The 144,179-nt window shown below is 41.1% G+C and overlaps 3 protein-coding genes across 5 annotated transcripts; 1 reads left to right on the top strand and 2 right to left on the bottom strand.

The window, feature by feature from the left end:
- The first annotated feature begins 11,725 nt into the window (after window positions 1–11,725).
- LOC121688460 (zinc finger BED domain-containing protein 4-like) lies at window positions 11,726–13,808 on the top strand. The gene is made up of 2 exons (XM_042068097.1): window positions 11,726–11,960; window positions 13,641–13,808. The coding sequence occupies exons 1-2, from the start codon at window positions 11,736–11,738 to the stop codon at window positions 13,674–13,676; spliced, it is 261 nt and encodes an 86-aa protein (XP_041924031.1). The 5' UTR covers window positions 11,726–11,735; the 3' UTR covers window positions 13,677–13,808.
- A 12,238-nt stretch (window positions 13,809–26,046) lies between these two features.
- On the bottom strand, window positions 26,047–111,234 carry fars2 (phenylalanyl-tRNA synthetase 2, mitochondrial). The gene is made up of 7 exons (XM_042068047.1): window positions 110,859–111,234; window positions 75,294–75,938; window positions 75,035–75,197; window positions 74,785–74,916; window positions 45,174–45,334; window positions 43,811–43,962; window positions 26,047–26,493 (listed from the first exon to the last, which is right to left on the bottom strand). Exons 2-7 carry the CDS (start codon window positions 75,918–75,920, stop codon window positions 26,355–26,357), a joined length of 1,374 nt encoding a protein of 457 aa, XP_041923981.1. The 5' UTR covers window positions 75,921–75,938; window positions 110,859–111,234; the 3' UTR covers window positions 26,047–26,354.
- Window positions 111,235–124,236: 13,002 nt separating this feature from the next.
- Window positions 124,237–140,101, bottom strand: LOC121688457 (cytochrome b5). 3 transcript variants are annotated; one of them, XM_042068091.1, is made up of 5 exons: window positions 139,809–140,100; window positions 136,737–136,865; window positions 128,344–128,373; window positions 128,149–128,183; window positions 124,237–124,962 (listed from the first exon to the last, which is right to left on the bottom strand). In XM_042068091.1, exons 1-5 carry the CDS (start codon window positions 139,941–139,943, stop codon window positions 124,881–124,883), a joined length of 411 nt encoding a protein of 136 aa, XP_041924025.1. In that variant the 5' UTR covers window positions 139,944–140,100; the 3' UTR covers window positions 124,237–124,880. The 3 variants fall into 3 exon arrangements, with proteins under 3 accessions (XP_041924025.1, XP_041924026.1, XP_041924027.1); XM_042068092.1 differs by having other exon boundaries at window positions 139,789–139,928; XM_042068093.1 differs by lacking the exons at window positions 128,149–128,183; window positions 128,344–128,373 and having other exon boundaries at window positions 139,809–140,101.
- Between the last annotated feature and the right edge of the window lie 4,078 nt (window positions 140,102–144,179).

Below are 144,179 nucleotides of genomic sequence, written 5' to 3'. Positions count from 1 at the left end.
CACCTGTGTCGCGGTGTGAGAAGGCAGAATCGCGTCACATCCTTTTTAGTGTTTCACACAGCGCTTTGCAGCTTACGCTCCTTGCCCCGCTCTCTCTCGCTCTCCCTTTCTCGCTCAATGGACACGCGCAACTCGGCCTGCACAATCCAAAAAACATTCACAATCGTGAAAGCATAGACGCATAGAAGACGACTAGCTAAATGACTATTAAATCTGGTTAGCATCATTAGCATGCTGAACATATTTGTTTAAAACTCTTGCATTCAAGTTGACTGATCATCTCAATACCAATGTTTCCCAAAAGGGCCTGTCCCAAGGAGAACAGTAATTACCTTAAAACTTTAACACACATGGGGAAACTGAACAGTCCAACCAGTAGACTATGGTAAGCTAGCCAATTATATTTTGTTTACAATATTCCCAGGCTTCAACAACCAGACAACTGAATTAAAGAGGTAGAGTTGTAATATAAATAGTAGGCATAGGCTATAGGCTAATCTGCATAAAGTGTGCTGTCATAAATATCAGAAATGCAGTATTCTCTCTTTTTATATCAGGATATAAAATAGAACAGATATATTATATTTTAAATTATATTCTAATCCTCTGGTGTTCCAATGTTATTTAATAAAATGTCTAGCCCCCCGCCCCCCTCTCCAAAAAAAATATAAAAAATCGAGGTTTGTATTGAACTGTGGGTCAAAAATCGTGATACAAACCGAATCGTGACGTTGGTGTATTGTTACAGCCCTAGTTACCATACAATTTAGATTTAGAATGTTGGGGGGAGGTGGGGGGGGGGCACTGCAATTGTCCCGCCTGCGGGACACCCACAGTGTGTTAATTAACTGCTCGCGAGTCCCCGTGTTCATATTCTTTTTAAAAAATCATTGTTTTTTCACAACAATCACGCTGTTAAATAAAGTTAAAATGGTTGGATAGTATAAATCAGATGTTTTAGGTACTAGCCTATGACTGTAGACTGAAGTAACTGAGAAGTCAAGGGGAGTGAGTGAAGAGTCATCTGTAACATGATGGATACCTCTTAACCGTCCTGCAGGCAAGCAGTGCACTGTAGTCCACTTCATGTTTGCTGTAGCATTTTGGTAGCAAAATCTTCATTTTTACGAAACAAGACTACAGTTTGTGACAATATACCGAATAATAAATACATTTTAACTCATCAAAGGCAAACTTTACCCACCGACCAACAGCTTGCAGATATGCTCTGCGTCTCCAATACTACAAAAACTCCCAGTCAGAGAGTGATCGTCGATGCACATAATTTGGAGAGAGGCAAAAAGTGTATACAGTAGCCTGTTAAAAAAAAACTATTTTATCCCAAATGCCATCAGCATTCTTAACAAAACTTAGACATACCTGCCTGAGCTGCTTTTTATGTAGCCTATATTTAAACTTATTTTCATTTTCTATATGTTTTCCCTTTTTTGTACTGTATGTTGTCTGTCCATCTGTCTATGTCTGGTGAGCCAAAGACAAATGTCCACTATGGTGTAGGCAGGCCTACATTAAAGATTTATTGTGGGCTATTCTATTCTATTCCACAATGCGTAACGTTAGAAATGTAGAGATGGAGGAATGCTTTTTTCAAGTAGCCTATATTAAGAATTCCACAGAAAAAATATAGCGCTCTCGCAAAACTCATTTGGAAAAGAAAGGATATAATGTGATGTCATGGTCTTATCGCCCTCTCATGGTGAATAGCACAGATGATTAGCACAGATGATTGTTCTTCTTTGTCAATCGGACCATCGTCAAAATGAAACACCATTGTGAGAAGTGTGAAAATAGCTGTCTGGATATGCATATAAATATGCATATGCACTGAAATAACTGAACATAATTGAACATAACCTGAACAAAACCTACCCTCTACCTGGTTAAGTTCAGAGCCTGTTACCATAGTTACTTACATAGCCTGATAATTTTTGAATGTTTTGGAACTGAAATCCCAGGTTTACCACTTACTCTGGGTTAACATACCCAGTTAACCAGTTACCCAATGGAACAGTGTGCCTTCCACGCCCCCCCCCCCCGCCCCCCCCCCCAACATTCTAAATCAATTTTATGCATCATATTATATTGTTATGTAGCATAGTATATTATATACCATTTGAAAGCTTGGACTTTTGGGGATACATATATGACAACCTTTTTCATGCACAATCTGTATGGTGCTTTACATTATCAGATTAATCAAACTATGTCTCACTTAAATTTGATAAAAAAATGCCCCCCTCCCCCTCCTCCGCTTTTGGTGCTTCCCTACTTTCAGCTGCAGTGCAATAAGTAGATGCCACATATTGGGTCTTGACATATTCACAGGAATCCCTAGAAATGGAATATTTGTCGCCGGCCTCAACAAGGGGCCAGCCCAGTACCCAATGACGATCCCAGATACACACACACAACACAGAGACGAAGTTTACCAAAGTACAAATACAAGTTTATTTATCAGTTCTTCTAAAAACACACAAGGCAGCCTGCTGGGCGAATATGGGCAGTGTATAGGAGGACTACACTCAGGGTCAGCTATCACTATAAGTCACCCTGGTGAATATGACAAACCCCGTTACTGGAACACGTCAAGCCGTAACACAACACACACAAGATATGGATAATGTCAATAACACAGCACTCAATAAAAGTCATAAATATCAATCACGTGGAGCACACATTAATAATGGACCCGTATTGCACAATCCCCCCTAAAACACCGTTTCCCCTTCAACCCAATGGTTCTGCCACTGAATGCCTCAATACGGAGACTTAAGTACACACAACAAATAGGACAATACGAAAAAAGAAAGCAAATAATATTGTCCGTTGGCCGGGGCCCTACCCGGCCAAAAAAAAACAAAAAGATGGTCCCACTAGAAATGCTTATGCAGGGCACTGGCGCTTTAAGGGTCAGTCTCACCAGGGCAGGGAAATAGAGTTGAACCGCGACGGCCCGGTGCCTACAGTCGCGTCACAGCAATGCAAACGGTGCGTGATGACGTCACCTCAGTCCCAGATGCGGAAGTGCACGGGCGAGCTCCAGCTGGAAGTGGAGAACAACAACAACGGATCAGAACACAATGTGCATGTTTGTGGGCAGCTGTGGCCTATTGGTTAGCGCTTCGGACTTGTAACCGGAGGGTTGCCGGTTCGAACCCCGACCAGTAGGCACTGCTGAAGTGCCCTTGAGCAAGGCACCCAAACCCTCACTGCTCCCCGAGCACCGCTGTTGTTGCAGGCAGCTCACTGCGCCGGGATTAGTGTGTGCTTCACCTCACTGTGTTCACTGTGTGCTGAGTGTGTTTCACTAATTCACAAATTGGGATAAATGCAGAGACCAAATTTCCCTCACAGGATCAAAAGAGTATATATACTTATACTTATATTATATATATATACTATAAGTATATATTATATATATATACTTATATTATATACTATACTTCACATACAGAATAATACATGTTAAGCTCCTATTGGCGTCCACCGTGTCCATAACATCATGAGTCTACATACTATCATAATGTCAATCCCTCCCCCACAGGTAATAGCAATCTCTCCATATTAAGCACCCCCAACTCCAGTTACACAAGCAGTCCACAGTCATACCCAAAAACAGCACAAACCATAAACCCCAGGCGACATATTCATGTTGTTTTATCCAATATTAGTTGTGCAGATGTATAGTCCATCTTATACACACCCATTGAAGCAACAAAGAAATTGCAAAAAAATAGAGACTTTTGTGTAATTATTACATATTTTGTGTAGTCATTCTATATCAGAACCCCTGACATACAGTCCAAATAGTCTACAAAAAAACCTCAGAGTGTTACCTTTCATTTGAGACCAGGATTATTCTTCTACACCAAGAGGTTGCCACACAGTAAGCCTTGTATTGTCAGTATGCAAAACGCATGAGCATACCTTGGCAAATAATGGTCCAAAGCATCATTTTTTTATTCTATATTGATCTACTTTTGCACACAGCTTCACAAGACCTGGTGCTAGGGCTCAGTTGTGTTTCTAAGTCATCTCAAGTGACCTAGAGGGCTGAAATGTGGTCAGTTCAGAGGTACTTGTTATCCGGCAGAAATATAGAACAGTATTCTAGCCTCTGTACCTCTGTGTCAGTACTTCCCACAGTTATTCTGATTGTTCCCTAAGAAACTACAAGGTCTCGCAGCTTTCTAAAGAGACCAAGCATTTGATGGTAGGCCAAACTAGGTGGGAACAGTGGCCTCTGAAGTAGGGACAGTGAAATTTCGAGGGGGAATAGTCTAAAAATACCCATCCCATATGAAGTTCAGTTCAGAGCCTATGTTACCATAGTGACTTACATAGCCATAGTTTTGGAACTGAAATCCCAGGTTTATCGCTTACTCTGGGTTAACATACCCAGTTAAGCCAGTAAACCTGCTTTCTGGAATACCCCCTAGGGGACTACCACACTAATGGTTTATGATATAGGCCTTTTGCTGCCACCAGAATGATGTTGATGTTCTTACATGGACATACTCAAATACACACAATAGTGTTTACCAGACATATGGTAAGGGACTGTTCGTTATTTATTGAAGGGGCCACCGGAGGGATTTTGAGTGCTTCAGTCAAAAGTTGCCTGGCCCTCCCTTGCCTGCTAGAAATTGTTCAATGACACTCCGACAGAATTGTCAAAAAAGACATGACCCTTCCCTGCCAATTGTCGCCGTCTTCCGCCCGCGCTGCTTTGTGCCACGAAGACACACTGTGATAACATTCTTAAATCAATCTTTCCCGGGAGCTTTAATGCTACCAGTCCTTCCTTTTCAAATGTGTTGCACCTGTTTGCACAATTTCACAAATAATCATATGTGATTAATAATGTGACAAATAATCCCTGTGCATGGGGACCGAAACAATGCATGCCAACTTTTTCTGTGTTTATCACATATTTTAACTTTCCCCCGCTGTCTTGCCGTTTTAATATTTTCCCGTAGAATATCCCATATTTTAATACTCTCATAACATTAGCCCTGCCATCGGGCCTGTCTCTGTTTTGCCCTGTTGCTACCCCCTTACCCTTCCAACGAAACAGATGTCTTCAAATCATCATTTTCCTTGCTTGAAGGCGAAGGTTTAACGGCGTGATTGTCGTGAGAGCACGATTCATTGGCGCTTGCATGTTCGGCCGTATGTCTACGTGCACACCTGCCTACCATCAGGCTACTCAGCTACTAGAGAAAGAATTTCCCCTGTTTGTTCCCTCCAAGTTGACCTACCATAACTTACCAACTCTGCACTGTAGACCCTAAAGTGGCTATTTATATTTTTCTGTGAAATAAGCAAATGTATTTGTTCAACTTTATGAAGCAGAATTACGCACTAGGCTACTTTACACATTTTTGTTTGTGCAGGAGAGAGAATGACCGCGATTAACAAATTGCACTTGTTGCTGTTTACCAATAAATACTATATATTTTTGCAAACAACAAAAACAGAAAGGATGGAGACAGCAAAGCTAGAGATTGGGCAGGAACAAGGTCAATTGGTAGATATGCTTGTCAAAACGTTAGGAGCTGGATGTGGATGCATGAAGCACAAGTATGCTTTACTAATATTAAGCATGCACGCTGTTTAACGTTACACGGTATACTAAAAGTAAGCCAAAGGTAAATGTAGCCTTTTTAGGGCTGTGTAAAGTTGACCAAATTACTGTAATATAGGCTGTTAGGCGTGAATAAAGTAGGCTACTTTGTTGCTACAACCCTTCTGACGTTAATGGGGACGATGTTGACATTTTCCCGTATTTTGGGTGAGAAACCCGGGGCATCTCCCTTATTTTCAATGTTCAATGTTGACAGCTATGGAACGAAAGAGAACGTAATATGGTGCCAGAAATCACATTCCCTCTAGAACCTTTGCTATTGCCTATGTCCCTCAGTCTCCATTGAGTCTCTACGAAAGCTGCAGCGCGAGGCCTTTATCTTGCTACTCTGCAAGAAAGAAGGAAATGAGGGGTAAACGTGGTGTGCAGAGAGGGGTGCCCGAAGTGTGAAGACTGAGACTGAGAGCTACATGGAAAAATATGCACCTAGGTCACTTTGAAATGGTCATGGTATTTTACACACCAACACAAGTTAACTTCACAGCAAGTCTATAACCATATAATCTTGAGACTACGCAACCTCATCGTACCTGAACTGCCTAATATACAGTATATCTCTTTATATCCAGAGCCGGACAGTAACGGAGTACATTTACTTGAGTACAGTACTTGAGTACAATTTTGAGGGATCTCTACTTTACTCGAGTATCATTTTTGGGGTGACTTTACTCAAGTACATTTGAGAGGCAAATATTGTACTCTTTACTCCACTACATTTCTATCCATAACCGTGAGTACCCGTTACTTAGAAAAATTTGTTGTTTCCCTCTGAAACGTGATTGGATTGTGCAGGCGCCACTGATTGAGACAGCCTATCAGCAATCATCTTCAGCTTTCCGCCAAAGTCAACTCCATGGTCAGATTTAGATAAGAGACGAAGCCATAGACGAAACAATGGATGAAGACACAGCAGGTCCATCCCGGGAACCTGAGGCCCCACCTCGCCAGACTATTTACATTTTCTGAACAAGTTAATGATAGTTTTCACTTCAAGTGTTTCAATTACAAAATAGTATTTTGTATTTGAAATACGTATTTTAAATACATGTATTAGAAATACTGCCCATCCCTGGCAACATGGTGAAAAGATGAAAATGACTTGATTCAATTCCTTTTACATTCTCCAAGGTATTAACATTAACATTTTTCATAACTCCATGTCGGACGTTTCTGTACATAAATGTGAGCACTAGTAACTAGTAACTAAATGTGGCAGTAGTAATGCAATATTTAGAAAATATAGGCTACTCGTGTACTCTTGATACTCAAGTACTTTTAAAAACAAGTACTTCAGTACTTTTACTAAAGTAGACATTTGACTGTTGTACTTTTACTTGTACTTGAGTAAAATTTAGCAAAGGGTATCTGTACTTTTACTCAAGTAATGATGCTGTGTACTCTGTCCGCCTCTGTTTATATCAGAGCCATGTCTTCAGGCTACCAGTGAAATATATTGGAATTTCAGTAACGTTAACATAACATGATAACGTTAGTTTTAAGGCTAAGTTTGCGTTTACCAAAAGAGCTTGCTTTATTGAGTGTTAACAGATGATTTTCCAGCACAGATCAGCAAGAAAATGGCCACTTCAGTTTCCATCAACCCTGTGCTCTGCTGTAGGTTGTTAGCTTAGTTAATTATTGCCCACCTGCGACTGATATACTAGGCTATACAACATCACAGTCACCGTTTGTTTACCCGTATTTTAAGAAAAGAACAATGAATATTGCCTGATGGAATCAATGACCTCATTTCATGTAGATAAAGACATAATGTGGTACTTCTGTTCTGTGTCTTGATTACCTTAAACACAGTACAGCTACTCTTCATGGTGCTTCAAACTGCAGTGGAAAGCTGAATTACACATATTGGTCCAGGATCTTTGAATTCATCATCATTAAAAGCAGAGAAACAGAGAGAAGTGAAAACCGAAAAAAAGAGAAGCCAATTAGGAAATGTGAGGAAACAGAAAAAGAACAAAATAGCTAGGGGCAACTAGACATGGTTCTGTCCAGAGTTGTATGTTCTGTTTTATGGAGTCCATACATGCTTTCAAGGTCCAATGTGGACTTTCATTTTTAGTTTAAAACCTTAAATTTACATTAAATGACCTTCAGACTATCATGGGCAATGGTCTATTTATTGGACGTATTTATTATAGCTTTTACTGATAAAATGTCTGTCATCACAGTTTGCTCAGTGTCAGCATTAAGTACTGTATACCTGTCATTCAGTCTCCATTTCACCATTTTCACAGTGCCGAAGATCAGAAATGTTTCCTGATATCCGATTAAGCATTCTGTATTTACGACGGAGTATTAGGGCCACGCATGAAGAAAAAAATATTTTTGCCATGGCGAGATTAAACTCGACATGTTGACTTTAAAGTCGACATGCCGACATTAAACTCGACATTTCGAGAATAAAGTTGAAATATTATATCTACTTTAATCTCGACGTGTCGACTTTAAAGTCGACATGCCGACATTAAACTCGAAATACAGTTTAAACATAGCCTACAGTTTAAGCTATGTAGCCTACACTAACACACAATATGTGACATGAATAATAGGCCTACTTCAAATATGTGTTATTTCAGATAGATTGCTAGATTGCTGATAGATTCAGATAGATTGCGTCTTGTCTGTTAACAACTCATTGCCATCATCGTGAAGCGTGTCTCGCGGTTATGTAAATACCATGCACTATGCCATATATAGCTAGAATAATACATGTTTCCAATGATATAATGTTTCTATAAAACAAAATGTTATTTCACTCTGTTTTTACTTGGGTATAGGCCACCGCACATCCAAAAAACTGCCCTTCATGACCCAAAGGCCGTCACTCTCATTTTTCTAAAACTGCTATTCCATGTCTCCTGCATAAAATAAAGTAGGCTATAAACATAGATATGTGTGCATTTACTTAGAATACATGGGGTTGCCTGGCCGGGAGGACAGCTTCATTCATCCCTTCATAGACATTCAGCATAGCTGGCTGTTTTGCATCCATTACAAACAAACATGCAATTTGAAAGTCTGGGATTGGGGAGAGCACTTATGCCTAGTCTGTGCATAGATTGGGGAGAGCACGTAACCTATACCTAGTCTAGTGCATGTCAAACCTTTAGATGAAAAACACTCTTTAATAATAGGCCTACAATAAATAAATAAACTGCTGTTTGCTTTTGACCATCGCATCGCCTGTAACTCCGTGATAAAAGGACGTAACAGGGAAGTATTTGGCTGAGCAACGAAAGGTTAATATGTTTTATGTTTTGTCCACATGATGTAGCTATGTCTATCGTTGTTGCACTCGAAGAAAACTGGAATGTTTCATTCGTCCTCCTTTTCGATCGTCCCGGTGCCTAGGCCTACCCTACTTTGGAGCGGTTGTTCTCTCTCCACTTTACTTTCATGTTGAGTTTAATGTCGACACGTCGAGATTAAAGTCGACATGACATTTCAACTTTATTCTCGAAATGTCGAGTTTAATGTCGACATGGCGACTTTAATCTAGTCATGGCAAAAATATTTTTTTCTTCATGTGTGGCCCTAATACTCCGTTGTATGTATTTGTGCGAGGGTTGAAACATCTTAATTTTTTTTTTGTCTAGATATAAATGTCACAACTGTGCAGCCAGATCTACACAAATATTTTAAAGCCTGTGTTGCAGGTTAACCACCACTGTTGATTAATGGGTAGGGGAGAACCGGCACAATTGTAACACTTTTTTATTTTTCCAGATCAAACTCGATTTTACACAAAGACGATAGACTTGAGAGCTGTGAAATTTGACCAGAACAGAGTCGTACATGTCTACTCCATGAAAGTTGAAACAGAATTAAAAAAATATGTTATAGTTTGTCAATAATTTAACTTAACAGCGACATGTACCTTTGTTACAACCTTGACGCAGCCATAAAAAAGTGCGGTACAGTTGTAACAGTATAGCGTCATGAATGTAACAGTGCTAATATCGTGAATCCTATAACATATTTGAACAGAAAACACTGCTGGCTTAAACAAAGAGCATCTGTTTTCATATAAAATCAACAAAAAAAGTCAAAATGTATGACTGTTAAAGCTAATTTATTGCATTATTGATTAGCCATTGCAGACCATATGTTACGGTGTTATGCTAGCTCACAATAACCTTTAAATATGCTTGTTTTGGCCATATCCACTTGATAAAACCAGTAAATATAGTTGATAAACTGCTTATTTCTTACATGTCTGAAGCATTTGATCCAACAGTGATATTTCAAGTTGCTGTGTTAACTTTAATTGGGTGATCGCGGCACAAAAATCATAATCCATAACTCGCAATCAGAATGTTCACGCATGCGCGATCAAATCAGTTCATTTTGCCATAGAGACGGGTGTTACAACTGACCCGCACAGGTCATGTTTTTCATTTAATTGCATTTGCTGTGACTATATAAATAAAATGGCACTAATGTTAAAGGATAATTCCGGTGTGATTTTGACCTAAAGTGTGTTGAAACATGATACCGAGTGTGAATGTATGTCTCATAGCTCACCTCGGCTTGTCCCCTGCACTCAGAAATCTGGCGCTAGTTAGCCAATGCTACCAACACAGTGTTTCGTTGTGGTGCCTCGGGCATCGGCCTAGCCATGCAAATAAATCACTGTTTTACACCATTTACGAGGCTGAAAGTAGCTTCATACTTCATTGGTAGACTTCCGAGGGCCTTGACATTTAAAACGGAGACATAGAGAACTTTGAAAAAGCACTGGTAGTTTATTTACAAGCTGATTTATACAGACAATACCTTAAGGAATTTTACCTTTCAACGGCATCTTGAATTTAGTCACGATAAGTCGAGCGACGAGTACGAACGAACAAGTATGATAAGGGATCCGATTCCAAAAATAATTCCGTGAAAATGCATGGATTCCAGTTGCTGCTACTGGAAGCAGCTGAATCAATGCATTTCCACTGAATTATTTTTGGAATCAAAAGTTGAATGAACGAGTACTTATGTCCTTTTGATTTCTTACAGGTTAGGTTGTTGTTGCACATAACATGCTAGCATTGTGCTAATGAATGACGTCATTGACACATTTGAAAGGCTTTTTAGAACAATTAAGTGACTTTAAAAAATATAATACTCAACCAAGTGTATTGTGGCTCTCTAAAAGAGAAAGAGCGGGAAACACATGGGACTCATAGCGCTGCCGCTGTCCTATTGCATGCAGAGGGAATTTGAAAGACAACTGATTATCCCGCCCCTCAGACTGAGCACTGCGAACGGTGAGTTTCCAGACCCTACATTTTAATGTGGGTCTGGCTCGTTAGGCTAAGCTACTGTACCATTGAACTCCATTCTGAGCTTGACGGGCATAGTAACAATAACTAGGGGGCGTGGCTTTTGCGAACGGTCAATTGGGTGATAACGTCACGTTGGGGGCTACATGATCTGAAATGTAATAGATGAGAAGTTAGCTAAAATGATCGCGACTGATTTCCAACCATTCTCTATAGTAGAAGATCGTGGTTTCATTGAGTTTACGCATGCCCTCAATCCGATGTATGTACTCCCAAGTAGGAAGACGCTTTTCAACTCAACAGTACAACGGCTCTATGACAGAGAGCACAGCGCAGTGAAGGACAGAGTGAGAAATGCAACAGCAGTGTGCCTGACCACTGACTGTTGGACTTCAAGGAATACCACCTCATTTATGTCTGTAACCTGTCATTACATTGAAAATTACAAAACAGTGTCGTCTCTTCTAGAGTGTTTTGAGTTCAGTGAAAGGCACACAGCCGAAAACCTTGCAGACGAACTTAATAGAGTGGCGAAAGAGTGGGAGGTTGACAAAAAAGTGGTTTGCTGTTCAAGCGATAATGCTGAAAACATCACAAAAGCAATCCGACTTCTGAAGTGGAGCCATCTTCCGTGTGTTGCACACACAATAAATTTAATAGTAAGAGATAGCCTAAAGGTGATGAAGTCCACCACTGATAAGTTAAAGGCAATAGTGGAGTTCTTTCACAAAAGCGCTGTGGCCGCGGAGAGACTGAAGTCAACCCAGAAGCAGATGGGGGTGCCTGTCCTTTGGCCCAAGCAGGACTGCGTCACCCGATGGAACTCCACTTTCCATATGTTGAAAAGGGCAGTGGAGTCAAAAGACGCCATCGTATCGACACTGGCTATCATGAATTCAAACATTGAGCTACTGACCCAAGAAGAATGGCTGGAGATAAAAGAGGCCTGTGCTGTTCTTGAGCCCTTCGACCAGGTGACTGTGGAGATCTGGAGACAGGTACAGTAGACGATTTATTTATGGAATTATGTATTTGTTTCTGTTTGTTCGAGAGACATTAGTGGGATATCCCAGAACATCCTCACTCTGTAATTTTTAAACAATAATCTGGTGTTTTTAAAATCAAATTCAATCAATCAATCAATCAGATTTATTTATATAGGCCTAGCACGTTTAAACATGACACATTCAAGTGCATGAATGTGTAGCTTCTGCGCGTCACGAAACACAATTGAGACAATAGATTGACCATATTGGACAACTGCAAAGCCTTATCATATGCATGTTATTCATGACATGAAAAGTGGAACTTATACGAAAATGACAAATAGTCGGCTAAACATTTTAAACTTGCGCAAGACTGATGAACCCAGCATCGGTGCGTCGCATAGGCTAAACTAAAACACAAATTGAAGCAACAGCTTGACCATTGGGCAATCCTACCACAAAACCTTTCCATAGGCATGCAACGTTTATCACATAAAAAGTGGAATATGAACGCATTTCATCACACCTGACAATTAAACGGAGCTGCAGCTGTTCGCTGATTCCTGAGCTCCCAGCGCAGTGTTGATTTGCGCGTCTTTTTTAGATGGTGAGCGTAAACGACGGAAAGCCCTCTAATTGGACGGGCAAGACTGACAAGTAGACGGGCATAGGCCCGTCCAGGCCCGCCCGTGGCTACGCACATCATTACTAGATCCACGAACAGTAAACGTGCACTCCTACACTCAAAAACGTAACGCAAATAATCCATTAATCTGGACCAACAAATTTATTTACAGCAACAGCAAAACGATGGCCAAATCAAAAAGTAAACATAGCAGATGAATAGGCTAGGCTAGTAGCCTATTCTCCTGGCACAGTGGCCATTGAACCACAACCTGATAAACAATTAGTTGAAATAATAAAATAAACACATAGGCTACTCACCAGTTCAGAAGTTAACTTTCAGCTCAGCAAACCCGTTAACAATAGAGTTGAAAAAGAAAATGTCCTATGTCATTCTCGTTGGAGAGAAGGCTATGGTAATCCACCCAAACATTCCGAGCCTCCAGGTGTAGGCCTAGGCTAACTTCTCCGGGTCACCGTTTATTTCTATGACCGGTATCGTTGAAATTGCTAACGCTAGGCAGTAACTCTTGACGAGCCATTTTTAAAAATAGATTCAATTTAAGCAAATTGGACTTGCGCACAACCAGTTCCCTATTTTCTATTATTTTTTGAGCACCACGCTGCTGAAGGCTTAAATAGGTTAGCTGGGACAGTCCTTCAGGAAGGAACACTATGCCTAGCACTTAGTAGTCAACAATCAGAATTGATGAGCTAAAAAATGACTGAACAAACATATTTCCCAGCAGGCAATGTTCTTTTGTAAATGTTGAGAAAAAAACAAACAAAAGTAATTGCGATTATGATTCACGGTCAAAGTATCATTATTGAAGTCCAACAATAGCTAAATTAAGAAAAGGAGAAGGGAAAATAATATATATATATATATATATTATATATAATATATATATATATATATATACCAAACTACTTTAAATAAGCACTTATTGTGAATTTGCCTCAATACATAATACATATGTTCATAAATATGTTGTTGAATAAATGTCCATAAATATAATAAATATGTTCATAAATATGTTCTTGAATTATTGTTATCTCCTTTTATAGTTATGTGACAGCCTCCAAGATGATCATACTCTGTAAGGGTCTGCAACGAGTTACTGCTAAACTCCAGAGGGATGGAACAGTAACTTTGGAGAAGGTCATAGAGTTGGTCAATGCGCTCTGTGCTTCAATGGAGAGAAGATTCCACAGAATGGAGTTTAACCCTATACTGGCCGAAACAACAATCTTGGACCCAAGATTCAAAAAGCTGGCCTTCCATGACAGCAGAGCTGTTGAGGAGGCAATTCAGAGAGTGACAACAGCAGCAGCTCGAAGCAGTCTCAGCAGCCAGCAGTCACAAACAAGAGAAGAGGGAGCACAGGCTACCGAGGAGCCATGCACTGCTGTGTGGAGTTTTTTTGACCAAAGTGCAACAGGAGACATAGAAAGAAGGAACCCCACAGCAGATGCCATGCTAGAAATCCGGTCATACCTTGAGGAGCCCCTCATCCCAAGGTCAACAGACCCACTGAGCTGGTGGGAAACCAAGGCTTCAGTGTACCCTCGCCTCACAAAAGTAATGACAGGCAGACTTTGCATCGTAGCAACATCGGTCCCCTCAGAGAGAATCTTCTCAAAAGCGGGACAGATCATTACGGAGAGAAGAAACAGGATTAGTGGATCGAAGCTGAAAACTTTAGCTTTTCTCAATGCTAATCTTTCTTAACCTGTTGAGGAATAGGCTACGGTCACAATATTAGAATGTTCGCAAACCAAGAGTTCTGCATGCGACAATTCATTTCAGGGATGTTCCCCGCTGAAACTATAATTTGCGTAGGAACCAGGAAAATAATTCACTCCTCAACAAATTAAAGGATTGATTTGATTGATTTTTAGGGGTGCACCAATTGCAATTCTTTAAAAAAAATCTGTTTTATGTTATCTGTTACTGTTACTTAATGACTTTTTTACTGTATCTGTTTTATATTATCTGTTACTGTTAATTAATGTTTTTATAGCCTAAGCATTACATACATAAATTAATTAATAAATACATGTTTTCACAGCATCCAATGAAGTGTTTAATTATTGTAATGATTTCAATTAAAGTGTAGTAGCCCAAATCAATTTAATTATCCTTTATTCAACAGGTTATTATTATTTTTTAGAGAGAGCCGTTTGAGAGCCGAAAGAGCCGGCTCTCATTGCTGAGCCGAGCCAAATGAACTGGCTCTTTAAGATGAGCCGTAATTCCCATCACTAGTTGCCATAGTGATGATAAGCAACCTTGTTTTGAGATCGTGGGAAAAGACTACAACTAGAAATATCATGTGACATAATTACGCCTGAAACACTTTGAAAGTATAATGAATAGCCTAATAATAATAATAGGCTAATAATCTTTATTAAATACAGCTTTGGTCTCGGTCCGGACGACATTGCATTTGGGTCCGCCCCCGGACCGAGATCCGCCAGTAGACACACACTAACGAACTCTTATTTGGCTACTTTTACAACCTTTTGTGCTGGCATGTAAATATCCAGTGCAAAACTAACATGGGCAGAATGATTGATGCTGGACTTGAACCAAAGGATCCTTAGATCAAAGCTCGCTCCTCTAACCACTGTGCTATAGCACATCTTGTAGGCCTACTGAAACTGCAATAATTTTTAACACTTAAAGCCTCGGTTGCTAGGTTACGATAAACAAACTCAAAGATCGTAATTCTTGATTCTTCTTGCTTAGCAAAAAACTGACGGTTTTATGCGTTTACTAAACAAAGACTATGGAAATTAAACACCACAGTTCCATTAAAAACCTTGTTGTAAAAGGCATAACTTGTTAGATTTACGACCTAAGTTGGCTAGCTCTGTGCCTGCCGACCAGCTCTGTTCTAGAATCTTTGCTGCCGACCCTGGTCGAGAGCTGTGACGCAGGACGTCCCCTGATTGGCTAGTCAGTAGGCGATGCAATGTGTTGATTGGCTCTGCAGAAACTGTCAAGACAGTGCCAAAATTTGCCGATTGGCTCTTCAGAAACAACGACAAAACACTGCCAAAATTCGTGTCTGTAAAAAAGTTTTGTAGCTTCGTAGATCCAGTTTGCACACGAAAGATAGATGTCGCACTTCTCCCATGCCTGTAGCTATAAAGCTGTTCCACACACATTCAAACTAAATCCCTGTGGACAAATGTTTTTCACAAGTGCACAAAATATTTCTGCAGGTACCCATTTTTTTTGCACACAGACAAATTAATTCCACAGTTACAAAACGGTTCTACACTTGTGCAAATCATATTTTCGAAGACAAAACTCTATTACACATGTGAATATCTTTTCACGGACACACAATCTTTAAGGCGTTGTTATGATTCCATATATACACAGTTTTAATCCAGCTTTGCAGTTACTGCTGATAACATCTAACAAATCAGCAGGAGCAACAGGACTTGAATCGAGGATGGGCGAGTTCCTCTCCTTTCTTCATACCTGTCTTCTTACTCCATCCAAACGCGGTGATATCCACAGCCGGTGGATCAGGGCAGTCTGCTGCTTTCCAAAGCAGCACCTGTAGATGGGCACGTTTTCCATGGAGGAGTAAGTTGCGTGCTGTAGGAGACAGTGTCTTCAGTGCTGGAGGAGCCGGGAGTGGGAGGCCTCACCGCCAGGGATGGATTACTGCACGGGCCTACCGGGCCCAGGGTCAGGGGGCCCTGAAGCCCAAGCCTTTGCATTAAATCATTGCCTCAATATCAACACATCAGGATGTATGGTGTATGAATCTGATTGAATTTAGTCCATCCCCAAAATGCACCAGTATACAGGAAATCACATCAAACAAATTAAAACATTTCTGAGGAAGGACCCCCAAACCCCCCTTCCACATGCGACAATTAGTGGGGGGCCCTTAATATATCTGGGCAAGTTCATAATCCGTCCATGCTCACCGCTAGGTGGATGCCCAAGCAAAAGGATCCGAAAAGAGCCCTTGTAAGGGGTACTAAGAAGCTTACAGAGGCCTTCAGTAGAAGCCACGGGAGGAGACCAGCCGTCGCCTGGGCCTGAATACGGAAGGAGTGCTAGCCTGAAGAGGATCTCAATGCAGTGGACACGGCGGAGAAGGGCTTCACGCGACCGGGAGAGCGGCCTTGGAAGATGAGATGGTGACGCCGACCTGGGCGCTGACTTCACCGTGAGAAGACCTTGAGCCCCTGGCCCCGCCAGGCAGCTTTAGGTTGGAGTTGGCGGTGGCCCTGTCTGCGGAGCAGAGCAGAGGTGTAGCGGCAAGGAGGTGGTGCCTTGAGGATGGACGGTTGGCGGAGCCGTTTGAGGCACGACGGTTGGGCAGCTCCGGCGGAAGGGCCCTCTGAAAAACGGAACTCTAAGCCTTTGGGTGCGTGTGGGAGGCACCATGCTGTGCGGGTGCCTGTTCTTGTTGGCCTGTTCGCCGGCGCTCTTTAGAAAAAAAAGGGGAAAAAACTTTTGTTGTGTGAAATCCGATGGCACGAGCCAGAGAGAAGGTCTAGGCCTTGGCGCAACCGTGGCGGAGTGGAGCGGCCGGGAGCAGCGGAGGACCGCTATGCGACGAGGCAGCAGAGGAGGGACGCCAATGTCGGTAGCTGTAGCCCGATTGCGCAGCGTGGTCCGGCTACGATGGAGCTGGAGTCTGCTGCCTCGACTGGCGGTGCCAGTTATGGTGTTTAGTGGTGGGGAGTCTGTGCCAGTGGAGGCTAGGCCCCGCTACTGTAGGTGTTGGAGGAACGTTGTGGTGGTGCACACTGCGAAAGTGGGACCTGAGGGTGTTCTCTGAAGGGAGCTGGGGACGAGCGGCGACAGGCCAGGTGACTGCCAGCACTACCCGCATTGGGCTGCTGGTGGTTGTGGTTCCCCTGGGTGAGTAGGGCTCTTGCGGTGTGTGCACCCCACCTGATGTGTGGCAGTGCCAGAGACTTTGCTGGACTGAATGTGCCGAGGACGGCAATGGGTTGTTGGGGGAGCTGTGTAACGTCAGCGTGCTGGACTGTGCTTGAGATTCCCACAATGTTTCGAGCTGGGGATTCTGGGAGAACTTTGGGGTTGTTATTATGTGTGCTTGTGCCTGTATGGTGCGGCTGCGTCCAACCCTATGTGTGTAAGGTGCGAGTGTTCTTGACTTCCCTGGCGTGTGCTATGTTCTGTGCCGATGTCCCTGCTCCCGACCTTTAATAAAGCTTTTGATCTCATCAATCATTACACTATTAAATCTGCTTAGCATCATTAGCATGCTGCACATATTTGTTAAAGCTCTTGCATTCAAGTTGAGTGATCATCTCAATACCAATGTTTCCCAAAAGGGCATGTCCCTACGAGAAGAGTATTACCTTAAACACACATGAGGAAACTTAACAGTCCAATCAGTAGACTATGATAAGCTAGCCAACTATGCTTCTTTGTGTACAATATTTCCAGGCTTCAACCAGACAGCTGAATGTGGTAGAGTTGTAATAGAAGTAGTAGGCCTAAGCTATAGGCTAATCTGCATAAAGTGTGCTGTCATAAATATCAGACATTCAGTATTCTCTCTTTTAATATCAGGATATAAAATAATACATATATATTATATTGTAATCAAAATTGCAAATTGCCCAACATATGCAAATTAGCATCCGGCAGTTTCTGCATGCTGAGAACCCAAACTATATATTTCCATCATAAAACTTTGGTGTACTCAACATTTCCGGGTCCACAATGGGGCTCTATAGGCTGTCCACCGGACTATTAGGCTGGTCGTGTCTTCAGCACAGGGCCGTAGTCACCATAGACATTATTCAGATATGACCAAAATGTCCCCCCCCCCCAATATACTGACATAGAAAAATAAATAAAGAAAACGCTATACTACAGGAAACCAACAAGCACCATCGTCTGAAATGTCATCAAACGTAAGTAGCCTAACGCATGAGTTAACCTAGTGATGGTTCAAGAGAGAGTAGCCTACACTCTGAATGGTTTGTCCTGACGGTTTTGCGTTTTTCGTTAGTGGCGTGCGCTATCAAAGGCTTCCATTTACTGCACATACTGCAGTGCGGTAGGCCTGTCAACAATGTCGCAAAAGCTACCGGTAGGCCTACAATTCTCACAAAACTTGTTGGAAAGGTGTAGCACAGGCTAAGGAAATCCCATTCATTTTTGGACCCGATCAGACTCGAAGGGAACTTTGAAGCCTTTTCCATACTGTAGCCTATTTTCTCGCAATGATAGCGAAAGTGAAACTTAGTGCCCTTTTAGTTTAAATGATGAATTTGTGTGTGCCCGTGTCAGTCATTTCTTTCACGTCTTACAACATAAATAATGCATTCATATGCTAGTAGTAATGTCAGAAATTAACCTGTTTATAGGCCTCTTAGTAATGGCTGTTGCATCTTGCATGTTACTGTACATTTAGGTGCGCACTCAATCGCGCATCGATGCAGGCAAAACGTAGAACTTAGTTTTTAAAATACTCAGGTGTAAGTAATTAGTCAAAGAGACATTGTATACTGTGTAATATAGAGGTTAACAAAGATACTCTAGTTTATAGAGTACATTATAATGTTATAATGTACAATACATTTTGGAGACAAATGGAGTCATAACACAGGTCTATGTCCAGGGATGGATTACTGAATGGGCCTACTGGGCCCAAGAGCTCAGGGCGCACTGAAGCCCAAGCCTTTGTGTGAAGTTGCTTCTTCTCCACCCTTCTCTTCTCTTTCCACAAAAATCACCAGAAGTCATCATTTAAAGGGTAATTTAAAAAAAAAAAATCTTCCGGGGGACCATGCCCCCGGACCCCCCTATCTTGGCTGGGAGGACTTTTTGCATAATGTACCCAGGGGTTCATAATCCATTCATGCCCATGTCCGTCAAAAGTTTGGAATACCCTAATTGATTGAATTAACTAATGAGTTGTTTGTGATTTTTAATCAAATAATATTTGTCCATGGCAGGAAATGTATTGAAATTCTGTTTGGGGGTCCCCAAAGATTTGGTCCCCCCCAATGTTGACATCATGACAACGGCCTTGCTTCAGCATGAATATTTTCGATAACTACTCCTCGTGATTGATTGTCATTGACATCGTCAGGGTACGGCTTACCAAAGAGAGAGATAATAAGTCGCAGTTTGGCAGGTGCTTGTGTGGGCTGTGCCGTCCCGATGGAAACTGCGGTGGAGAGCTGCTGTAACTAGGGAAGCGAGTGCGTTTTGGCCGCTGGTCGAGCTCACCCCGCGACCAGCAGATGACATGATCTATCTAGCTATCTATCTACCTGTCTATATATCTATAATCTGCGCTATCTACTGTTGAACACTCCCTTTGCTCGTCTCTCTTTACTCCTCTCTCGTTAATCTCAAGGGTCTCAAGGTGGGCTTTGGTCTGTAGCCTCCCCAAGGTGGCGTAATGCAATGCATTGTGGGGGAAAGGAGAATCACTTCAAACCGCTGTGAAATAGTACCTGCTTTTTCGTATTATATTCCGTTTTGTGATACCCAACAACATCAAATAAAATGGATAACAGTTTAAATGTTTATTACCAACAAGCAAATTGTGCAAATTCGTTGGAAAATGAACCCTGCAACACGGCCTTTAAGGTATGCAAATCTTGAAAGGAGTGTGATGCACCAGTTTCTAAAAATACATGCCCTAAATTTGCAAAACTAACACAGAAGGGCTGCTATCACTAAATACAGTTTCCCACCAGGCAGCTTAAAATATCTCTTCCAGACGCGATATTAGGCAATAAGACACACTATTATTATAATAATAATAATAATGATAAATATAGCTGCAGAGCAGCGACGATTGGGGTCCAAGCAGTGGATCCCTCAATACTTTTTAAAGAACTTGGGATTTACAGTATTTGTGACTTTAACCCGCTGTGGCAGCTACATTGAGAGAGAACCCATTGTCACAGGTGGGACTTAAACCACCAACCTCAGCATGGCCAAACAAGTCACTTACCAGGAGAGCTACTTTGCCACAACTCTGCAATTGTGGATGCAAGTTGGCAGCTTGACTAAAGTGACCTCTGGAGGGAAATGGCTGAAGTATTTGACAGGCTCAACAGGAAACTGCAGGTGCCTGCAGTGCAGGATATTTGAGGTCCCTGCCTAAGCATGAAGCCAAAGCAATATTAAGACAAGTAGAACTGGGGACTTCAAAATGTCTTTCCATAGGCAGGACCTGAACTCAGGACATCTAACTTAAGAACCACATTCTGTAATGTGATACATGTGATACTGTTTGTGTGTATGTGTGTGTGAGGGATGACAGATGTCCATAGAAGATCACAGAGGTCACAAAATGGGGCATGTTTGGGCAGTTGTGGCCTACTAGTTAGGGCTTCGGGCTTGTAACCGGAGGGTTGCTGATTCGATCCCCGACCTAGGAACGGCTGAAGTGCCCTTGAGCAAGGCACCTAACCCCTCACTGCCTCTGTAGCAGGCAGCTCACTGCGTCGGGATAAGTGTGTGCTTCACCTTGCTGTGTGTTGAGTGTGTTTCACTAATTTACGGATTGGGATAAATGCAGAGACCAAATTTCCCTCATCAAAAAGAGTATATATACTTATATACTTATACATGTGACTTACACTACATTTCCCAGAGTACAGTGTGCATGGAGTGGAGATATAAAAATAGCATTGGTATAGATGATCAAAATAGCCATTTCTACACAATTCAATGTATCTTACACATGGTCCATCATAGAAACTTTGAGAATTTGAACTTTCAGCAAAGTTTAAAAATGAAAAAAGGTGTGTGTCAGGTGAGGTTTGAACCTAAGACCTAATTGCAATCCACTTGACTTACCAAATGAGCTACAGTGCAGTTTGAGATTAGATATGAGGATGTGCCTCAAGAAAATTCCATGAAGCTTAGGGCAACCACAACATACAGGTGTTTATCATTTAGCTGATTGACCAGACAGGTGAGAAGAGGAAGACAGTTGCCACAGAGTGCAGATGTGTTTGAAAGGACGAGTAGAGAAACTCTTGGAAGACAAATGTCCAGGGAAGTTTGATTTGTGGATTGTTTGTTACTTTGTAACTGTGATGTTAAACATAATACTTGAATGTTGTGTGTTGTGTATGTATTAGTGAAGCATTTTCTGAGTTTTGCAGTTGCTGTAGAACAGCGTGTGACAAAATAAAATCCATTCAACAGCTTTCTGTGTGTGTGTCTGTAAAGGAGTGTTTATTAGTCTTTTCTGTATTTGTGTGAATGTATTTGTGTACGATTAGTTAATGACACACAAGATGCATTTTGAACTGAATTAATTGTAGTTTGGAGTTGAGACATTACACTGAGTTTATGTGTGTAGTATTTGTATATGTTCATGTGTGTCAAAAGTTTCACTTTTGAAAATTACAAACCCTGAAAACTGGACTGCCCCCAGCCAAATTTGAGCTACAGTATGTCTTTCACAGTTTTGTAGTGATAGAGACTGATGTTTAAAAAAAAAAAAAACTTTAAATACAACTTTAAGTTATCGTTCATAACAATAAATTAAAAACATGAAATTAAATTCTATAAATAAATGGTAACTTCATGCTACGTCACATTTACTGTACATAAAACATTATATAAAAAATGTGCAGTGCAGTTTTAAAGTTACGACTCAAAGGCTGTGATATCATTTCACCAAGGTGATGCTGACATTGATCTAGGGTAATTCTCTTCATTAAATTATTTGTTTTTAAACTTTTTTACTTGTTTTTTTTTTCCAGAAAGACAATCTAAAGGGTCAGGCCCCATCACACTTACAGTAACGTCATTAGCAATGTGTAGGTATTAATTGTGTTGAAGGACTGTGCAGAAGAGCTGAAGGATGTTTTTACAGACATTTTCAACACTTCTCTGGAGCAAGCAGTCATCCCATCACTTTTCAAAGCTGCCACCATCATACCCGTGCCAAAGAAATCATCACCATCATGCTTCAATGACTACCGTCCTGTAGCACTCACGCCCATAATCATGAAGTGCTTCGAACGGCTAGTCATGTCACACATCAAAGCCACCCTACCCCCTACCCTGGACCCCTTCCAGTTTGCATACCGAGCCAAACGATCCACGGAGGATCCCACTTGGACAATAAAGACTCATATGTGAGAATGCTGTTCATAGACTTCAGTTCAGCATTCAATACCATAATACCACAACAACTCATCAGCAAACTGGACAAGCTAGGATTCAGCACCTCCCTCTGCAACTGGCTGCTTGACTTCCTGTTGCAGAGACCACAAGCAGTACGTGTCGGGAACAACACGTCAAGCACTCTGACCCTGAGCACGGGGGCCCCGCAAGGGTGTGTGCTGAGCCCCCTGCTTTTCACACTGCTAACACATGACTGTACAACCACTCACAGCTCCAACCATCTGGTGAAGTTTGCGGACGACACAACACTGGTGGGCCTCATCACTAAGGGCGATGAGGCTCACTACAGAGAAGAAGTAGACCTGCTGGCCAAATGGTGCAAAGACAGCAACCTCCTGCTGAATATCAGCAAGACCAAGGAGATTGTTGTTAACTTTCAGAGAGGCCACAAACAACTGCCACCACTGTCCATCGACGGAGATGCTGTGGAGAGAGTGAGCAGCACAAAATTCCTGGGGGTGCACATCAGCGACGACCTCTCCTGGACCACCAACACAGCATCACTGGCGAAGAAAGCCCAGCAGCGCCTCTACTTCTTGCGCAAATTGAAGAAGGCAAGTGCCACGCCTCCAGAGACATTCTACAGAGGGACCATAGAGAGCATCGTGTCCAGCTGCATCACAGTGTGGGGCGGAAGCTGCACAGATCAGAACAGGAAGACCCTCCAGCGCATTGTTAACACAGCTAAGAGGATCATTGGAGCACCACTCCCCTCCCTGCAGGACATTTACACCATCCGCCTCACCCGCAAAGCACTAATGATTATCAAGGACACAACCCACCCTGCACACGAACTGTTCAGCCTCCTGCCCTCTGGAAAGAGGTACAGGAGCCTCCGCTCCCGCACCACCAGACTTGCAAGTAGCTTCATCCACCAAGCAATCAGGATGCTGAACACTCTACCCACTCTCCCATCACTGACAGCCCCCCACCCACCAGCCAGCCAGGAACCTAGGATCCTGTATACCCTAACCCCCCCCCCCAACACCTCCCCAGGACCGCCCTGTGGAACTGCACTGTGACTGCACAGCCTAACGTGTTGCAAGCCTGATATACTTGAAATGACTGCATATCAATGTAAATATACAGTACACACAAGCACAAGTTTAAACTTCATGTAAATGTTATCAATGTTATTTATCACTCTGCCACAATGCTGCTGCTACTACTTCTCTGTCAGAAGGTTACGCTAGGACTATGTAAATATACACACAACTACCTCTATTTTTTGATATATATTCTATATTTCTATATTTTGATATATGTTCTATATTTCAGTCTCGCACTTTAATGTCTGTATGTGGTATGTCTGTATATTTTTATTTTTTATTGTCTATGGCTATGTCTATGTCTAAAGTATGTCTATGTCTGCATGGGAAAGTAAGAAACGAAATTTCAATTCTTTGTATGACCAGTGCATGTAAAGAAATTGACAATAAAGCCGACTTGATTTGACTTGACTCTAAATTTAGTTAACGTTTTTTGGGGGGTTGAATTTTGAAGATATTTGAAAAAAATGATGTGTGTTCTCCTCAAATTTGTTAATTATTTTTTATATCATTTTCAAGGACCAGTATTCAGGAAATAATAGAAAATAAATTGTAACCATTCCAAAAATTATCACCAAATGTCGTCAGAGAGTAAGGAAATACAATGAATTGAAGTAATGGCTTATTTGACAACATTACTATAACCCGTAAAACCCATAAAAAAAAAGAGTTACGGGGCGAAACTCTTGGAATTGTCGTTTATGTTTTGAACGATTTAATTCTAGAATAGCATATTAATAATGGGCTGGCGCGTTCTCCTATTTGGGTTGCCAGATTAGCAAAGGCCAACTGTCAACAGCTGTCAGTTGTAGCAAAGTCCTTTTAGGCAAGTCCCTCCACTCAGCGGCCACGCTGCAACGCTTTTTGGGCACTCATCGGGCATCCTATTCGGCAAAAATGCGTGTGCGCAAGGCCTCACGACACCAACCTTGCTCCAGCGGCGAGTTCACAACACATGATTGGCACAATGTCTTCACAACACACCATATGATTGGCTCAATGTATTCACATGTCGACGTTTTTCCGAGGAGGGGTGGGATATGTGTAGACAATGGCCATATTGGCGTTACAAACTAACCCCATGCATTTCTATGGAGGATTTTTTGAGTGCTGTGTCTCCTCATTAGAAAGTCTCTGGTTGTAGTCATGAACGAGTAGCCTAAAAGAGGCAGGCAAATTTCAAAAATTAAAACAAGAAACCAATTAAGTGGACATTGGAGGAGCCTTCCTGAGATGGCGACGTCTTCGTCAAACGAAGAATATCAAGTTTGACGCAGAGCTGGCCATATTTCTCCACGACAGGTAGCCTAGGCTAAACTTCATCTGCATTGCTAACTTCAGCTAAATATGTTACGTTGGTTAAGTATAAGTAATCCGTGAATTAGTGAAACACATTCAGCACACAGTGAACACACAGTGAGGTGGAGCCCACACAAATCCCGACGCAGTGAGCTGCCTGCTTCAGCGGCGCTCGGGGAGCAGTGAAGGGTTAGGTGCCTTGCTCAAGGCTATTGAAGAATAAAATTCATATTATGGAGCTTCATAGTCAAAGGTTTTATTTCATTAAAAGAAAGAACAAATATGTATCTTTATCTGGTATAAATCCCATTAGGATCATCAAGTGCCCACATGGTCATTTGGGGGTCCAAATATGGGTTTCCAAAAAAGTCACCTCTGCCGGAGAGGGATTTTGGACCCCCATAAAACCCCCACCAGTGATACCATACCCTTCAAATTCATTTTGGCAAGGGCAAGGTTCCCACATATAACAAATAATCCTGTTTAGAATAAATATGATCATTAATTGTGGTGCTAGGACCACCCAAAAAGTGAAAAATCACACATGCAGTCAACATTTTTTAGGACTTTGGTGACCCACCTTTCACCCAAACAGTAAGGAATTGTGTAGTGCAGGCTACAGTGAACTACCACACCAGTTTACAGCCTTCTACCACTATTAGAACAGACGTTATGGGCTTCCAAAAATGGCAAAAGATGAAATGTGAAATTCCAATGTGTCAATGGACGCCACGGGCAAACCGTTTGAGATATTGACCTGAAACTTCAGATTCCCTCGTTTGGTAACATACTGTAAGGCATATTTTCACAGCTTTTCAGCAAAATCTGAGAGGTACCATGTACATGATACCCCGATATTGGCTGTTTTCACATGAAATGACCCAAATGCTAAATACAAAGACCATCAAATTGAACATTCATTTATATAAACACAGACACAATAGTAAATTATGTACTTTATTTCAGCCTGTCGAATGTGAGTTCAATTTGCTACATAGCAAAACTAGTTTTCCTAGCTCAGAGGCACCCTCAGCACCATTATCTTTCTCTAGTAGCAAAAGGCTCTCCTTGATGAAGATCTGCATATATCACATATCAATTAAGAGAACTGCAACAGTTTCAGGGCTTGACAGACAGCAGGGAGTTAAGTGCATCTATAATTCCAATAATTTTAAAAATAAAATAAAAATCTTTCAAAAACAATGCAATAAGTTGTTGAATTATCAAAATGTCCTCATGGGGTGGAGAGTGTCAGTACCTCCCTTCACCCCCCAGTTGTTGTTCGACAGCCTGTTCAATAGCCTGGTGGACAATCCGCACCTCCTTCTGTGATAAAGTCCTCTCCATATGACGGTAAGTGATGCGGTAGCAATGACTTGTCCTTTTGGTTCTGAAAATGAGATATCAGTGGACACCAGGTTAAAACCTTAAATGCAAACTGAATCTTTTACAGGAGCTCAATATAACTTTTGACAATCTGTATCCTGGGGCCGTATTCACAAAGAATTTTAAGGCTAAAAGTAGCTCCTAACTAACGAATGTAGGAGCAACTCCTAAAAATAATGGGCGTGTCACTCCTAACTTTAGGACTCCTAATTTTTTTCACTAAAAGTAATTCACGAAGCATTTTAGACCTAAAAGTAGCACCTAAGTCTGGGACAGCTTAAAAGAAGTTGAGAGGACTCTTAACTCACTAAGACCTATTCACAAACCGCTTTTTGTGGCATTTCGCGTCGCAATGTTTTGAAATCCTATGCGGCTACAGGAGCTTCCAATCGCGAGGGAACAATTTTGCATTGTAGGCATAACTTAGGGATGCAATAACATCACCAACAACCAAAACTACTTATTAAATGTAATGTCTCATTGTGGATCAAATTAAAATGTTTTCCTCTTTGCAAACGTAGGCATAGCATATGGTGACAGATTAATTTAATAATGTTGCAAAGATACTGCATCAATCCATATGTTTCATTAGGCTAGGCTACTAGGCTATTGGTTTTGCCTTAGCCTGCTCTTTATTCATTTAGGCTAGGCCTTTTTATTCAGTTATTCATCATCTTCCGTCCTTCGCACTGTAGCGCACGCATTCTCAGACCTGCCACCTGTTACTCATCATCGTAAGGGAGGTGTTTGGAATCATTCCCGCGTTACAATCATCAGCCAATCAAGGTGGCCACTTCAGTCAAGCTTGTGCATGAGTAATGACGTCATCCATAGCAACGAAGACTCACTCTTAGTTTAGGAGTTGTCATTTTTCCTTACTAAGAGTAGGTCTGAAAGGCTTTGTGAATAACTTTTAAGAGAAAACTCCTAGCTAAAATCTTTTAGTGCGATTTAAGAGTACTCCTAGTGGTAAGATAAAAGACTTTGTGAATACGGCCCCTGATCTATGAAAAACACTTGTATTGATAGGGACTGATGTGGATATGTTGTCCATTTTCTATTCTATCAAGTCTGGTCTATTATTACCTATTTTCAATCCATTACTATTCAATATTTCTTTTGTGAAGAAATACATCTTTCCCCCATGCCATGCCAACATACAGTTGTGAGAATACGTTTACACACCCATGCTAAAGTTGACAGAAATCATCTTTTGGAAATTGATCTTAATGCCTTAACTAAAAGAATGAAGAAAAATCCAACCTTTATATATTGTAAATAAACAAATGTTCTTCCTTAAAATACAGGGTGCATAATTATACACACCCCTATGTTAAATTCGGTCCGTGTACGTTCATTCATTGTTCTGTTTTGAAAGTGAAATGGAAAAACAAGTGGTATGACTTTTTGAAGTTCTATAGTCACTTGCTAAATTAAAATTATCCCGTATTTTCACCTAAGGGATTAGGCTACAAAGACAATGTTGACTTAGTGGATAATGTGAAATGCAAAATGCAATAAAGAAAAATAAATGTCATTCAAGCATTCCGTTCTTGACGCATAGCCTATGCTGTGTGTATGTAAAAAAAAAAATACACCAATCTTCTAAAATTGTTTTTACGCCTCGAGAATGGAACGTTTCAGTTATGTGCCCGGTGTACCCCCCCGTAACAGCATTATTTGAACAGTATAGGCTACCTAAAAGGTCTGAACTAGATTTTCTGAAACAATGGTTCCTTTGGTCGCCTCATCGCCTTATTGGGCCGATCATACATTTTTATCGGGTTGGACCTACAGACGTTTGAATGCGGTCTGGGTTGGCCATTAGCCTACTTCTGTTTGCTGACGAAACGTCTCAAGTTCCGTTTGCGCATCATGAGAAAGCCTTGTCTATTCCTCGCTTGAGTTTGTGATTGTGAACATTGCAAAATCTACACTTAGCATCCACGGCCTGCACCAATGTCTGTGAGGTGCTGTGAAATGGCTGCAATGCTTTGGCAACAGATCACAGATTATGTCAGTAAAAGCTTTTATGCCTTTACGCCATATCATTCAGATGGCCACGATATGACAACCCCCCCCAGATCTATCTAGTTCAGACCTAGGTAGCCTAGCCTACTGTCCAGAAGGCATGGTTAGAATGACATTTATTTTTCTTTATTGCATTTTGCATTTCACATTATCCATTCATTAATAATATGACATCATTTTCACTTAGCAAGTGACTATAGAACTTCAAAAAGTCATATACCACTTGTTTTTCCATTTTCCATTTCCCTACCCAAATAGAATAATGAATAAACGCAAAAGTACACGGACCAAATTCCCATAGAGGCAGGCAGATTTTTATTTTTAAAGGCCAGTTACTTCATGGATCCAGGATACTATGCATCCTGATAAAGCTCCCTTGTCAAGTCAAGTCAAGTCAACTTTATTTATATAGCGCATTTCATACACAGAGGTCATTCAATGTGCTTTACATAAACAAAAGCAAACAGGAATACAGGTAGCTAATAAAAGCATAGAAGGGCAATAGTCAGAGAATAGTTTAAAAAGTAAAGAATAATAATAATAATAATAATAATAATAATAAATATAACCGCAAGCGGTGATTTCCGGGGTCCGAGCAAAACAAACATGAGGTAGCATAGCTTTTTAGTTTTACATATGCTTTGATTGTTTGGGCCCAATTGTTCAAAAGAAACGTGATCGGATTTCGGTTATCGGATTTTAGTTACCGGATTTTGGCTAACGGATTGGATCAAATCTTGAAAAAAGCTTGTTCAAAGGGAAACAAGGATCCTGAAATTGGATTAGATCATATAATCTATTCTTGGTTTTGATCTGGATAAAACCTTCACTTTGTGGTTCAAAACTTTTGAGTTGGATTGGAATAAATTTGATGCATAAAATTAGGATTACCCTGTGCTGTAACGTTATAGTGTGCTAACCTCCACAACCTAATAGTATTCTAACAATACCCTATTCTAGTGTGCTAACCTCCACAACCCAAATGAAGGAACTGTAGGGGGCGATGTGGGTCGAGGTAGAGTGAGTGTGTGGCGAGCAGGCAGAGCCTCGGTCAGAAGGCTCAATGGTATGGAGTGATGACACGGAGATGGCTGGTTTCGGTGCAACACAAGTGAACTTTATTTGAGTTTCAATTCATCTTTTCTTTTGTTCTTTACTTGTATGTGTGCTGCATCAAAGAGGAAACAAACAGAAAATGGAGTAATCAGTGAAATGGGGTAAATCAGTACAGATCCCAACTCACAAACAAACCAATTGACATTTGAACAATAAACTGAAATCATATAAGGTACAACTAAACAATACTTGACATTCCAAGTCAACCAACATCACCTAATCATCTCTCACATGGGACTCCAACACACCAAACCAACAAACAAAGACCTTAACTTTACACATGATCCTTTAAATTATCACCCATCGTGCAATAGATAAACAGGAACTGAAAATTATAGCCTACTAAACTCAAAGTCGTATTTTCGTGTTTCTGCAGCATTGTTTCATGCGTGACATCCTTAACCGATACAGAGTTGTTCTGTCAAGTGGAAGAGCCAACTAAATATGTATAAGAAATGACAAATATTATAAGAATAACAAATAATTATAGGCTACAGCTGTGTCGGAGTCAATAAGATAAACAGCCTATAATTATACAGTTATACTTGCCTTGCACTACAAGTCCATATTGACAAGTAGCTGTAATGTTATAGTGCGTTAACCTCCACAACCCAACAGCATTCTATTGTAGTAATGCTTCAAGTGTGATTTGAACTCTCAACCTAAGAATCACCAGTACAAGGCATTATCACACTGAGCCACTGTCAATCCTACATGTTGACCAGTCACATTCACATGGTGAAAATGTATATTGGTAAACACACAACAAGAAAAACTCCAAGCATACATTTGACAATAAAATGAAGGGCTTCCCTAAAAGAGTACACCTGAAAACTTTTTGAAATTCTGGGGCAATTAGACATTTGTAGAGAAGAACACTAATGGATGAAATATAAATATGATAGACTTAATGATGAAGGAAAAATAGTGAACAAAGAAGTTCCCCTAAATGTCAGAGTGTCTCTGCGTTCTGATTCTTGGCAACTAATGACTGTATGTTGATTGCCTGATGTCAATCAGGTGCTGTTCAATGGTGTGAATCTTCAATAACCAATAGCATGTGCAGCTTGATCCTAAAGTTCTAATGGGGATTCGAACACTCAACCTAAGAAACACCAGTACAAGGCATTATCCCACTGAGCCACTAACAATCATACACATTGGGCAGTCACATTCACATGGTGAAAATGTGTGTTGGTAAACACACAAGAAAAACTCCAAGCATACATTTGACAATAAAATTAAGGGCTTTCCTAAAAGAGTACACCTGAAATCTTTTTGAAATTCTGGGGCAATTAGACATTTGTAGAGAAGAACACTAATGGATGAAATATAAATATGATAGACTTAATGATGAAGGAAAAATAGTAAACAAAGAAGTTCCCCTAAATGCATTCTGATTCTTGGCAACTAATGACTGTGTATGTTGATTGCCTGATGTCATTCAGGTGCTGTTCAATGGTGTGAATCTTCAATAACCAATAGTATTCGAGCTAGAGCCTAAAGCACTACCAGGGATTCGAACTCTCAACCTAACAAACATCAGCACTAGGCATTATCCCATTGAGCCACTGACAATCCTACATATTTGGCAGTCACATTCACATGGTGAAAATGTGTGTTGGCAAACACACAACATCAAGAAAATTCCTAGCATACATTTGACAATAGAATTAAGGGCTTTATAAAAAAGAGTACAGATCTGAAAATGTGCACTGTTAATGGTATCCACATAATGATGGTTGTATGGTTGTTCTCCAAGGAAAAAAAATTACTCATATAGGAATATAGGTGATATAGGAGAAATGGGCTGAGTGGTCGAACTTTATTGGTCTATATCTCTGAAATGGAAAAACATATCCAAATTCTTTTGATAACTTTTGTGAGGCTTTGTCTAAACATTGTCTGTGAGAATTTTGGTGAAGATTTGATAATTTTTGAAGCCTGTGAAACTTTTTATGATGTTTGGCTTTTCTCTGAAATTGTGGCAAAAGTAAACATTTTTAGAGCATAAGACCAGGGTGAAAAAGATGCATCTGAATGTAGAGATTAATATGATGAAAGAATTTTGAGTCTAGGTCAATCTGGTAAGGAGAAATAAGCATTTTTGACAAGAGCGCCACCTTTGGGTGCAGTACCCCAAATTTTGGGTTATGGGTAGTGGGGGGTACTGGTAACAATACTTGAAAATGTGAAGTTTCTAGGACTTACGGTTTATAGGAATATAGGTGATCTAGGAAAAATGGCCTAAGTGGTCTAACTTTATTGGCCTATATCTCTGAAATGGAACAAAATATCAAAATTCTGATCGATAACTTTTGTGAGGCTTGGTCTAAACATTGTCTGTGACAATTTTGGTGAAGATTTAATTATTTTTGAAGAGTGTGAAACATTTTATAATGTTTGGCTTTTCCATGAAATTGTGTCAAAAGTAAACATTTTTAGACCATAAGACCAGGGCCAAAAAGATGCATCTGAGTTTAGAGATTAATATTATGAAAGAATTTTGAGTCTAGGTCAATCTGGTAAGGAGAAATTAGCATAATTAACTTTTTTTTCCAACAGCGCCACCTTTGGGTGCAGTACCCCAAATTTTGGGTTATGGGCAGAGGGGGGTACTGGTAACCATACCTGAAAATTTGAAGAGTTTTGGAGTTACGGTTTAGGCTGCAGTATGACTTTTACAGAATTTTGGCCAAAAATGAACGGTACAGAAACAATAGGGGTCCTGCAGCTACGCTGCTCGGACCCCTAATAATAATAATAATAATAATAATAATAATAATAATAATAAGAAGAAGAAGAAGAAGAAGAAGAAGAAGAAGAAGAAGAAGAAGAAGAAGAAGAAGAAGAAAACATAAAACACACAAGGTGATAGTACATAAAAGCATAAAAGGGCAATCATTTAAAAGTGTTTAATAAGTAATAATTAAAACACGAAAAACAACATAGAAACTATTACAATTTTAGCTAAAAGACTTTCCCAGATTTAGAAATGTGAAAAATAAGTGATCAGTTAGCAGAAAGCATCTGAGAAAAGTTTGGTCTTAAAGGTCTCATTCACTGAGAAACCGTTTAATACTTGTTACTTTCGAAATACTATAGCTCACTCCAAGTTGCATATGCATGCTGCACGTGAAAATGATCTACCCCCATTGCCCGCATTAGCCAATGAAAGAAAATACACGGAAAAACAAGCGAATCAGAAAGAGTCCTTCCCAATGACGTCGAAGGGAAACTGATTATTCATGGCCTCGCCCACCTTGGCTTGTGACCGCCTACAGGAAGACTTGAAGATTTTGCGGCTAGGGGATTGTCTCTCTGCAGCTAGTAGTTGCTAACAGCAAGTTGCTAACATGGCGGAAAAAAAATTGTGCCTGTGTTATTTGTGGCAATAACACATCAATGTTGCATGTCTTGCCTTAGAAACAAGAGTTGAGGAAGAAATGGTTCGGATTTATCGTTGGAACACCATTACCGAAGTAGTGCAACATTAGTTCTGCGTTCCAATCATTTCGACCACACTCACTGCCTACAGTTAGAAAGTGGTTTTGCATCGATGTTCTGAAAACCTGGTTCTGTACCGTCATGACGATCGACCACCAGCTCACAGGCTGTAAGTACAAACTTTTCCACCTAACGTCTGTTACAAAATAGCATGTTCATATTCTCACGTTAGCATGCATGAAAAGAGTACAAGCTAGGCTTAGGCTAGCCTATATTACAGGAAGCTACACCAGGCACGTAACTGAAGTGTTCTGTTCGCAACGTGTAAAATCAGAGAATGTCTAATAGGAAGGGCTCTGGTAAAATCCATTAGAGGAATGGTCTATTTTCCCGAACGTAGCCTACAGGCCACTAACACGCCAGGTGTAGCTACTTCCATTGATTAGGCCTATTGGAAGCTAATTGTTGCAGTACATAACGTGAACGGAATGCTTCAGTTACGTGCCTGGTGTAGCTACACTCATAAGAAACTGACCACCCAGAGATTTAGCTTGTTGAACCTATAATCTTCTAACCTAAACGTTAAACCACAAATAATAATATTAGCAACAATATCTTATGCTCAACTAAGTACGGGTATTGTTCTAGTCTAAACAGGGAAAATCAAAAACACAATACCCGTGCACTATTAGGCTAAGTTGCTATCACTAGAGCTCAGGTATTTACACTTCAGTCTAATTTATGTCTTCTTGCCATTATTACATTGACCTTTGTAGGCCTACAATGATGTTTTGTTTGATTACTTGCTGTTTACTTAGTGTTTTGTATGTCTTCCAGAGCACATCCTGATGTCAGGCTACACAGCTTTCTAGCCTACATTAGGTCATCACGTTAGAAGCAAAGGTTTGTGATCTAACTTTTATTGTTGTGCTAGTTAGTTTCTAGTCTTTTTCTAGTAGGCTAATACAGGTTCTTATGGGCTCGTCAATGTTTGAGAAAGTCAATTCATGGGTTTCTTCAGGTCACTTTCCACAGGTGTATAAAATCAAGCACCTCGATTATGAATGCAGACTGCATGGTGCTTGATTAATACACCTGTGTAAATGGACCTGATGAAACCCATGAATTGCATAACAGATAGAATTGATATTACCGAATGTCTTCTTGTGGGTGTGCTACTTAGTACATCATACACTTTACCACAGTCACTAAAATATTTTTGTTTCCATTGTGCCAGTACAGTTTTGTGTGAGATAGTGAATGTCCTGTGTACTATTAGTATCTTGTAACTTGACAGTAATACACATTTATTTACTTTAGGTACCCAAACAGAATACTTCATGAAAAGTATGAGTATTGATACAAGCACTTCGGATACACCATTGGCATGGGGGCCTGCTACCTCTACTGCCATCAAGCCTGTTCATCCAAGTCCAGCTAGAAGACCTCGGGTTGATCAAGAGGAGGAGGAGGATGAAAGCGACATCTCCACAATAACACCTGATGGCTCCACCTATGGCCCAGCGCAATCAAAGAGTAATCTAATAGAATCATCACAGCCAACGAATGTGTTTTGTGTGTTGTCCCTTCGGATCCCCAGGACAATACAAGCCGAAACAACAACCTTTTTCCCTAAATAATCCCAGCACCATCTTACAAAGGATCTGTAGGCCAGATGTCTGCATCGTCTGGCAAAAAGAGGAAATAGTTAATTCTGTGCATAGTTTGGATGTTCTTGTTTTGTGTTTGCATTATTTTAATAGACTGCAATATTACTATTTGTCAGTGTTTCACGGACCACCTAGCAAAAAAAAAAAACAGTAGACCTACTTCAACAGTATATTACACAATAGGCCTTCTCACTGAACCACCTTGCTTATTGTCTTTGCACCTTGCTTATGGTGTCAGAGGATTCATATGATTTAAACTGGCATAGGTTACATCAGTGTTGCAGAACTGTTTTGATTTACATACAAGTTGGTTCAATATTGCAAACAACTTATCTATTATATTTTACCACATCTACTTGTGGAACACTTGAGATAGCTTGCGGACCACACTTTGAGTACCACTGCTGTATGTAAATATAATAAAGTTATTTATTGAAAATTGACCTGTTTTGTATATTTGTTTTAGGAGTTTCATCAGTTTTTGTCCCTTTTAAGCTAAAGGTTTATCTTACCTTTCATATCTTCTGTCTCACAGAGGCCCATAGTCGTCATAGTAGAATGTTTAGTGCATTTTGAAGGGAGTACATTATGCTAAGGCAGACTGGTTCTAATCCTGGGTACAGGGTCATACAGACAACAGGGGTACTGGTGTTGCCCATTTTTCTAACCACATTAGCAATCCACTTACGAAAAAGTAGTATAGGAATCTTTGGGACATACTGTAGAAGTACTACTAATAACTCTATAATATCCTGTAACCGCTATAGTTTTTCTATATTAGTCTTGTAGTACCTATAGTATGTCCAAGTACTATAGTATTCCTATAAGATTACTGTAATATTTAGTCCCAAAATACTATAAGATTCCTATAGTAGGCTACTTTTTCTGTCATACGTGACAGAAAACAACTTGAGTAGGCTAACCTCTGCCAGATGTCAGGCTATAAAAGCCATAGTTCTCATTACCGGAGAAGTCTTGCAGCACACATTCTCTGCTTCTGTAGGCATTCTGATACAATTCCAGCAAAATATAGCTAGGTAGGTGTGTTTGCATTTAGATCTATATATATATATTGGGCTATGACCAAGTGGTCTTTCAATGATAGTATCATGGAATTAAAACCATAACAATCTATTCCGATAGCATTAGCAGGCTAGGTCAGTGGCTGAACTGCATTTAGAGTGCTTACCTGTGTTGTGAAATAAAATATCTACTAGGAAGATTGCAAAGACTTTTGACTGTGTAAAGAAATAGGTCTTTATTTTAAAACGTTTCCAACTGTTTATTACTTGAAAGCAAGATGACGTTCATTGTCACAAACATTTACCTCTTTTAGGAGAAAGTTTAAGCTGACAGGCAATTGTTACCATTCTATTAAACCAACGTTCACCGACAAACGATCAGGAAGCGGTTCTTCTTCCTACTCGGATACTAGGATCAAACACATGAAGTTGTATCTCCGAAGACATTTTGTGCAACAGTTTTGACTCAAGTTTTAGCCAGGTTTTAGCACTGTAAAGTTGAATATGGAGCATAGCACAGGCAGAATCGGATGAGGACGTACTGGAGGAAGCGTCACAGTACTGTTCAAAGGTGAATTAATTAGCATGTCATTAATATTCATGACTAGATGCGAAATCCAGTCGTTCCTCCCTGCCCACCTTCCCCACCAAACTAGAACAGCATGAAACAGACGCAGGACAGCATTTTTTCACCAAAACCGGCTCACAGGGCATCAATACTACAGACCACTGCAAAATTAATGAAAAAACGATGAGATGAGACCTTTAAGTCTAGATTTGAAACTGGCTACAGTTGGGGCAACTTTGATCTCATAGGTTTCAAAACTACCTCTCTAATAGAACACAGTGGGTAGATGTGACAGGATCAACCTCAGAACCATTGAGACTAAATAATGGTGTTCCACAGGGCTCAATTTTGGGACCACTGTTGTTTACATTGTATATCAATGACATCTGTGCTTCAATAGAAACTTGTAAAGTGCATTTCTATGTAGATGACACAATCCTTTATGCCTATGCACCATCTGTAGAGCAAGCAGTGTCATATCTTCAATGTGCATTTGATTGTGTGCAGAAATCCTTGAAAGATCTTAAACTGGTTCTAAATGAAGCAAAAACAAAATATATGATCTTTACTAGATCGAGAAAGTGTGACCTTGATGCCTATAACATTTGTTCCTGAAATGGGGCACAAATTGAGCAAGTTTCTCAATACAAATATCTGGGCATTTGGCTAGATAACAAACTATCATTTAGAACACGTGCTTGATCTCACAAAAAAGGTAAAAATGAAATTAGGTGCACTTTACAGGATTAGGTCTTGCTTCTCTTTAGAAACAGAATGACCATTATTCAAGCAACTATAATGTCAGTCCTTGACTATGGTGACATTGTTTATTTGCATGCAGCCCCTTCCACTCTGAAATCACTTGATGCAGTTTACCACAGTTCACTATGTTTTATAACTGGAGATGTGTTTAAAACTCATCACTGTAAATTATACCAAAATGTAGGATGGTCTTCCCTCTATGATAGGAGGAAAAGGCACTGCCTCCTTTTTGTTTATAAGGCATTACTGGTACATTACATTAACTTCTCTTCTGAACATAAAATCAATCTGCCACAATACACGCTCACAGGGTTTTATATCTCTTCAAACTCCTCAAATTAAATCTGAATTTGGTAAATTAGCTTTTACATTTTTTGCATCTAATAAATGGAACAAATTGCAAGAGTTATTGAAATTAGATAGGTTTGTGTCACTAGACCAATTCAAGGGTATGATTGATGATATGGCTGTTGCACAATGTTCTTGCTTTGACTGGTATTTAGACCTTTTACATCATTATTATTATTTATACATTCCCCTTCTTTTCTTTCTATTCATTATTATTATTTTTATTTTATTTTTGTTGTTATTATTATGATTATTATTATGATTATTTTTATTATTTGCCTTTTGTATCTTTTATTGTTTTTGTTTTGTTGTTTTAATTATTGTTGTTGTTTTGTAACTCAGGGCATTGCTGTAAAAGAGCTTGATGCTCAGTCAATTTTTCCCTGAATAAAAAACGGTTGATGATGATTGATGATTGATCTGAAAGTTGGTTCCAGAGCTGAACTACATAGCAACTAAACACTGATTCACCATGTTTAGTTCTAACAGTACGTTTTACTAACAAGTATTTCTCCTGAGACCTGAGAGGTCTGGAAGGTGTGTACTGCTGAAGCATGTCTGATATGTAATTTGGTCCCGTTCTATTTAGTGATTTATAAACAAGCAGAAACGCTTTAAAGTCAATTATGTAACTTACTGGAAGCCAATGCAGGGACTTGCAGGAAGCTGCAGTTGGCAAGATTTGTTTGATCATATTCACTGAAACAGACACTATGCTCCGACAGAACAACATAAATAAGCCAGTTTTAGCTCCCGGTTCTTCTGGTCCAATCAGCAGGGCTGTGTGAGATCTGACTGTCAATCACAGTCTGGTACAGTCTGGTGCGCACAAACTCGATGAGAGGGTGCTCTGTGGTAGTGGGGGAGGGGCATGAGACTTGCAAACATTCAGAATTTTGGCTAAGTCCCCTCAATCTGTCAGACTTGCCAATTGCAGCTTTAAGTATTGGAGTAATGTGGTCAATTCTCTTAGTTTTTGTGAGAACCCTAGCCGCTGCATTTTGTATCATCTGAAGCTGTTTGATAGTCTTTTTAGGAAGGCCTGTGAAAAGCCCATTGTAGCCTACTGGAGATGAATGCATGAATAAGTTTTTCTAGATCATGTTTAGACATTAGTCCTCTAAGTTCGGCAATGTTTTGAGGTGTTAAAAAGCTGATTTAGTTATTGCTTTCATGTGGCTGTTTAAATTTAGATCACTGTCAATTATGACAGCAAGATTATCCTTTGCTTTGAGCCCTTTAATTATTTTACGATAATTTATAATAGATTATGTAGATTTATTCTTTTGTTCAACTGAAGAAAATTTTGAGATCCAGTTGTTAATCTTGTCAATACACTGACAAAGAGATTTAAGGGGACCCTGCCCTACTAAGGCAAAAAACCTTAACTCACCAGAGTGTGAAACTGAGAAAAATGACTTTAAAGTTATATTAATGTCCTGACAATTGAGTAACTGACAATTGTAATTTTCACATTTTGTAGTTTATACCTGTATTAATCTATCTACAAAAAAATTGAACTCAAATTTGACCTTTGACCCTTTTTTGGATGTTACTGTATTCTGCCTTAGTATTGCCCACAAAATGACAATCGGTCATACTAAGGCAAAATACCTTTATTTATTTTTTTATATCACAATGTTATGATAACAATGATAACTTTCACTTAAAATGTAAGCAATATTAACCCTATTGGACTCACTATGATAAAATGGCTTCACATTTATCAACATAATATTTTTTTTCTGTATTTCATACTCATACTAGTACCACACAGACAGTCACTTCTGACAGATGTCAGAATTAAGAATGAGAGTGTTTTCATGTTTTAATATATATAAAGCATATTTTTCTGTTTGGATATGAGGCACTAATTTAGACTCATTGGCTTATTTATTTCGACAACCAGCCTAGAACAGAAATAATATTTCATAATCATCCTATTGTAGAATCTTAATGTCTGCTGAAAAGTTTCAGTGAAAACATAGGAATTAATATTTCTTGGGATTTTACTTGCAGTATTTGCATTATTATCATGAAATCAGGAATACATTTTGATGATATGTGTAGGTCTTTTAAAAAAATATGATTAAACACTGTAGGCCTAGACATTTTCCTGATAGAATGGAAACTTAACCAAATGCAGATGATAAAACAAAGTTCTCCCACACAAATTAGGTAGATTAGGTAGATTAGGTGATTAGTTGCCTTTATTTGGTCATTTTTTATTACTGCAATTTAAAGCTGCCTGCTTTGCGACTAGCTTTAATTTCCCCACTAACCCGCAGCTACACTAAACTTTAGGATTGCATTGATATAATTGACAGCCTGTAACAACTTGGGAGTTTTGACTAGCCGGCAGCAAGTTTTAAAAACTTGTGGCAGATTTAATGGATTTGCTTTCTCGTCGGTTGTTTGGTATGGATTTTAACCAGGGTTCAACAAAAGGTAGGCTCTAAATTACTACATTCCTGCTGCTGGTGTGTGTGTGGAAGGTGTGTCGTTGCGCGTAGTTTTCAGTCAATGACTCATTTGCAGGCGAGAGCTAGCATATGAGAAACATTTTTTTTCCCAGTTGACATGTAGCCTTGTATTACGGGCTGTGATGTGAATTAAGATATCCTAGGCTACAAGCCATGCTCTAATGCACCGCTTGTTACTGAATATGTTGTTGAGTTTAGGCTTTTAAGTTAGGGTAGGCTATCAAGATTAGCCTATCTTTAATGCACCAGCATACATCATTCCTTGATCTTGGCATTTAGGCTAGGCTACGTTTCAAAGCCATCAAGCTAACAAAAAGCAAGCACTGCAAAACATGTAGGCTGCTGTAAACACTTTATTGAAGTCTGAGGTGATTTAATTGAATAATGCATAGCCTAGACATAACTCCAGCCGGCAATACAACTTCACGTTGATGGTCAGTCAGAAGGCAGCTTGCCGTATCTTCGCACCGTAACTTCAATCGAGTGTTCAGTAGCAGCGTGAAAGGAAGGCATAAAGCCGTATCGGATGTTACGGGCTTCTGCCACAGTTTACCCTCGGCTTTTTGAAGTTACGGCAAAAACAATCTTATTTCTCCCAAAAAACAACCGAATTGAAACTTCATGTTTGTCTACATGATAGAACTTATGTTTATTGTCCTAATAATGACAAAAACTAATTTTCGCCAAAATCGAAGTTACGACCTTTTGCCTTAGTGCGGCAGCATAGTCATTAAGCGAAAGAGTTAAGTAAAGTTGGGTGTCATCGGCATAGCTATGATAGAAAATCAAATTGTTTGTGATCGTCTGTCCAAGTGGGAGCATATAGAGGTTGAATAATAGTGGCCCCAAGATCGAACCCTGGGGGACACCACAGGTCAAGGACGTTGGCGTAGATGTACAGTTGCCGATAGCAACAAACAAACTCCTTTCTTGTAGGTATGATTTGACCCAGACTATACCTGAAAGTCCAATCCAGTGCTCTAATATGCGTAGTAATATGTTGTGATCAACAATGTCGAAGGCTGCACTAAGGTCCAATAACACTAGGACTGATGTTTTGCCTGCATCTGTATTGAGACGTATGTCTATTTAAAACCTTAATAAGAGCTGTTTCAGTGCTGTGATTTGCCCAAAAACCTGACTGAAAATATCAAAATATCCATTTGATGTTAGGAAGGTGGTTACTTGATTAGAGACTACTTTTTTAATAACTTTGCCAATAAAAGGTAGATTGGATATGGGCCTTTAGTTGTTTAGCATGGTGGCATCTAAGTTATTCTTCTTGTACGTTTACGTAGAGGAGAAGAGGAGAAACAATTTAATTTGATTTGTATCAAAGTTAAGTTGATTTGTATTGAATTGATTTGGTTATTGTTGGTGTTGGTTACCCTGGAAATCCAGAGTTCTCGTGAGAGCACAAAGGAATTGTCTCCGCGAGACACCGCAAAGAGCAGTGATGCACGTTACTTTTTCCCCTTGCATTCCGGGGAACCGGCTAAACTGATGAAGACAGCGCTGCAGTGTTGGAGGACAGTACACATTGGTCGTAGTGTTATCCGATTGCATCGAAGTCCGAAATCATTCAGTAAACATGGTCTAGTGTTATCCAATTGTGTGCAGTGAGATTTTTAAATGCATGATTGTTGCCGCCCCTCGAGTTGGGCCATTACATTGCTCTTTGCCAGACCCTTAATCTTTCTAGATTATCAGGGTCTGGATTTTCCAGGCTAGGTGTTGGTGCATCCCTTAGTTACAATGCACAATTATTCCCTCGTGATTGATAGCTCCTGTGCATTTCAAAACATCATGACGTGAAATTCCACAAAAAGAATTGCTAGGATTGTTTAGGTCTTAGTGAGTTAAAAGTCCTATCGACTTCTTCTTTACATTACATTACATTTGGCTGACACATTTTTAACCAAAGCGACTAACAACAGTTTAAGCTTTTTAAAGCAATTCTCTCAACAATTCTAGGACAATTTAAAAAAGGTAGAGTACAATAAGAATAAGTGCATCAAGTGAGTGCTGTTTTTAAACAGTCGATTTCTAATCGGGTGGTAAGTGCTAGGATCAGCAAGACTAGTTGTAAGTGGTGCTACAAGAGGAGATGTTCTCTGAAGAGCTGGGTCTTCAGGAGTTTTCTGAAGATGGAGAGGGATGTCCCTGCTCTAGTAGGAACTGGTAGTGCGTTCCACCAACAAGGAACAACAGATGAGAAAAGTTTGGATTGGCCTGAGCGTACCGGCGGTAGAGCTAGACGTCGTTTGTTTGAGGAACGCAACGGTCTAGAGGTAATATATGCCTGTATGAGGGCATTTAAGTAGGTGGGAGCAGAACCGAAGACTACTTTGTAGGCAAGCGTTAGACTTGAATTTGATGCAGGCAGCCATAGGTAGCCAGTGTAGCTGGATGAGCAGCGAGGTAACATGTGCCCTTTTGGGTTGGTGGTAGACCAGGCGTGCCACTGTCCCAAACTTAGGTGCTACTTTTAGGGCTAAAATACTTCGTCAATTACTCTTAGTCAAAAAAAATAGGAGTCCTAAAGTTACAAGTAACATGGCCATTATTTTTAGGATTTTTTCCTAAATTCGCCAGTTAGGAGCTACTTTTAGCCTTAAGATTCTTTGGGCCAGATGTACGTACATTGCGAACGTAGCGTTATCAGCGCCATGGCCAAACAGCAGAAAGCGAACGCAGTGGATCTTCAGGTTCCGGGCTATTTATCAAACCTGTATCTCATCGGGTAATCAGCCTTTCTCCGCCCCCCTACCGCAATTTGCGAGCATTCACAACTGAACAGCATACTTCAATTACAAGTGCAGTTGAATTAAGTTAACTGATAACATTAAAAATCAAATGTTTAGTGATCATGAAATAATACAATACATGATGTTGACGTGAGATGTCAACAAGCCGGGAGATAATGAAGAGCAGTAGTTCTACTCAAACTAGTGCACATAGGCTATGGAAGATTGGTCAAATCTAGCAAGTAGGAAAGTTTAAGTGGATGACATGAAAGTGAAAGTAAGACATTCGAAAGGCCAACGAAAGTTAAAGGTTGCATCAGCGATTTCAGGCCCAAAAAAGGCCCAAACATAAATGATCACATTCATCTAATCTTTCCTTACGATCCGGCCCAGCCCCTACTCTATATGGGTGCTTCTGAGTGTGTTGGCATGTGAGTGTATATTTGGGGGGTAATGGTGTGTGTGTGTGTCTGTGGGTGTGCCTGCTTGCCTGCATGTGTGTATGTTTTTATGTGTTCGCGCTTGTGGGTGTGTTTATATGTGTATGAGTATGTGTAGTAGTGTGTGAGAGTGTGTTTATGTGTGTGTTTTTGTGTGCGTGCGTTTTTATGTATGTGTGTGTGTCTGCCCCTGTGTCTTCATATGTGTGTGTGTGTGTATGCATGTGTGTTTATGTGTGTGCTTGGGAGTGTGTGAATGCCTGTGTGTGTGTGTGTGTAGCTGATATGGCCCCCCCATGAACGGAATTCCACGAAACTTGGCATGCATTCAGAGGGTGTCATAATGATTCCACACTTCAAATTCTGTGCAGTTTTGAACCTGTCAGTAAAAGATACCTGCGATTACAACATATCATTTTTGCCTTTTCATTTTTAACTAGGTGGCCCTACACCTCAAATGAGCAGATATGGGATGGGTTGACATGGCCCCTTGAGACCAACATACGAAAAAAAGTTGGTCATCCTAGGCCCTATGGTTCTCGAGATATTCACAGAAAACTGTGTCCGGCCTACCCTCCTTTCGGGGGTAGGCGATGGATCAAAGCAAAAAACACGCTACGCTAGCGGCGGTCATAATAAATCACAGGTCAGTGAAATAGGTAAAAAAATAAGTATTGATCATCTTACTTTGAATGGGTAAACTTGTCCACCAGGGCCACCTTCTCAACCAAGTCACCCCCGACACTCCTGACAAGGTCATAGAAGTCATTGTCTTCGTAACCCTCAGCAGGAAGCCAGAATGAAATATCATTCCACAGGGGTGGGTATTTACTAATAGCCTGAGAGTCAGGGGAAAAAGAAGAATCATTAAAAAGTCTAACAACTTAGAGATTTGCTTGTTTTCGGGATAAGACGTCTTAAAAGCAGTCAAACTCTTCTTAAATTAAGTGAAAATGATTTTACGAGAAAGCGCTAGGTAAGTCTCTTCATACTAAAAATAGTACCAAATAGATTTTTTGATCTTGATATAAAATGAATAACACTTGGTTGGACTTTATTAGATAAGCAGTTTCTGTAGTGTATTACTAAGGCTGAACCTGCATTTTTGGCTGTTTTCATTGGGTAGGTATGTTCTTCCAATTTAGAATTGACAGGAAGAATTAATTAGTTTCAAGGTAAATAGATACATTACAAAAAGTGATATCTTACTAAGTGTTATAATCTTATATTAAAATACAAAATGTAGTTACTATTGTTTTTAGTATAAGGATAATTACTTTTTTGTTTTTTTGTAAGATTATTTGACTTAAAATAAGTCAGAGTCTTCTTAAATTAAGACATAAAAAACAAGTAAATTTATCTGGCAATGGAATAAGAAAATACATTGATATTTGATATGTTGTCTGTGTCCTTTTTGCATATGAATTTAAGAGATTTGCAGATTATTACATTCTGCTTTTATTCACAATTTACACAATGTCCCAACTTTTTCCTGTTTTGGGGGTGTACATTTTTTACATTTAATTTTACATTTACATCAACGGGGCCTAAGCATTTGTTAGCTTAGGCATTTGTCAGCAAAGCCTTTATATATCCATAGTAGTATAAACGTATTTCTGATATGTTGCTGATTGGATCATAAACGGCCACAGCAATGAAGAAAAGTGAAAGTGATTGATAATGACTGACTGACTATTATTGTGTTACATGCTCCAAATGTAAAGCACTTTGAGCTGCATTCTGTGTATGAAAGGTGCTATACAAATAAAGCCTATTATTATTATTATTATTATTATTATTATTATTTATTGATCTACCTATATTTTCCATTTATTTAAGCTTATTGATATCATGATTGATATCAGTTTTGCTGGGATGAGATTTTTTTTTAGAGAATACACACAGCATTCAAACACAGTTCGCAAATTTGGAATTTAAAATTTGGAATGTCATCTTTCCACCTTACTACAGATTGTCATGTTAATGTTTATTCACTGTTAATTACTGAAACTTCAGAACTCAAAAAAAAGTTTTCAGTCCTAGACATTACCTGAAACGTGACAGGATGGTCAATGCTGGGCAGGCAGAACTGTTTCAGAAAACGCTCGTCCTCGCTCCAGAAGATGCGAATATCTGGGATGCTGTAGAGGACCATTGCAAGCCTCTCTAAACCCAACCCAAATGCCCAGCCTATTTTATCCTCTGCTCCAGCTGAACAAAGAGTGGTGATGTGTGAGGAGAACAGAAGGAGAGAGGTAAATGAAAAGAGCAAAAAATTGAATACAAGCATACAGTCACTATATCATATTCTCTTCACCTCTCTCAGTATCCAGGTCTGAAAACTCATACAGGCTACTCCGCTGACTACAAAACAAGATACGCTATACATTAGATAGTTGATGTTGATTACATTATCCTAAGAAAATTCAGAAATGTAGCTTTATCTTTACAACTACAACCATGGTAAACCTACTTAGTGCACACATGTGTTTTATGTATTCACCACATCATTAATCATTGATGAATTCAGTTTTACTCTGTTTGGTTAGCTGGTTATACTGTTTATAAAATAAAATATGAGATTTTCTTTGGCAAAAAACAGGTGACATTCCATAGACATAGAAACACACTATACATCTTTGAGCGAGACAGGCAGGAAAATTAAATGATCCTCTGCATAAATACAGCTAGCATTTCAAAATCACTTGAGAACAAAAATATTCAAGTTCAGTTGCCAAAAGTTTGTTTCAATCAATAGGATATCAATGATGGGTAGGGCAGGTATCTGGAAATCTACCCCAGTGTCAAACATGGTTTTGTTAAAAAAATACAGAAATGTTTAAAAAAGTGGTATCCATGAAATATTAAGATCTACGGTATGTCTCTTCATGATAAGTATACCGCCACAGAATGATGGCCAGTCTCCGATGTGGCTTCAGTGGTTTTTGCCAATGTGTATTTTGGTGTGTTAATGCAAGTGCCACCAGACTTAAACAAACTCAAATGTACACCGTCTCATGAAAATGACACCTCCACTGCATGTCATCAGTTCTCTAGAACAGCTTTTCTCAAACTTCTTTGACCTGAGGCCCGGTTATGGCAGACTTTGGGGTCATAGGGCCCACCTACACGACAACCCCCCCCTTCAAATTATCATTATCACAATTATTATTGTTATGCAATATTGTTATATATGTACTTCAAAGCAGTCAATGTTTAAAGTGCTAACATGCACATCAGAGGACTGCTTTACTAATGTAAAATATAATTACAATAGTTCCATTGCTTTTGCATGCTTGCATGAGAAATACTGTACTTCTCAAAACAACAGCAATTATATGGGTGCCATTTTCCCCCATGCAAGCATCATACACTGGTAGGTAAATGGAGAAAATACTGACATCCTTTTAAATGAGATTTCATTTGATTGTCTGAATGTAAGGATTCAGGAAACACAATACCAGTTTTTGTGTATGGTAATCAGCGGAGCAGATCAGCAAATCACTGATCTGGAGATCTTTAACAGGAAGAATAATTAGGCTACAATAGCTTTTGGCCACGTTATATCTAAATTTGACTATACAATACTCAGTGCTAGACAGTGTATTATCAAAGTCAAAGTCAAAGTCTGCTTTATTTGTCAATTTATTCACATGCCAAGACATACAAAGAGATCGAAATTACGTTTCTCACTATCCCACGGTGGAGACAAGGCATATTTTACCAATTAAGTCCACAGACAAACATAACATTCAAGTAAACAATAAAAAGTAAATAAGAAGGCACATACATTGAATAAATAAGAGCAGCAAAATTGGGTTGAAATTGTGCAATTGTGCATAGACAGTCAATATAGTAGTGCAAAGTCAGGCCAATAAATGGCTGAGATAGTTCTGTTTTACCTAAGTAAGCAAGTGGCATAGTGGTGCAAGTTATGTAAGAGCAGCAGAAGTGTGTTGTGTTTTCAGGACAACAGGACAACAACAACAAGTTGCAAAGTGTGCAAGTGTACAAATGGAGTAGTGCAAGGCAGCCATTGTGGGTCCAAAGTCCAGGATGTTATGTAGCTGATGGTGGAGGGGGGGAGGGGGGAGAGAGTTCAGCATCCTAACAGCCTGGTGTATGAAGCTGTTGGTGAGTCTGGTGGTGCGGGAGCGCAGGCTTCTGTAACTCTTCCCAGAGGGCAGTAGATCAAACAAATTGTGAGCGGGGTGACTTGCATCACTCACAATTGTGGTCGCCTTGCGGGTGAGGTGGGTGGTGTAAATCAGCGGTCCCCAACCGGTACCGGGCCGCAGGACATTCCTAACCGGGCCGTAGCCTACGACATGAGTTTTAAAAAAAATGCATGCAAACTAAATTTAATTCGCAATAATGTCACGTTTTTACATGGCATAGGCCTATATGCAGTTGTTTGATTGCACGCATGTTTGCATTTTGCAAGGTCTATTTTCTTACGTCTGTCTGTCCCGCCTTCAACACTTTTACATATTGCCTTCAGCGCTGCGCAGCCTCAGGTCAGCTCATTTACTTGATCAGTTCTTGGCGAACGGTAGTGTCACACGAAGTTAGCTAAACTGCTAGAATGAGCAACAAAAAACAAGCATCTTTAGCAGGTCACTGGCCAGTGTGTTTGAGTTGCGAGAGCAGAAAAAAAAGTCACCGTTAGCTGCACATTTTAGTGATGAGGACTGGGTGTCAAAACTCGCTTACCTGTGTGACATATTCGGGTTGCTTAATGACCTCAACCTGTCACTCCAGGGGAGAATGACGACTGTCTTTAAACTGGCAGATAAAGTCGCTGCATTTAAAGCCAAGCTTGATTTGTAGGGACGACGAGTGGACCGGGGTGTATTTGATATGTTCCAAAAAGTAGTGGGGGTTTTGGGAGAGACTGAGGCAGGGCCCTTTCTCTCGCAGCTGGTGCGCGATCACCTTGGTGCGCTCTCAAATGAGTTTGAGCGTTACTTACCATCCTTCAAAGATTCACGGCAAACCAATGAGTGGGTCCGCAACCCATTTGTCAATATCCCGAATAGTCCTAACTTGTCAGCGCAGGAGGAAGAGCAGTTGATCGAAATTGCAAATGACGGTGGTCTTAAGAGTGTGCATCAGGAAACCTCTCTGGCGGGTTTTTGGATCAAAACCAAAGCAGAATATCCCGAGATAGCCGTAAAAGCGCTGAAAACGTTTCCCACCACGTATCTATGCGAGGCCGGGTTTTCGCAAATGACTGCAACCAGACAAATTGCGCAATCGACTGGACATTTCAAACACACTGAGGGTGTCACTGTCTTCCATCACCCCCAGATGGAAGCTTCTTGTTGCAGGGAAACAAGCAGGGCTCCCACTGATTATATTCGTAATGCACGTTTAGTTCCCATGTTTTGTTCCCATATTTTGTTAAGCATGTTCACACTTATAGATGTAGCTTCAAGTTGTTCAATATTCATAGTTCATATTGTTCAATTTTCACTTCTTCAAGTTCACGTTTTTCACAAGAGATCGTTACCTTCACTGTTCATACATAACTGGAGCTAGTTCTTTTCAAGTAATGCATGCACAACACATATGGAACATGGAACCCCCAACCCCCCCGCCGGTCCGTGAAAAAAAAATAGGAATCAAACCGGTCCATGGTACATAAAAGGTTGGGGACCCCTGGTGTACATGTCTTTCAGGGAGGGGAGTGAAGCACCAATAATCCTTCCAGCTGTGTTCACTATGCGCTGCAGGGCTTTCCTGTTGTATTCAGTGCAGCTTCCGCCCCACACAGCGATACAGCTGGAGAGGATGCTCTCAATGGTGCCTCGATAGAATGTGGTCATGATGGCTGGTGGAGCACTTGCTCGCCTGAGTTTCCGCAGGAAGTAGAGGCAGCGCTGAGCTTTCTTCGCCAGTGATGCAGTGTTGGTGGTCCAGGAGAGGTCTTCACTGATGTGCACCCCCAGGAATTTGGTGCTGCTCACTCTCTCCACCACAGCACCGTCGATAGTCAGTGGCCGGTGTTGGGTGTGACCTCTCCGGAAGTCAACAACAATCTCCTTGGTCTTGCTGACGTTCAGCAGGAGGTTTTTGTCCCTGCACCACGTAGTCAGAAGGTCGACCTCCAACCTGTATTGAGTCTCGTCGCCCTTGGTGATGAGACCCACCAGAGTTGTGTCGTCAGCAAATTTCACTATGTGATTGTTGCTGTAGGTTGCAGTGCAGTCATGCGTCAGCAGGGTGAAGAGCAGCGGACTGAGCACGCAGCCTTGGGGGGCCCCCGTGCTCAGTGTGATGCTGCTTGAGATATTGTTGCCAACACGTACTACTTGAGGCCTCTGACAGTTTGTCAAGTTTGCAGATGAGTTGTTGTGGTATTATGGTGTTGAATGCAGAGCTGAAGTCTATAAACAGCAATCTCACATGAGTCTCTTTTTTCCAGGTGGGTGAGGGCTGGGTGGAGGGCAGAGCAGATTGCATCCTCTGTGGACCGTTTGGCTCGGTATGCAAACTGGAAGGGGTCCAGGGTGGGGGGGGAGAATGGATTTGATGTGTGACATGACAAGCCGCTCAAAGCACTTCATGATGATGGGTGTCAGTGCCACGGGGCAGTAGTCATTGAAGCAGGATGGAGCAGCTTTCTTTGGCACAGGTATGATGGTGGCAGCTTTGAAACATGATGGGACGATGGGAAGGCTTGCTTCAGGGAAGTGTTAAAGATGTCTGTGAAGATCCTTAAGCTCCTCAGCGCAGTCCTTCAGCGCACGACCTGGGATGTTGTCTGGGCCTGTTGCCTTACGGGTGTTGATAGCAGCAAGTGTCCTCTTCACGCTGTCGGCAGAGAGGCACAGGGGCTGCTCGTGTGGAGGGGGAGAGGTCTTCTGTGGGCAAGTGCTGTTTCGTGCTTCAAAGCGAGCAAAGAAGCGGTTCAGATTGTTGAGCAGAGGGATATTGCGCTCACAGCTCTGTGGCGCGGGCTTGTAGTCCGTGAGGGCCTGAATGCCCTGCCATAGGCTTTGTGCGTTCCTGCTGTCTTTGAAGTGGGTGGTTATCTTGTAAGTGTATTCCTTTTTTGCTTCCTTGATGCCACGGGACAGATTGGCTCTCGCTGTTCTCATGCCAGCTTCATCCCCAGCTCTGTAGGCTTTGTCTCTGGCCCTCAGCAGCCTGAGGACATCCCGTCAGCCATGGCTTCCAGTTAGCCCGAGTGATGATGTCTTGTGTGGGTCACATCATCAATGCACTTGGTTATGTAAGAGGTTACAGTGTCTGTATACTCCTCAATGTCTGTCTGGTTGTTGTAAGTGGCTGCCTGCTTAAACATTTCCCAGTCTGTTGTGTCAAAGCAAAAGTATTATCCAGTCTCTGCTGTGTTTTTATGGGAGTTGCAAGAATCCACGTAGTTCTATTAAATGTCGTTACTTTCTAGCCTTCCAACACGTTATAGCGGAGCTTTGCTACCAACGTTATCGAGTGGTTTCAATTTCTCTACCACACTGAATGAATGCTCATACCACCACAGTTAATTGTATGCCTCTATGTTTGATGACACCAAATTAGCAAGTATTTCCTCCTGATTGCAGAAACGTTTGTTTTCTTTTTCTGTCGGTCCATGGTTCCTTGATCAATTGTGCAACAAATTATCAGACAGAGCATAATTTCACTCCGCGGACCAGCAGTTTCCATGTCCATAGTTTGAGAAACACTGCTCTAGAACATCTTTTCAGAACATTTCACCAGGTCTCTTAATATTCTATTCAATTTCATTATTCTAGATTCATTAGATATAAAGTGAAATATTTCAAGCCATTTTTGTTTCAATCTTGATGATTACGACTTACAGCTCAAGAAAACCCCAAAATCAGTTTCTCAAAATATTAGAATAAATATGTTATAATACAGAAATGTCGGTTTCCTGAGCCTTTAATCTCTTAGTCTGGTTCAGTAAACACAACCACAATCGTGGAAAAGACTGCGGACTTGATAGTTGTCCAGATCACAGTCATTGACATCCTCCACAAGGAAGGTAAGCCACAAAAGCTCATTGCTGAAAGGGCAGGGTGTAACAGAGTGCTGTATCAAAGCATATTCATGGAAAGTTGACTGGAAGGGAAAAGTGTGCAAGCAACAAGGATGACCGCTGGTAAAAATGTAGCTTTGCTTCCAATATTTTGCATGTGTTCATTTGTGAATTATTTGAAAGTTGATTATCTGAAAGTTGAACCTGTCATCCTATAGTCAACCAAACAGAAGCCTAGTTGATAATGTTTGATATAAATAAATAAATAAATAAATAAATAAATAAATAAATGTCTAACATACCTTTGTTTCAAGTTTCAACAACAGAGCTGCTAATGTCAGACTCCATCAGATCAGGAATTGTAGCCTACTGTGTGTGGGTGGGCAGTGTTTAAAACTAGGTGGACTAGGTTTTTTTGTTTAGCTTTTAACCGGTTTAGATGCAGATACAACCATAGAACCATTACTTTTGCAATTTTGTGTGTTGGTCAAAACCTTTTATACCAAAAACATGACGAACATAGATTTTTTGATGACTCTAAATAGTATTTTTTATGTATGGGATGATAAGAGAAACATAGCCACAGTCCCTTCTTTAATTTTGTATTTCTGTATTGTCTCAACATAATGAAACAATACATTTTTAATCTGGCTTGGAGAGTTGGGCACAACTTTGGCCTTTAATCTCGAAAAAAATATGTTCCACTCCATCTAAGGCGGTAGACTTTTAGTAAATGATTCAGGAGGGTATTGGGACCAATAAAAACTATGGCACATTTCTGTTGTAATTTTTGGGCTAGATTGACTGGCCTACATTGTCAGTCAATAGTGAAAGTAATGTTAGGGAGTAGGGGTGGGCGATATATATATCGTCTGCGATAATATCGTGATTGTTGTTTTAACGATGTGCAAATTTACATTATCGAGTATTTAAATTACTTATGGGGTAAAAAACACTCGAAATCACGCATTAAAACCCCATACATTCACTAAATACAGGAGGTGTATGCGAGAGAAGCCCCTCGTTGCAGCAGAGCAAGTGTCACATGATCGCTAGTGGGTCCACCTTGTCACACGCAGGCCTAATGTTTATTTTGTGTAGCGACCGAGACGTAGGCCTACTTGGGATTTTGTGCAGCTACTTCTGTTCTGTTCACGTAGCATTGATCACATTTTTTCCTACACTTAGAAAAACGGTACAGAATCTCAGCCCTTCCACATGTGTCTTAGACACTCTGCCTACCAATTTCTTCAAAACTGTTTTTCACCTCATAGCGGCGGATGTCCTTCAAATTGTAAATGTATCATTGCTGTCTGGCACTTTTCCTAAGTCACTGAAAACAGCTGTTGTAAAGCCACTTCTCAAGAAGAATAACCTGGATGCCTCCATGCTAAACAATTACAGGCCCATATCCAATCTACCTTTTATTGGCAAAATTATTGAAAAAGTAGTCTTTAATCAATTAACCACCTTCCTAACATCAAATGGGTATTTTGATTACTTTCAGTCTGGTTTTCGGGCAAATCACAGCACTGAAACAGCTCTCATTAAAGTTTCCAATGACATACGCCTCAACACAGATTCAGGTAAAACATCAGTCCTAGTGCTACTGGACCTTAGTGCAGCATTTGACACTGTTGATCACAATATTTTACTACACAGACTAGAACACTGGGTTGGATTTACAGGCATAGTTATCAGCTGGCTAAAATCATATCTACAAGAAAGGAGCTTCTTTGTTGCCATCGGAAACTGTACCTCAACACCAACGTCCTTGACCTGTGGTGTTCCCCAGGGGTCGATCTTGGGGCCACTATTATTCAACCTCTATATGCTCCCACTTGGACAAATCATTCAAAATAATTTGATTTCATATCATAGCTATGCAGATGACACACAAATTTACTTAGCTCTATCACCAAACAACTATGGTCCTCTTGAATCTATGTGTCAGTGTATAGAACAAATCAACACCTGGATGTCTCAAAATTTTCTTCAGCTGAACAAAGAAAAAACTGAAGTAATTATATTTGGTAAAAATGAGGAAAGACTTAGGGTTGCCACTCTCCTTGACACAAAAGGGTTGAAGGCAAAGGATACTGTTAAAAACCTTGGTGTATTAATTGACAGTGATCTAAATTTCAACAGCCACATGAAAGCGATAACTAAATCAGCTTTTTACCACCTCAAAAATATTGTCAAACTCAGAGGGCTGATGTCAAAACATGACTTAGAAAAACTCATTCATGCATTTATCTCCAGCAGGGTTGATTACTGCAATGGACTGTTCACAGGCCTTCCTAAAAAGACTATTAAACAGCTTCAGGTGATACAAAATGCAGCAGCTAGGACTCTAACAAAAACTAAAAGAACTGACCACATTACTCCAATTCTTTTTTTTTTTATTTATTTATTTATTTTTCTCTAAGAGTGTGAATGAGGTGGTGTTGGGATGGGGGTGGGGATGGGGGGTGAGGGGTAGTGAGTATGTGAGGATGTATGTGTGTGTGTGTGTGTGTGTGTGTGCGCATATGTATAAGGCTGGCTTGCTGTTGGGCCAGGAGGAGAGAAGCTGGAACATAGAGAGGGAGGGTTTCAGAGGAGAGGAGTTGTAATTATTCTATTAATGATAAGTATAATGATAGGAATAACTGATTGCCTGGTTGATTGCCTGACTGATTGCCAACCTGGGCACCCATTAATGGCCACAGTTCCACCCAGCCCCTGCAGTTATACTGCGACGAGCTGACAGAGGGGAGGACCTGCGTGCCACCCATCGCCCCAGGCCCCCAGCATATGCACACATCCCCCACTACCAAGACCCACCACACCTCGCCCCCAGACCTTCACCCAACACGCCACTCTTGACCTAAATATGTACAGTATGTGAATGGCTAGGTTGAGGGGTCTATCTAGAGTGTAGCATTAAAAGAAGTGGGCATGCATGGTGAATATCTGTCAGGATTTCCCCATGCACACCACACTTACCCTGTGTAAGATGTATGCCTCCTCAATGTGTGCATTAAAATAAGTGAGGCATGCAGATAGACACCTGATGAGGCATCTACCTGCACTCCACTCTTACCCTAGCCTGTTTTGTAGTTTTTGTTTATGTATGTCACCTAACATGTAGTGCGATTAAAAGAGAGTAAAGCGTGCTGTGTGCTTCCAGGACAAGGCGTGTGCATGAGCGTATGAGGAGGGTGCACACCGGGGGCCCAGGGCCAATAGATAACCCACAGGACCCAACCAATGCCAAAACCACACAGCAACCCGCCAGGACCGAGTCTCCCAAGCCATCCAATGGGGCCCCGTCAGAATAACAATGGGAGAGGCAGAGAGAGAGAGTGAAATTAGTAAAGTTTATCAGAGAATGTAAATAAAAGGGGGAGGGAAAGAAGGGGATGCTATTTATATTACTAATAATAATAATAATAATAATAACAATAGTAACAATAACAATAATAGTTCCAGCTACCCTCCCCTGCCTAGTGTTCGATGATATGTGTATCTGTTGATGAAGTGTGTTATGATCGTGTGGAGATGGAACTCAGGCAAAGAGGGTCAGGACTGTAAGTAGGTGATAAAGGGGTACCAAGGAGAGGTTGTATCCTGAGTATTTGTAGTTGATAGGTTTTCTAATGATATATAGTCTGTTAACAAGTTTTCCCAATGAGTGATGTGAGCTTTTTTCTTAGATTTCCAGTTCATGAGGATTGTTTTCTTGGCGATAGTCAGCGCTACCAGCAGTGTTTTATTGCAGGAGTTGCTTAAATTGACTGTGGATGTATCACCAAGTATGCATAAGGAAGGGGATGCTGGGATGTGACAGCCAAAGATGGAAGAGAGAGATTTTGTGACACTCACCCAGAAGTGGTTGATTGGAGTGCAATGCCAAACCGCATGAATGTATGTATCTGGGTTATTTTGTGTGCAGTGAGTGCAAAGATCCGAGCCAAACCCCATTTTAGCCAATTTATGTGCAGTGAAGTGGAATCTGTGAAGAACCTTGTATTGTATTAGTTGTAGATTACTATTCTTTGTCATGAGGTAGATGTTTTTGCACATTTTGGTCCAGAAGTCGGCACCGGGAGTAATTGATAAGTCTGATTCCCATTTGTGATATGGCAGGCCAATTGTTTTTTCTGAACGAGATATCATTTTGTAAATTTGGGAGAGTATTTTTTTGGGAGAGGGAATATTAAGCAGCTCTGAGATTGGTGGGGGAATGTCAAGGTTAGCTGTCTGGATGTTAATTTTTCCTAGGATAGATGATTTAATTTGCAGGTATTGTAAGAAGTGTTTACTCTCGATGCCGTGCTTCTGGACCAAACAGGAAAATGAGGCCAGATTATTGTCTTGAAGAATATGTTGAAGGTGAGTGATGCCCTTTCCCATCCATGTGTGAAAGTTAAGTGTTTTTTTATTGACGGTGAAATCTGGGTTATTCCAAATCGGGGTGCGAATTGATGGTGCTATAGGTGAATCAGTGATGTGGTAGAATCTCCACCAGGCTGTCAGAGTAGCTGAAATTGTTGGGGCTTTGAAGGATGGATGTTTTTTGACCGACTGACTGCAGAAAGGGAGATCTGAGATTTTAATTTCTTTACAGATTGTTTGTTCTAGGTCTAACCAGGTGTTGTCTGAGGGGGTGGGGTGTAGCCATTTGTGGATGAAGTGGAGCTGGTTGGCCAGGGCATAGTGCTGGAAGTGTGGGGCCTCTAGTCCTCCCATTGCTTTTGGTTTTTGGAGAGTGGCGAGTTTGATCCTTGGGGTCTTATCTTTCCAGTAGAATTTAGTGATTAGTGAATCGAGAGACTTAAACCAGAGGGTGGTGGGCTGGGTTGGAATCATAGAGAATAGATAGTTTATTTTGGGCAGTATTGTCATTTTGATTACTGAGATTCTGCCCATGATGGATAATGGGAGGTTCTTCCAGCGTTGAAGGTCATCATCTATTGAAGTGAGTAGAGGGGAATAATTTAGGCTAAATAAGTCTGACAGCCTGGGGGAGACTTTTATCCCTAAGTAAGTGATATAGTTAGTGCAGAGTGGGATAGGTGAAGAGTTGGCTGTCACATCCCAGCTGTTGGGATGTAAAGGGAGAACTGCAGATTTATTCCAATTGATTGAGTATTCAGAAATTTTAGAGAATGTGTCAATGAGTTTGATGGTTTCTTCTACTGATGTTGTGGGGTCTTGAAGAAAGAGAAGAATGTCGTCAGCATAAAGGCTGATTTTGTGATGCATATATGGAGTCTGGACACCTTTGATGAGGGGGTTCTGACGGATGGCAGCTGCTAGGGGTTCAATGAAGATTGTAAATAGTGAGGGGGAGAGTGGGCACCCCTGTCTAGTTCCCCGGTGAAGAGTGAAACTTTGTGATGTTAGTCCATTGGTGATTACTGTGGCTGAAGGAGAGGTATATAGAAGTTTAATCCAGTTAATGAACGACTCCCCGAAGCCAAACCTCCCTAATGTGGAAAACAGGAAATTCCAGTTCACCCTATCAAAAGCTTTTTCTGCGTCCAGAGTTGCTATGATGGTATTATCTTGAAAATTTGTAGAGCGATACATTATATTTAACAGTCTGCGGGTGTTGGTGGATGAAATTCTACCTTTAATGAAGCCTGTTTGGTCTGGGTGGATAATGGATGGGGTGACCTCTGCTAATCTGTGTGCTAGCATTTTTGCGATTATCTTATTGTCCACATTGAGGAGAGAAATTGGTCGGTAGCTGGATGGCAATGTTGGGTCCTTATTGGGCTTGAGGAGCAGTGAAATTGAGGCTGTGGTGGAACTAGTTGGAAGACGTCCTTTCTGTTTTGATTCATTAATCATTCTGATGAAAAGTGGAGCTAAGATGGTCCAAAATTGTTTGTAGAACTCAGCAGGAAAGCCATCCGGACCTGGTGCTTTATTATCGGGCATCTGTTTCAGAGCATCAAACAATTACTCCAATTCTTAAGTCCTTGCACTGGCTTCCAGTAAGTCACAGAATTGACTTTAAAGCACTATTGCTTGTTTATAAATCAGTAAATGGAGCAGGACCTAAATACTTGTCAGACATGCTTCAGCAGTACACACCTTCTCGTCCTCTCAGGTCCCAGGTGAAAAACCTGCTAGTAAAACCTACAGTTAGAACTAAACATGGTGAAGCAGCTTTTAGCTGCTATGCGGCTCAGCTGTGGAACCAACTTTCGGATGACATTAAAAAGGCCCCAACTGTAGCCAACTGTTCTCAGACGCTTTCTGCTAAACTGTGCCGAGTTACAAATTCTGAATCTGCTTTTATTACTTTTTTTACTACTTTTGCCTTTGTTTTTGCTTACTAATTATTCTTTATTTTTAAATGATTTTACCTTGTGTTTTATGTTTTCTTTTTATTATGATCTTTACCTTTTAACTATTCTTTGACTATATTGCCCTTCTATGCTTTTATTTGTTATTATCGTTTGGTTTTGTTTATGTAAAGCACATTGAATGACCTCTGTGTATGAAATGTGCTATATACAGTGGGCATCGCTTTCAAATGACCACTTCATTCGCGCATTACGCGGCGTGAAGCTGCGAGAAGCTTTAGTACCACTTTCAGCCACTGTGCGTCGCTCTGCCACTGTACATCGCTCTGCCTGCCGTCCCTTACATAATTGTTGCCGAGAGTAATCCCAGCCTACGAATTCAATAACAAAATAAATCATGCATAATTAAACATTACCTCGATTTAGGCTACTTGGGTATGGCTTAAGGCTTGACTACACGAAAACTCGAAATCGAAATTTGCCGTCTACATTATTGTCAGTGTTGGGGTTAACGCAACTACGCAAATCAAAACAGTGGTGTGATAATTGAGCCAGTAGCCTAGAGAAATAACTGTTCAGAATTAATCTGTAGCCTTGGGTAGGCTTCTGCAGAAAACAATGTTGTTGCCGATTTAATACTATCTGGCGACGTTTTTAACAGGCTACGCAATAGAGGCTTAGACAACTATGACCCACGTTTTGGTTTCGTAAATTAATTTGCCCTACTTCTTGACTGCAATGTAGTCAATTGACTGCTTGACATGTCATTTTTATTTTTCTGTAAACAATTACATCTGCTTTATGCCGCAGAATTACATTCATATTTGGCTGACTGCAGACGCGCCACTTCCCTCCCCATATTCCAATATTAAGATAGTATAAAGTGCTTTTTGTATAGGCTACTATCATAAAAAAAAAAATAGTTAAAACGAATAGCTATTTGCAATTTGACAAAACACCTGGTCCTCATTTTGCGAATGCGAGGACGATATGAGCCTGTTGCATTTAGTTAGATGTCCGAGTCACACATAATGTTTGAAAACCACTGGCTCGTAATCACAATAATTTAACACACGACAGTTGGATAACCTACTTCATCATGTCCCCATGCCTACATTTTTGTGAGTAGCATAGAGATCGTTAAAAACAATAAAGTATGGCTCTCCGTTTGGGACATCGAAAACTTTTTTTAATTTTTAATAGACTACCGTCGAAGATGCTGACTTGCAAAAGCCTCGGGATAACACGTTATCTCCACTATCATCAGTCATGCCCCTTGATCAAAGTGGGGAATGAAATAAAAGTTTGATAACCACTGGCTTAACAAGTTACCTGCAGTCCAGAACACAGAATCTATTGCAATATTCTGATGATCGGCGATGATATCGGCAAATGTTTATTTTCCAAAGTAAGAATTTCACTTCACCATGCACCTTCGACCATACCTGGCCTACCTGGTATCATTACAAATATTATCATTAACTGGCATATTTTATGGCATTGTGTCATGTAAGTAGAGAAATGTGTGAGGTGGTCAGCGGGGGACAATTGAGACACACATTGGATTGTGTTATTACTTGAACATTCCACACTATCCACAGCTGTGGTAGGCCTATCAGGGGCAGGAGGATTACTGTCAGCGCAGGCTTTATATAAAATTCGTCAACAGAAGGCCTCGAATGTTGTCTTGTTTGTGGAGCGCTTTGCTTCGCTTCTGTAATTTCGGCTTCATTGAAAAAGAGGGCTTCCCTCAATGACCCTCCGAGAATAAATAAAGGTTGAATGAATGAATGAATGCATGCTTGCCCAAAATAAAGGCATGTGGTTTGCGCAGCCTACAGTAAATAACAGACCCGCCAGAATGTGCGTTATGATGCTTTTTTACGAGCAAGATGTTTTTGGTACCCTACGCACACTGCATGTTCTTAAATAACAATGATCATCAGTAATATTCGACCATTAATTTGGGTAAATGGGCAAGCGTGACCACCTTGATTGGCTGATTGGCTGATGATTGTAACGCGGGCATGATTCCAAACACCTCCCTTACGATGATGAGTGACAGGTCTCAGAATGCGTGCGCTACACAAGGACGGAAGATGATGAATAACTGGGGCCGTAGGCTATTCACAAAGGCTTTTATCTTACTACTAGGAGTAGGCTACTCCTAAATCGCACTTAAAGATTTTAGATTGGAGTTTTCTCTTAAAAGTTATTCACAAAGCCTTTCAGACAACTCCTAAACTAGGAGTGAGTCTTCGTGGCTATGGATGACGTCATTACTCATGCACGAGCTTGACTGAAGTGACCACCTTGATTGGCTGACGATTGTAACGCGGGAATTCCAAACACCTCTCTTCCGATGATGACTGACAGGTGACAGGTCGGAGAATGCGTGCGCTACACAAGTAGTGTGAAGGACGGAAGATGATTAATAACTGAATAAAAAGGCCTAGCCTAAATGAATAAAGAGTAAGGCAAAACAAATAGCTTAGTAGCCTAATGAAACATAGGCCTATGGATTGATGCAGTAGCCTACCTTTGCAACATTTATTAAATTAATCTGTCACCATATCCCTAGGCTACGTTTGCAAAGAGGAGAACATTTTAATTTGATTCACAATGAAACGTTACATTTCATTTCCATGTTAACAATGAGTAGTTTGTGTTGTTGTTGGTGGCGTTATTGCATCCCTTTTATGAATGCAAAATTGTTCCCTCGCGATTGGAAGCTCCTGTTGCGCATAGGCTATTTCAAAACATCGCAACGTAAAATGCCACAAAAAAGCTGTTTATGAATAGGTCTTAGTGAGTTAGGAGTCCTCTCGACTTAAGCTGTCCCAGACTTAGGTGCTACTTTTAGGTCTAAAATGCTTCGTGAATTACTTTTTGTGAAAAAATTAGGAGTCCTAAAGTTAGGAGTGACACGCCCATTATTTTTAGGAGTTGCTCCTAAATTCGCCAGTTAGGAGCTACTTTTAGCCTTAAAATTCTTTGTGAATATGGCCCCTGAATAAAAAGGCCTAGCCTAAATGAATCAAGGCAAAACAAATAGCCTAGTAGCCCAATGAAACATACGGATTGATGTAGTATCTTGTAACATTATTAAATTATTCTGTTACTATGCCTACGTTTGCAAAAGAGAACATTTTAATTTGATTCACAATAATGTTACATTTAATTTACATGTTGACAATGACTAGCCTAGTTTTGGTTGTTGTTGGCGGCGTTATTGCATGTTAGTTATGCCTACAATGCAAAATTGCTTCCTCGCGATTGGAAGCTCCTGTAGCTGCATAGGATTTCAAAACCGCAGGTTTGTGAATAGGTCTGTGAGTAAGGAGTCCTCTTGACTTCTTTTAAGCTGTCAGAGGTGGGAAGGTGTGATTTTTTGGGGGAAGGGCCGGATTAACTGGGCACAATTGTCTGATGGCCCCCCTTCCCCCCAGCCAACGTGAATCGGGTGGTTAGTTAATAGGCCTATCGTGAAGATTTTTCCTGCCATCTAAGGCACGAGCGCATCTGTGAGGCCAAGCCTCACCAAGTAGCTCGCTTGTTTACAACTAACATTCCATTTAATTAAACTGCTTTATAGGCTATGCCGAAATAGTTTTCAACATTTTGAATATTAGTGTCGGGTGAATTGAAATGTTCTCAAAGTAGCCTTATGGCTGAAAGCTGCTTGGGACACCCCCCCCCCCTTCCTGCACTCATTGTTTCAAAAGGAGTAATTTTGGCTTTGTCAGAACTGAAGAGCTGTGGACGGCACGGCACGGTATGCCCAATGAAAATAAATTAATGCAACGCAACACAACACAACACAGACCCCGCTTCTCTCGCGTCAGTCACTGACATGAACGAAACACAGAACCCGCTTCTCTCACGGCAGTCACTGACAGTAACCTAGAATAAATGCATGGGGAAAAACACTTCCCCATGACAAAGACATCGTAAAACACTGAAAGTTAATATTTTGTCACTAGCAACATTCATCTGTCCTTTGTCAAATGTATTATGTTCCAAGTACCCTATGCGTAATTCTGCTTCATAAAGTTGAACAAATACATTTGCTTATTTCACAGAAAAATATAAATAGCCAGTCTACAGTGCAGAGTTGGTAAGTTATGGTAGGCCAACTTGCAGTGAACATACAAAGAGGGGAAATTATTTCTCTTGCAGCTGAGTAGCCTCAGGTGCGCACGTAGACATAAGGCCGAACATGCAAGCGCCAATGAATCGTGCTCTCACGGCAATCGCGCCGTTAAACTGAAATAGGTTAACATCACTCCAAGTTCGCCTTCAAGCAAGGAAAACGATGATTTGAAGACATCTGTTTCGTTGGAAGGGCAATGGGTAGCAACAGGGCAACACAGAGACAGGCCCGATGGCAGGGCTGTTATGAGAGTATTAAAATATAGGATATTCTACGGGAAAACATTAAAACGGCAAGACAGCGGGGAAAGTTAAAATACGTGATAAACACGGAAAAAGTTGGCATGCATTGTTTCGGTCCCCGTGCACAGGGATTATTTGTCATACTATTAATCACATATGATTATTTGTGAAATTGTGCAAACAGGCGCAACACATTTGAAAAGGAAGGACTGGTAGCATGCAAGCTCACGGGAAAGATTGATTTAAGAATGTTATCACAAAGTGTGTGGTTGTGGCGCGGGCGGAAGACAATTGGCAGGGGAGGGTCATGTCTTTTTTTAACAATTCTGTCGGAGGGTCATTGAACAATTTCTAGCAGGCAAGAGAGGGTCATGCAACTTCCAACTGAAGCACTCAAAATTCCTCCGGTGGCCCCTTCAATAAATAACGATCAGTCCCTAGATTGCTGCTGGGCTATATGTCTTGGTTCTGTTAACAACTTATTGTCAAACGCATAGCCTATCTCGCGGTTGCATCCATTACAAACAAACATGCAATGTGAACGTCTGGGATTGGGGAGAGCACTAAATGCTCTTCTGAATAAGCACGAAGTCAAACCTTTAAATGAAAAACACTCTTTAATAATCCAAAAAAATAAACCGCTAATGAAGTAAACTTGTGACCATCAAAAATCGTTTATCGCTCGTAACTCCGTGATACCAGGACGTAACAGGAAGGCATTTGGCTGAGCAACGGAGGTTAATATGCTCCATGTTTTGTCCAAATGATGACTGTCTATCATCGTTGCACTCGGAGAAAACGAATGTTTCATTCGTCCCCGTTTCAATCGTCCCGGTTGTACCTACTCAAAACGCAGATAGAACCTTATTATTCTAAGGTAGCGAAATAGCGTTCAGCATGATTCATGCCCAATTAATTCCCCCTGTTAAAGTGTTCGCCTTTGTAGTTTGGTTTCGTGATAGCCTATGATAAACGGCTTACGGCCAAATATGTGAAAACGTTAAAATACAGTAGGCGATAAACCCCGAAAAAGTTGACAGTGATTTTTTCATAATCACTTTGGAGGGTCATAGAAAAATGTATTGCTGGCGAGGGAGGGTCACGTCTTTTTGGACTAATGCTCCCCAAACTCCTCCGGTAGCCCCTTAAGTAAATAACGAACAGTCCCTAATAAGTAAACTTGTGACCATCAAAAATCGCTTATCGCCTGTAGGCCTAACTCCGTGATAACAGGACGTAACAGGAAGGCATTTGGCTGAGCAACGGAGGTTAATACTCTATATTTTGTCCAAATGATGTCTGTCTATCATCGTTGCACTCGGAGAAAACCAGAATGTTTCATTTGTCCTGCGTCTCTACGGCTGCAAACGGGATTCACTCGCAGTTAACCAAATATTTCTTTATTAGGGCAGGCATATTTCTGGCTATTACATTATTTCTAAACCAGTCTGCTAAAGTCTGTAGTGAAGTCTGTGTAGGGTTTTCCAGGCTCCATTTCTTTTTACGAGACACCCTGCTCACTTGAGCCATCTACCGGTTGTTTGGGTTGTTGCAGCGTCTCACTGGAAAAATACAAATTAAAGTCGCGTGATACCGCGTGATCCCACGCACGGACCGCGAGTGAAGCTGGCCAATTCGAAGCACTGCCCACTGTAAATAAACTTGACTTGACTTGACTTGACTACATGGTATTATATGGAGAGAAAACATTAGCCTTTGAGTATTTTAGTAGTCAGTTGTAAACAAAGAACTCTTCTCATGTAACCCTTTTGTAAATGGACTAAAGTTCGCTCTAAATATCTACGTGTATCGATTATGCTAACCGTTAGCATCTCTATGGGATTTCTCATATACATTAGCCATAAGCTAACGCATTAGTTTCTATTCTGTAACTTGTAACTTTCTGATTTCTCTTAAACAAAACATCGAAGGAAATAACTGAGATGTACTCTGTTGGTCTGCTTAGTTTTACAGTGAATCCTAAGTAGGCTAAAGTGTTTATACCGGATCTGTGTTTCAACACTGCATTTCGATCGTTGCTTTTACCTTACGCATGCCAGTTATGTATCCACCAGCTGCCTGCCTGCAGCCTACTTCCAAAACTCCAAAGCTGCTTGCTGTCAGATTTGGTTCCGAGGGCACAAGTTCAGTGTATCAACAACACTCAATAACCATTTATGTGATCAATCAATTAAATTCCCAACAATTTCACAACAGCTAGTTCTGGAGTAGGCCATTCAACTAGCCTGCTTGCTTACGACGAGACTCAGGCTGCGCAGTCGGCACCCGCTTCCTTATTTGGGTTTTGGGTTGCCAGGTTTTAGCCTATGACAAAACGGTTGAAATTGAAACTAAGTGATCGTGTATGTGTAGGGTGTATTTCATACACAATCTGGCAACCTGAATGGATCAATGATTTTAAAATGAAGTTTGATGGCCATGCAAATTATGGGAGTTTTCCAGGAGAAATAACAAAACAGGAGGGTGCTGGGAGATGACCTTTAAATACGGGAGAAACCCGGGAAAAACAGGAGTGTTGACAGGTATGAATCTGACTACATTTTCGAGGCGCGATAGGATACTTCCGCTAAGTCACATCCGGATTTACTCAGACCGGGTTCAGAAAGTTGCATATTCTTTTTTTCCGAGGAGAAGCGATAGGGGGAGACGAAGACCCACCAAACGACCCAGAAAGTGTTGTAGAACCATCAGAACGACTCTCAACCTGCATAATTAAGGTCATTTTTGCTAAAATTGTTGCATAGTGCTTCATTGAGATGGGTTTCTTGTAGAAATGCTATTTTAGTATTTAAACATTTTAAATTATGAAATACTTTGTTACGTTTGACAGGAGAATTCATCCCTCTAACATTCCAACAAGTAAGTCTTAAGGCACCACCCATATGAGGGTATGCTTATTTTGAGGGTGTGTGCAAGGAACAGATTCATTTTCGCCGATCGCCACCAATGCCCCCCACCTGCAGCCCAGCACCAAAAAAAGGGAGGAATGATCCTCTCAATGATAGACATATTGGGTAAACGAAGCAGCACGCCAGCAAGAGCAAAGAAAAGTACAAAAATACACACAATGAAACCTAATTCATGTACATCTAGCCCTTGGTCTCAACACCAGCCCATGCAGCTGGATCCTGAACTTCCTGTCAGGTTGACGCCAGATAGAAAGAATAGGCTCAAACACTTCAGCCTCCTTGATCCTTAACACTGGTACACCCCTGTGCTGTGTCCCTGTATACCCACGACTGTGTGGCTATGCATAGTTTCAACTTTGTCATTAAATTTGCTGACGACACCACAGTGATTGGATTGATGACCAACAAAGATGACACGTTCATTCCCTTCCACCTCAGACAACTATGAAAGTTTGTCATGAGATCTAGATTCTAAGGACCTTCTCCAGGGACACAAGAGAGTATTTTGACTGGAAGCTTCACTGCATGGTACAGAAGCTGCACTGCCTTAAAACACAAAGCACTAAAAAAGATTGTGCGTCCAGCTCAAGGCATCTGTTGATGTGAGCTGCCCTCCATCCAGGACAATAGGTGATGCAAAAGCCAAGAGAATAATTAATGGATCCCAGCCATCCTAACCAGTCAGCTTCAACTGCTTCCATCTAGCAAGCGGAATCATAGCCTCAAGGTTTGGACTTGCAGACTCAGCTTTTTATAAAAGACTTGCAGACTCTGCTCTGATAGACAGAGCCTGTGACTGACTGTCTATGTTCACACACACACAAAAATACACAAAGCCAGCCGAGGCGTAAGCAAACTAAGCGGTTGTTTGGGGCCCCCAATCACATGTGGAAAAAAAAAAAAAAAAAATTGTAACATATTAAAATAACTTAAACAGGTGGTCATAGTATGTATATCAGAGATGGAAATAAATAGAGTGGGTAAATAAATAGAGCTAGCATAGCCTAGCATCAATATAGTCAGATCTCGTTGAATTTTCATAGGCACTGACTGTAGGGATCATGTAATGTTACTAGTACAGTGGGTTCTACTTTCAATTGTCCGGCTTCACATGTGAATCACGCATCTTTTATTTAATTTTTAAACCATTGTTGGCTTACATTTAACAAGTCAGCATAGCACATCAATTCAAAAATCTGTTCAAGCGCTCATTCAATGTAGGCGCGTCTGCGCAAGTAAAACTGAACCACTGGAGATGACGTGTGTAGAAGCAACAAACAATGTTATTTAAAAAAACTAACAAAGCGGATGCTTGCTGTCCATGAACCCAAAATCCAAAAATGGAAATAACAGGTCTTTGAATTGACACTTGGGCCTATAGCCTAAGCTAAAAGTTGAATAGGCATAAGTCACGACTTGTTGTAACAGAGGTAAATCGGGCGGATGACATGAAGAAATATAATATTTGAATTAAATTTGGGCGGGTGGCGGTTGAACCAATCAAATGAAAAAAATATAGCCTATACATTGTTAAATTGTTACCTACATCCGAAAAAAATGAGCACACTTTGAAATAGGCTAGTCAAATTTTCCTCAGGCAGTAATTTGGCCTAGTTGCTTCTATGCATGCTGCTTTGTTTAGGCCTAGGCTACTATCAGAGATTGTCATGTGCTAGTAGCCCCATTTTATTCACATAATTGTGGATGATGTAAGATCAGTCTGGTTTTGCCATCATGCACATCTTTTTAATTGTCATGGATAAGTTAGTGTAGTGTTAGTGTAAGGTAGTGTTTTTTAATTGTGCTTTTAGAATGACCTAGTCTTTACATGTATAAAAGCAGTTTTACCATGACAATAAGTGTGCTTAGGGCACCAAGAAAACACATACATGACTGCAAACAGATACAAGTTGAGTATAGATGCCAGTGTAGTACTATTCTTCTGGGATTTGCAAAATTGGAGTAGAAATGACAGATAAAGCTTTTAGCTTTGTAATGTTACAACCATGCACCCGTTGCATTTTAAACTAATCAACTGCCTACACACACACACACACACAATAACACATCCTAAACAATGACTCTGAATATACTCTACAATAAGTATTCCAGTGAAGGTCTTCTTGAGATTTGCACAAATTCTTATGTGTGTTATATATGATGGATTTTCAAGTCAAGTGAGAATGGACTCTCAATCTATGGTTCTGTACTGAGCCACAGTGATGAATAACTTATGCAGTTGGGATAAATAATGCAGCTTCATTAGTGACAAACATTATTTTGTTGTGTTCCCATAGATCAATAAAAACAAGGGAGTGCATAACATCTGTGGGACTAATTGGTTTGTAAAGCTTTGACAGCTTCAGGAAACATGGAAAATATGGAACAGGATCATAGAGTTGTGCTTTATGGTGATAGTAAATCATTATTATTTAGGACTAATACACAAAGTCAGGAACCATGGCTCTAAGAATTTCCAACAATTGCTTAGACTTTTGGGGCTTGCATGTGAATACATGTGTATAAATAAATGGACCAACTTCAACTACATTACAATGATGACAAATACCACAGTTTGTGTGATAAAATGCCTCCAGAGTACTTGGCCTGGTGTTCGATTTTGTTATTTGAAATCAGGTTCAGTCATAACTCAACAAAGTAATCAGGCTTCATGCAAAATAAATGCAGGTCTTTATAAATTAATTTACAAAGAGGGCTGGGTATATTCAGGGATTTCAGTCGTTATATTGAGAGGAAAGTATTGGGGAAAATATAGCTGGAGGGTCAACTGCTAACAATAGGAGTCGTAGTTAAGTTTAAGCGTAACATATTAATGTGGTGAAAATCCACAAGGCAAAATATAAGACTGTCAAATGGTATCATGTTGGCTTAAGAGTAAAATAAAACCAAATATTCAGACAATTTTCTCCTCTCAATGACTCTTCTTCTGTAAAGTCAATGTTCAAGCAAACTTGCTGAAATGGAACACTGCACAAAGAAATATTTGTCCTGGCCATTCAAACCCCAGAGACAGGGAGGTAAAGGGAATAAATAAATGTGAGTAGTGCATAACAGAGAAATCTTTGTCTGTGACAGTGTGTTTATACTGAGATGCGAGTGGTTCTGAGCATAAATGAGCATGTGTGGCTGGGTGTAAGGACCAGCTGTCTATTACCCTTGTCCCTCTAGTGATTACTTCCACTGGGACCACTGTGAATTAATTCAGGAACAGGGGAGACTGAAAGTAGGAGCCTATGCATGAGGGGAGGGTACCAATCTCATTTCTAGATCTTTGGGTTTGGGGTTGTTTGATGGGTAGAGGTGTCTGATGACAAAATGTGCCAGGTCAAGACCTCAGCTGGTGGTAATTCATGTAGTCAGTGTACTCCCTCTTGCTTCCCTACTGATACTGTCAATTTCTCCCAAAACCATAACTTATTTTGCTACTTAGCTTTGGAAACTCACATTATGATACTTCACCAACACATCTGAGGAAATCCAGAAGTGGTAAATAAGAATGACTGTATCTGACTTTGCATGCATAGTGATCACAATTTGGCATGTGATTCATTCAACACATGTATAGGGTGGGGTAAATGGGGAAGTGTTGCTGATAGGGGGTTGGAGAATAAGATTAAGATTGAAAATGCCACCTGAACCACAATAGGACCTCAGCTGTTGTGTTAAACCCCCAACCTAATCCAAACTCCCTTCCACCAGCACTACCCGCCTCTTTTGGCCCCTAGAGGCCTAAGGCTAGGGGCTGGAGGACCGTTAATTGTCACCAAACATGACTTTAATCACATTGGCGGGGCCCAGTCCATGCTTTTGGGCGTGACCAAAAACGCCCCTCTCCCACCCCCTCTGGCTCTAGTGGCGTGTGTCATCATTAACACTGGGTCCCATATGTTGCCTGGGGCTCTGGGGAAGGCACACTGCAACAGCATCACTTAGACTCTCTCTCACACACACACACACACACACCAGAAGAAAATCGATATGTGTGGGGATTACACACTAGGTCCTCTAATGAATAACTGAGTGGACCAGCAGTACTAATGGAGCTGCCCTCCTACCCCTCCCCTCCCATCAGCTCCCCCATCCACAATTAAAAAAAAAAAAAAAAAAAAAAAACATGCCACACTTCTGTCACGCTTCACATATGGCAGTCACACTCTGGGGTGGGGGTTGGGGGATAAATAACCTATCAACTTCCCTTGGTCTTTCTCAAGATCCCCACTCTATTTTTCTACATAACTGAACCTCAGTTTGTTTAACAATTCCTTTCCACCATCTCTTGATCTCCCTGCTCCCTTCTGTTTCAGTCACTGGCATTACTACAGCAGTAACTGGCATCAGAGGTGCTTGTCTTCCATCTGGACGGTCCCTGTCTCACATTTAATTTGGTTGCACTGCCAGCCCTTTATTGTCTTGCTTTCTGAAAGGAGTGGTGAATGTGTGTGTGTGTGTGTGGGGGGGGGGGGTCTGAATGAGCTGTTGCCTTGGTAACAGAACCACACTGATCTGCCGCAGTGAAGAAAGGGAGCGGAGGAGCGAAATAAGGAAAGTGAAAATAAGAATGAGACGGGGCAATGTGTGTACTATGAATGTGTGTGCATGTGAGTATGTATTATATGAGTGTGTAGGATACGAAAAATAGGCCGTTGACAAACACAATACTGACTAGAACAAGCAATAGAATGCATATCCACCCTCAGATAGGTGCAAGCTTAGACAAGTGGCAAAGCAAAACTCATTCATACGCCACATCGGCACTGCTACATATAAGGTCAAGTGCCATTTTTTTATTATATAAGAATTTAATAATGAACATTCCCTCTCTTGCACAATCTCTCTATGTAAAATGGACAACATTCTGGTAAATTCTCTATTTTCACACGATGCATAGAAAACTACCAATAAGCTCAGTTGATGTCTAAATGATGCCTAATATCCAAATTAAGATACATGGAGAGTATAGCCTATAATGACCAGATTTTCAGGGAGAATAATCACATTTGTGTGTAAATGGATGCTAGAGCTATTCTAAATAAAGAAATAGGAGATGTAAACAAAGAAAAAGAGAGGGGAGGGAGAAAGCAAGAGAGATGTTCTTCAATAAGGTTAATGGCAAAATGCCAACTACAGAGCATCCTAAAATACTTCTACAAAAAAAGATCATAATCTAACAATCCAGCTACACCTTACACATGACATGTGTGTTTAGCTATATAGTTTAACCAGTTGCATTCTTAATGGATTTCACACAAGAAACGCACCTAATGTAACACAATGAATCACATCCACAGATGTGCTACAGTTTTCATAGTTCCTTTAATCTCAGATTTTCTTTCAATGATCATAGTGACCTACTGCATCAAGTTGCAAACAATAATTTCTCCTTTTGTTAAACATTTAAAAAAATGAATGTCATTTTGTTACAATATTTAGTGAAAACACAATATTTACATAACACAACACAATTTTATAGTAGATGTTACAGACTACACTACAACTCATTTCAGATGGACTATTTAGATAGACACAGCTACAATGCACATTCAGAAGACTAATTCCAAATTTTAGTTCAAGGTTTTTGTGGTGAATTATGGACAGCACTACATAACTGCATCAACACTAAGTAGGCCTTTAATAAAGGTTGATGGCAGATTGCTATGAACCTACAGGCTATCCAATATGTCTGCTCATTTGTTTTGGACTCATGCCACAGTGTGGGGTCAAATCACAGTACATCACAGTGAAATCTAAGCAAAAAATGGTCTGTCTGGCACAACAGCAACATCTACTGGTAGAAGTAAGAAAAAGCTTCCTGAAACAACAGCAACATCTGCTGGCATGCTTGTAACTGGCATTTGTGGGTAGGACTCCCAGAGCAATAAATCCCTGCAGATATACTGTACCTATTACAAACTACCACTGTCCAAGTCTGATGTGTCCATTTGGCGAAGAAGTAATATAACAAATTAAATCCATTGAAATCAAATGTTGTTTGTTTTAAAAGATTAAATCACTTGAAAGACATGAAATTTCGGAAGAGGTAGGCTAGTGTCATTTTCTGATTTAAATTACAGAGGCAATGAACAAGTGTCATCCATGACGTAAACACAAATTTTTTTCATGCTGTATCTATTCACATAATGTACTGTAATTATAGTAAAGCAGATGAAGAAATCCAATGTGTCAAAGTTCTGTTTTCTTCACGTGCATAGAATGTAGCTTGAATGTTATTCTCCGTCTGTATGTTGCTTTGGATAAAAAGTGTCTGCTAAATTAATGTAAATGTAATGCAGAAAGAGATAACACGTCTTGGTTGAAGTTTATGAGCTCCCATTGACCAATCTTATTACTTACTGCTGCTCCTGCTTCAGGTATCAGGTTTCCCCCTGTGTTCCCTATATAGGATGTCCCATTTTGCTAGTATATCTAGTAATATACAAAGTAATATCTTCAAAGTGATTTCTGCATTTCTGATCGTCAAAATAGGGCCCAATATCTCTTTGAACGTCTTCAAACTATTTGATCTCACTAGTCTACTCTCTCCTGTTGACAGAGTGAGTGCTTAATTTGGGCAATATTAGGTGCAGGAGCAGTGGATGAATATGAGCAGCACAGTGCACGCCAGAACGTATTGGGACTTCTGATGGGCTACATGAATCAAATTATTTCAAAGCATGACCTACCCACAGATTACTTATAGTACTTTGGTATTTCAATGCATTGCCAACTCAATGCACTAACAGTTCAAGCATCAATGTCTGTCAAAATGTCAAAGCACTGTCACAGCATTGTTGGCTGTGTTAAAAAGGGGAATGATCTGGAGTACAGAGGGGTCATCACCAGATTTGTTGAATGGTGTGGAAAAAAACATCTTCAGATGAACACCAGTAAGACAAAGGAGATGGTGATTGACTTCAGCCGTAAGGCACCACCAATTGCACCAGTGAACATCCAGGGAGTGGACATTGAGGTGGTATCAGTCTACAAATACCTGGGTGTTCACCTTAACAATAAACTGGACTGGTCACATAACATAGATAGGGCTGGGACGGTAACCGCATTAAGTATAAGTATAATATACTCTTTTGATCCCGTGAGGGAAATTTGGTCTCTGCATTTATCCCAAACCGTGAATTAGTGAAACACTCTCAGCGCACAGTGAACACACAGTGAGGTGAAGCATACACTAATCCCGGCGCAGTGAGCTGCCTGCAACAACAGCGGCGCTTGGGGAGCAGTGAGGGGTTAGGTGCCTTGCTCAAGGGTGAAATGGGAAATGGGCTTTAGGCTCTGACCACAAAGCTGTCAGATAGGCTACTCTCCGACATTCGTTCGTTTTCTCAAGAATAGCCTATAGTTCAGAACTGCTGCCACAAGTGAAATGTCAAATGCTAACAACTGAAAATTGTTTTCATAGTTAAGCTACCTTGCAACACTCAAATCGCAGTTGCAGTATTTAGCTCAGCATGGTATTGGTGACGTTTCATCGGTCACTGAACAGTAATGTTTTAGTCAGAACGGACAGTCTTCTCAATTTTTTAGAACACCAGTGTAACCTTGTAAACCTTGGAAAAATGTTCACAATGTCATGATATTAATTTCTATACAAACCAAAACGTCAGATTCCTAAAGAAACGCAAGCACCGATCCCATTAGGGTATCTTATACTGTATTTGTAACAAAAAACAGGGTATCTGCACATTTTCTAAGTGCAAATTTAAAGACCTTTTTAAGACATCTAAATGGAAAAATGAAGACTATACCACGGCAAAAAAAGATACATACGACAACTTAAAAACTGTTTTATGCAATAGTGTTTTTCTACTACTTTTAACACCCACCCCATTTTGGATGTCTACAGAAATTACCACATATATTTTGGCGAAAGAAAATAATTGTGTGTGAATTACCTTCACAGCTATAAACACCCAACTTTAGGGTCTGGGCTGCTTGCTTTTGAAACTGGCTGTACATGTACATATCTGGTTGTGCTACTGGCTGAGACTGACTGTTCTTCACCTGTAGCCTATCTGTAGTAGCCTAGGCTACTTGCCAAACATGTGTACTGGACTGGATTCCCTTCAATATTTCTTTTTTCAAAGGTAGACTAAGCTATTTAAATATTTTAATAGGCCTACTTTATATAATTTACTATGTGCATCTATTGTCCCATATGCAGCACATCAAATCAAAGTTAATCCACTACTTTACATTTTGCACACCAGTTGTATTTAAACCAACCAAAGCTTGACTGAAACATTGTAAAACCATTGATTTGTTTAAAAAAAAAAATGTATAGGAAAAGTGAAACCACCCCATTAATTAAGAGACAGGTCCTCCTTGCATGTTCATGCTGAAAAAACAGCTGGTTTCATCTCAAGCACACACGTATTATGAACACACTTACAGATGCGTTTTGTTTATGTAGCCAGTCGCCGACATAAAAAAAAAATGCAGTTATATTCACAACATATGCAAAGTACTGGGACAGCTGCAGACAGATATTACAGGTAGGCTATTATAACTTAGTCTTAGACAGATATTTACTTAGGCTAGGCCAGCAACACAGATGCAAACAGATCAACTTAACGTGTATTTCCTCCTGATTGGGAAAACTTTTGTTTTCTTTTTCTGTCGGTCCTTGGTTCCTTCATAAATTGCGCAGCAAATTATCAGATGAGTGACAGAAGCCGTGCATAATTTGACCAGCAGTCTTTATGTCTGTGAAACGATGCTGCGTCCGAACAAAGATTCTAGAAGCCCAGCGCAACTCCAAAAAGGAGGACAAATAAGCGTCCAGCTTGAGGCTGCGCCGGACAGGGCTTTTAAAATCCGTAGCCTATGTCCGGCCTAAATCCGAACGTATGGCCACCCTATCGCTAACTGGCTTACTAACTCTTTCTCCCTCCCACTCTACCGCTCGCGTAGGCTACCTGCATAGGCCTATCCCAGGCCTCGGCTACACCATGAAAACGTCAGGCATATTTTTACATTTTCTTACGGTTTTCACACATTTAATGACACGCGTGAAAAACATCTTCACTTTGCAACCACTACACTTCCTCCAGTAGCCTTATAGTCACTTATACAATCGCGTTAATACACGAAACCGGGTGGAGACATTTCACTCTCTCTCGCACTCGCTGGTGGTCCCATGGCCTACACAAATTTAATATCTCCTTCTCGAAAATTCAAGACATTCCAGACAATATAAGACTTTTTTAGGCCTTGTAAAGTCTTAAGACTTTTTAAGAATCCGCGGGAACCCTGCAAAAATGACACTGTACAGTGATTCGAAGAGCAGTAAACAGTGTTGTAAGGCTGCGTATACAAAACCGCTTCTTTACAGATCAGCTGGCTAATGCTGCTTTTGCCAGCTGCCCGTTACGCCTGGTCAAACCTGTTGTATTTTCGCTGTTAATATTTTTTGTATTATTTTATTCAGATGAGAAAGATACATTTAGATTTTCATGTGAACAGTTTAGGAAATGGCTTTTTTCTACTGTCCCAGAGTTGTCCCAGACATCTTTCTATTGTGTCCCGGAAACATTTTTTATGGTCCCCAGGATGTTGACACATTGTTCATTTTGAGCCCTGGTACATCTATGCCCCTATGGCATGATTGCAATCACTGTGATTTTTTTAGGTGTGCTTGTATGCTGGGCATACCATAGAGACATAGCATCATAGACACAAGACGGATCTTCCTATTTCTTTTCATCTTCCTATTAATTGTTTGTTAATAATGTGTGTGTTTGCGAGGGGGGGGGGGGTGTACCTGTGTGTGTGTGGGAAGAGGGTATGGGGGGTGTATATGGGGGGTAATGGATTAAATTGTTTAGAACAGCAGAAGAAATGTTACATTTTCTTTCTTGTAAAACTTTCTAAAGTCTAGATTCTACACTCACCACTTGATTTACCACATTCCCATTTTCCCTGTGAGATTCCGTTCTCAAATTCAGGGCCTATGTGTGTATGATGTCTATGAGACTCTCTTATATGACGGTGTACCTGAATAGACTAAATCCTGTTCCATCACTCCACACCCAAGCACCTCCAACCATCTGCCCTGGAAACGAACCTCCATTTCAAAGGAGGGATGAGTGAATGGGAAGTAGCATTCCACCCAGCGTATTTCCAACTCTAAGGAAAGGGGAGGAGAAACAGAAACAGAATGGACCAGTGAAGAAGTATAATACAGATATCAAGTGAATGATGAGCAGAGCACTATAAAAGCACAATATTTGGATCAAATTCTCACCTTCCCCAAATAGATGTCTGATCAGATGTGTTAATGTCTGTTTGAGGTTAAACTCCACCAATTTCACTGCCTCCAGGGTATGAGTCTTCTGTTTTTGAGGGGTACGTCGACCTCTTTTTTCAAACAGATTCAGTTCCTCGCCATTTGTCACCTTTGCAAATAGCTGTTGTGTGAAAAAAGGAGATAGAGATTGACAGATTTACAGACATGCATAGAGAAAACACACAATTTTAATTAAAGTTGTTTACAGCCCCCTTACTTCATGATTGGAGAAGAGTCGTACCCCCTCCATCTGATGGAACACTGGGTAGTGGCTAGCATCTATCTCATCTCTCCGGTAAACATCCCCAACGGCCAGAAAAGCATCCAGCCCTGAACGAACCAGCTCTGTCTGATGAGCAGAGGTATGTGCACGCAGCATGGTGTTGTGGTTCAGATAGTAATTGTCCCCTTTCTTGCGACTCGGATGGTCCTTTGGAATGAGCAGGCTGTCAAAATTCTGCTCCACAGTTACTACAGGATTGAGGTTGTCAAATACGGAAAAGAGTGGGTTGCCCCACCGGCCAGTGTAGGCACTGTAGAAATGTGATTTAATGCGCTCCTTAATAAGCCAGAGTGGGTGATGTGGACTATTATGGAGGTTACGCCCTACTTTGGACAAAATTTTGGGCGTAATGTTAGTGTATTCATCACAGCAATATGTCTGACCTAACACCTCCAATGACTTCTGCTTGACTATGGACTGAGCTGTGAGACCATCGCTGCTCAGACATCGGAGATTGCGGGTTACTGTTTGTTTCTTTGCTCTGAAGCAGTTATAGAGGCAGTGTTTGTACACAGAATCAGGCAGGAGAGACTGAAGGTAGGGTCTATGATACATCCTCATTGTAGATGGATCATTGAGCTTTGAGGGAAGAAAAAAAACACATAATGCATTAACCTTTCATTTGACATCATTTTTGGTATTTTCTCATTTTAAGGAATTAAAGATTCAGTCCATAAATCTGGAGTGTTTATTGACATCTGAGCTTAATAGCCAATAAAATGACATCTCTCCCTTCCATGTACCACATGCAACATGGTGATTGGCTGGAATTTGTAATGACTTGTAATGACTGTCTCCCATTTACAAAGCCAGGATAGATGGATTAGATTGTTTTTAGCATGCACACAGCAGACAATAGACAATCAAAGGACTGATTCACTGAGGAATTGACTGATTCACTGAGGAATGAAAAAAAGTTTGAATCACAGAAAGCATCTTGGGGCTCTATTGTGCAACCGGTGCAAACTGGCGTAGAGCGCAACGCAAAGCTTGTTCTTATCTTACACCCCAGTCAGTGGCGGATTTTGCGCCATGCGCTCCACTTTTATTAAACCTTGCGCCCAGGGGTGTGGCAGAAGGTCTGACGCATGATCCAAAAATCGCTATCTTACACCCTCTAAAAATCATTACACCACCAAGAGAAACCTGGTCAGAAATCCGTGGCAAGTTGTTTACAGTGAATCTAAATAGTAGGCTAAATGCCCTCCGCTGGCTGCTGAAAATTGCAGTTTAACAATAAACAGCAATTCTAATCCGAGGTACCTGTCTAGTTTTATTCCATAAATATATTGTTTTTTATAGACGTTAGTGGCATGCGCTATCAAGAGCTTCCATGTGCTACGCATGTTTGTCAACATCGCAAAAACTACAATTTTCAGACAACTTGGTGGAAAGGTGTAGCACAGGCTAAGGAAAACCCATTCATTTCTTTAGCTGATAGTATTGAAAGCTACCCATATCGTAGCCTATTAGCTCGCTCGCAACAACAGCAAAAATGAAACTGGAGAGTTCTCTGTGAAGACACCGCTGTTACATTAGATGCGCACTCAATCGCAAATCGACGCAGTAAAAATGCAACGACTGGTAGTAACGAAGGTAATTGGCAAAACTTGGTCAAAAACATTTTGTATGCACTCGGGATGATGGCCTAGTAGGCTTAATGTGAATTGCGGACTATAAAGTAAAGGAGATTTGCACCAAATAAAGGCAGTGTTGCGGATTGTGTTTCTACAACATGTTGGCACAAAACTTAATTTCTGTCATAAACGAAGTAAGCTAAGCGTTTCTTTATTGTCAACGTGAACTACCGGTATGTTCAAGCGTTCAAGTGACATTAATGCATGGGTTAACGTGACGTGAGTCAGACAGAAGATGGGCCTGTCTTTAGTTCCTGAATCCTTAGGCTAAATGCTGTGATTAGCTAGAATTAATAAAGTTCTAGCTAATCACACCACGGGGGGGCTGCCGCCACTGTTAAAAAAAAATCTAGCGGAAACACTGCACATCTGCAATCTATTATAATGTTCCTCAAATGGAGAACAAATCGATGTTCTCTCGCGTATCAAGGTCACTCTAGGCTGTCATGCTTCTATGTTTGCAAAATTCCTGATGGTTCCTGATCGCTAAACCTTTTTTTTTCTTTCTTGTTAATAGCAGTTGATGTAGAAGCACCAATGGGGCTACGTTCAACTAAAGTCAGAGTTGGTCCGTCCAGTCAATAGTCCCGCATTCAGACCGCTCCATTATTATGACCGCCGCGCAGCGAAGCGGTTTAGTCAGATTTTTTTCTTTTTCGCATGGCCAAATTTCCGTCAAGGATTCCCGGGACACTGAAAGACCGGGGTGCACGGAACTTGGTGGGCATGTAGCCCCACAAGGATAGCATGGAACCATTGTTTTTCGTTTTGATCTGTAGCCCCCCCACTGGACTAGACCACCCGAAAGGAGGGTAGGGCAGACACAGTTTTCTGTGAATATCTCGAGAACCGTAGGGTTTAGGAGGACCACCTTTTTTTGGTATGTTGGTCTTAAGGGGCCATATCAACCCATCCCATTACCACTCAATTCATGTATAGCGCCACCTAGTTAAAAATTAAAAAGCAAAAAATTAGGTGTTGTAATCACAATATCTCTGGCTGACATGGTAAAAACTGCACGAAAATGAAAGTGTAGGATCATTATGACACCCTCTGAATTAGGGATGTAACGATTACCGGTATAATGGTAAACCGTGATAAAAATGTTGACGATAATAATTACCGTTTTCATTTCAAACATTATGATTATCACTGTTGATTACCGCGGTGTGGAAACCGTGTGTTTAATCCTTCCCAGCTTCATCCGAGCCTGCTTTTGACATACAGTAGGCCTGGTACAATGGAACAAAACTGGTACCCTACTGATTCAGTTGTCTAATTGATGGTTTTAACTATGATTCGGATTAGGCTACACCTGATTTTAAAAGGCGGAACTTTTTCACCGCAAAATGTGCACTGTATCATGAAGCCACTCTGCGCCTTTTTATGTTCGCGTCCACATTAAATCCATTCCACTCTAGGGCTGAAACGATTCTTCGAGTTACTCGAATAACTCGATTACAAAAATTACTCGAGGCAAAAACCCTGCCTCGAAGCCTCGTTAAATTCCTATGACGCGCACTATACGCGCAGGGATCTGATTGTTCCACACGGACCGTTATTCAGGAAGCACACCACTAACGCGTGAATCGTGATCCGTTCTGAATTTAGCTGGCACGATGGTGGAGTCAAGATGTCCATAAATGGCAGAGAATGTCTAAAGTTTTCAAGTAAAGTTTTGGGATCATTACATACTCAAAAAGGAAAAGAACAAGCATCTGAACCGAAAACATCCACTCCATGCTGTTTCACCAAGCGTCAATATAGTAGGCCATCTATCAATCTATCTAGCCTATCTATCATCTACGTAGCCTATAGCCTACATTGATGTTGGCTGATTTTAATTACATACTGTATTTGTAGCGATGTCGTGATATAATGTTTAGCTTTGATGTTTTTAAGTAGTAAACTTATTCACGTTCAATTGCAAGACAGTATGCCTAAAAAAGAACCCCTTATACACACATGCATGCACACTCATCTTCCCTCACGCACCGCACGCGCGCACACATACACACACACAGGTTGTTAGGTTACCATAGCAAATAGGCTCACCCCAGAAATTATTTTTTAGTAGCCTAATAGTAAAATTATTTGTTAGTAGCCTAATGGTAAATGCTGCAGGTGTAGAAATCTACATAAAACAGATATTTACTTTAATGTCAGGTCTAGATTACAGCATGAAACTTGTGCATATTAATACATTAAATTGCTTTCCCTCTTCTCCCTCCGAGCACTTCACAACATAGTATGGACAGCTTTGTTCGCCCAGCTAAGTCATGCACAAGAGGCTGCAATTTTACAGAGAGCATTTTGAACATTATTTAATTGTTGGCACTGGCACTTATAAACACTAAATGGGTAAATTGCAATAAATGGGTTTAGTTTTGTAGCCTGATGTTGGAGTTAGAATAAATACTTCTGTGCCAATTGCTTGATCATTTTACAGCCATGTCATTTTCGTTATACATTATTTGTTTTGGTTGTTTAAAAATGCAAAAAAAAAAAATATCCGATTAATCGATCGATAAAGTGCTAGATTAATCGATTACAAAAAGATCGATTACAAAATCGATAGCTGCAGCCCTATTCCACTCACGTTATCAGGAGAATACAGTAGCCTAAAGTTTTATTTTGAACGCTTACTTTGGTCTCACTCATTGCATCCAAATAACAGAAATAGCAAACTCCAAGTTATGGTAGGAGAAGTTAAGCTATAAGCACATAGCCAATTAAACATGAAGAAAAAAGTGAATGGGACACTTTTTGAAACTATTTCAGCTTGTGTAGGCCTATCAGTGCTTTCTGAACATATTGAACACACTTTTAGAAATACCGTGATGGTACCGAAAACCGTGATCATTTTGATCACTATAACCGTGAGGTTCAATTTTCATACCGTTACATCCCTACTCTGAAGTTTCGTGGACTTTCGTTCATGGGGGGCCATACAATAAATTAATTTATGTGTACATTTAGTGACCGTACACACACATATAAACACGTACACGCACACATGCACACAATTCAAGCATTTCTCAGAATTATGAACCGGCAAGAAGATGGGGGTGGGGTTGTATAAAATGTATTTTACATGTGAAATCTATGAACTAATCATGTTTTGGTACTTGTTGTCTAGCAGATACCAGTGAGAATTGAGTGTGCATAATGCAATTCAGTGAGACAGTTAGAACCATATATGCCTTTCACCTTTTGTTTTTAGCCAGCAGCCAGACCAGCAGATACCCTGACTTTGCTGAATCACTGAAGCTAAGCAGTACTTGGATAAGAAACCTCCTTGGAAGAGTAGGTTCCTGCTGGAAGTGGTGTTGGTGGCTGGCCAGTAGGTGGCACTCTTCCCTGTGGCCAAAAGCCACCAAACAAATATCAATCCCAATGTCCTATTGCAGTGACAGGGACACTGTACTGTAGATGTTTTCCTTTGCATGAATGTTAAATTGAGGTCCTGACTCACCATGGTTGTTAAAGATCCCATGGCACTTATCGCAAAGTGTAGGTGGTTCCCTGATTTGCTTTATTTATGTACACATACATAAAGACACACACACATAAAAACATACACACACACAAAGACACGTAAACACACACACACACTACATATGCACACACACATACATGCACCCATACAAACACACCTACATACACAAAAACAACCACACACTCTGCACACACTCAATTACAAACACACAAAAAAGGAACAAAGTAGGAAATGAACACAATTTGACAAGCGTGACTTATTTTGATTGCATTGCAATCTCACACATTTTTTGCTAAATGTTCATGTACCACATCAGCATTTTTGTTCGGTTAATCTTTTGTAAATTGCTTTACAATTACCCTGGAGCCCTCATTGGCAGCCTCGGGCTTCCCTCAGCTTGCCGCTATTCACTCCTTCGTCTTCATTAACATTCCCGGTAGAATTCCTCTATGTGGCCTCTATGGCCTCTATGTGTTTAGTTACATAGTCTGTCTGTTCTTGGTCTTGGATTTTGTGAAATAAATTTCTAAATAAATGCGACTTATAGTCCAGTGCGACCAGAATAGAGATATTAACGCCGCCATTTTGGGAGTCAAAAAATAATAGTCTAATAGTGATACACCTGCGATTAAATCCAAGTTTGCTACATTGAGTATTTTAAATAACCTGGTGCAAGGTGATCGACATCCTAGACCTCAAGTAAGATACTGTGACACTAACTATTTAGTTAACACCACGTCTTGATACGTAAAGCTTAAAGGGACACCAGGCAACGTTTTCGTGTTAATTACTCATCTTTGTAAGTCGGTATATGTTAAATGACTCATTACAGGGCGAATGAAGATTATCTCGCCCTCCCCTACTGCCTGTAGGAAGAATATCCCGCTTGCAAGTTCAGTGTATCGTACCCGCCGACCGAAGCAGGATCAGTTTACATCCTGCATCCACAGCACAGAGGCAGGCTAACGAAACGCTAGCGATTGTTGCAAACGTGTGTATAATGGCAGAGCCGGCGAAGAAGCAGTGAAAACCCTTGACGGAAGATGCAAAGAAAAGGAAAAGAGCTTCAGAACAAGCGAGGGGGAGTTTTGTAGAGAAAAAGCATCAGGCTTGCCTGGTGTCCCTTTAAGAGTTTGAAAACAATTTTCTGGCTGGACTTACATTGTCTATGTGTAGACGTGAGGGGCTCTTAGCGAAGACGAAGTTGCATCCTAAGCTGGCAGCGCCTAGGCTACGGATCCTTCAAGCGAACTGTTCCATGTTGTCTGCAGCTGTCTGCGTCTGCAGCTAACGTAGGGCTGTCAACAGGAGCTACTCTAATTTTCAAGTGAAATCTAGATTATTATTTTTTTCATTTGGCAAAAATGACAAAAACAAGTAAAAGTTTATGACCGTGTTGTTCTCTCTTTGACGCCTGTAATAAGGATAATGCGATTTCAGTTTGTAAAATGTATGTTCCCCATCTCCTCACCCCCCAACTGTATTAATCTAACCTATGTGAAGCACTGAAGGGGGTGAATTCCCCCTCATTTTGAAAAATGAATTTTAAGCTCTGATTAAATTGACATTAAATTGGTTTATTACGCCCACAAGATGGCACTTGTTGTGGCACTTCGTTGTTGTGCAATGGCAATTTCAAATGAAAATGGCTTCACAATCACAACCTGTTATACACGACGCTCCGCCTTCTTTCACTTTGAAAGTGTGGGTGTATTTCGGTTTTCAACAAAAAGTGTATAGAAAGGACCTTGACATGCACCATGCCATGACAAAGTTTTTGCACTACCCTCCTACTAAGATTTTGCCAGAACTTGCCAGAAGGATGACCAACTACCTGCTTGAGAATGGCTATATCGACACCAACTGCCAGAAAGCAGGAGTGCCAGGATTCCCCGGATGCGTAGAGCACTCCACAATGATCTGGGACCAAATCCAGAAAGCTAAGCGGGAGAAGACCGACCTGCACGTCATCTGGCTTGACCTTGCCAATGCGTATGGATCAGTCCCGCACCAGCTGATCAACTATGCCATGGATTTCTTCCACATGCCCACCTGCGTCAAGAACTTGGTAGCACAGTATTTTAACAACCTGCAGATGTGCTTCTCCGCACAGGACTTCACTACTGGGTGGCAGAGGCTTGAAGTCGGAATTGCAATGGGATGTGCCATTTCTCCGATACTGTTCGTAGCAGCATTTGAGATAATCCTCATCGGCGCAAGGCAAATGGTAGGAGGGCTCAAACTGCCAACTGGTCAGAGGCTTCCCCCACTAAGGAGCTACATGGACGACGTCACCACCCTCCTTCAGACAGCAGCATGTACAGCAAGACTGCTGAAGAGGTTGGATGAGCTGATGTCATGGGCAAGAATGAAGATCAAGCCCTCCAAGTCCCGCAGCCTGTCACTCAGGAGAGGAGTCAGGAACGACAACACCATCTTTATAGTCGGAGGGGAGAAGATACCACTCCTCGCAGAGCAATCCATCAAAAGCCTGGGGAGGCAGTACACTGCAGAGCTGTCTGACAAGCAGATGGGGAAAACCGTCGTGAAACAGCTCTGTGATGGCCTGGCAAGGATCGACCAAAGCCAACTCCCTGGGAAGTATAAGGTCTGGTGCTACCAATTTACACTCTACCAGAGGGTAATGCGGCCCCTGAAAATGAGTGAGATCCCCTCATCGATCGTGAGTAAGATGGATGGGAAAGCCAACTCATTCATCCGAAAGTGGTTGGGGCTGCCACGGTGCCTATCTGAAACCGGCCTCTTTGGAAAAAACACGCTGCAGCTACCACTGAAGTCACTACAGCTGGGCTATATGCAAGAGAAGGCCAGGTTGGTCCTCGAGCTTAGGGAGTCCACAGACGAGTCAGTAAGGAACGCTAACGCCAAGGTTCCGACTGGCCACAAGTGGAATGCCCAGGCCGAGGTCGACCAAGCTATCAGTCAACATCAGGAGATCATGGGCAGAGTCCAGGTAGGAAGAGCAGGCCTAGGATGTGGAGATGCGCCACGCTTCTGGTCCAAGGCCAACCGCAAGGAAAGGAAGGAGATGGTGGTGGCGGAGGTGACGAGGATGGAGGAAGACCGCTACAAGATCAAAGCCGTGTCGCAGGGTCGGCAAGAAAGCTGGACAACCTGGGAGGGAATTACAAGCAGGAATGTCAGTTGGTCAGACGTGTGGAAGATCCCACAGGCAAGACTCAGCTTCCTCATCCGCTCAACCTACGACACGCTTCCCTGCCCTCGGAACCTCCACCAGTGGTTCGGAAGTAAGGAACGTTGCGCGCTCTGCAATACTCCCAACGTAAGCCTCCAGCACATCTTGTCAGGCTGTAAGATCACACTCTCACAGGGCCGCTATAGATGGCGCCATGACCAAGTCCTGAGGAAGCTAGCCGAAGTGCTGGAGGAATGTCGACAGGGGAGTAAAACACCGCCACCTGCAGAGGACCCCACCACCTTTGTTGCGGAAGGAGGGGTCAAGAGAAGCATCAGGCCAAGAGACCAGCAATCTCCTCGTCGAGGAGGCCCTAACCCTGCAGATCATAGACAGAGAAAGCATAGGCCTAATGTATGCTTTGGGTACAGAACACAGTTGCATGTCCAGTGTACACGGAGAATGACAGTGTCTTGGAGCGGCCACAACCAGCTGCAACTCCACTTCCAACGTCAAGATTCCGACAGATACGCCCGACACTTTTTATCTGGTGGTGGTGGAGTTGACCGGACATCTGAGGCTTCAGACGTTACCAATTTATCATCATCCATCGCGTCTGGCCTCTGAAAAAACTAGGCTAGTCTGCCTGGGCCTGGCCATGTTAGAACCGCCTCACTAATTTTTTCGTTGTTTAACATGGACGTTTTAAGCGTGCGCTTCCTATTTGAAATGCAGCATAGGCTATGTGTAACCCACTTCAGCTCACACTATTTAAAAGCATCCACTGAAGATTACAGATTCCTACACACTATATGTTTACCTTTTGGACCAGCGCATCAAAAGCTTAGGTTCGTTACTGGAGAAAGGGATATCAATTTTTGGCATTGAGTAGAAGAGGAAAAACGTACACAACCCACAGGTAAGTTTTATGTATTGTATTAATGTATAGACACAAAAATATCAATTAAATTAATTGTCCTTCAATGCATGAAATGTCAATATAAATTCAGAAATAAACATAAATCCACCGGGTGGATAACAAAATCACAGTTCTTATCTCCAATTAGGTTGGCTCGCCACAACTGCTGGAAGCTACCTCCACCTCTACAATGCAGAAGCGATCACAGCAGAAGAATCCATGCGCAGATCTCAGGTTTCACAGAAGGAAAAAAAACAAGAAAAGAAAAAGACCCGGCCAGAGATCAAAATCTTGTATACACATACACTGGCACTACGATCACAGTTCACGCCAGTTCAGCTTCCAACCGATTTCTTCTAGTGTCCGTCGCAAAACACAAAATCCTCGTTCAGCCAGCGGCAAAACAATTATTAATCTGTTGACTCTTACAATAACAGCAAGAGGAAAGTAAACGTTGAAGTTTCAAATGCTAGTTAGCAGAATCTGCAGCGAATTTCAGCAAGCAGCCATCTTGTTCTCGGTCCCTCAGAAAAAAAAAAATAAACAGTAACGTAAAGTCACTAGCGGCTTCTGATTGGCTCAGCTTGAGCATGTGAACTTCACATGTCCCCCCCGTCTTTATCACATTAAAGAAAAGCACATTCGTCACTTTTAAAATAAAATGAGTGCATGTGAATAAACCTGTGTGTGTTTATTTATTTGTATTTATTGCTATATTTAACATTTTTATCATAAATCCTATTTATTCATGTGTCATGAACTATACGAATTTATTTATTCTGCAACCAATCTATGGTTAACTAAACTAATGACTAGGACATAGTGACCAGGGTTACATATGCATGTTGTTTAATAGCTTTCAAACGGTAGAGCCTGTACATTTAAAAACATAGCCGGAGGACGTATTGCTTTAATATAGGCTTACATTTTAAGGCTTATTCTCAAATTCAGATTGCGTTAGGGGGACGGGATTATTAGCCAATTTCAATCGGACAATTTGACCGGAGAGATTTAATTTTGTCGGACATTTCATTTTTTTTCCGGCCAAAGTCCGGTAATTACCGGACAACGGTAACCCTGCCAGAGCCGTATATTGCCATCTCGTGGCACGAGATCTCGAATTCCATTTGTTGTTTTTTCCGTTCAATGGGCTAAAGACAGGCGATCCACAAACGTGAACGTTTAATCACTAGCATGGAAATAACTGAGGCATAATCTGCGTCGGGTTCGGGTTGGGTTCATACATAAAAATGAAAATGCCTGTCGGGTTCGGGTCGGTTTCAGAAGCAACTCTGTCGGAGGCGGGCCGGGTTCGGACAGAAATTTGCGGCCCGAACCGCACTCTAGTACCTATATCAAAGACATGATGTTTAACCCATTCGTGCTGGATGCTGCATGACGCAACATTGACCCTCCCGCTAGATGCTGCGTAGCGCAACATTGACCCTCCCGCTGGATGCTGCGTAGCATGCTTTTTATTTCATGTTTCTAGGTGCTACAGAGGCTTAGATATTAAATTTTGGTAGACGTTGACAATTTTTAGTATGTTTTCAGAAAACCCTCAGGAAATAAGGTTATTTAGTCTAGAAAGCCATAGGATTCTATAGGTGTTTTTAGCAGGCATTATAGGAGTAAATAGGTTAAATCAGTGTAGCAAAAAACTGCCGATGTAGGGATTTGTAGCAGGCCTCTAAAGGTCCGACTTTACTGTTGTTGTGTGCCTTCTGGTTTCTCCACCTACTGGTTTCCTTGCACATGCACTCGCTGTGCTCATAGCCTAGCCCTCAGCAGGAGTTGTCAGACAGTCACAAAAAGGTTTTGGGGGGGGGGTTCACATTGCACATGCAGCACTGCAAAAAACATATTTTCAATGCCTTGCACACGCATGAACTGGTCTGCATTTTGCCGCTTTGACGCTCCTGCGCATGTCACAGTCGTAGATGAACCATGTTGAACTTAGACAGTGCGCGATGTAAATCATAGGTCTTTTGCGCTGAGCCCGGTAGCAACCACAACAAAAATCATTGGGACATGGGACAACCTAGCCACGAGCGAAGCGCATGCCGCGTGCAACGTGAAGTCCCCTTTAGACAGATTTGAAGTCACTTTTTATATGCACCGCCTACATTACAGCCACTTGGACAAAAGACATGTAAAAAATACTTTTGCAAACTACAGTGGGCATTGCTTCGATTTGGCCAGCTTCCCTCGCGGTCCGCGTGCGGGATCACGCGGTATCACGCGACTTTTAATTGTATTTTTCCATTGACGCTGCAACGACGCTGCAACAACCCAAACAACCGGCAGATGTCTCTTGTGAGCAGGGTGTCTCGTAAAAAGAAATGGAGCCTGGAAAACCCTACACAGACTTCAGCAGACTGGTTTAGAAATAATTTAATAGCCAGAAATATGCCTGCCCTGCCCTAATAAAGAAATATTTGGTTAACTGCGAGTGAATCCCGTTTGCAGCCGTAGAAGAACCGCAGGACAAATGAAACATTCCGGTTTTCTCCGAGTGCAACAATGATAGACAGACATCAGTTGGACAAAATATAGAGCATACAGTGGGCATCGCTTTCAAATGACCACTTCATTCGCGCATTACGCGGCGTGAAGCTGCGTGAAGCTTTAGTACCACTTTCAGCCACTGTGCGTCGCTCTGCCACTGTACATCGCTCTGCCTGCCGTCCCTTACATAATTGTTGCCGAGAGTAATCCCAGCCTACGAATTCAATAACAAAATAAATCATGCATAATTAAACATTACCTCGATTTAGGCTACTTGGGTATGGCTTAACCCTCTAGGCGCCACTGTCGAGTTTACTCGACAAGATGCGGTACTGAATAAAACGGCCGATTTAGTCAAATAGGGTGTCATATTTCGTTCGACATCCACTCCACTAGGTGGCAGACATGTCATACGTCATCCCCGAGTCCGAAAAAGGTCATGGTTTAAACAAAAGTTTTGAACTACAGCGCATTGAATCAGTGCGTGCAATACCGGAGCTAGTGTGCGTGTGAGCCACTTAGTCAGAGCGATATTGTCAACGTTAGCGAGTATTTGCATTAGATTATCGTCTAATGGCATCAAAAAAGTTTACCTGAAATGAAGTGTTGGGTCTTCTATTCGCGGACCCTGATTCTGAAGGGGAATATCTGCCTTCAGGAAATGACGGTGATTCGTTTAGTGAGGCTTCAGATGCGTCCCTGCCTTCAATGATGCAGCTGGACAAAGTGAGAGTTTACTCCATAGTTTAGCTTACACCAAGCACAAACGTTGAATCGTTTGCCCAATGTCACTGGTGGGAATAATGTTTCACGGGTTCGGAGTGTTCATCGGGAAGTTAGCAGGGTGTTAGTGGTGTGGCGAACAAGGCTGGAGGTAGCCTAATAGCGCTAGCTTCTGTCTTTTGCCTCTCCACAATCGCGGCGACAGTAACGTGGTGGAGCCTTTGTCTAATGCGACTGGGTATGTTAGACGAGGTCGAAGTGCTCATAGGAGAGTTAGGGGGAAACGTAGTGGTAGTGTGGGTAGTCGCAATGAGAATGACAGTAGGCCTAGTCCGAGCTGCGCAAATTCTCTCCACTCGGCGCGCGCGAGGCAGATCTGGCCATGCTGCTCGCATGGTGGAGGTGGTGACACGCTCTCTCCCTCTCCCTCTCCCACACACACACACATTAGGTCATGCATAGTCTATCACAAGATGATGGGAATGCCGGCCCTGTATGGATAGGGATAGGGAGTCATTATCTCTACAGCAAAAGGCCTGCTACATAAAAAAAAAAAATGTCAGCCATTTATTAGTAATGATTTACACTGTTGATTTGCTATCTATTTCCCTGATCATTTAGGACATACACTATGTGTTCCTTTTTGTGTGTTCATGTCCTTGTGATGTGTGTGTCTTTGTCAGCTAAGAAAAAAAACATAAACAAAAACAACAAAAAGAAAAAAAATACTAACATTGTCTCTTGTCTTGTCTCGTCATCTCACTCCTGATCTGTGCCTTGCCGTGGCAAATGAGCTTTTGAACTAAACAGGTCTTGTCTACTTGTGTTTGTGTGTCATCTGAATAATCTATATGTGCCCCATACATGGAATCAGAGTGCCTACTGTATGTAGTAAATGGAAAATCTCTACAGCAAAAGGCCAGTCTACCGCTACATGCATTTGGTTTGTTTCGGCCATTTATTAGTAATGATTTACACAGTTTGTTCACTACTTACTGTTTACCTGAGCATTCATTATTGTGCAATATAGCATACAGAAGGTGAGGGACATTTTGGGGGGAAAGAAGTGGTGCATTTTATCATTCAAACATGCGACTTTTCATGAAAATTCTATAATCCAAGATGGCCGCCACCATATGACGTCATAATATGCAAATTAGATATAAACATTTAATCTCTACATAAACTTTGGGTCATCCTTAATATTTCTCTAATTTACAGAAAGTCTCTATCTCTTATCACTTTTAAGATAAAGCCTTTTGAAATGAAGATGTCAAAATTGATCGTTTCGGAAAAAAAACCTCTGGCGCCTAAAGGGTTAAGGCTTGACTACACGAAAATCGAAATCGAAATTTGCTGTCTACATTATTGTCAGTGTTGGGGTTAACGCAACTACGCAAATCAAAACAGTGGTGTGATAATTGAGCCAGTAGAGAAATAACTGTTCAGAATTAATCTGTAGCCTTGGGTAGGCTTCTGCAGAAAACAATGTTGTTGCCGATTTAATACTATCTGGCGACGTTTTTAACAGGCTACGCAATAGAGGCTTAGACAACTATGTTTCGTAAATTAATTTGCCCTACTTCTTGACTGCAATGTAGTCAATTGACTGCTTGACATGCCATTTTTATTTTTCTGTACAATAAACAATTACATCTGCTTTATGCCGCAGAATTACATTCATATTCAGTGTTTCCCCTAGAAATTTTTCCAGCAGCGGTGCTATTACTGGGGGGGGTTGTTGCGCATTTTTTTTAATTTTTTTTTTTATCATACCTTCGTGTTTCTTTTGTGGACATTTTCAGCTTTCTTTTACATTATTGGTTAAAAATGATAGAAGAAAAATGAAATGGCACAACCCAGAAAAAGATTATTTACAATTTATTTAAATTTGTCTTAATGGCAAAGGCCACACCCAATCTGCGAGCACTTAATTTTTCTGGGCTTTTCAAAGAACATCTCTAAGGCTCTTTGGTAATTGAATTGAATTGTTGGGGGGCCATTAATGCTGACACGCATGCACGTAGCCAGATGCTCTCCTTGTAGTCTATTTCTCAGTCCCAAAACAACAAACCCACGTATAAAAAAGTAAATACTCACTTTTCTTCTACATCACTCCCACAGTTACCATACAACTCACTCACAATTAACTCGAAAAGGACCTAGGCTACTTGATTGAAGTGCGACCGTTCGTCTCACCGTCAAGAGAACGCTGAAGTTATGAGAACACGTCTTTCTGATAAGAGAATGTAGGCTCCTATGTCTAATGCCGCAAACGTAGAAAAGGTCTGTTTGTGATAGCCTATTATAGCTAAGTGGACAGAATTTAGGCTATACGTATATGCCAACATATGCTCATATTTCCTTTAACTATCAGAAAGTTTAAACAGGCCTAGACTGTGTTCGCCTAGCTTTCCCATGCAAACATTACATGTAGCCCTACGCTAACGTTACAAGTCTAGGCTACAATTAACGTTAAGACCATACACCTTGTAGCACATTGGTTTACTCTATTGCATTACTTACGTTTTAATAATTTGTCGTTGAATGTTGATGGAGGCTCATCTTTGGGAAATCAGCTCTCTGGATAAAATTGTCAGCTGGAGCAAGAGTTCTCAGAGTTGACGACACCGGACGTAAATCCAATCAGCAGAAAGAACCGCATCACAACAGTAGGCTAAATCGCAGCAAACTTTTTTCCCCCCATGTTAAATTCATTTCGGTAATCATGAATTGGTTTCTTTTATTTGATGTAGGCTAGGAGAGGAGGATGCATGTTTCACATTAGTGTCAATGTGTCAAAGCAGGCTTTGGATCAGAGGAATTGCTCAAGCTTAACCCTTTAGGAGCCAGGTTTAAAAAAAAAACATCATTCGATTTTTACATCAAAATTTCAAAAGGCCATGGCTTGAAAGTGGTCAGAGATAAAGTCCTACTGTAAATGTGAAAATCATTGAGTATGAACAAAAGTTTATGAAGGGGGTAAATTTACACATCTAATTTGCATATTATGACGTCACTGAATGACAACCACCTCGAATTATGCACATTTCAGTAAATACTGGATGTTGAACATATATTTGAACAGTTTTGCTTACTTTTTTGTCATTTCACCCACATAACACCTGAACAGGAAAGCAGTCACATGTAAACCAACAATAGTAAACTATTACTATTACCACAAACCTTATTCTACTATACAATAAAGTAGCCCGGTCAAATCAGTTCCTATCGCGGGTGACTTTGTAGTTCTTCAGAGCCCTATTTTTACTACCCCTGCTGTCTTTACTACGTCCATTATGGACACTATCATCACCTTTACCACTGGCACCTTCAGCTACGTTGGGCAGAGGGTCGACATAAGCGTGGTATGCTTAGTGAACACTGTCGGAAAGACGCAAATGACGCACCTCCATTCACAGACGCAGCGTGACTAGACGATCGCTCATATTCTCCAAAAGGCAGATATTCTCCTTCAGAATCAGACTAGGTAAATAACAGACCCAAGACTTCATCACATGTTAACTTTTTCTTCAACATTTGGTGTATTTCTGCTTCAATTTGTGCAAAACTATGGCCTGCATTGCTTCCGTGTTATGGAGGAAATGCACGTCTTCTTATGTGTTTCTCGTGTGTAATCGCGTGTAATACCACGTCCATTACGGACACTATCATCACTATTACCACTGGCACCTACAGCTATCTTGGGCAGAGGGTCGAAATAAGCATTGTATGCTTAGTGAACACTGTCGGAAAGACGCAAATGACGCATCTCCATTCACAGACGCTCCGTGACTATCACTGCCAATAGACGAGCGATCATATCCTCCAAAATGCAGATTTTATCCTTTAGAATAAGAATAGATGAATAAAAGACCCGAGACTTCATCACACGTGAATTTTTTTTTCAACATTTGGTGTATTTCTGCTTCAATTTGTGCAAAACTATGGCCCGCATCGCTTCCGCGTTATGGAGGAAATGCACGTCTTCTTCATGTGTTTCTCGCGTGTTTTTCACATGCTTCCTGAAAACGTTGAAAAAAAAGGTTGAGCTTGAATCGAAGCTCTGGGTGTCTGCCAACTAGTGGTCAAGAGTACAAATGAGATTTTACACTGTACTCGCGTCTATCGTCTGTTTTAATCAGTGACGTTGTTTGTCGCAATTTTGCGACTTTGGCGGGTAAAGGGTTAACATATGGCATAGGCTACAAGCGAATTCACGGCATACAAACAGCTTCGTGATGAGGCCATCCTTAAAAATATTTTTGTTTGCAGTAACAGCCAAAAAAAAATAAAAATGGGTCGGTAGGTAGGTCAATATTTTTTTTTTTCAAGATTCAAAGTAAAAAAAAAAGTACAATTTTGGTCATGGTGATTACGTAGGAATGAATTTACACAAATGTGCATATCGTGACGTAACTGACTGGGTCTTCAACCCGTGCCTTCAGGCGCACCATTGCAAACCTCATTCTGATGCAGGTTATATAGACCAGCCTTTCTCAAACTTCTTTGACCTGAGGCCCGGTCATGGCAGACTTTTGGGTCATAAGGCTCATCTACATGTACCCAGAAAGAAGGCTACAATAGCTCTTGGCCACGTTATATTGAAATTTGACTATACAATACTCAATGCTATACAGTGTATTATACAGTCTCTGCTCTGTTTCTAAGGAAGTTCTAAAAAACAACGTCGTTCTATTAAGTTTCGTTAAATAAATAAATAGCCTTCCAACAGGTTGAAGCGGAGCTTTGATACCAACGTTATCGATTAGTTTCAGTTTCTCTCGCGCAGACGCGCATTGAATGAATGCTCATACCACCACTTAATTGTAGGGCTCCATGTTTAATGACATCGATAGCAGAAACGTTTGTTTTCTTTTTTCGTCGATCCGCGGTTTCTTGATCAACTGCGCAGCAAATTATCAGATGAAGCACCGGGCCTAATTTCACTCCACGACTCCGCGGACCAGCAGTCTCCATGTTGCGGACCCATATTTTGAGAAATGCTGAATAGACCACAACAAATTTCAATACTCCGACACGGTCACCGTTAGACTAGGGGGAGAAGGGATGAGAAAAGATCTGGCCACAGTTCTTCCAGAACTTCGTGCCAAGTAAAAGCGTTATCAGTTTGTGTGAATGAAACGAAGCGTAGGCCATAGTGTGACATGCGTAAAACCAATGGTGTAGAGATGACGCCACAGGTTTTTTTTAAGTGAGCCACGTTTGCATGTAGGCAATTTATATTCACAATACTTGGGCCTACTAAAATAAATATTATTTTATTGCGTTTGTATTGGTTGTTTAGAGTAAAAAAAACAATCGGTCGGTATTAACGCAAGTTTACAACCGGCAAGTCGGTCGGACTAAAAGGGGAAAAAAATAAATATTTGGGTCGGTTCTAAATTGACAGGGTCGGTCGGGTTACGGCAAACGAAAATATTTTTAAGGATGGCCTGAAATATAACTAATATCATTTTTTATTGTCACCAGGCCTATAAGTAGGCTATTTATTGTGTAACCTACAAGTGAACGATGACACCATAGGCTACACTGTGGCGGAGCAAGACCCCATCAGTCGGATAGCTAAACAATGTAACCGTGTTCAGAACGTAGGCTAGCCATATGGGCTGCAGACTTGTCTTTGGGCTTGTAATCACCTGACACATCATGCCGCATATATGTCCTGAATAATGAGAGGCTAAGTGCGGATTTGATGCACTTAACTTACTCAAGACTTTCAGAAAACAATTTCGAGATGACGTTGGCCGTTGTGCTTTTACAGTGTGTTAAGTGAATCTCGTGATATTATGTTGCAGCGGCGCTGAAAATCCAGCGGCGGCGCTGCGCCGCTGTTAAATACACTGTAGGGGAAACACTGATATTTGGCTGACTGCAGACGCGCCACTTCCCTCCCAATATTCCAAGATTAAGATAGCATGAAGTGCTTTTTGTAGGCTACTGTCATAAAAAAATAGTTAAAACGAATAGCTTTTTGCAATTTGACAAAACACTGGTCCTCATTTTGCGAATGCGAGGACGATATGAGCCTGTTGCATTTAGTTCAGTGTTTCCCCTACAGTGTATTTAACAGCGGCGCAGCGCCGCCGCTGGATTTTCAGCGCCGCTGCAACATAATATCACGAGATTCACTTAACACACTGTAAAAGCACAACGGCCAACGTCATCTCGAAATTGTTTTCTGAAAGTCTTGAGTAAGTTAAGTGCATCAAATCCGCACTTAGCCTCTCATTATTCAGGACATATATGCGGCATGATGTGTCAGGTGATTACAAGCCCAAAGACAAGTCTGCAGCCCATATGGCTAGCCTACGTTCTGAACACTGTTACATTGTTTAGCTATCCGACTGATGGGGTCTTGCTCCGCCACAGTGTAGCCTATGGTGTCATCGTTCACTTGTAGGTTACACAATAAATAGCCTACTTATAGGCCTGGTGACAATAAAAAATGATATTAGTTATATTTCATCACGAAGCTGTTTGTATGCCGTGAATTCGCTTGTAGCCTATGCCATATGTTAAGCTTGAGCAATTCCTCTGATCCAAAGCCTGCTTTGACACATTGACACTAATGTGAAACATGCATCCTCCTCTCCTAGCCTACATCAAATAAAAGAAACCAATTCATGATTACCGAAATGAATTTAACATGGGGGGAAAAAAGTTTGCTGCGATTTAGCCTACTGTTGTGATGCGGTTCTTTCTGCTGATTGGATTTACGTCCGGTGTCGTCAACTCTGAGAACTCTTGCTCCAGCTGACAATTTTATCCAGAGAGCTGATTTCCCAAAGATGAGCCTCCATCAACATTCAACGACAAATTATTAAAACGTAAGTAATGCAATAGAGTAAACCAATGTGCTACAAGGTGTATGGTCTTAACGTTAATTGTAGCCTAGACTTGTAACGTTAGCGTAGGGCTACATGTAATGTTTGCATGGGAAAGCTAGGCGAACACAGTCTAGGCCTGTTTAAACTTTCTGATAGTTAAAGGAAATATGAGCATATGTTGGCATATACGTATAGCCTAAATTCTGTCCACTTAGTTATAATAGGCTATCACAAACAGACCTTTTCTACGTTTGCGGCATTAGACATAGGAGCCTACATTCTCTTATCAGAAAGACGTGTTCTCATAACTTCAGCGTTCTCTTGACGGTGAGACGAACGGTCGCACTTCAATCAAGTAGCCTAGGTCCTTTTCGAGTTAATTGTGAGTGAGTTGTATGGTAACTGTGGGAGTGATGTAGAAGAAAAGTGAGTATTTACTTTTTTATACGTGGGTTTGTTGTTTTGGGACTGAGAAATAGACTACAAGGAGAGCATCTGGCTACGTGCATGCGTGTCAGCATTAATGGCCCCCCAACAATTCAATTCAATTACCAAAGAGCCTTAGAGATGTTCTTTGAAAAGCCCAGAAAAATTAAGTGCTCGCAGATTGGGTGTGGCCTTTGCCATTAAGACAAATTTAAATAAATTGTAAATAATCTTTTTCTGGGTTGTGCCATTTCATTTTTCTTCTATCATTTTTAACCAATAATGTAAAAGAAAGCTGAAAATGTCCACAAAAGAAACACGAAGGTATGATATATATAAAAAAAATAAATAAATAAATAAAAAAAATGCGCAACCCCCCCCCCCCCCACCACCCCACCCCACCCCCCAGTAATAGCACCGCTGCTGGAAAAATTTCTAGGGGAAACACTGTAGTTAGATGTCCGAGTCACGCATAATGTTTGAAAACCACTGGCTCGTAATCACAATAATTTAACACACGACAGTTGGATAACCTACTTAATCATGTCCCCATGCCTACATTTTTGTGAGTAGCATAGAGATCGTTAAAAACAATAAAGTATGGCTCTCCGTTTGGGACATCGAAAACTTATATTTTTAATAGACTACCGTCGAAGATGCTGACTTGCAAAAGCCTCGGGATAACACGTTATCTCCACTATTATCAGTCATGCCCCTTGATCAAAGTGGGGAATGAAATAAAAGTTTGAGAACCACTAGCTTAACAAGTTACCTGTCCAGAACACAGAATCTGTTGCAATATTCAAGTCAAGTCAAGTCAAGTCAAGTTTATTTATATAGCACATTTCATACACAGAGGTCATTCAATGTGCTTTACATAAACAAAACCAAACGATAATAACAAATAAAAGCATAGAAGGGCAATATAGTCAAAGAATAGTTAAAAGGTAAAGATCATAATAAAAAGAAAACATAAAACACAAGGTAAAATCATTTAAAAATAAAGAATAATTAGTAAGCAAAAACAAAGGCAAAAGTAGTAAAAAAAGTAATAAAAGACAAAGTAGAATAATTATCGAGGCAGATTCAGAATTTGTAACTCGGCACAGTTAGCAGAAAGCGTCTGAGAACAGTTTGGTCTTAAGTCTAGATTTAAAACTGGCTACAGTTGGGGCCTTTTTAATGTCATCCGAAAGTTGGTTCCACAGCTGAGCCGCATAGCAGCTAAAAGCTGCTTCACCATGTTTAGTTCTAACTGTAGGTTTTACTAGCAGGTTTTTCACCTGGGACCTGAGAGGACGAGAAGGTGTGTACTGCTGAAGCATGTCTGACAAGTATTTAGGTCCTGCTCCATTTACTGATTTATAAACAAGCAATAGTGCTTTAAAGTCAATTCTGTGACTTACTGGAAGCCAGTGCAAGGACTTAAGAATTGGAGTAATGTGGTCAGTTCTTTTAGTTTTTGTTAGAGTCCTAGCTGCTGCATTTTGTATCACCTGAAGCTGTTTAATAGTCTTTTTAGGAAGGCCTGTGAACAGTCCATTGCAGTAATCAACCCTGCTGGAGATAAATGCATGAATGAGTTTTTCTAAGTCATGTTTTGACATCAGCCCTCTGAGTTTGACAATATTTTTGAGGTGGTAAAAAGCTGATTTAGTTATCGCTTTCATGTGGCTGTTGAAATTTAGATCACTGTCAATTAATACACCAAGATTTTTAACAGTATCCTTTGCCTTCAACCCTTTTGTGTCAAGGAGAGTGGCAACCCTAAGTCTTTCCTCATTTTTACCAAATATAATTACTTCAGTTTTTTCTTTGTTCAGCTGAAGAAAATTTTGAGACATCCAGGTGTTGATTTGTTCTATACACTGACACATAGATTCAAGAGGACCATAGTTGTTTGGTGATAGAGCTAAGTAAATTTGTGTGTCATCTGCATAGCTATGATATGAAATCAAATTATTTTGAATGATTTGTCCAAGTGGGAGCATATAGAGGTTGAATAATAGTGGCCCCAAGATCGACCCCTGGGGAACACCACAGGTCAAGGACGTTGGTGTTGAGGTACAGTTTCCGATGGCAACAAAGAAGCTCCTTTCTTGTAGATATGATTTTAGCCAGCTGATAACTATGCCTGTAAATCCAACCCAGTGTTCTAGTCTGATGATCGGCGATGATATCGGCAAATGTTTGTTTTCCAAAGTAAGAATTTCACTTCCCCATGCACCTTCGACAATACCTGGCCTACCTGGTATCATTACAAACATTATTCTGTGTCCTAAAACCGGCATATTTTATGGCATTGTGTCATGTAAGTTCGTTGCAAAATCTAGAGAAATGTGTGAGGTGGTCAGCGGGGGACAATTGAGACACACATTGGATTGTGTTATTACTTGAACATTCCACACTATCCACAGCTGTGCTAGGCCTATCAGGGGCAGGAGGATTACTGTCAGCGCAGGCTTAATATCAAATTCTTCAACAGAAGGCCTCGAATGTTGTCTTGTTTGTGGAGCGCTTTGCTTCGCTTCTGTAATTTCGGCTTCATTGAAAATGAGGGCTTCCCTCAATGACCCTCCGAGAATAAATAGAGGTTGAATGAATGAATGAATGCAGGCTTGCCCAAAATAAAGGCATGTGGTTTGCGCAGCCTACAGTAAATAACAGACCCGCCAGAATGTGCGTTATGATGCTTTTTTACGAGCAAGATGTTTTTGGTACCCTACGCACACTGCATGTTCTTAAATAACAATGATCATCAGTAATATTCGACCATTAATTTAGGTAAATGGGCAAGCGTGACCACCTTGATTGGCTGATTGGCTGATGATTGTAACGCGGGCATGATTCCAAACACCTCCCTTACGATGATGAGTGACAGATCTCAGAATGTGTGCGCTACACAAGGACGGAAGATGATGAATAACTGGGGCCGTAGGCTGTTCACAAAGGCTTTTATCTTACTACTAGGAGTAGGCTACTCCTAAATCGCACTTAAAGATTTTAGATTGGAGTTTTCTCTTAAAAGTTATTCACAAAGCCTTTCAGACAACTCCTAAACTAGGAGTGTCTTCGTGGCTATGGATGACGTCATTACTCATGCACGAGCTTGACTGAAGTGACCACCTTGATTGGCTGACGATTGTAACGCTGGAATTCCAAACACCTCTCTTCCGATGATGACTGACAGGTGACAGGTCGGAGAATGCGTGCGCTACACAAGTAGTGCAAAGGACGGAAGATGATTAATAACTGAATAAAAAGGCCTAGCCTAAATGAATAAAGAGTAAGGCAAAACAAATAGCTTAGTAGCCTAATGAAACATAGGCCTATGGATTGATGCAGTAGCCTACCTTTGCAACATTATTAAATTAATCTGTCACCATATCCCTAGGCTACGTTTGCAAAGAGGAGAACATTTTAATTTGATTCACAATGAAACGTTACATTTCATTTACATGTTAACAATGAGTAGTTTTGGTTGTTGTTGGTGGCGTTATTGCATCCCTTTTATGAATGCAAAATTGTTCCCTCGCGATTGGAAGCTCCTGTTGCGCATAGGCTATTTCAAAACATCGCAACGTAAAATGCCACAAAAAAGCTGTTTATGAATAGGTCTTAGTGAGTTAGGAGTCCTCTCGACTTAAGCTGTCCCAGACTTAGGTGCTACTTTTAGGTCTAAAATGCTTCGTGAATTACTTTCTGTGAAAAAATTAGGAGTCCTAAAGTTAGGAGTGACACGCCCATTATTTTTAGGAGTTGCTCCTAAATTCGCCAGTTAGGAGCTACTTTTAGCCTTAAAATGCTTTGTGAATACGGCCCCTGAATAAAAAGGCCTAGCCTAAATGAATCAAGGCAAAACAAATAGCCTAGTAGCCCAATGAAACATACGGATTGATGTAGTATCTTTGTAACATTATTAAATTTACTATGCCTACGTTTGCAAAAGAGAACATTTTAATTTGATTCACAATAATGTTACATTTAATTTACATGTTGACAATGATTAGCCTAGTTTTTGTTGTTGTTGCGGCGTTATTACATGTTAGTTATGCCTACAATGCAAAATTGCTTCCTCGCGATTGGAAGCTCCTGTAGCTGCATAGGATTTCAAAACCGCAGGTTTGTGAATAGGTCTGTGAGTAAGGAGTCCTCTTGACTTCTTTTAAGATGTCAGAGGTGGGAAGGTGTGATTTTTTGGGGGAAGGGCCGGATTAACTGGGCACAATTGTCTGATGGCCCCCCTTCCCCCCAGCCAACGTGAATCGGGTGGTTAGTTAATAGGCCTATCGTGAAGATTTTTCCTGCCATCTAAGGCACGAGCGCATCTGTGAGGCCAAGCCTCACCAAGTAGCTCGTTTGTTTACAACTAACATTCTATTTAATTAAACTGCTTTATAGGCTATGCCGAAATAGTTTTCAACATTTTGAATATTAGTGTCGGGTGAATTGAAATGTTCTCAAAGTAGCCTTATGGCTGAAAGCTGCTTGGGACCCCCCCCCCCCCCCCAATCAAGCAATATAACCATACCGTTTTCACATATTTGGCCATAAGCCGTTTATCATAGGCTATCATGAAACCAAACTACAAAGGCGAACACTTTAACAGGGGGAATTAATTGGGCATGAATCATGCTGAACGCTATTTCGCTACCTTAGAATAATAAGGTTCTATCTGCGTTTTCAGTAGGTACAACCGGGACGATTTGAAACGGGGACGAATGAAACATTCCGGTTTTCTCCGAGTGCAACGATGATAGACAGTCACCATTTGGACAAAACATGGAGCATATTAACCTCCGTTGCTCAGCCAAATGCCTTCCTGTTACGTCCTAGTATCACGGAGTTAAGCGATTTTTGATGGTCACAAGTTTACTTCATTAGCGGTTTATTTTTTTGGATTATTAAAGAGTGTTTTTCATTTAAAGGTTTGACTTTGTGCTTATTCAGTAAAGCATTTAGTGCTCTCCCCAATCCCAGACGTTCACATTGCATGTTTGTTTGTAATGGATGCAACCGCGAGATACGCGCTTGTCATAGGTGCTGATACCGTGGGTGCTCCGTCGCTCGAGCACCCACGGAAAACATCCAGCACCCACGTGTGCCAGCTTACAGTCCCGGCTAAATTTACATTAATTTAAAATCAAACATCGCAGTTCATGTTAAATTCAGCATCTCTCATAATGTGATTGGCTATGTTGGTCAATCCCCTAGTCCATATACTAACCACCAATGTGACCGTCTCTCGTATGAAAATTCCTGACACTTCCCACCTGAAGAAAAAACGCAAGGCTTTGTCGGGTCTCCAGCCCCAAATGTTTAAAATGTATATAGCCCTGAATATCATTTTAAAAGTAGTCTGACAAAGCTTATTGTTTTGTGACACAGCTAAACACTGGTACCTCATAGAACGTCTATAACATAGCCTAGGTCTCACAAAAGTAAAGCAGATAGAAAGAACTCACGCAAATCTAGCCTACAACACGCAGACCGCTTAATGCGCAGGGGAGAGAGAGCGCACGCACAGGTGTTTTATGATTGTTGGCTTCTGATGGTATCTTGCTAATTCACTGAAGAAAGACTTATAATTATGGATAGAAAGATAATGATGTAATTCGGTCCTTGAGGGTATTTTTAATTGCGACAAACAATGGCACTAATTAAAATAGACGATAGATACTCTCCTCCTCTAGTTGCTAGACATCCAGAGCTTTGATTCAAGCCCAAATTCGCTGCACAAAGTTTTCAGGAAATACTTGTAATACACACGAGAAACACGAAGACGTGCATTTGTTTGTAATGACGCGGAAACGATGCAGGCCATAGATTTGAAATATAGGCCTACGCCAAATGTTGAAAAAAAGTTCACGTGTGATGAAGTCATGGGTAGGCTATGTTATTCACCTATTTAAATTCTGAAGGAGAATATCTGCCTTTTGGAGATTATGATCGATCGTCTATTGACACTGACAATTTGACAGTGATAGTCACGGTGCGTCTTTTGCGTATACGACGGTGTCCACTAAGCATACCATGCTTATTACCCTCTGCCCAACATAGCTGGAGGTGGCAGTGCTAATCGTGATGATAGTGTCCGTAATGGACGTGGTACAGACAGCAGGGGTAGTAAAAATAGGGCTCTGAAGAACTACAATGTCACCCGCGATAGGAACTGATTTGACCAGGCTACTTTATTGTAGGCCTGTAATAACGGTTTGTGGTTATAGTAATAGTTTACTATGGTTGGTTTGCATCTTAGGCCTACTGTTTTCCTGTTATTTTTTTATGTGGGTAATATGACAAAAAAGAAAGTAAACCTGCTCAAATATGTTCAACATCCAGTATTTACTGAAAGGTGCATAATTTGAGGTGCTTACCATCCAGTGACAGATTAGATGGGTAAATGTACCCCCTCCATAAACTTTTGATTATACTCAAAGATTTTTATATTTACAGTAGAACATTATCTCTGACCATTTTCAAGGCATAGCCTTTTAAAATTTTGATCTAAAAATCCAATTATGTTGTTTTCTGTCAAGAGAGTGGTGCCGGAACGATTTTAAGGCTATTTCGCATAGGCTACTCAATGGTGCTATTTCACACGCATTATAGCGACCCCCACTCACCGGGGTTAGGTGGAAGGTGTTAATAGACGATTGGCATAGCCTACAGTGGATTAGGGCTGTCAAAATTGCTCAAAAATGACGTTTGAATATCCCCTCTAAAATAAACACATGTATTCAAATATATTGGAATATCTAGGCTATATCATTTGCGCATTATGTCCGTGACGCACATCATGTCATCTGTTTTTAACTTTTTGGAAACTTTTGAATTAACTGAAAGAAGATAAAAAAATTTCGTTAGTTTTGGAAGTTTATTTTTTTTGTTTGTATGGTTATATTGCTTGACAGGGAGCAAGCAGCTTTCAGCCATAAGGCTACTTTGAGAACATTTCCTAATTCACCTGATACTGATATTCAAAATGTTGAAACTATTTCGGCATAGCCTATAAGCAGTTTAATTAAATGTAATGTTAGTTGTAAACAAACGGGCTACTTGGTGAGGCTTAGCCTCACAGATGCGCTCGTGCCTTAAATGGCAAGAAAAATCTTCACGATATAGGCCTATTAACTGACCGCCCGATTCACGTTGGCTGGGGGGCAGGGGGGGCCATCAGACATTTGTTCCCAAGGCTCTATGAATTGTTAATCCGGCCCTGCCCCCAATGAACGCAACTTTCCAACTCTGAGACAGCTTAAAAGAAGTCGAGAGGACTCCTAACTCACTAAGACCTACTTACTGTAGGCTGCGCAAACCACAGGCCTTTTTTTTGGGCAAGCCTGCATTCGAGGCAGGCTTTCTGTTGAATAATTTTATATAAATCCTGCGCTAACAGTAATCCTCCTACCCCCCGCTACCACAGCTGTGGATAGTGTGGCATGCTCACACGTTATGTCTCCTTCTTGCAAACTAGGCCTATAGCCCAACCATTTACGTCTTCAAAAAATAACAACTTGCCAGATATGCCTTCATATCTTTGGGCTTCATTCAGCATTTTGTTCTTCCAGTGGAAATTACTCCAGCTGCCTGCTGCATCCTTTCTGTTTGTATTGTTTAGAAAATGTTTGACGTCTTGAGTTAGTGCATTAAACATTGTTTGCTGGTAACCCGCCACAAATAGCCTACAGATTCTTGCGTGCGTACATTCTCTATTCTCTCCAAAATGTGCCCGTTCTATAGGCTGGCCAAGTGCGTAATTCTGCGGCATAAAGCAGATGTATTGTTTATTGTACAGAAAAATAAAAATAACCTGTCAAGCAGTCAATTGACTACATTGCAGTCAATAAGTAGGGCAAATTAATATACGAAAGCAAAACGTGGGTCATAGTTGTCCAAGACTCTGCTGATAGGCCAAACCCATGAACAAAGACACATTGATATCTACAATAGTTTTTTTTGGCGAAACAAACTCATAGCCGAACGTTGCAATAAATACATAGACCATCTGGACTAAGTCATCAACACAGTCATAGCACTGAAGGGAGAGGCAACTGGCATGTGATCTCCCCACAGGCCAATGGATGTACAAGTTTTCTCCTGTGCCTACGATATTTAATCCAGTGTTTTGTCAAGTTGCAAAATGCTATTCCTTTTAACAAATTTTTATGATAGTAGCCTATACAAAAAGTACTTCATACTATCTTAATTGCTTTATTCTCAATACTTGATGACAGCCGCCATTGCGCAGCAGTTATCAGTTCCCTGTCCAAGAGTTCAAATCTGGGTTAAGATTTTGACAACAATATTCACATTGTTGTTTACCTTCTTTCTTCAAAAGTTTCTTTTGTGCAGATCATATTATCAAAATCAGAATCAGCCTTCTTAGCCTGGTTTGCGTAAACTAACAAGGAATCCCCCCCCCCCCCCCCCCCCATTAAAATCAAAGGCTACATATTCTCAACTGACTCGTCAAAAAGTGCGCACCTTATTATTATCTGCAGGTGTGTGACTTTGACTTACGTGCACGTGGCTGCAAATTGACTTTTAATTTATGTATTTTCTGCCTTGGACTAGGGGTGGGCGATATGGACAAAAAATAATATCTCGATATTTTTTGTGATTTTGAAGATAACGATAATTAGTCGATATCCTTTAAAACATTGTTTTTGTTAAAGTCTGAGTTACTTTACAGCTCATTATTTATGAATAGCATCATTACAATAATAACCAATATCCTAACCTGTGACTTTTTAACCAAATCAACCAATGCATTGTCACTCTGACACATTTCCAATTCTGCCCCCACTTGTGTGTGTGGCAATGACATGGTCTAGACAGCTACATTAGAGAAGATGAATAGGCCTAACAGTTTCCCAAGAAAAAGTCTGAAGCTGAAGCTCAAGAGCAGTTTAAGAGCAATCATGTAGGCTAGCATAGAAACTAATGTGTTAGCTTATGGCTAATGTATATGAGAAATCCCATAGAGATGCTAACGGTTAGCATAATCGGTAAACGTAGATACTTAGAGCGAACTTAAGTCCATTTACAAAAGAGTTACATAAAAATAGTTCTTTGTTTACAACTGACTATTAAAATACTCAAAGGCTAATGTTTTCTCTCCATATAATACTGTGTGGGAAAAAACGTGACTGTCTCATCAATGCTACTTCAACAGAAGTAGCCGCATAAAATCCCAAGTAGGCTACTCTCGCTGCACAAAATAAACATTTGGCATGCGTGTGACAACGTTGTTGTGACCCACTAGTGATCACGTGACACTTGCTCTGCTGCAGCCAGGGGCTTCTCCCGGATACACCTCCTGGGAATGTATGAGTCTTCAATGCGTGATTGAGTGTTTTTTCCCCATAAGTAATTTAAATACTCGATAATGTCAATTCGCACATCGTTAAAACAACAATTACGATATTATCGCAGACGATATATATCGCCCACCCCTACCTTGGACATTTTAAAATATGGATGTATGGTGGTTAGAAGTGTAAATATCAATTAGAAACCTACATATGTATAATTATTAATTTGCAAACAAATAACTGGCGTCAGTGACGTCTTTGACATGAAGATCCCCGGAACTATGCTTCTACTAGCATTCTACCACAGGTCGAAAGGTCAACTTTACGATAGTGGTTGCGAACGATCGTTGCTACTATGGTTTTGGGAAACACTAACGTAGTGTAACGATGCATTGGACTATGTAAGTTCCACCACCATAGTTCAAACTATCATTTGGGAAACAGTTTTGTCGTACTTACATAGTTTCAACCATGTTAGTTGCTAACGTAGTTAGCTTTTGGGAAACGCACCCCTGATGTCTGATGTGTGATCAGTGGAATATGGGGAGGGAAGTGGCAGTGTTTTTTTTTGCGCGTCTGCAGAAGTCAGCCAAATATGAATGTAATTCTGCGGCATAAAGCGTATTTGTTTGTTGTACAGAAAAATAAAAATGACATGTCAAGCAGTCAATTGACTACATTGCAGTCAAGAAGTAGGGCAAATTAATTTACAAAACCAAAACGTGGGTCATAGTTGTCTAAGCCTCTATAGCGTAGCCTGTTAAAAACGTCGCTAGATAGTATTAAATCGCCAACAACATTGTTTTCTGCAGAAGCCTACCCAAGGCTACAGATTAATTCTGAACAGTTATTTCGTTACCACCGTGTAGTCAAGCCTTAAGCCATACCCAAGTAGCCTAAATCGAGGTAATGTTTAATTATGCATATTTTGTTATTGAATTCGTAGGCTGGGATTCCTCTCGGCAACAATTATGTTTAACGGTAGCCTCCTGCTTTTTCAGAAGGGGCTGCAGGCAGGCTACTGACAGAGCGATGTACAGTGGCAGAGCGACGCACAGTGGCTGAAAGTGGTACTAAAGTTTCACGCAGCTTCACTCCGCGTAATGCGCGACTGAAGTGGCCATTTGAAAGCAACGCCCACTGTAGCATTAAATTGGATTTGATCCTGAAATAGCGAAACTCATACATATGTCCCTCACCTACATAACACTTTACTCACTGAGCTAACACATCCCTTATGAATTGGTCATGCGGACATCTATCATAACGTAGGCAACATGTTGTCCTCAGGTAGTCTATCTGAAACAAGTGGTTGTCCTTGATCTAAAACGGGTTACCTTGGGCTGCAACTATAGTCAATGAAAAGTTTTAGTAAGCTACTATTCTATCTTTGTGGTTAATCAACTAAAAATAAAAAGATGTCTTGGGTGCTGACGTTATTATAGTAAATTCTGAGATATGAAATTATAAGAAATATTTACATATTAGCGCATCAGAGGGGTATTCCAGAAAGGAGGTTTAACAAACACTGAGATAAAACTTAACCTCTGGGTTGTCTGAACCTGTGGCGACTAAACCCGAGCTGTCGGTTCCAAAACACCGGTTACCAGTTAGTTCAATCAACCCTGTGTTAGATAACCTAGAGTTGTGTGCGTTCACGGCGAACTTATAAAGGCATCATCTATTGAGAGTCGAAACCATGAGTGAAACCGACGAAACGAAGATCACTGTATTTTTCAGAGGCGGAGTAGCAAGGTCTCCTCAAGGCTTACAAGGAGGAGAGAACTGTAATAACAAAAAAAGAGCAATACTTGAGCGTCTGCCAAGGAACGAGACCTTGCTTGGCAGAGAATAGCCTAATTGACCGTGAAATTTTTGTTTGGCTCATTCAGCATTATACCGCACAGTAAAAAAAAACGTACATCAGTGGTTCTCAGGTGTAGGGACCAGGCATGGACGGATTATTATTAACTTTCGGGCCCCTGGGCCCACATGTAGGTCTCCTTAATAGGGTAATAAGGTCTCCACTAATTGTTGCATATGTGGAAGGGGGGTTTGGGGGTCCTCCCCCAGAATTTTTTTAATTTGTTTGATGTAATTTCCTGTATTCTGGTGCATTTTGGGGATGGCCAATACTAAATTCAATGAGATTCATAGCCTACATCCTGATGTGTTGATATTGAGGCAATGATTCCATGCAAAGGCTTGGGCTTCAGGGCCCCCTGACACCTTGGGCCCCTGGGTCTGGGACCGGAAGGGCCGTGCAGTAATCCATCCCTGGGACCAGGGTCCCAGAGTTAAATTAACATTGGTATCAAAGGGATCTAGCCTACTACTAGGACCATGGGCGTCGGAGGCATTGTGAAAGTGGGTGGGACATGTCAGCAGGGGGTATGGGGGTCCTCCCCCAGAAAAAATGTTTTGGACTAGATGCAATTTCCTGAATTCTGGTACATTTTAATAGGTTATTTAGATCTACTTCTATATAACAAAATAAAGCCAGCCTACGAAATTAATAAAAAGTAAATCATGCATAATTTAAAAATAACTCAATATATAGGCTACTTGGCTACGCAAGAAGGTTTCCATTACAGCACCGTGGACGTTCAATGAACGCATGAAAGCGGATGGTTTGTTTGAAATCCCGACACTCTTTCAACTACATGGAACTTAATAGTGATCATCAAATACCTCCAACAGTCCAAAAGTAAATTAAATATCAAACTAAACCAAAAATGTCATGCTTTTGAAGGCCTACCAGTATGCCGCTCCAAGAAACGCATGTCTCAAAATAAAACCCGCATAAAAAATAAAGGGCTGTCTCGAATACAATCCTGCCCCTAAAGGCCTGTACTTTGTCTTAAGACCCTGGCCATAATTTGAGGATTTACAGTATTGAAGTAGACAAACTGGCTTCAGATATCCAACAGTGAGTGAATACGAGATTGTGCAGTTTTAGCTGTGGTTAGTGACGTGACGCTGTTAATGGGGAGTTTTACATAGCCTAGCGTAAACCTATAGGTTATTATTTATTTGGCGTACCTATAAGGCTTTTTACCTTATCAAAAGTGAGGGGGACGACTGATCTCTTCAACACTGCCGGGGATTTGGCGCTTGTCACTGTGTGTGTGACAGAAGCGGAATGGGAGAATGCGTGTTAAAAAAAAAAAAAAAAAGTTTATGAGCGTTTTACGCGCAAATGGGAGAATCCAATGAAAATGACAATGAAGCACTAAACAGATGCTGAAAACAGCACTGGTATTTCGCACGGCAAAAGTGTGTGTGTGTGTGTGTGTGTGTGGGGGGGGGGGGGGGGGGGGGGTTTGTAGTGGGTGGGTGTTTTGTAAGAATTTAAGAAATGTTTTAACTTTTAAATGCATTAATCAGGTGCACTTTCAAAATAAATCCAGAGGTCAGACTTGCTTATTTTCATGGAAATATTTGTGCTGTAGCCTAAGCTATTTTGTACTTAAGAATTATAACCATGCATACACAGGTGGAATAGTTATGGTGATATTGCAATAAGCTCAAAACCACAAAAACATATGCTACATTTCACAGTTCAGAAATGTGTGTACATTTCAGCACTCCATGAAATGATGCAGAAGTGGTCACCTGTGTTATTCAGCTAGTTAATTTAAGATAATATATTGGTCATTGTAATAGCCATAGCATATAGCCTACATGCTATTCCTTTTTCAAGATGTACCCATATCTGCATGATGTGAATGTTTGCATATGGCTTATGTCAGGCTTTATATCAATATTTGTGTCTCGTTATTTGATTTTCTTCATATTTTTGCATAATGTCACTAGGAAGCATGCCAATATAAATATATTAATTTATCTGTGTAAGTGGGATTGGCTGGAACCTGACAATATAAGAACCATGATAATGGGATAATCTATGGCTGAGCAATTTACAAAAATAGGATGGCTTCTGAAGTAGCATCGCAAATGAGAGAAAATGTAGAAAATTCCACAAACAGAGGGTGCTCTTCAACCCTCTCACCGTCTCTGAAAGCATAACCGTGGCTCAACAGGTAGATCTATAGATAGGCTAAACTCATTTTTCAGGCATCTGACCGACCGGGTTGACACTTCAGCGTGAGAAATCTGGGGTGTGGCGTGTGAGTGTGTGAAACTAATCAAATGTGTCTCACGGCCAATGCGTGAGAGTTGGCAGCTATGCAGTAAGGTGTAGGCCTGCCCTAACGCACCCTGTTGAAATGTGTCGCTCAAATTAGATTCCCGGTACATCATTCCTGGCATCGTGTAGGCCTACTGAGCGCTGCCATTTCATGAAACATCACATATCTTCTGGCAATTATTAAAATAAAAACACCATTAAGAGAGCATCCAAAAATAGAAGTGGCCTATGACCTATCCATTTGACCTTAAGGACATTCTGAAAAACCCAAAGCCCGTTAATTGAAGCTCACCAGCTAAGACAGCCTATCGTCGGTGCACATTTGGAAAACTTAATAAGTGATGCTGACCTGCCAGTTGGTGAAACTACACTTTAATGATCCTTGTGGGTTTGTGTCCAGGAAAACGAATGAAGTTGCGCAGGAACTGCTTTAGCGCAAAGCAAACTTTACACACCAACCGACAGCTTGCCATATGCTCTGCGTCTCCAACACTACAAAAACTCCCAGTCGGAGAGCGTGTGTAGCCTATTAAAAAAAAAACTATTTTATCCCAAATGCCATCAGCATTTTTTAACCAAACTTAGTGACAACACGCATACCCGGCTGAGCTGTTATGTAGTCTACATTTAAACTTATTTATTAATTTTTTATGTTTTCCCTTTTTTGTACTGTAGGCTACTTGTTTTAATTATATCTTCAACGTGTCTCCGATGTTGTTTGTCCATCTGTCTGGTGAGCCAAAGACGTAGGCTAGCTAGCCTACATTAAAGATTTATTTTATTATATTCTAATCCACCATGCGTAGCCTAATGTAGGGATGGAGAATGCTTTTCAAGTAGCCTATATTTAGGATTCAGCTGAAAAACTCGAGCGCTCTTCAAAAACTTGTTTGGAAAAGAATAGATAGGCTATCATGTGATGTCGCGGTCTTATCTAACCTGACTCTCGCCAGATGAATTTTGTTCCGCCTAGCTCCACTCATCCATCTGGGACCAATCCATTGGAGTGTTGCTTCAGAAGGCTGGGCCTAATCAAAAAATGCTTGCATATGATTGAATAAGCCACTTGTCCGTCATCTATTGACGTGCTACTTCAACCACTCACATCGAAGCCAATCCATGACGCTGATAACAGTCTCACAGTCGCTTCTACGCTATGTCACATCTATGAAACTCCCGCCCTGCGTCCTGACTGGCTGTATTATAAAATCTCGTGCAGAAATCACTCTCAATGGAAGAGGTCCCAGATGGATGTGAGTGAAGCTAGGCGGAGCTAAGCGGAACTAAATTCATCTGGCGAGAGTCAGGTTAGGTCTTATCGCCCTCTCACGGTGAATTGCACGGATGAATATTACATGATTTTGTGCCTTTTTGTCAATCAGACCTTGGTCAAAATGAAACGCCATTGTGTGACAAGTGTAAAAATAGCGGCCTGGTTGAACATGCACTGAAATAACCAAACATAATTGAACATAACCTGAACAAAACCTACCCCCTACCAGGTTAAGTTCAGAGCCTATGTTACCATAGTTACTTACATAGCCTGATCATTTTAGCTTTCTGGAACTGAAATCCCAGGTTTACCACTAACTCTGGGTTAACATACCCAGTTAAGCCAGTAAACCTGCATTCTGGAATACCCCCCAGCCCAGATGTCTTGAAGGATTGAAGAAGCAAGTTTGAAACAATATAGCCTATTTTTCAAGTCAAGAAACGTTCTTGTGAGGGAGAATTCGACTTTAAACCAGACAGCCTAGTAGTAGGACGGAGTTATAGCCTAAAATAAGGACAATGTAACAATTTGTGTCACTAATACAACACAACATGTTGATAAGACGCTTAAGGTGGCCTATTGTTTATTGCAGGACGGGATCCAGTTTAATGCTATATTTTGCACAATATATATAGGCCTATATATTAGTGCTCATGGCTTTTGCGACCTCAAATCCGTCTAAACAATTTGTCTGACAACTCCTGCTGTAGCTGCAGTGAGCAATGCGACTACGCGCAAGGAAACCAGGTGGAAAACCCAGAAGACCGTATCAGCGCCATGCCCCCATCGATAAGCGACATTTATTTAACAACAATGTCACACACCTCCTCGTTTGATGCAAGTGGGGATGGGATTGGACCCTATCTACCAGGCTAACTGGCTGGCTGGGTCGTTCAGTTCAAAATTAACAAGTTATCAAAGATGGAAATGCAGATTATACAAGTGTCTTCAGATACTTGTGAAACACTGATATTAACATAAAAATTGAATAGCAATACAGACAGTGAGCAGGAAGGTAATGTTAGCACCATGCACTTACCTCAAATACTGTGGATTGTTAGGGTCGTTTCTGCCTCTCGCCGAATGTGATCGTAGATGTCCGAAGATTTGCCAGATACTATTTAGAACTGGCGCGTAATTTACTTGGGACATGGCGAGGGAGTGGAAAATACGATTGGACTTGTATTCGTAAAATATTGTGTCATGGTGACAGAGTGCCATAAAAACTGCACATGATAAAACCGCTCGTAGTTTTTTTTACAGGCGTCATCATGTACTACCGTTAGGGTCTGACCAGAGCCGGTGTTACCAGATATCATAGATATACTGTCTAGATGTCGCCTTGACTACTGCTGTTCATTGGAACGAATGCGTCAATCGAGACGCCATCTTGCCGCGGTGATCCACTCCTCTATAATGCATTAACGTCAATCTGAGCAAAGATCTAACAAAAATAAAATCACCAGAAATCGTCAAAATCTCCAGCAATTATCTAGTTTTTTGGGTTGCTCCAACTGACAGGCATGTATTTATGGTCGAGTCTAGAGAAGACTAAGCTTTTGACGATAATAAAGATACATTTTACCCGTCTAGCCCCATAGACTCCCATTCATTCTGCACTAGCTAGCGGCGGCCCCTAGAGGAACAATGAGTGAAGGTTCGATACAATGAAAGTAAACAGGCTCTCCGTAGACAGGCACTGATTGAGGCCACATACCTCTCGTCTCGTTTACTCGTATAAGTTGTAATCTTACCAGAAGTTGCTGTAGATCTGTAGAACATTTACTTCCGTGTTTTAACGTGGTCTGCTACTTCATACGCCAGTCGTTACTTTTTTTAATAATGGGGCAATGCTATGGGCAAACGAGATGTAGCTTAATTCACAAATGACAAAGCCATGAAAAAAGTGATTTTCTTACGTTTCAACAACAACGAAACCGAGTTTGCCATCATTGTGAGAAGTTCACAAATTTGTAGCTAATCGCTAAAAAGGTTTTCTGTCGCTGGGGATGGCCAAACGTCGCTAAATAGGTAACACTGACAATACGGGAGAACTAGTTTAGAGCTTCAGATCCCCGCTACAAGATGGCGGCGGTGTTGACGCATGCTGAGAAGCCGAAGGCGACATCTAGTCAGTATATATATCTATGACCAGATATACGGTTTCTGAGATTCTGAGTTTCCATGGGTGGAGTCGGGTACAGTTTAGCGTGAATATTTATAAACGGAGGTTGTGTCGTGCGCGCGCGCGCCTAGAGAGCATTCATTAAGCGTGACCATAGACTGTATATATTCTGATATCTTGGAGTCTTGTGAAATAATAAAACTTGTTTTATACAATCATGTTTTTATTGTACCATTAGGGAAGCAGGGCATGCACTTACAGTATATTGGTTATGTTTATCCATAAAGGTCATAACTACATTAAGTCAATATGCTTTATTACCTTACAAACATGTATCTTTACATGGATGATGCCTACTTACAGAAGTCCTTCAGATACACAAGATGAATAGGTTAATGTTATTAATGTGGGGTATGGTCATATATAATCTGTATATTCAAAAGGTAATGGTTACAAATGCAATTACTTTACAAGAACCTATGTGCTCAATGAGGATGATGGGGGGGGGGGGACTATAACGTAAAGTTCATCAGATTGAGGTGAATGACTACATACTGTATGGGCTGATTATAACAGGTAGTAATCTGGCCCTTCAAACTCCAAATGAGTCATGTAATGCATAAAGGACCCCTGAAGAGCTTTTACCTTAAAATAATGTTTCCAAAATCATTTTGAAAGCCCATAAACTCTTAATAGAGTTAATGGCATTTTGAGCAGGTCTTATCGCTTTGAAAGTTTACTGTTCAGGTAGGAACAGAGAAACAGACAACAGAATTATGTTGCTTTCTTATTGTAGTGTATCATATTATCAAGATGACAAGTTACTTAGTTAAGTATAAGTATAAGTATATATACTCTTTTGATCCCGTGAGGGAAATTTGGTCTCTGCATTTAACCCAATCCGTGAATTAGTGAAACACAGCACACAGTGAGGTGAGGCACACACTAATTCCGGCGCAGTGCCTGCAACCACAGCGGCGCTTGGGGAGCAGTGAGGGGTTAGGTGCCTTGCTCAAGGGCTCATGCCATAGGGCTCATGCTCATAGACAGTACAATTTATGCCCACAAGATGGCAGCCTCTAGGAAAGCCCAGGTGCTATCACTGTACTGACTGCTTCTTCGAGAGAGCAAGACATTTTCATCATACAACTACAGGTAGCATGTTTTGTCTGGCATCATTCGTACCATTCACTTGGTCACCGCAACTAGGCCTATACCAATATGCTGGTGTCAGTCGGGGGTAAAAATAAAATAGGCCTAATTAGTCCATGAGCCAGGGCCCCATATTTGGGCCATCGGTATCATCTGGGGGGATAAATGCCACCATTGTTTTTTGGCAAGGTATACACCCCTAGTACTAGAAAAACCAAGATAGCAGTGCAGGGGTGGTAGCAAAATCACTTTTTTCAGCTCATGAAGTTACTAACCCCCTAAGATAAATTTCGTTTTTAAAATCTGGTGTATATCTTGTTTGTGCTCATGGTAGTTATATTGTCAATATTCTATAATATGGTGCTTGGTATAATTGGAAAGGGGACCTTTTAGGCTTTCATTTAAGCCCAGAATCTGTCTGACAAACACAGACAGTCACATGACCAGAAATAACACACATTTTCTCACAATTTCCACCTAAACTGTATGCTTTCTTTTATCCCTGTGGCTTGAAAGAACACCAGGGACACAAAACTCAACAACTTCAATACTCAAGGCACTCTGATGATTCAGAAAATGTACAATATATACAATATAGCCATACTATTTATTTGTGAGAGCCTTAAATTAGACTTGTGTGGCCAGCACAAGTCTTCAAAATAGAATGGAGCCAACATAATGGAAAATTGAATACCCTATTAGTCCAGGGCCAAATGGCCTAGTTTTTGAGATACCTCCACCCAATCATGTTTTTTATATTTTTGATATGTCTAGTTTATGAAATGGATTGTTGTATAAAAATATTTTACTGCACAACTAGTTTTTGGGATGGTATTTGAATCTTTCCCAAAACCGAAAATTGTGAAAATTCCGGATTCTGCAAAAAGTACATTATTTGCTTTGTCACATATATCTTTGGAAGTAATTATCAGAAACTCACCAAATTTGGACTGTATGTTCCCAGGCCATTGGCCCATACAATGAAGTGATAAATTAACCATTTTTATTTAACACACACACAAACACACAAATCACAAAGGGGGTCTGATCAGATTTAGAATCGTAGAGGCCTCAGATTTGGTGGCCATTTATATAAAAAAGAATCTGACAAATATGGGTTTGGAGAAAAAGAGGTGAAAAGAGATTGAAATCAGAAACTAACAACTATACAGTTAAATATTATACCATAAATCAATGTCATTTTTCACACACTCATGAACATATCCCTTAAATATATAAATAATTTAAAAAATATAATTTTTTGGCTCCTGCAATACCAAATTGTATCATATGCAAGGTCATGTAGTGTGACATTTTTATCCAAAGCGACAAAAAAGGGAACAATAAAGGTACAGTGCGACTAGGACATGTTAGTGTAGCAATAAGCACTACTCGAATGGGATGACTGTTCAATGCTAGATTAAGCATGCCCAATTGTTTGTAGTGCTAGCAGAGGAGGTACCCTTGAAAGAGTTGGGTCTTCAGGAGGTTATTGAAGATAGTGTAACACCCACCTGGGAGGTCTCCCATCCAAGTACTAACCAGGCCCACACCTGCTTAGCTTCAGTAATTCAGCTAAGACAAGGTATCCGTTGGTCTGGCTGCTGGCACATTTAAAGAGTGTCCTGTGAGGTAGGATTCAAACCAGTAAAGTGCTGAGCCAGAGATGCCCATGTTTGATAGTATGGAGAGAAGGAATACAGTGGCTAACCGTACCAAAGGCTGCTGATAAGTCAAGCAGGATGAGGACCGAGCACTGATCTGTTGCTCTGGCTTCTTTTAAGGCTTCTGTCACAGACAACAGAGCTGTGGAAAGCTGATATATACAGTATGTATACACAATGGCTAGCAGAAATAAGGGCTGAACACAGCTACCTCCCTGAAGACCATCAAAGCGGCAGACATCCAAGAAAGGGTCTCATGCATGAAGAACTGGACAGGACCTGGACTAGACATGGTCCATAGCTACTAGAGACTAACCTCCCTACATGAGCGTCTGGCCACACATATATACCACTATATAAAGCAGACCTGACCGCAGGACTCACACCAGTCTCTTACCGTGCGTCACAAAACTTTGAACCCCTGCATAGAGAAAAGCCAGCGTTCAAATGGCCAATTAACTTATTACTTCCGCCGACACCGGTAAAGTCTAACAACCAAAATGGGCACACCACCCCTACCTGGCGGACATCTAAAGCAAACGTCATGACATCAAAAATTACCATAGCACACTCCCAAAAACACACATGATCAAATATTAAGCAATGCTCCTCGTATGCAATGGAATGCACCCAAGGCCACTGAACACGCACAAATAATAAATTCATGAAATTGACATAACATACATCATTAATTAAATAATAATCAAATAACCATAGTGCGATGTGCTGCTGAGGCGGCACACCATCACAGGATAAGATGAGTGGGCACATCAGACAATACATGAGTAGAGCACAGAAAGGGATTGGCAATAACACCAGAGGAGCCAAGCAACAGCTACTGGTGGATAAAGCGGTCTCCAGAGACTGCCAGGCTAGACAGACCAACCTGTGCACTGCCTGGATTGACTACAAGAAAGCCTATGACTCAATACCGCACACATGGATCCTGGAATGCTTGGAACTCTACAACATCAAAATGACAAGAGCCTTCATCAAGAACTCCATGGTGCTGTGGAAGACAAGCCAAGGCCAACTCTGAGTCCATTGCCAAGGTCACCATCAAGTGCGATATATACCAAGGGGATGCTCTGTCACCACTACTGTTCTGCATAGGCCTAAACCCACCTGAGCCAGATCATTGACAAGAGTGGCTATGGCTACAAACTGCAAAATGGAACCACAGGATCTACAGCAGTGACATCAGAATGACATTCAGGCTAGACAAGTGTGGCAGGATGGTAACAAAGAGAGGTGGTCAGAACAGAGGGGATAACACTTAACCTCCAGCAACTTAAACGGTCCTTACCTACAGAAACCTCCTTCTCCATGGGCTTGTGGAACTGCCAATCCGCAGTCAACAAAACGGACTTCATAGCTGGCTATGCCAACCACCTTTCATTGGAACTCCTTGCTCTCACTGAGACTTGGATCAAACCAGAGAACACTGCCACCCCGGCTGCACTCTCCACTAACCTTACACTATCCCACACCCCTCGCCTATCTGGACGAGGAGGCGGGACAGGCCTGCTGATCTCCAACAAATGGAGACCCCGCTACTGCCTTCAAACAAATATGTCTCATTCGAATTCCATGTCATCACAGTGATCGCCCCAGCAAAACTCTACGTGCTGGTCATCTACCGCCCTCCAGGCCAACTAGGTGACTTTATGGACGAACTTGACACTCTGCTATCCCCCATCCCTGAGCATGACTGTCCGCTTCTTGTTCTCGGTGATATGAACATCCAATTAGATGCCCCAGGCTCAGCGGACTTTTTGGCCCTGATCCACTCCTTTGACCTCAAACTGGTTCAAAGCCCACCGACTCACAAAGATGGAGAGGCGTCACCATGAGGGTGTCTGTGCTGCAGTTCCGAGTGAAGATCAAGTCAAGCTCTTTGCCAGCAAAGAGCTTGACTTGATCTTCACTCGGAACTGCAGCACAGACACCCTCATGGTGACGCCTCTCCATCTTTCTGACCACTTCTTCATCCAGTTCAACGTCAGCTTGACAGAACAGCCTCTGGCTCCTCAGCCGATGGTCACGTTCCGCCGCAACATCCGGAACCTGTCTCCAACACACTTCTCCTCTGTGGTTGCCTCCGGTCTACCTCCACTCAACACCTTCTCCTCTCTGGAGGTTAATGAGGCCACAGACTCGCTCTGCTCCACAGTGAACTCGTGTCTAGACGAGCTGTGCCCTCTTACCACAAGGCCAGCTCGATCTAAACACTCTCATCCATGGCTAAATGATACCCTCCGATCGCAGCGCACCAAACTCAGAGCCGCGGAGAGGAAATGGCACAAATCCAAACTAACTGATGACCTCAAAAACTACCAGACACTCCTGACCTCCTTCTCAGCCAGCATCACTGCTGCTAAGACGGCTTTCTACAATGACAAAATCAACAGCGCTACAGACACTCGAAAACTTTTCTCAACCTTCAAATCGCTACTCAACCCTCAGCTGCCTCCTCCTCCATCCAGCCTTACTGCAGATACCCTCGCCTCATTTTTTACAAACAAAGTGGCGGCAATCAGCAGTAAATTATCTACATGCCCACTCAACGCATCTGACTCAGATACCGCACTCCTACAACCTCTAGGGACTGCTGGAACATCTTTTTCAGCATTCACGCCTCTCTCCGAGAGTTAAGTATCTAGACTCCTGACATGCAGCCGTCCTACCACATGCTCGCTGGACCCTATACCTACGAGCCTACTTCAGTCCATCAGCCCGACCATCGCTCCAGCTATGACACATGTGATCAATGCCTCGCTAACCTCCGGCACATTTCCAACAGCGTTCAAAATGGCCCGGGTAACACCGTTACTTAAGAAAGCTTCTCTCAACCCTGCTCAAGTCGAGAACTACCGCCCTGTCTCACTCCTGCCTTTCCTATCCAAAGGCATTGAACGAGCAGTCTCCAAACAGGTCTCTGACTTCCTTTCACAGAACAACCTTCTGGATCCAAATCATTCTGGGTTCAAAAGCGGCCACTCTACCGAAACGGCTCTGCTGTCTGTAACAGAAGCCTTAAAAGAAGCCAGGGCGACCGCTCGGTCATCAGTACTCATTCTGCTTGACTTATCGGCTGCCTTTGACACGGTTAACCACCGCATCCTTCTCTCTATACTCGCTAACATGGGAATCTCCGGTTCTGCTCTCTCCTGGTTTGAATCCTACCTCACAGGACGCTCGTTTAACGTATCATGGCTTGGTCAGCTATCTGCACCTCACCATCTCACCACAGGGGTCCCCCAGGGCTCAGTGCTGGGCCCCCTTCTCTTTGCTATCTACACCACCTCCTTGGGACAGATTATCCGTTCGCATGGCTTCTCATACCACTGCTATGCAGACGACACACAGCTCTATCTGTCCTTTCCACCTGATGACCCCTTGGTTTCAGCACGGATCTCGGATTGCCTCTCAGACATAGCTACATGGATGAAGGCACACCACCTCCAGCTGAACCTCTCAAAGACTGAACTGCTGGTCCTCCCAGCTAAACCTACCATACACCACGACATCAACATCAAATTTGACTCCCTGTCTGTTTCACCTACCAGGACTGCAAGAAATCTAGGAGTTGTTCTCGACAACCAACTAAACTTCTCAGATCATGTTGCCTCAGTCGCCCGGTCATGCCGTTTCGCACTCTACAACATACGGAAAATCAGGACTTACTTGACTCAAGATGCTACCCAACTTCTGGTTCAGGCAATAGTCATCTCACGACTCGACTACTGCAATGCCCTCCTGACAGCCCTCCTGACAATTCCCAGCCTGCGCAGTGAAACCACATCAGATGATCCAGAACGCGGCGGCGCGCCTGGTCTACAACCAACCCAAAAGGGCACATATTACCCCGCTGCTCATCCAGCTACACTGGCTACCTATGGCGGCCCGCATCAAATTCAAGGCTCTAACGCTTGCCTACAAAGTAGTCTCCAGTTCTGCTCCCACCTACTTGAATGCCCTCATACAGACATACGCTACCTCCAGGCCGCTGCGCTCCTCAGACGAACGACGTCTAGCTCTACCACCGGTACGCTCAAGCCAATCCAAACTTTTCTCATCTGTTGTTCCTCGTTGGTGGAACACACTGCCAGTTCCTACAAGGACAGGGACATCCTTCTCCATTTTCAAAAAACTCCTGAAGACCCAGCTCTTTAGAGAACATCTCCTCTCATAGCAACACTTACAACAAGTCTTACTGATCCTAGCACTCACCAGCCGTCTTAAACTGACAAGTAACTGTTAAAAACAGCACTCACTGATGCACTTATTCTTACTGTACTCTAATGTTTTTAAATTGTCCTAAAATTGTTGAGAATTGCTCTAAAACTTAAACTGTTTACCATGTTGTTAGTCGCTTTGGCTAAAAATGCGTCAGCCAAATGTAATGTAATGTAATGTAATGTAATGTAATGTAACACTACCAGAGGGCAACCTAGCAAATGTGGGGGACAGCTGCAAATACCTTGGAATGCCACAGGCCAATGGGAACCAAGAGGACGTACATGTAGCAAAAAAAGGTGCTTCTGCCAAGTATGTACAGAGGGTGAGACAGGTCCTGATAGCCAGCTGAATGGGAAGAACAAGATGCCATCAACAGAAACACCTTACCTGTCATCAGGTACCCTGCTGGCATAATAACCTGGACAAAGGAAGAGATAGATGCCATTGACATCAAGACAAGAAAGCTCTTTACAATGCATGGAGGGTTTCACCCCAAGTCCAGCGTCCTGAGGCTGTACACTAAGAGGACTAATGGGGGCTGAGGACTAGTGAGTGTCCAGGATGAAACAACTAAGATCCACCAATACATCCAAAAGAAGCAAACACCTGAAAAAAAGGAGTGTGAGGAGGAATCCTGTATGGTATGTACCACCGACAGATAGAGGAGGTAGCTGACATTGAGAAATCCTACCAGTGGCTCCATACAGCTGGACTGACAGACAGCAAAGAGGTACTGATCATGGCAGCGCAAGAGTGAATATGATGATACATTAATGCAAACAGCATGCCTTATTCAGAGTGTCTATTACACAGCTGAGCTATTCACACCCTGTTACGTAACAACAAAAAACATGTTGCTTGTTTTTTTAAAAATTACATTGTGTGTACAAGAAAAATAGAGTCTGGGGTCTACCATGCAAGGCAAGATCAAAGGTGCACGCTGTGTAAGGAAGCCCCTGAGACAGTCCAACACATAACAGCATGATGCAAGATGCTGGCAGGCAAGGCATACATGGAGCGCCATAATCAGGTGGCTGGGATAGTATATAGGAACATCTGTGCTAAGTATGGGCAGCAGTCGAAATGGGATACACCTCCAAGAATGACCAAGCCAAGATACTGTGGGACTTGAAGATATACATTGCTTATATATATATATATATATATATATATATATATATATATATATATATACACCCCTGGTACGAATAGCCTTGGCCACACAGCTGAGATATTCACATCTGTGACATAACAACAAAAAGACGTTGCTCACATGCACAAAAAACATGGCAGACATTAGTTTTTTCGTCAGCAGAAAGTGAAGAATTCTGAAAGGTTTCGGCACTAACATCTGTTCAGATTAAGTTTTAGATTGAAAAGTTGTGTTTTATTTTCATACTCTTGCTTCAGTGAACACATACAACCGTCAGTTTGTTAGTTAACAGAAATTTTGTGAATATGATGTTCAGGCCTATAAACTATAAGTTTACCCGCAAACACCATTTACTTGTGGAAGAGGATAGTGCAGTGGTCTCAGATATGGGATAACATGCGGGAGACTGGGGTTTGATTCCCGTGTGATGCGTTTTGGCAGAGTGAATGTGCATGTGTACCAACGTCTCTGGAGAGAAGGCGCGCAATTTGAACAAGAAATCGGTTCTCAAACGGAAGTTTTGATTGCAATAATTAGCTAGTTCATGCACCAGGGTGTAAATAGCATACAGTACTATATACACCAGGGTACGAACAGCATCCACTTCTAACTATACATTAATGCAAACAGCATGCCTTATTCAGAGTGTCTATTACACAGCTGAGCTATTCACACCCTGTTACGTAACAACAAAAAACATGTTGCTTGTTTTTTAAAAAATTACATTGTGTGATCAATATGCCAGAATAAATCACAGGGGTGCAAATAGCATACACTGATATTTGTACCAGACGGGGTATTACTAGAACACATTGCTGTGTGCACCGGGGTACGAATAGCATACACTGATATTTGTACCAGACGGGGTACTAATAGGACACATTGCTGTGTGCACCGGGGTACGAATAGCATACATTGATATTTGTACCAGACGGGGTACTAATAGGACACATTGCTGTGTGCACCGGGGTACGAATAGAATTCACTTCTAATTGCACCAGGGTACGAATAGCATACACTGCTAATTGTACCAGGGGTGCAAATAGCCTTACCCATATATATTCATGAAAACACTACATTTGAATTAAATCTAATAGCAAAGTATCTTCAAGAAAGTACTACCTTTGAATTAAATCTACAGCAGTGGTTCTTTACTGGTGGGTCGGGACCCAAAAGTGGGTCGCGGAACCATTCTGGGTGGGTCGCGGAGCTTGTGGTTAAAAAAAAAGAAGAAATCGCCCATTTCAAATAGACTTTAATTGAGACGAAATGGTGCAGAATCCACAGTGTGCGATGTTCACAATTGCTGGAACATGAGTGAAAATACCTCATAATAAAGTACACCTGTCAAAGACAGACCTGTCAAGTACTTTAAGGTGACATCAGGAGTTGGAGACTTCACAAATGTAATGCCAAACAGCATGTTCCAAACAAATAGGCCTACAGGCACTTCGCCTTTCTTAGCATGTAGCTCACCAAATCTGTTGTCTTGAACGCTATAAAATATATATGGGTCGTGACTTCATGAACATGGGAAATTGTGGGTCCCAAAGCCAGACCAGTTAAGAACCACTGATCTACAGTATAGTATCTCCTTCCCATTTTGAATTTGCACTTTTCTTATCCTGTCCTGCATTGTTTTGTGTATTTTGTCATTGTTCTTGACAAGAAATGAGCATTAGAAATGAACAAGTTGTTTTATTGCTCAATTTTGTTTTGTTTTGAAAGCAATTTAAAATAAACATGGTTATGTCATATTTCGCATTACCTTTTCAATGTCCGCCTACATTCAATGTATGTTGAAGTAAGTTTTTGCTACATACTCATAAAAAATGGTTAATTTATCACTTCATTGTATGGGCCAACTACCTGGGGACATACAGTCCAAATTTGGTGAGTTTCTGATGCATGTGACAAAACAAATAATGTCCTTTTTGCAGAATCCGGAATTTTCACAATTTCCGGTTTTGGGGAGGATTCAAATACCATCCAAAAAACTAGTTGTGCAGTAAAATATTTTTATACAATCCATCTCATAAACTAGACATATCAAAAATATAAAAAACATGATTAGGTGGAGGTATCTCAAAAACTAGGCCATTTGACCCTGGACTAATAGGGTATTCTATTTGTCCATTCTATTGGCTCCATTCTATTTTGAAGACTTGTGCTGGCCACACAAGTCTAATTTAAGGCTCTCACAAATAAATAGTATTGCTATATTGTACATTTTCTGAATCATCAGAGTGCCTTGAGTATTGAAGTTGTTGAGTTTTGTGTCCCTGGTGTTCTTTCAAGCCACAGGGATAAAAGAAAGCATACAGTTTAAACCAGAAATAACACACATTTTCTCACAATTTCTGCCTAAAGAAGTCATGTGACGCCTGTGTTTGTCAGACAGATTCAGCACTGGGCTTAAATGAAAGGTCCCCTTTCCAATGATACCAAGCACCATATTATGGAATATTGACAATATCCCTACCATGAGCACAAACAAGATATACACCAGATTTTAAAAACGGAATTTATCTTAGGGGGTTAGTAACTTCATGAGCTGAAAAAAGTGATTTCGCTACCACCCCTGCACTGCTATCGTGATTTTTCTGGTACTAGGGGTGTATACCTTGCCAAAAAACAATGATAGCATTATTTTGTCCCCCCGATGATACCGATCAACCCCCCTGGCTCATGGACTAAATCTAGTAGGAGATCTTGTTGATCGCCGTGAATTGAGTTGAATTCCCCCTTTACATTAAGTGAACAAGATGACTGACAAGTATTATGTTGCCCGGATAAGGTCCCGCTAGTACGCCATGTAAGTTTACGTGTCACATGTGGAAATGTATTCGCGTATACAGCTGTAGGCTACTGCATCACCTTGCTGAGTGCACACTTGGTATGTAAAAACCAGTCTGAATACGCTCTTGGGCGCTTAAGCGAGCTACAGTAGGCTCATGAGAAGAAAAGATTCAAAGGCAGTCCTGTGAAGCAGTCTTACGTAAGACACACCAACAAACGTTGTACAACAACATAGTACAGCGGCTATAAGGCCAGATTTTTACCTGAATCGTTCAGTTTATATTCAGGTGAATTAAATATGTTGGCATAACATGACGGATAGATGTATTTCTTTGCAAAAGAAATATCTAATAATAATGGATTGAAAAAAGGTAATAATAGACCAGACATGATTGAATAGAGGCCACATTTAAGAAAACAACATATCCACATCAGTCCTATCAACATAAGTGTTTTTTTCATAGGTCAGGATTATTAGGCTTTATCACCTGGAGAGAAGAAATACACTTTTCTGATTGGCTGGTGTGGTGGCTATTAATTTTGAATAACGGGACACCTATGAAGTAGATCTGGTAAAAAAAGTCCATGCTATCGCTGTTATAGGGCCAAAAAATTCCATGCTATAAAGGCATGACTATTGCCCATAGTGCCAACCAGGTGATAAGCGGGATAACGGCCTTCGAGGAATCCTGTTATACGGAATTAATGGACTTGGGCGGAGGCAAGCTGTGCGTCAGGGAGTTTTTTGCCTCTCGCCATTGTCCATTAATAATTCCGTATAACAGGACACCTCGGCGGCCGTTATCCCTGACCTAAAAGAGACTGTCGACATTATAGAGCTACTATAAAAGATTGTTTGCACTTTCAGGAACACATTGGATCAAATTAAGATAGATATCCGACATTAAAGATGGGTCGCTATTCAAAATGTACCTTGCGTGTATGTTTTTGGCTGCATGCGTGAAGGCCGACGTGAGGGATTTTTGTTTCTCGGCTCGAGGTGCAACTCAAAAAATGTCTTCAAGGTTGGCAGGTCTGCCTCTTTGGCGTGTTTCGTTTGGTCCTTGGTTAAAATATAATTATAAAGGGTATTTTTGCACAAAGTGTCTGTTAATAAATGTAAATATAAAAAATAAACACAAACAAACATGACTTTTTGCGCAATCCCTGACTGCACCTTTAAGGCTCAAAGAAATTTGACAAAGCAGTGAAATTTTGATAATGTTGATACTAGACCTTTTTGCATTTGTTTGCTCAATTAACATTATAAAAAAGATAACCATTAAATGAATTTAACTTTTATTTAATATACCTATACATTTGAAAAATACATTGATAAGGCACTTGTGCATTTAAATAATCTTCATGTGATGTTAGTTCAACTACAATATAATGTATTATGTGTGAATTTACAGAATTATGCGTGAGTTTACAGCTGAAAATATATGTGGGTATGAGTATAGTTGTATGCATAAGATGTATTGAAATCCATTGTATTTATGCATTTTTGTGTCGTCACCAAATGAGTTGGATTCTTGCCTTCTAACTGGCCTACCTTACATCTGCCCTCTAGAGAAATAATCTGTGAAATAATCACATTCCAATTTCCCGGATAAAACAGAAATTAGACATTACATGCTTGAATATTTGGATATCCTTGTTGTTGCAACTTTGTCAATTACCACCCATGTGTGATGAGAGAACAACAGTGAATGAAGTAAATTATTTTCCTAATTCATTGTCATATCCAATTTTTAAACACCATTTGAGAGTCTGAAAAATAGGGTTCCTGTTGAACACATGCATACAAACTGATGTATTTTTATACATGATTGAGGATGTAGACAAATTAGTAATTTCTCCAGAATTGCATTGTGTGCAACACAGGCAGTTCTTGTGGTTGGCCCTGGATGTCTAAAAGTGTCGTCACTCATCAGGCGTGTACATACGGTACATCACCGTCACAATGGCTGCAGCAAGACCTGGAATCAGCCAGTTTGACCACCAGCTGAGGGGAGGAGAAAAAAAAAAGCAAAATAAATCATTATTGTCTTCAACAGATGTACTCTTGTTTGCAGGGGCTGCATAAAATCTATTTTGATTTCTTGGGCAAAAGAATTTGGTAATTTCATACTATTCACAAAGCTATGAATCAACTGAATATGTCTGTCACATTCCACCTACGTCACCTACGGTTTCAAATGTTGGGGGAATTCAGATACCATATAGTCACAGAACAATTAAATAGCCCATTAAGAAAAGCATCAAGGAAAACACAGCAAATACGCGGTGGGGCCTACAGACAGCCTTCCACAAAGAGGTCACAGAAAGTGCACCCACATTTGTGCCACAAATTGCTATGCCTACTCCATAGGGCTGGGCGATATATCGATATTACGACTATGACCGATATATTTTTGAAAACGATATGTAGTTGAGACAATATCGGAATACCGGTATTATGTTAAATAATGGGCCATTTTATCAAAGCCACTTGCTCTTCTGTGTTCAGACCATTCAGACAGCCACAGCTCTGCTCAACTGCGCCCCTTGCATGTGCACGTTCTCCGTTGCAGCACTACAAACTTTTAAACATGACGGACACAGAGTCAGATTTTGTTTACCGTGATCAGAGGTTGGTGCTGATGCCTATTTCCGTCGGCACATCAACGGTTAGACAGAGAATTCTCGTCGTGAAATCAAAATTCCACTGGAGCTCCAAGCGGTTTTGTAGGCCTATACGCAGACTTAAGTTACAACACTGTTTACAGCTCTTTGACTCACGGTAAAATTTCATTTTTGGTAGATAGCTAATTTAAATACACTTATGGGTGCTTGCGTTTCTTTAGCGATATAGCAGATCTAAAGTCCTCAGGGAGACAACCTACACACTGATTTTATTAAAAGGATATGCACGTGCGGACTCGAGAGCAGTTACAGTGTGTTTCCACACAACGAAATTTCACGTCGCTCTCATTGAGGTTGAATGGAGACGAAATTCGCCCTAGTTGGGCGAAATGAAAGCGAATCGCCGAGGCAGGCGAAACAAAGTTGGCCAAAGTTTAACTTTATTTAAATGAGGACCATTCGAGAACCAATCAGGTCCGCGTCTGTGTTTGGAGGCGGGAGTTACAAAAAAGTCTGACCAAGATGGCGGAGACTACCTGAGCTGTAACACAAACATTTGTATGTGATTAAAATGTTTCTACACAAACATTGGCACTTGTATCAACACGAATTGTGGTTTATATGCCACACGAACTTAGTCAGAGCACATACACCACTAAATAGACCACTATATATATATGTTAGTTTAAGCACTCGATCTTTTTAGCTAGCTGACAGGCGAAATGCTAGTATTTTAGGACACTGGATTGCATTGTAAACCTAGCTAGACAGCTAGGCTACATGCTGCAACACAGGTATGAAATATATTATATTTATAGAAACAACAAGGTCTTATTGACCTTGTTGTTTCTATGAACATGAATTGTTGTTTATAGGCAACATAGTCTTAGTCGAGTCATAAAGACCCCTGGATATCTTCATTAAGTACTTAAACGTTTGAATTAGCTGATTAGCCTAATTAGCTCGCTTGCCACCACTGGCTAGACACCGCAGTCAAAAGGTTAGCGGTTTCGCCGTCACGGCCCCGAGGCGAAATTTCGCTGCCCGAAAATCGCGAGGTGTGCATAGGGATTTTTTCTTACGAACCGGAACATGCAAAAATGGTAATGAACGCATACAAAATGATGGTTAACGTCTACCACACTCTTGGTGAGTGACTCTGTTACATTGTTTAAGTAGCCTAATTGTTTAAAACTATTTAATTGTTATCGATAGCAAGTCACACATCATATGTCTAGGCCATCATACATTTGCTTGTCATCTAGGCCCGATCAACCCTTACGGAAAAAAACTGCATTGTGCGATAAAACTGCAGGTTTTTTTCTGCAGTAGGCTACTGCAATATTTTTGGGCCCAAAATATTGCCTTGTGCAGTACAATGTAGCCCTGTGTTGTCAGTCAGGGTCGACTTATTGGTCTTTTGTTATTTGCACAGCTTTATCAGAGCAGCTGTAGCCTACTATGCCTATTGGTATTGGTGGGCCTATATGTTATTGTTTACACTTTTTTGCACAGCTGTGTTAGCTGTGCTCTTTCTGTTTAAAATATCGTATATATATATTGTATATTGCCAATCAGACCCAAAATATCGGGATATCAGTTTTGGTCCATATCACCCAGCCCTACTACTCCATAACAAAAAACAACCTGTAACTCACCCATTAGAAATTCACTCTACAGGCCTTCTGTACAGCAAAGTCATTGATGATATATCATTGAAATCCAACTGCCTGGCTTTACTGTTCTCTATGGAGAGTATGGCCAAATCACTCAATCGTTCTTGTCCCATGCTAGCCTACTCCTTAGATAGGACTTGACGTCAGCACTGCTAGCATCAACACCAGCAGCAACATTCAATGTGTTTAAAAAAAAAAAAACTATCCAATTTCATTAATTTGGATTTAGTCTCCTCTGTTCTCGTGTTTTTTTACTTCTAAGTCACATTGTATGTTGTAACATCTGAACGTAAATACAATAAAAAAAAAACAACATATACAAATAGGGTCACCATGACTAATAGGGCAAGAGAGTGGTATAAATAGCTGTCAATCCCTTATAAAAGAAACGTTGCGAGAGAAAAAAAAAAAGATATCCGAGAACTGTTGAGCAGTGGGCCTGAGTACTGACGGGAGGGGGGCCCCCTCCGCGCCTGGGCCCCGGTGCACCACACCTGTCGGTAATGTCGGTGCTCATGCCACTGGTGTGTGATAAGGAGTTTTTTGGTGTATTGCTCACTCGCAATTTAACATGAATTAGTTTACTACTTAAAGTTTCCACACCTTAACATCATATCAACGTACTAGGCTACAGCCTAACATTTTCAAAAAAGGAGGGTTAAAAAAGCGTTAGATCAGAAGATGTTGGATTAGCGAACATGCAGAGGATTTGAGAGATTATGCCCAATCATGTCTAGTATTTTTTACCCAATCACTTTTAGCCCTTTCTAAAAACCGAGGAGCATAAAAACAATAATTATAATTAATAAAATAATTAAGTGCACAAGGCGAACACCTTATTACTAAGGTGAACATCTTAATTTTAGAACAAGAAAAAAATCTGTCCAAACCTTGTGGTTTCATGAACTGTGGTGACAAGGGACTCCTGTATGGGGGAAAAAAAGTGTCACTGCCAAAATATATACTTTTAGTAACTGCATGATACTACAGTAACCATAATGTAACAATTTCAAGAGTGCACCCAGAGTTATTAAAGTGGTAGTTTATCACAACTAAAACTTTTAAAATGTCTTTCATGTACTTACAGGAGGTTTAGAGATTTTCTCCCAATCATCCTTTAAAAAAATGAAATGATTAAATGACAATGACAATAACAGGAACAAAATGCAATAAAATATATAATGTACAATATGTAGCAAAATTCAAATGGCAATGCAATTGGCAATTTGCAATTCAATAAGACATTGCATTATGCAATTGACAATTCATTATGCAATTTAATAATGCAATTTGAAAATACGTTGTACAAAGTATATTTTAATATGCAAAGTGGCTTTGAAATCCTCAATTCAATTTGAATTATTTTAATAAAAAAAACATTCTTTATTACTTTGGGTAGAAAGTAGAGTTAACATTTTGCCACAGTTTTTGAGTCAAATTGAATACCCTGATTGCATTGCATTTTGCCACGTTCTGTGTGTTGCAAAATTCTAATGGCAATGCGTGTCAGTGCCCGATCCGTAGCGCTTGTCCGATTTGTTCTGCACATGCGCAATATTACGTATTAGGATGCCCAACGATTTGCCTGCCCGATTTGTACCAAAGATGCAGCGTTTAAACCATAGTTAAACACTTAGTGGCTAAGTGGAACAGCTGGCAGTTCACAACAAGAGTCTGTGTTATGAACCGCATACATAAACTGCTCCTCTACCCTTAAGTGAAGCGTTGAACAGTTCAATGGCCCTGGGGACAAATTACTTCCTCAGTCTATCAGTTGTGCTTGTCTCCAGCTGATCAGGCTCTTCTGCTTTACAATAGTAAACTTGTCTTACAACTTGTCTTACAACTTGTCTCTTCAAGTTAGAAAGTGTAATAAGACTAATAGAAAATGAAACGTGGCGATTTTCTAAGCTGATTTGACATGGAACTATAGGCTACTGTTATTCCGGCGTAATAATCAAGGAACGTTGCGACCGTACCATGGGTGCAGCAGCACAGTGATATCACGCAGCATCTGAAAATAGTCCCCGTAGGCTGTAACTTCCAACAACAAGCAAATTATTACGCCGGAATGAGTATAGTTCCATGTCAGATCAGCCTAGAAAATTGCCACGTTTCATTTTCCGTTAGTTCCCGTTCCCGGAAATCAGTCACTTTTAAGTTGGAAATGCAAACGTTTTGCTCTACACACTTTTGCCCTCTGCCTTCCAGTGGATACTGTGATCTCCGGTACATGAAGACACACTTTGATTTTTGCTACCCCAGTGCCAACGTGCGATGCAACTTAAATTACCATTATATTATTATTACTATTATTATAGTTAAATCGCAAATATTTTGAAATCAGCCATTTTAGGTCGCAACTATCTCAAAAAATCCTCGCGAAATCCTAGAGGGACTGAAAATCATAGAACTTATCATCATTACAAGACACTTATCTCCTATAATCCAAGATAGATGGATGGGTTAGCTTCCTACGACTAACAGCACCACTGCTGGAAAAAATTCTACGGGAAACACTGAAGGTGCATGATTTCATGAACCCCAAGAAAACCCTGAACATTTTCAATGGAAATCTGTAAATCTCTGCCAAGACATTAAAGGTGGGTCATGACTGGATCATTCATCAGGGGGGTATTCCAGAAAGGAGGTTTAACAAACACCGAGATAAAACTTAACCTCTGGGTTGTCTGAACCTGTGGCGACTAAACCCGAGCTGTCGGTTCCAAAACACCGGTTACCAGTTAGTTCAATCAACCCTAACAACCCTCTAGTTAACCTAGAGTTGTGCGCGTTCGCGGCAAACTTATAAAGGCATCATCTATTGGGAGTCGAAACCATGAGTGAAACCGGCAAAATGAAGAGCACCGTATTTTTTAGAGGCGGAGTAGCAAGTTCTCCTCGAGGCATACGAGCAGAGAAATGTAATAACAAAAAAGAGCAATACTTGAGCGTCTGCCAAGGAACGAGCCGAGAATAGCCTAACTGACCGTGTAAATGCCTATTTAGCCTATTTAGCCTATTAATGTCAAAAGCACAATTAAATAATTCAGTGGACATTACTGTACGTATTGACTGCTTTGAATCATGCTTTCTTAAACTAGCCTACCTTGTCACAGATTGAGTGGGCCATAGACTCATTGAGAATCCCAAATGTATTTTTCTGTTTTAATGCGGGTTCTGCAGCTGTGGGCCAAGTTAAACCTTGTTTGCGCTCCAGTTTCGGAATGAGTGTCGGAAGGCATGGGTAGCCTATCCTTTATTCCCCAGTAGCCTACCCATCAAGTTCTCCTGTAATTGCACATATAACATTAAGTTATAGCCTACACATTAATTAGTCTGTAGTGGATCTGATAATATTCTAGTAAGGTATACATGTAGGCCTAACGCACCCATGTTGAAATGTGTCGCTCAAATTAGATTCCCGGTACATCCTGGCATCGTGTAGGCGTACTGGGCCCTGCCATTTCACCTCCACGTTTGTGATGTGAAGCATCACATATCATCTGGCAATTATTAAAATAAAAATGTGTTTTAAACACCAATACCATTAAGAGAGAATCCAAAAATAGAAGTGGCCTATGACCTATCCATTCAACCTTAATGTGAGGACATTCTGAAAAAGCCAAAGACCGTTAATTGAAAGCTCACCCGCAAAGACAGCCTATTGTTGGTGCATATTTGGAAAACTTAATAAGTGATGCTGACCTGCCAGTTGGTGAAAATATACTTTAACTAGATGTACCGCATAGCGGTACAAAATATGACCGCCGCTCAGTCCTGTACATCCGTTCCGCGAAAAGCTTCACTTTGCACTTCAATTTGTCTCCATATTTTACTCCTTCCCCCACTCTTGAAACTTTTGTGTATGCTTGTTTGGCATGCCTGAGTGTGTGTGTGCGGCTGCACAGAAAGTAGCCTACTGGTGCTGAAAAGGTGAATAGATTGTAGAATAGCCAAAGAATATGTAGCATTGTTATAAAACCTTTAAAATCTCTAAACAATCACAAGTAGGGCAGTTCATCACAGTTCATCCATTGCAACTGGATTGATGAAAGGTCACTTACACCTGTAGGCTACATTGTATTTGGGAAAAGCAAAAGGTATCAGCATAATGTTATTTATTTATTTATTTATTTATTTATTTATAAACAAAAAACATCTCTGTCAGTTCCATGCCGTTTTCAACAGCTATCAAAAACAAAGGTAATTTTTGGATGGATGGATTTTTTGTGAATGTTTCTTCTTCTACATAAGATTTTAGTCATCTTTAGTTCATGTGATACTTTATTGTCAATGCACAAATTAAGTAACAGTAGTCTGAAACGTTATTGTTAATGCACAAATTAAGTAACAGTAGTCTGAAACAAAATGCTGTTTTACATCTAATCAGTGATGCAAATAACTGACATGTCCAAATGGGCCTTGATGAAATGCGTCGCTAGACTGTTAATACACATTTTAACGGGCCAAAGTTGAAGAGCTGTTGTCCGTTATTGTTCGTGCAAATATAGGCCGATTCATGTTCCCTTGCATTGTGTAACTGAGGTCCATGGCTAGTCTGGCTTTCACCAGACCAAGCTCAATCTTTTAAGAAATCAAAAAATAAATAGCGGGCAGATCAGGCTGGGTTCACCCAGCCTAGTCCATAGGCACCCGATATTGTTTAATTTTCCGATTGAGATATCCACGCTCTGGCTATTCTAAATGCAAAAATGCATCAGGGAGTTATGACAAAACTGTAACTAACAAACTAGATCCTAATAGAAAGCTGTTAGCTTCCCTAAGCTACAGGTAGGCTTATAAGGTACAGTAGGCCTATTTACAACATAAATTGTCAATAGGCTATGCTGGCGACACAAATAAAATCTCCTTTGGAAACCAATGGCTCACGCCTTACAGTATCAAGCGGACTTATACTGTCATATCGTGGCGAAAAGTTGTAATAAAATTCACGCAGCTCCATGAGTCAAGGAAAGCGCGAATGAAGTAGCCACTTCTAAATGGGACCCACTACACAGTAGCTTAAGGCGTGTTGCTAAAGCAGCCATAATGAAATGAAGGTGTCATTGTTTGGATACTTCACACACGCATGCTTTTTAATTTCACAGACTACAACTACCAAGCTGGAATCAAAGCACATCGATTCCCGTCTCACACCCTGCACGCACTTAAAACAAAATAAACAGGCGTCTCAGTCTCACGCATGTATAGGCAAAACTGTATCAGACCGGTGTAACGTTGGTAAATCTTCCATTGCACAGAATGATTTTTGTAGCACGTGCAACAAATGACAGTCGAAAGATACAATTACAGTGCTGCTATCAATTTGCTTGGTATAACCGCATTTATAGTTTTCTACAAATGCAATCAATCAAATTGGCCTCCATCACTCAACCAACGCTAACGGTAACATTACCTAGGTCCTTATTGATATTATAAGATTAACGTACCTGCAGTAAAAACCAAGCATGTCCGATAAACATCCTCAGATTTATTTCGGCTTCAAGAAGAAATGGGAATTACATTTCATGTGAACATCGCTATCCTTATTAGACGTTCTCTGCGGTAAACTACAGTCCTTGTAGGAAGCGTCCATTGTTTTTCCAACCTACTTTTAACTTCCAACAAAATTACGTCTCACTGCAACGATGCGCCATCTAGTGGACAAACGACTACTTATCGCCAATACTGGAAATGAAGCCATGATGATGATGATGATGAATATTTATTTTTGGCTTTCTTTTAATCCTACTGAACTTGTAATTATGTATCGGCCGTTCTAATACCGATAGTATGTGGGTGCCTGTGTGTGTGTGCGCGTGTGTATATGTGTGCACCGCCATCTACAGGCCAATGAGTGTACAGTCACTAAATATACACATAACCTAATTTTTTTAGACCCCCCCCCCCATGGATGAAATTCTACGAAACTTGGCATACCCCCAGAGAATGCCAGGTCAATTCGGTGTCCCGGGTATCGTTGACCAAAAATTCAGGAAGTAGATGAGGGGGGGGAGGAACTTCTTTAGGAACTTCAGGAACTTTACGCACCGACGGACAGCTTGACGATATGGTCTGCGTCTCCAACACTACAAAAACTCCCAGTCGGAGAGCGATAGTCGATGCACATAATTTGGAGAGGCATTTAAAAAGGCCTATTAAAAAAACTATTTTATTCCAAATGCTATCAGCATTCTTAACCAAGCTATGGTGTAGGCTAGCTAGCCTACATTAAAGATTTATTTTATGCTATTCTAATCCACGATGCGTAATGTAGGGATAGAGAATGCTTTTCAAGTAGCCTATTATAAGGATTCAGTTGAAAAACTGTAGCGCTCTTGCAAAACTCGTTTGGAAAAGAAAGGATATCATGTGATGTCGTGGTCTTATCGCCCTCTCACGGTGAATTGCACGGATGAATATTACATGATTTTGTGCTTCTTTGTCAATCGTCAAACCTTCGTCAAAATGAAACGCCATTGTGTGACAAGTGTAAAAATAGCGGCCTGGCTGAACATGCACTGAAATAACCGAACATAATTGAACATAACCTACCCCCTACCAGGTTAAGTTCAGAGCCTATGTTACCATAGTTACTTACATAGCCTGATCATTTTTGAACATTTTGGAAGTGAAATTCCAGGTTTACCACTTACTCTGGGTTAACATACCCAGTTAAGTTCAGAGCCTATGTTAGCATAGTGACTTATATAGCCTGATCGTTTTGGAACTGAAATCCCAGGTTTACCGCTTACTCTGGGTTAACATAGCCAGTTAAGTCAGTAAACCTGCTTTCTGGAATACCCCCCAGGTCAATAAACCAAAACAAACATCAAAACAAAAACACAAAATCAAGCTTCTGCCATTGCCATCTCAGTCCCATGATCTAAACTCATTGTCTGGCTACATTAGCCCATGTACAACCGCTCCCTCCATCTCCCAGTCTGGACTGTAGTCTAACATCATACTTGACCAATGACTGATATATGGCTCCATGGTCCATTATTATTGCTGGTCGCTAGACTTTAACCCTGCACTGTTGGACTTATTTGCACTACCACCATGACACACACCTTATTGAGCACATTACCACTGCATATTGAATCACAGGGTCAGTCCCTGCCCTGTAGGCTTGGGTATCGAATATCGAGTATTGGTTGGAACCGGGACTATATTTGCAATTTTCCCAGAATCGTTCAAAAGTTTACATTTCGATTCCTAGTTTCGATTCCCAGTCCGCCGGCCGGAAGAAGAAACGGCTGAACACCAACGAAGAAGCGCATAGTTCATAGAATTAAAATTCATGGAGAAGGTCAGACTATTTCATTCAGAAAGCAGGGTTCCCGCGGATCCTTAAATAGTCTTAAATAAATTATAAAGAGAGGTATTAAATGTGCGTATGGGACCGCCAGCGAGTGCAAGAGAGCGAGTTTCGTGTATTTAAAACGCAATGGTATAAATGACTAGGCTATTAGGCTACGGGAGGAAGTGTAGTGGTTGCAGAGTGAATATGTTTTTCACGGTGTGGTTAAAGGTGTGAAAACGGTAATAATACAGTAGGCCTATGTACAAAATAATATGCCTGACGTTATTGTGGTGTAGCTGAGGCCAGAGAGATATACAGGTAGCCTACGTGGAATGAGAAAGCCTACGGTAGAATGAGCGGGAGAAAGAGCGATATGTTGGCCATACGTTTGAATTTAGACCGGACATATGGATTTTAAAAGCCCTGTCCGGCGCAGCCTCAAGCCGGACGCTCATTTGTTCTCCTTTTTGGAGTTGCGCTTGGCATCTTAAAAAAAACGTTGCTCGGACGCAGCATCGTTTCACAAACTATGGACGTGAAGACTGCTGGTCAAATTATGTGCAGTGCTTCGCAATCAGGAGGTAATACTGTATATGTTAAGTTGATCTGTTTGCATCTTTCCAAGTCTGTCTAACTGTCTAAGTTATAATAGCCTACCTGTAATATCTGCCAGCAGCTTGCTTGCCAGCATTTCCCAGTAGGCTAGGCCTACTTCGCAAAAGTTGTGAACTATAACCGCATATTTTTTGAATGTCAGCAGGATCATGCGAGGAGGACCTCTTAATTAATTTGAAACAAGTCAATGGTTTTACAATGTTTCAGTCAAGCTTTGGTTGGTTTAGATACAACTGGTATGCAAAATGTAAAGTAGTGGATTAACTTTAATTTGCTGTGCTGCATATTGGACAATAGATGCACATAGTAAATTATATAAAGTAGGCTTATTAAAATATGTAAATAGCCTAGTCTAACTTTGAAAAAAATATTGAAGGGAATCCAGTCCAGTGCATATGTCTTTGGCAAGTAGCCAAGGCTACTACAGACACAGGTGAAGAACAGTCAGCCTCAGCAGTAAGCAAAACCAAATATGTACAGCCAGCTTCAAAAGCAAGCAGCCCAGACCCTAAAATTGGCCATTTATAGCTTTGAAGGTAATTCACACACAATTATTTTTCTTTCGCCAAAATATATTTGGTAACTTCTGTAGACATCCAAAATGGGGTGGGGGTTAAAATTAGTAGGAAAAAAAAAACTATTGCATAAACAGTCATATATATCTTTTTGCTGTGGTATAGTCTTACGTTTCATTTAGATGTCTTGAAAAGGTCTTAAAAGTCTTTAAATTTGCACTTGGAAAATGTGCAGATACCCTGAGAAAGACCGTTGGTTAGCTAGCTCATTTAAAATATCCTAAACTTTTTTTGACCCTGCCTCTTAAAAAAAATCGGAATCGAGAATCGTTAGGAACCGGAATCGAAATAAGAAATCGGAATTGGAATCGTTCAAATTCAAACGATACCCAACCCTACTGTCCTGTCACTGCAAGCGCCTCATGCTTATACATCCTTAGTACATTCATGTGGATCCTTGTTTTAGTATATTTTACTGTTCATTTCAGTCATGTGGATGCTGTCATCCTATCATCCTGTTTATGTTGTTGTGTGTGGTGTCATAAGCTACTGGGACCTTGAATATCTGAAGTATCTATCTATCTATCTATCTATCTATCTATCTATCTATCTATCTATCTATCTATCGCCATAGAAAAACAGAGGGGTGAGTCAAAGAGGAGAATGCACAAGTGTGGACTTATGAATCTGGACGATCTGGGGAGATTTTTTAAAGACTAATGGTCTTAAATCCCTTGCTTTGTATTCTCCAACTTTATGGGATGTCATAAGAGAATAATTCCAAGCGGTTTTATTGGCAAAGGGAGGCTTAAGAAGGTATTACAAGCAAGGGTGCCAATAATTGTGGGCAACATGTTTTTGTTAAAAAATACTTATTTCTTTATGAGATTTTCCTCTTACTCAGAATAAATTGGCTTCCCTTCAAGGCTGGATTTCTCCTCATTGTTTTCATTGTGAGATCACAATAAATCACCAAAAGATAATTTTGGAGAGAACTGTATCTATATTATTGATTTACAGGATTCATATTTTACTTTACCGGATGTAACTGTCCAACGATCATGCTTTTGGCCATCTCGCGAGCATCTGTGGAGTGACCAACATCCTCAAAGCTCTCAGTAGCATCACCTCCACCTTGCTCTCTCAAAACCTCCTCTCCTCCTGGGTGCTGTTAACATCACAATGTTAGATGGATAAACATGTTTTATGTACACCATAGCACAATTATGAAATCATAGGCCCTTAATATTAGTAAGCAAGTCATTTTAATTTGTATAGCACATTACTTCCAAAGTGCCTCACAGTTGAAAGAAAAGACAGAGTTTAAAAGATGATACCAGCACCAACTGCAACTGACACCTCCAGACACAAAACCAAAACAAAAGTAATATACATATAAACATACAGACAAAAACATCAATGTAAAGTTCCACAGGCTTGATGACTGTTAAAAACAAGTCTAAAGAGATGGGTTTTTAGTAGAGATTTAAAAACAGTCACAGATGATGCTGATTTGAGGTCTTGTGATAAGCTGTTCCAGAGGTGCAGTGCATGGATACTGAAAACACAGTCAACTTTCTGTGGGGGAACAGGGTACGTCCAGGCGTGCTTGGGATGCAGATCTTAGTGGTTGTGATTGAGTGTAAAAGTTCAGCATGTTTGTTACATAACCTGGAGCCTGCCCATTTAATGATTTGACTGATGACTATGACTATGATGATGACTATCACCATGACCACTATCACCATTGCACTACCACCATGACACTCATTCACACAGAGCACCTTAGAGCACCTTACCTTACTATGCACAGAGAATCACAGGCTCAGTCCCTGCCTCAGTCATTGCAAGCGCCTCTGATTTATTAATCACCACTATGTGGATACTGTTTTTAGAATTGATTTAGATTAAGTGTTAGTATAATTTGTATTTTTGTAATTTGTATTTTAGTATATTTTTATATATTGTATTAAGTGTTAGTATAATTTGTATTTTAGTATATTTAGCATATTCTTTATCTTCTACTGTCCTTACTGCTTAGTTGTGTTTTTATATTATATACTTTAATTACTCTTTCTCCTGGGGATCAATAAAGTATCTATCTATCTATCTATCTATCTATCTATCTATCGATTTAAACACAGTCAATGCCACTTTATACTGGATTCTACACAGCAAGCCAGTGCAAATCCACCAGTACTGAAGTGATGTGTTCTTGTTTCCTTGTCCCAATAAACAATCTAGCAACTGTAATCTTGCAAGAGATGATTAGTTAATTCCAGTATAACGGGCATTACAATAGTCCAGTCTGGAAGTAAGCTAATAAAAGCATGTATGACCTTCTCATGGTTTGCTGCAGTTAAAAATATTTTAATTTAGCTATTGTTTTAGCTGAATCTGGATTAAAAAGCACTCCAAGATTTCTGACCTGCAGTTTTATAGACAGGGTAAAATATTATTTTAATATTTCTTAATTATTTTACAACAGCATAGAGTTGGTCAAATTACCCTACCTTAAGGCAATCTCATCTTATTCAATGCATACAACAATTGCTGCCTCAATATCCGAAAATTGTAAATGTCTCTAGGTCACTCTCAATAACTTCCCGTAATTCCGGTGAATTTCAGTGTGCAACTTTGGAAGGAAGGTAAACAGGTAGGTACTTAGGGACTACTCTCTGCCCACTGTGGCAGATCTGGTGGTTTGCTGGTCTTTGCTCATTGGTTTTCAGGCAGTCCACTGGAGCAAAGCAGACAAACTGCCCTCCATTTTGCAACTTATTTGCTCTTTTATACTTCTTCATTCAATTTCACTTTAGATGTGACCAGATTTAATGTTTATTGTTTTTATAATGGTCTAATGTTTCACCTCATTTAGAGGTGTTTAACTACCACAACTTCTGTCTGATGATATTTTAAACAGACTGTGGCTAGGACTAGAAATGTCAGGAATTGCTAAGATGTTAGTTATTTCAAAATATTCATGCCCAGTTAAGAATTATGTTTTTCCGACCATGGGCAAGTGGTGCACCACCAGAGGGGTGCTGACCAAACTCCACCGCTGGACCTTTACAACACATTTTTATTCTACACTCTAAAAAAGTGATGTGTTACAATGACGTATAAATGTGTAAAATCATGTGTAAACTCCGGGACTGTGTCACTTTCAACACAGCAATCGTATGGCTGGGTAAAAGGTAGAATACATTTTATGCAGGTACACATTTAGCTGAAATCTTTCAGCCAGCCATACAATTGCTTTATTGAAATTGACACAAAATGTAGGCCTATTGTCCTTGAGCAAACTCATATTTATCACATCACTTTTTAGAGTGAATGACAAAGGATACCAGGCCTACCAGATTTAATTACATCATAGCACAATGAATGAAAATACACAAGACATTTGAAAAATACCTGAATGCAAAATTGTTTCCCCCATGAGAATCGGTTGCTTTGATTTCAATAGCACCCTTACAAAAAAACCCTACTTCTCTGACAACAGTTTTTCTGATGTACGCTACAATGCAGTACAATAGTATTTCCATAGGCTACAATATTTTGCATTTCTTGCATATGAGCTGCAAGTAATTCTCCCAAACTGTTTTGACCATAGACAGGGAAAGGCTTCAACAGGGTTCCCACGGGTCATGGAATTTTCACTATACTCACACTATGCCATCTGTAGGCTATCGTAGCCTACCCGAGTAGACGTTTGAACCCTAAAATGTGGGGCGGTGGTAGTGTAGTGGTTAAGGAGCTGGGCTAGCATGCAGTAGCCTGAAAGTCGGTTCAATTCCCGGCTTCAACCGTTGTGTCCTTGAGCAAGGCACTTAACCCCAAGTTGCTCCGGGGACAATGTGATCCCTTGTAATATAGCTGACATATGTAAGTCACTTTGGTCAAGAAGTGTCTGTTAAATGTAATGTAATGTAAAAAGTCCGGTTTGTTTGAACGGTGTGATCGCTCCGCCTACGTACCCGGACACGGTACACTTATTAGGCTACTCGTTACACGTGAACCGTGCCCATGTATGCCCTTTAGCCTACTCAGTCACTTAATAATTTAATAATTAGTTTGCGGTAGCCTACCAGCAAGGAAACACTCCCACCTCTTCCAGAAATGTTGTGACATCGTAAATGTTGTGGTTGATGATAATCCATGTACTCTTAAAAGAGTTCCGTTGCTCCACGTCTGTCAGTCGGTAATATCGTACACCGCCATCATTTGTGCTGTCTTGGTCCATTATCAAGCAGTGCTAAACAACAGTCAGACCGTTTCACTTTTATAATCTAGTTTACAACTCCAACAAACAGGTAAATCACAGTACTATATCAGAACACAACTGAGTCTAAAAAATACTTCCTTCCTCCGTCAAATAGACACTCCCATTATTTCAACTTCCTGATTGGATATTTTGGTGCGTGTGTTTCTGGTACTTTCTGATTGGTTCGTGTGTGACACTTATGTTGTAATCATTATCAACAATTATGGACAAAGTTGAACAGGGTAGAGTTCGCCAACAGACCGAGGTGAAGTTAGATTGATATTTGATATTCGGATATTCGACAGATATTCAAAAAAAAAATTATGCGGCCGGTTTCACCCCGTGTTTGCAGACAATGTACAAACAGATGACCTGCTTGCTACTTGCTCCCAGCCGACCTTAGGGACCGTCTAAAAAGTACCTTCTGAATTACCTTCATAGTCTTTTTTGTCAATAGCTTTGACATCATGTGACCTAGTGACTCCAAACCAATTAAAAATAGTTATCCTATATGGGACTCATCAGACACACCTCTTTTTATAGTCACTGTATGCACACTGTATTTTATATGAATATTTTAAAGAAAATACATTATTTACCATAAGAAACGGTCTCCTTTTTTTCAATACCTCCCAAGCCATGTGACCTAGTCACCTAGTGACTCCAAACCAATGCAGAATAGTTGTCCTATATGGGACTCATCGGGCACTCATCTTTTTATGGTCACTGTATGCACACTGTATTTTACATTAATATTTTAAAGAAAATACATTATTTCATATAAGAAACAGTCTCCTTTTTTTAATACCTCCCAGGTCATGTGACCTAGTGACTCCAAACCAATGCAGAATTGTTATCCTATATGGGACTCATCAGACACACCTCTTTTTATAGTCACTGTATGCACACTGTATTTTATATTAATATTTTAAAGAAAATACATTATTTCATATAAGAAACAGTCTCCTTTTTTCAATACCTCCCAGGTCATGTGACCTTGTGACTCCAAACCAATGCAGAATAGTTATCCTATATGGGAATATGGACAACGGGTCGGATGAGGAGCTACTGCGAACGCAATTGGCCATAGGCCTGAGACCAGGACCAGTGAGACAGGAGCTACAAAGGCAACTAAGGAGACAACCAGCAACGACCTTTAATGAAGCCTGCAGAGAGGCGAAAGCGCTGGACCGAGAATTGGGCAGAACCGAAGAGGCCCAGGCCTGCCCAGCTGTTGTTGCTACACCAAAGGCGGCAGCGCCTACCACTCCGGACTGGCAACAAATCAAGGAATCACTGCGGACAGAGCTACGCCAAGAGTCGACTGAAGACGGCTCCAACCACAGCAACCGCTGCCTCTGCTGCTCCTCCACCCCAGCAGTGGCACCCTCAACCTCATGCTCCCCAACGCCAGCGCCTAGGGTCGGCTCCCCCCGGATCATCTTACTATCAGTGGGATACTCATGCCATTTGTAGGGATTGTGGAGAAGCGGGCCACATCCAAAGGTTTTGCCCCCGGCGACGCACCACCCAACCGGGTTTTCGGCATCCCCGGTCACAACAGGGCGAGTGAACCGGGGAGGGGACACCAACATCCCCGCCAAGGCCCTCCATAGTGGGAAAATGTCCAGAGGTAGAGGTGACTGTTCAGGGGAAGAAGATCCCTTGTATCCTGGATACCGGCTCCCAGGTAACCCTCTTCAGCCAAACACTATTCCAACAACACTTTGGAGAAGAATGTATTCAAGATCCAAGTCGGATATCATGGCTAGCTCTAAAAGCGGCTAATGGCCTTAACATTCCTTACGTGGGGTATGCTGTTCTTGATTTTAACATTTGGGGGGGTGGAAATTAAGAGAAAAGGGGTGGTAGTCGTTCGCAACGATTGCATTAATAAAGATTATGGACTGCTAGGGATGAATGTAGTGAAAGACTGTTGGGCAGGCATCCTCCAGAGCGGACACCCGGGAGTCGCGGCATTCAAGTCCACCTTCTCCCCCTCGGCAGAAAAGGTATGGGACGCAGCCTTTGCCACCTGCCAAAGGGCCCAAGCATCCGTGACACAACAAGAGCTACACGGGGTAGCCCGACTCCAACGACAGCCACCAGTGTTGCTCTCTCCCTGGACAGAAACGATTGTCTGGGCACATGTACCACAAGCAGCTGGCCTTCCTGACTGCCCAGTCCTTGTCGAAGACCTAGAGGGGTGTGACCGAGTGTGGCAGGTGGCTAGGACGCTGGCTTGGACCCGGGGTGGAAGAGTGCCCCTCCGCATTTGCAATCCAAGCCCTTTCCCACTGGAGTTGCCTCAGCGATGCCCTCTGGCCACTGTGGACCAAGTTGACCAACAGGAGGTCAGGGGGAGAAACGCTCTAGTCCTGGGCAGCACAGGCCCCCAAGCTATTGAGGTGGACGTCCGACAAGTCGAGCAGAGTCCATGTGACCGCCATCCGGTACTGGGCCTTCAAGGGGAGGGACTGAACGAAGACCAACAAGTGCAACTACAGGGTCTGCTTCAGAAATGGTCACATGTCTTCGCCACCCACGATGAGGACTTCGGGAGAACTGCGGTGGTCACCCACCAGATCCCCACGGGCACAGCAGCCCCAATACGAGAACGCTACCGTCCCGTGCCTCCGAACCTCTACCCAGAGCTGCGGTCCGAGAGAGCTCTAGCCCCTGGGCAGCGCCAGTGGTCCTTGTGAAGAAAAAGTGTGGGTCGTGGAGATTCTGTGTGGATTACCGAAAATTAAATGCCATCACCCACAAAGACTCCTTCCCTCTTCCTCGCATCGAAGAGTCCCTGACCAGTCTGTCAAAAGCCGAATGGTATTCTACACTCGACCTAGCAAGTGGGTATTGGCAAGTAGAAGTGGCGCAAAAGGACCAGGAGAAGACTGCATTCACCACTCCTTTTGGTCTTTACCAATTTGAGAGAATGCCTTTTGGCCTCTGCAATGCCCCCACGACCTTCCAGAGACTTATGCAGAGATGCTTGGGGTCCCAAGTCTATGATCACCTACTCATCTACCTGGACGACGTGATTGTATACTCCGCCCACTTCTCCGCCCACCTGCAACACCTGGAATAGGTATTCCATCGCCTCAGTGAACATGGGTTGAAGCTACAGCCACGCAAGTGCCACCTTTTCCAAAGGAAGGTGGCGTATCTGGGACATGTGGTTAGCAGCCAAAGAGTAGCCACGGACCCAGAGAAAACCTCAGTGGTGCGTGACTGGGTGCCTCCAACAACTGTGAGACAGGTGCGGTCCTTTCTTGGGTTTGCCGGGTATTACCGAAGGTTTATCCCTGCATTCTCCAAGATAGCAGCCCCACTCCATCAGCTCCTCCAGGGCCAAGGAAGTCGACCCTCTGCACCCGTCAACTGGACTGCAGACTGCAACAAAGCCTTTGAGACGCTTAAACAAGCCCTGGTGAGTGCACCCATCTTGGCTTATGCCAATTTCCAACTCCCATTCAAATTATACACCGACGCCAGCCTAGCCGGTCTTGGGGCTGTACTAGCGCAGATACAGGATGGCCGAGAACGAGTAATCGCATATGCTAGTCGCAGCCTCCACCCTGCAGAGCGTAATGACCAGAATTACAGCTCCTTCAAACTGGAACTGCTGACGCTGAAATGGGCTATGACGGACAAGTTTAAAGACTATCTATGGGGAGCACACGTAACTGTATTCACAGATAACAATCCGCTTGTCCACCTCCAAACGGCTAAATTGGGGGCAATGGAGCAAAGGTGGGTGGCACAGTTGAACAACTTCTCCTACGAAATCCGCTACCGACCAGGAACGGCCAACGTAAATGCTGATGCCATGGTGCAAACTATGACATCGCCTGAACCCTCAGAGGACACGAAGATGTGGGCCCAACAGCAGCAGAGAGACCCAGACTTGGCCCTCCTACATGCGTGGAAGACCAGGGGTGAGCATCCAGCAACAAATGACTTGCGAATGGGCTCACTTACAGTTGGACAATGGAGTGTTGGTGAGGTGCGTAGCAGAACCAGATACCCGGGCCCCGGTGAAACAGATTGTTGTCCCAGCAGGTCGGGCTCAACAACTCTGGGAAGACTATCACCAGGCGGCGGGCCACCCCAGTGGTGACAGAATGATGTCGTGGCTGCGGCGGAGATTTTTCTGGGCCGGGATGAGTCGGGACGCAAGGGAATGGACGGTCCAATGCAATGCCTGTACAG

The sequence above is a fragment of the Alosa sapidissima genome, chromosome 17, assembly GCF_018492685.1.
Source record: "Alosa sapidissima isolate fAloSap1 chromosome 17, fAloSap1.pri, whole genome shotgun sequence".
Taxonomy (NCBI): Eukaryota; Metazoa; Chordata; class Actinopteri; order Clupeiformes; family Clupeidae; genus Alosa; species Alosa sapidissima.
This window is presented reverse-complemented; position numbering and strand designations above follow the sequence as displayed.

Coding starts and splice junctions, on each gene's coding strand:
- LOC121688460 (XM_042068097.1), top strand. CDS start 11,736: ATGGGGGTGCCTGTCCTTTGGCCCAAGCAGGACTGCGTCACCCGATGG. Junction 11,961..13,640: donor CTGTGGAGATCTGGAGACAG/GTACAGTAGACG, acceptor CTCCTTTTATAG/TTATGTGACAGCCTCCAAGA.
- fars2 (XM_042068047.1), bottom strand. CDS start 75,920: ATGAGGATGTATCATAGACCCTACCTTCAGTCTCTCCTGCCTGATTCT. Junction 74,917..75,034: donor CAGACATCTATTTGGGGAAG/GTGAGAATTTGA, acceptor CCCTTTCCTTAG/AGTTGGAAATACGCTGGGTG. Junction 43,963..45,173: donor ACCATCCTGTCACGTTTCAG/GTAATGTCTAGG, acceptor CCTGACTCTCAG/GCTATTAGTAAATACCCACC.
- LOC121688457 (XM_042068091.1), bottom strand. CDS start 139,943: ATGGACCAAGACAGCACAAATGATGGCGGTGTACGATATTACCGACTG. Junction 136,866..139,808: donor TCACAACATTTCTGGAAGAG/GTGGGAGTGTTT, acceptor TGATGTTAACAG/CACCCAGGAGGAGAGGAGGT. Junction 128,374..136,736: donor TCGTTGGACAGTTACATCCG/GTAAAGTAAAAT, acceptor ATTTTTTTAAAG/GATGATTGGGAGAAAATCTC.